Genomic DNA, 132,294 nt, shown 5'->3' with positions numbered 1-132,294 from the left:
CCTGGAAGGATCCAAGAGAGGAGATGTGTCTTGGGACAAATTCCACAAGCATCTAGACGTGAATCCTACCACCCAGACTTCACTTTCTTTTGACACCAAAAATGTCCCCATGCTTTTCAAATGATGCAAAGCAGGTCTCCTGGACCATACTGTGCAGCTCACCTGATGCACGACAGGGATTTATCAGACAGACACTGACAACACAGGTGCTTTTCAATAAGAGAGTGCCTGCTCGCAACATTTTCAGTGCATTTCCTGGTATTACTGGTGAGATTTTCAGCTCACTTGATATATTGTTAACAGTAGCTATGAAACTAATTAACTGAGGAGAATGATATTTAACTGTCAATAAACCTTTAGATCTCTGCCTTCTTTCCTGCAAATTTAGACATTCATTCTGCAAAACCTTCTCCCTCCCTTACCCCTCAGCTTCTCTCCCTCCCCTTTTCACAGCTCCTTGGTGGCACCTTTTTGCTTCATCTGGCCCAAGCTGTTTGTCCTTTGCATCGCACCAAAACCTGGTGCCTCTCTGCTCTCCGTCCCAATTTGGCAGGATGCCATGTCTCACTGCTGCTGTGCCTCCTCCATCCTCCCATTGCCGAAAGCCTGAATGGGGTTTTCTCCCAGGCTGGAGGTCATCTCTGCTGCGTCCTTTGGGACTTGTTCCTAACAGGGTTCTGCTGGGCGTTACAGTGGTGGCATAACATAAAGGTTGATGACAGATGCAAAAGGAAAGAGCTTCTAATAGAGAGGTGAATATTTACCATCCAAGCACCAGCTAGCTCCCAATAGCTGTCCTTGCTGGACTGTTTAAGTCTAAGCCTCTTTAAAATGCAGTTACCTTCACTCTCCTGACTCAGAGGGCAACAGTTCCTTTCATTCACTCATATTCCTCCTTAAAACATGCCTTTCAGCAAAGCTCATAATTGCTAATGCTTATTCTCCCTCCCCCTGGAAAAGCATCTCCTGAATCAGCTGCTGCAGTGGTGTCAGCTCTGCGTGCTTGCCACCACTGAAGGACCCCCAAGGACTGCGCGGTTCCCTTGCATTGTGCAGCGTGTGCCCCTGACAAAGAATACCCCATTTCTCCACACAATGGCCCCATGTACATAGTGGCCTTGCAGGGAACAACAGATGACTGTAGCTTCAGAGCAGATGTGTATGTTGCTCATATCATGGGTTGTGTGAAGGAAATCTGGAGAGGGAGGGGGAGAGGCAGATCTTTTGCAAGAAAATATCATGAGTGAGATAAAAAAACACAATGCAGAGAAAAACGAGCTCTGGTATCTTCATGTGGTGGGCTTTGAGGACCTTGCTGATTCAGGGCTGTCTGAAACATGTTTTCCCTAGAACATAACCCTTTCTGTGTTTGAAAGGCAGACCAGAGCCTGACTTTAAGGTACAAAATTGCTCCTGGATTCACAAAGGTGTCCCTTCACAAGATCAACACAAGGAATGATCTCTACTGCCTCTGGGAGAAAGCAGCAAGGGCTTTGCTCCCCCTGCAAGGCTCCTCAAGGCCTGGACAGTGAGGTAGTGCCCTGAACTTCTTTGGTTTTGTTGTGCATGAACTACGTTAAATTATGGCACTGCAGATCTGGACTATCCTGAATGACAGCAACCGAAGTAGGTATCTGGGCATAGACTTTTTCCCGCTTGAATGTTGTGCTGGCGTCTCCCTGCTAGGTCTTTGCTTGAGTTTGGTACATCTGAGTTTAGGATCAATAGCCCAGCTTTCTTGGACACACTGCAAGAGACAATATGGAAGAAGCAGCAGCCAAAATAGCAACAACAGAAGTTGCAACAGGCAGATTAGTGGCAGCAGCAGGCTCTGATCAAGCTGTTCTCCTTCTGTCACCATTTTGAGTGTTTACTGTGTAATGCTCCAAACTACTGCTGGTTACAGGGCTTTACCAGCGAGAAGGGATAAAGGGCAGTACAAAGCCTCTGTAGGAATGTATGAGCCCACCCGGCTGCTCTGTGCTGGAGCTGGATGCCTTCTCTCTCCTTCGTTCGCAGCATGATCAGGCCCACCTGAGTCCTGTCCAAGTCACACATCCTGGGGAAACGGTTGATTTTTCTCTTTGATAATTTGGTTATAAGCCTGAGGCCTGACGACAACGAAGCTTCTGCCATTGTACAGTCTGTCTGCCCATGCCCCCTGCCTTTCCCTGCGGCTTCTCAATCTGTTGGCCAACATCAACAAACTTTGTCAGGGAGCTAAAGGTCTTCAAGCTACAAAATTCCTGCAAGTTTCATAAAAACAGGAGACTGCGTTGAGGATGGATAGCTGAATCAATGCCCATGCAGGCCCCCACAAAGCTCCTGGCTGCTACACGTCCCGTGTTTTGCCCAAAAGGCAGAGGTAGAGCACATGGCATAAGATGGGAGCATCACCATGGTGTGCCCAAGGAGAAAAAGTGCAGAGGACATAGAGGTGGTCAGGAGAGACCCTCAGGAAGGAGGTTCTGTGTTGAAGGTGCTGTAGGAGGAGATCTGCTGGCTTTCTGTGGGAGGCGTGCACACGACTTCAGAGGCAAATCTGTAGGAATCCAGGTTTAATTAGTTTTGCTGCTGACAGAACAACTTAATTATGCACCGAGGGTCTCATTTGGTTTGGCCTCCCTGTGCAAGCCCAGATAACGGGAGCACAGCTGAATGCCCTTTAGCTCCCTCGTTATCTCCAGACAGATTTCACTCTGATGTGCTGATATGGGATTTGGGGGAGGAGCTGCAATTCCTGTTCAGGGACGATCCTAACCTAGTGCAGCCTTAAGCAAGCTGGAGATGCGCATGACATCCAGGTTATGTCAACTGTCCTGGAGTGCTGTGAGCCCCTTGTGTTCCCCACCGACAGAGGAAGAGGAAGGTGATACCCCACCTCCCACTTGCTGTTGGAGCTGCTATGGCCTAGAGTGCTGCCTTTCTATTTTAAATAAAAATCTGCATTGTGAGAGCTTGTAAGTCTTTCCAGGGTCTGCAGCTGGACTGTGAATAGACTATGAAGCCCTAATTTCAGTATGGACAAGAGCCACGTCGGACTTTTCCCGTCAGCCCACTCTGGTCCCTCAGGGACATCCCAGCAGGCTTTGCAGCAGCTCGGATGAGCTGGGAATGGAGTGCAGGTCTGAAAAGGAAGATTTTTTTTTTTTTTTTATTTCTCTCAACTTTGGAAAACAAACTAGAAGAATAAAAGGCTGTAAAACATCCAGTCTGCTACCAAATTGCTTTTTAAAATGTCTCCAACTTTACAAAAGTTGCACGTATCGCCATTAGACATCCCTTTTTCTGTTACCTACTTACACCTCTTCAAAGCTGAATGGAAAAATTAATGCTGAACCTCCCTCCCCTCATAATCAAACATTATAACGCTGAGAAATTCAGAGCGAAGATTACACGGAACAGTCATTCCATAACAATACAATTATGATGAAATCATTTTAGCATCTGTGGTCTGAGATGAGATTAAATCTATTTTAACGAGACATTAGATGGGCTTTTTTCTCCCATATTTTTTCCTCATGGCACCATTACAATGCAGAGTAAATTTTTTTTTAGTTGCCTCACTTTCTGATTTTTCCTTTACAGTAAATCCAGATTCCATGCGGGGGAACTAAACTAAGAGTTTTGTACCACTTGTTTTTGTACTTAAATTACTGATACACTCCCTCCATCTTAGCTTCACTCTGACAGTTTCTTTTTCCTGAGAATTTCCGCTTTAAATTTTTTTTCCCCAAAAAAATACTTCATATTTCCTGCATCAGCAAGGCTGTTGAAGGCAGATTCACCGGGACCCCGAAGCTGCCAGGGAGCTCCATCTTGCCAGGCTGTATTTATAGTAGCTCTGCGTCAGAAAGGCAACACAGAGCCGCCAAGAGACCTGGCAGTGCTGGCTCCTACCGTGCGGTCAAGCCGGTGGTTTGGAGGGCTGTGTCCCTGCAGTTGTCCGGGACTGGCACTGCCTGCAACTCCTGCAGCTTGGTACCCAGGGCTGCCCTGCCTGCCCTGCCTCAGTTTCCCAGGACTGAGTGTGTGACCTGGGGGAGCAGCACCATGATTTTCAGGGTCACTCCCCAGTGTGAGGCCATCCATCCATAGGGTGTGTGATCAGCAGGTCTTGGACCACATAATATTCAGAAATTATTTGCTCTCAAGTGAGCTAGAAGCTTTGGTTGCTTTTTCTTTGTATTTATTTTTTTTTTTTTAACAAGCTTTATTTTGATGGCAAAATCTGGGCTGATCTCAGATTTCAAAGTGAACCTAAGGCTCTTTAGGGACTGATATAGTTTAAAAAGGCGTGGGCTGTCTCCATCTCAGCTGGGGAGGGTTTTTTTGTCTTTGCTTCAGTTACCACAGCTTCTTCCCAAAGGCAACCTCCTTCCTTTGATCCAAAATAAACTCTGGGAAACTGTTCACTCATGGAACACCTTCTGCGGCATCCTCGGTGAGTTATCCGGCCAGCATCACATGGGGGCTGGCCAGCTGCTTGCTCTTCCTTCTTCTGTTTTGAAGAATCAGGTGGACAGATGGAAATGACCGGGGAGCAAATCGGTTCCTTTGCTAATCTGTTCAACTGTGAGGGCAGCTGGAGGCTTTAATTTGGGTACCTTTGCAAGAGATGGCTTCAGACACCCCTTAACATCTGTTAAACCTACCAGGACAAGAGCATTCCTAAGCCACCAAATTTGTTGATAACTTGCTCCACACAGAAAACAAAAAAATGGAGAAAAGGGAGCTTCATTCATTGATCAAAGCGGAGGGAAAAAGGATGGAGCTGATGTAACAGATCACCAGCAAACTGCCTGCAATGGAAAAAGGGATGTCATATTTTTTGCCTTTAGAGCAAGAAGGTCTAATCAAGTGCGTGCCAAAGAAAGGGAAAACCCCAGCCTCCATCCAAAGGCAGAAAGGAGTTATGCTGAATCGCTCGGAGCCCTTGAGTTAAATATGTGTTGAGAGGAAACTGATAAAGATAAAACACAATAATGGAAACTTGTCTCAGAAAGAGCAGGTAGGTCCCAACTGTCAACAATAATCTGAACCTATAACAAGCGCTCTTGTTTGAAAATGAATCCAACTGAAAATGAAAGATTAAACAAGTACAACAACGTAAGAATAAATTACACATAAATCTCTCTGGTATTCAGGATCAAAGGAAGATTAAAGAACAAGTTATGGAAATGTGGTAGAGGCAAAGAGAACCTATTAAGTGATATCATTTAGCCAGTATGTGAGTAATAGAGAGTTCACATCTAAGTTTAGAGGAAAGGGAATGAACCTGTAGCTGCTAAAAGGGACTTCAAATGCTATGTGGCATGAATGAATATGTGACAAAGAGGATTTCTATAGCCCAAACCCAACAAAAATATGACCCAGGAGCTGAGTTCCACAGTTGCTGGGATGAGAAAACCTGCTTTCAGTTGTGTTTCAAGGGTGATGGAGAAGGACCGAGTTCTTCCAGTCCACCCTGCAATTTTGAGAGTGTGAGGGTGCACACCAGCTACATGAATTTCTGTTCAGGACACCCAAGTAAGGGTGCAGGCGGCTCCCCAGGGCAAGGGGTACTCCTGGGAGCAGCAGGGTCCATCGTCTCCCCCCCAGAAGCTGTTCTTTCCCTTTCTGCCTCTCTGCTGGGCTCAGGTCACAGCCTGTTCTCCAGTGAGGATGCTTAGCAGGGGCTGCTTTTCCCTCAGGAAACCACACTAAAATACTTGTCTGTGTGTGTAAGACTCTGTATGTGTTTATGCAAGCTTGTTCTTTTACAGTGACGATATTAACACCAAAAGGCCGCACGTCGGATCCTTTACTCTCATTTCATAACCTTCTGACTCCTACGATCTAAATAAACCCCAAAAAAAAGGGACCCTCTTCTCCCTGCTAATACAAGTGAGACTGTTTAGAAGACGCAAGTGTCTTGTCCCAGCTCATCCAGAGGGTCTACAGCAAAACCAAACCTTGAACCCATGAACCCAGACAGTGCCCTGCTCCGTCCTCTGAAAGAGTGATTATACAGTATTAATAGTAGCTACTTCTCAGCCTCCTGGGGTAATAAACTGTTTATCTCCTCCACAACTGACCCCTGGCCCAGGACGAGCTTTCACAGCGAGCTGCGTGACGGAGGGGAGTGCAACAGGATAAAAACCAGGGTGGTGCTGCTTTGACATAGAGCTCACTGCCATACGAACACCCCTTCCTTCCCCTTCTGGGTGGGATGGCATGGAGATTTCTGGTGCCCAGTCACAGTGCTTTTCCCCTGGGGGAAACGCAGTCTGTCTTTATCTTCGGGGAAATCGGAAGCCACATTCAGGATAGGGGGCAAGAGGTGCCTGGATCAGGTGGGAGGGTTAGGGGACTTCACCTCACCCCATGTGGATACTCCACCTTTACCATCACTACATCAGTGATAGGAGATCCAGAGTGCATTTGTCGGTCTCCAAGAGACAAGCAATGAATGCGTTGACACCCTGAATGTTTGTGCTGATTTCAACCATTCAATTCAATTTGAATTTTTTTTTCAAGATTTATCTTTTTCGAGTGTAGCCTGTAGTTTTCTTTGTGGAAATTAGTCAGGAGACTTTAGGGAAGGAAGAAAATTTAACAAGCCTTTTCCAATATTTTCCCATAGTGAAACCAGCTGGAAATTGAAAGAGACCAAGGTGGGGAAGGTATTTGCATGTGCAAAAGATGATATAGGAACATCTGAGATTATATCAAAGTAAAGACAGTACAAGGTGGTTAGAGGGAAGATTTGGCCTTTGTTTGGCCTCCCAACCGAAGCAAATAGCAGTCTTTGATAGCTTTGAAAGTTATTTCTTGCTCACACCTCACATGGGTGTGCATTTGTTAAGTGCATTGCCTGCAGGCAATTTGATTTATGTTCAAATGTTTGTGGTACATGAGGTGCACACAAATCTATTTATGTATATGTATTTATTATCAAGGCATGCAAAGAAGAGATTTTCAGCCTACACTACACAAAACAGCTCACAGCTGTTCCTGGCAGCAAAAAGTCTTGTGGAGATCCTGACCCAAGTCATTGTATAAGTTTCCCTATGCAAGCCCTTATCCGAGCAGCAAATGCCTGTACATAGGTGCTCACATCAGTGCCTCCACCCACGTTATTGCTGAGCCAGAGAAGGGAGCAGGAATTGGGTGAGGTCCAAGTCTGGGGGCGTGGGCAAAGTGTAAGCATCTCACATCTCACATGGGGGAAGGCGAGACCATGTCTCAGCACAGAGCTAAGAGCTATCACTGCGCTATCACTGCCGCTGGGACCTGACCCCACTGCCAGCAACTCGCTGCATTGACCTGCTCGTACTTAACCCCCTCTGATGCACAGAAGACTGCTCTCAGAGAGGAAAGCTGTTAATTTAATGGACCCAGTATACGTCCCGTGAGCCAAACTCTCCATCACATGGGCTGTCTCTTCATCCTTGTTTCGAGTCGCGTTGTTCTGGCTGTTATACAGTCAAACTGCATAAATAAAATATCTTCTGCATCTTTCATCATTAACAGAGTTCTCATAGCACTTTTCATTTTTAGACACTTCACCTTTTCAAATTACTCATTAAATATTAATAAATTAATCCCTTTCATACTCCTGTGACGCATTCAAGACATTTTCATGATGATTGTCTTATATTCTGTTTTTTATTTGAATATCAAATACATCAAGTAGATGTATCATTCAATACAATTAGCTGGCAGTTATAAATGGTGCCAGAAACCAAGCCTGGCAGGCTGATTTTTGCTACATGTGTTCAACTGGCACTTAAATAAAGGGAGTAAAAAATGAAGAGCTAGTGGCATGAATGATTTTTAGAAAGTTTGTGTTCTTCAATAGATTTGTTTACTTGTTTCCTTTCAGTTTGCACGAGTCCTTTTTAGTGGAAGTAATTAAAACCATCAGTAAGGTCAGCAAGCTGTGCTGGGCTGAATGCTCACCCACGGCTGGGCAAGATCCTGCAGCCAGGGCAGCATCTCTGGGGTGAGTGTGTGTGTGACATGTCCCTGGAGTAAGGGACTCTGCCACGCCCCCCCCCCAGCACGGCAGGGAATTTGGGAGCAGAGCCTCTGAGGAGAGAGCTTGTTCAGACCTCATCATCATGGTATGAGGTATTACATACAAGGTATTTGTAATGTTCAGTGTGGAAAACCGTGCTATCCAGAGCCATTTTCAGGAGGAACAGAGAAAATGCACTTCCAGGCCACTGGCTCTACTCCAGGAACTGGTGGCCAAGGTCTGGCTGCTGAGAAGGTGAGGACACCGCTGGTCCTGGAGGCAAGCACACCTTGCCAGCAGACAGTGCAGTCTCTGCACTCACGAGACCATTTTCTGCAGGACAGTAGCGGTGACTGGCTTCATATAAGCCTGATCTCATTAGCTTTAGTGTAAAACTTGAGGACTTACAAATGGTGCAGCAGTAATTGGGAAAAGTTGCCTCATTTTGAGAGTCGGGGTGTTCACCTGGGGTTCAAATCAGTTCACATGAAGCATAGCATTCCCTGATGGTCTCGCTCTCAAATAATGATGAAATCCGCTTCTGTGGCCCAGTGAATCCCTGGCTTGTTGTGAGAAAATGCTGAATATGTGGAGTGACAGGCCAGCGGTGGCTTCCCAGGGAAGTGTCACCCCTGCTGCCCATCCATCCCCGCAGATCTATACAGCAGCCTAAGGCTCATGATTCAGCTCGAAGCAAAGTGAGGTCTGTTTCTTTGACGCTTTCTGAAAAAAACCCTTGCCTGTTGTTTTTTGCCATGTCGTATAGCCTTTCCCTGTGAAGGTGACATCCCTCTGACGGTGCTTGTTAGCAGGCTGCTGGCCCAGCATTATCTCAGCAGTGATAAAATTCCCAGACAGCTTCATGGCAGGATGACTTCATCAGCACCACACTGTCAGCCGCTGCCCTGCCACCAGTTACCCCACCAATCCTTCAATGGGGAGTGGAGGGTGTCATCACTACAGGCACCGCAGTCCCCTCAGAGGCACTGTGCAGGGCTGGAGGGTCACTGTGCATTGCTAAAGCTGGGTCTCACCATTTTCCCGGTCACCCCCTGCCCTGATGGAGGTCTTGGACTCTCCGGGAAGACTTGTCCCTGAAGCCTGAGAGGAGGGCCCTGCCGAGAACAGGCACAGGCTGATAGGAACCGATGCGATGAGCCTTTTTCCATAGGCAGAGATCAGGAAGCCGGGCTGCCTGCGGAGCCTGCGGGAACACCTGGGTCAGGCTGAGCTGCCTGGCTGCAAGTGCTTCGCTGAGATGAGCTGTCCCATTCCCTTCACACTGAATGAAAAACAGGCACGTCCGAGGTGTGATATAGCTGATGTCCTTCTGACATCTGCTCTGGAGCGAGACGAATCAGTCTCTGCCAGTCTCTCTCGGTTAACTACGAGGGGAGGTGAGGGTGACTTGCTCCAAGTTAGGTGAGGCGAATCCCTAACTAGGTGGGCAGCACCTGCGTCCCGCTCTTGGTCATCCCACTGCGTCCGAGCCCTGCTGCCTCTTGCAGCTGTGCGCTGGCTTTGCAGAAGGGTGCTTCTGGAGACAGCAGCTGAAAATGAAGAGGCTGCAAAGGATGGATACGGGTGGGGAGGCAGGGGATGGAGGGGAACAGCTCTGGCAAAGCTGCACCCAGGTTCCATCTCAGACTCTTTTGAATGCCCAGCGCTTTTAAAATTTTATTTTGGTAAGGCAAAATATAGGATAAACATGTGAAGATTGCTCTCTCAGCAATGTGGTGTTCAGGAATCACTCACAGCCAAAAAAACTTGTTGAGGATGGCTTCATTTACTGTCTGAGTTTCTACCTGGTCAGCATCATGCAAGACCATGTCTGCATAATGTAGCAACTTTATGCAGCCAGTCTTTGCAGGAGCCACTCTGTGCGCAGCTCCTCTCATCCCCATTTCCAGCCATGCACACCACGGCTCACGAGCACTTTGCATTAGCAAACTATAACAAGTTCATATGTATTCTACAACTTACTGGGCACCCCCACTCATGGCTGTCAGACAGTCCTGTGGGTCACCTCGGGACATCACCACCTCCGTCTGTCACCCATTTGCCTTCCCCAGCTTTTGTTTCTAGTGCCACCATGGCTCTTGCACCCATGACCACCTGTAATTACCTTCCAGCTGATAATTGTTCTGCTGCAGCATTGCCGCTTTCATCCCCATTCAAAGCAACACTCCGGCACCAGGGAAGTTTCTACCCTGGCCCTCCGGAGCTGGGAGGTGCAGAGCAAAGCCAAAAGGGAAAGCAGTTAAATAGGAGGGGGTTTGCCAAGCTGTGATGTTACAAGCAGCTGTTCCGCTGACAGCTCTGTCACAAGGAAACTCTACTTGCCCCCAACCTCCCCCATGCTCCGTGCTTCTAGAAACGATGCTGTTGAAGCAGATTGTGTCTTTCTGCTTTTGGAAAGCTGGTGGGTGCTATACTTTAGGAGAACATGAACTGGAAAAGTCTTGAAACCCAAACAACTTTGTAAGGGAAAGAAGAGGTTTGTGCTTGCTTTGTGCTTCTTGCCCCTTTTTTCTTCCTTCATTGCTCTCACATTGACACTTGGAAACTATTAGAGCAAAATGCTGTTTCCTCACATAGGGACTGACTCTGTTTAGCAAATATTAATGTAATCCGAAGCCAGAGAAGCAACATGAAACAATTATCAACCCCTTGGTGGAAGGGTGAGCAGCAGCACTGGGGCAGAGAGGAGGCTGGAGACTGAACAAAGTTTCCAACATAGCTAAAAAAAGTCATTAGTGATGCAATTCAGCTGACTGGAGCAGATGTTTGACCTACCCACCGCTTAAAAGGGAGGCACAGCTTGAAGGGGGCACAATCTTGGTCGCAGATGATTAACATGGAGAGCAACAGCCCAGAGTAACTAAAACCTCTGCGGTGAGACAAAGGGAACAAGGGGCTCTGTTCTGCAGCCTGCACCATCCTGCAGCGCCTGCTCTGGCTCGGCATCAGGCGCATACAGGTGGGATGTACCCGACTTTGGCAACAGGCTGTTAGGAGGGGGAGTCCAAAATGACTTGGTGAATTCAGGTCACCAATCTTCATGGGTATTTTACTGCCCCAAATCACCTGCTTGTCAGGCTCTGTCCACAAACGGTTGCACCCAGCCCTGGAGCAGTTGGGAGGGGGAGGAGGAGCTTTTCTTCATCTGCTGTTTGATCTGCAGTGCCCTGACACCACCGGCAGCCTTTCATTGCTCCTCTTTGCTGCAACTGCTGGAAGTAGCCCAGCTGTGGTGTGGGGCAAGAAACCAGCTGAGCTGCCCTGGAGAGGTTGAGGGCTTGTGTACTGCTGCTGTTTACAGCTTGACTGAGCAAAGGAGTCAGGTCTGCTCTTGTGCGAGGTGGAGTTAAGGGAAAGGACATCGACACAAACCTAATTACAGGCATTGGGAAGTTTTAGGTCTTTCTGTATTGGAAATACTAGCACTTTTACAGCTCAGCTCTTTTGTAGTTGCAGGCTGGGGCTTCTGGATCATTTAGTGTGTCCTTTCACTCATAAGGACAATTTCAGTTGCACAATAGCTGTTGCCGCAGTAGCTTTTTGTTTCATATATCCCCTCGGATTTTACTTCCTAGATCCCAGCAGTTTTTAAATTCCTCATATAGCTGTTCTCCCATATACATATGTACACATACATATATGTACACAAAGGGTAGCTATAAAAGGGGAGAAAGGCAAGGAGTCCACAAGAAGACAGGCGAAGTTCTGCAAAAGGGCTGCAGTGACCCCGGTCATGGGTACAGGCTGGGACGCGTCAGCCTGGCCAGCAGCCCTGCCAAAAATGACAGAGGATGCTACGTCAGACTTGAGCCAACCATATGCTCTCATCTCAGATAAGACAAACCACATACCAGGCTATGTTAGCTGGAATGCAGCCACCAGGTCAGAAGAAGTTTCCTCCCTCCTCTACTTGGCATGAGTGAGGCCACACCTGGAATATCATGTCCAGTTTGGTCTCTCTGTTCAAGAGGGGTGTAGGGAAGCTGAAGAGGGTGCTGTGGAGATGGTCATGGGCCTTGAGTCCCCAGGAGGAGACACTGAGGCAGCTGGGCTTGTTTTTTCTGGCCAAGAGGAGGCTAAGGACTAAGCTGATAGCAGCCTACTGCAAAGACAGTTACAGCGATGAAGGAACCAAGCTGCCCTCAAGTACAGGTCAATGGCCTCGACTGTGGCTTGGAACATTCAGGATGGTCAGATGGAGAAAATGCTTCACCAGAAGGGTGCTGCAGCACTGGATTGGCTTGCTCCAACCTGTGTCCTTGGAGTTTTTCACAGCTCAGCTAGACAAAGCCATGGCTGGCTTGACCCAGTGGTGGCCACCGTCCTGCTCCAGGTGGGAGGTTGGACTAGAGACCTCCAGAGGTCCCTTCTAGCTAACACCACTGTGAATACACACAGAGTGCCACCACAACTACATCACACTGGCTGTGCTTTCCCTGGCTTGCCACCAGCAACTGGGAGGAAATATTTTCCTCCATTTTTCCTTGCCCAGCTATAATCCTGTCCATGCGGGAGAGGAGATCTCTGGGACATGAGTCATCTTTAGATCTGTTTCTACCGTGAGCCATAGCACAGTGGGGACTCACGTGCAACTGAAAACAGATAAATCCTGCTAAGGAGCATGTCTGCAGTTACTTTCCAGTGCAGGAGTAACTCAGCAGAAAACAGAAGGGGGACTTTACCTCCAGCAAGATCTGCTATAACCACTCATCAGCTGTGTTTTCAGGTGTGGTTTCCCTGTGGCAGGGCACCTGCAGCCATTTCCCCATCAGTGAAAGTCTTTTCCAGCCAATCAATCTTCCATTTATCCACCAAATAATAGATCCATGTTGACTCTTTAGCAGAGCCTGAGCCTTAAATACGTTTGAAATTAGAGGCTAATTAACATGGGCAGGTGTGTACATGTGTGCATCTCTGGATGTGTGCGTGGTGGAAGGGAAAGGTCTGACCAGAATCAAACAAAAATAGAATCCTAATCTCTTTTCTTTGTAGACCAAATTGGAGCAGATATTTTCCAAATGAAATCTGAGATGATGCCAGCTGCCTGCAAACAGTACCTACTTTAAAAATAAAATCTCCCTGCCTGCAAGTCATCCTCATCTATGTCATCTCAAGTACAATCTTCTTTCACCCAGAACTGGAAACAGAAACAAGCAAGCATCCTTTCACTGTCCCCTAAGATGTGGGTATTAAAAATCACCATTTTGAACTGAACACAGCTATTGCTAACTGCTGACTGGGGTAGGGCTGTGGCCCCTTTGGGTCCTGCTGCCTTCAAGAAAAATCCCCTCCCTCTTCCCCGGGAAGCCTGCTCTCCTGCAAAAAGAAATTAAACAAGTATCAAATAAGGACCAACTTTTATGCATCTTAAAAAAGCCCGTATGTCCCACTGAAAGATCCCAAATAGCAGAACAACTTCGGTGAGTAATGAACAGTAGAAATGTTAAAGCAACTTTACAGGAACAATAGAAGAAATGAACAACCCATGAAGCACAATCATATTGAATAAATACTTTGCACATTGTTGTAATGGGATTCAGCTGACTGAGACATTTATATGGGGAAGGAATCATGGCCTCACTGTAATCAACAGACACGTTGCCACCGACTCTAATGGAGCTCTAGTTTTGTGATGTTTATATTGCAACATAAGCCAAGATGCCTGTGAGCTGTCAAAACCCTTTAAAGCCATTTGTCCCAACAACCCCACAGTATCATCCCCTAATACTCTATTATGCAAAGAGACCCCTTTTATTTTTATTAGAGCTAATTCACCAGATGGCTTCTCCCCCCTCTCTGCTTTGATGCAGAAAACACGAGCAAGTGATTTTGCTGACTACAGATCAAGGCACAGATCAGTGCTATTTGCCATGCACAAAACATGAAAAGCGGAGCAGGGACCGTTGGGCAAATCTAACATGTTTGTAAACAGCAATGAAACCTTTACAGACATGTGGGAGGTGAAGCAGCCCACTCCTCTGATGTGCGGGTGGGCTGCAGGTACCGCTCCTACCAGCCCTGCAGGGAGTCGAGTGGGGAAGGGGGTGAATTTCTACATATTGATGAGAGATTAGACCTGCTGGTGACACTGAAAGCAAATTAATGAGAGAGTGGAGAGGCGCCTTCAAAAAGGAAGGAGTAGAAACAACACGAATGGGGAATTCTGTCCTAGAAAAATGCTGATAGGCACGGACTGACGGATGTGCTCTGCAGTGACCCAGGCCTCAGGTTATGGTGCCAGCTTCACGGCTTTCTTTTCACATAGCGAGGCTGTTAATTGCAAATTTCAACAGAAACAACAACAAAAAGCAAGTAATGGAGCCAGGAAGTTTCACAGCCAGAAAGAATGTCATTAAGAAATCAAAATTCGAACTCCCTGCCCCCTGTGAACACAGCCTTACTGCTCGTGAACAGCAATTCTCACAGAAACCATGTCCTTCGCTGCAAAACCGTGTTAAAGTCAGAAAAGCAAAAACAACCGTCCCCCAACCTCATGCAGGTTGTAAACACCAAAAAAAAACCCCAACCCAAAAAGCAAGCAAATTAAATGCAAACATAAAACACAACTTTCCCCAGGCTTGTAATGCAGTGCACAGAGGCAAGCAGCAGCCCTGGGAACGGGGTGTGCTCCGTTATTTATGGTGCAGCCCTCTTTGTAAGAAACTTCCCAGCCCCAAATGAGGGGCTGCATTGGCTGGATGTGAAACCCAGATGCCTACGAAAAGTGTACGAACAGCCATCAGGGAGCCCTGCCTCCCCACAGTTATTTTCCTTGCCTGCAGCAAAGGGTGGTTCAAGGGCTTTTGGAGTCAGGCATGGGACCGGCGTGTTAACTCCGTCTAGTGTCTGCAGTGACAAGTGGTGCACAATGCCAGTGGCATCATAGCACCTGTACCCAAGGTGTACATCACCTTGTGCCACATACATGGCATAATAAATGCCCTCACTAATGGATGGGCACATGTTTTTACGGCATGTTACAATGATTGACATGATTTAAAAAATATATGTATTTTTAATACAAGAGCTTAATTTTATGCAATGCTGAAAGCAGCTGGGCTGGACTGTACAACAAGCAGTTGCATGAGCAGAACGCAACAGCATCCTGCTTACTTATGCATGTCTGCCTCCTGTGTGGACTCTCTGTTGTCTAATAAGCTGCAAGCCATGAGTGAAGGTTTTCCAGCTGTTGGGACATGGTCGTCGCTACAGATTCCCCCATGTCTAATTAAGCTCATGGCTCAGCCTCCCCTTTGGTGATGGTGCTAACAGGTTCTCCTCTCCTGCAGTGGCTGCTTATTTTCATGAGAAACGGAGTGTAAAATCGCTGGGACCTCTGCTGCTCTGGGAGATCTGATTAAAATGAGTCAATGGGTTTCAGGATTTATTGGGAGGAGGGAACTGGCTGGCAGACATATAAGTAAGCAAGCCATTGACTTTGCTCACGGTCGTGTTGCTCTTGTCAGAAACCAGGCTGAGGAGACCCTGGTGGAGCCCAGGCTCCGGAGAGAAGCCAGAGCTGATGAGCACAGGCACAGCACAACCTCCTTCTCAAAAGAAGCAACTGCATTCACTCCATTAAGATATATGCAACTACCTCAATGAACAGAAAAAAGTCCTTGGCTTTAAATGGGGTGAGATCATCCCCAAACATATCTGCCTTTTTACTGCCTTGCTCTGGGACTGTCTGCAACACAGTGAACTCTTTTTTTTTTCAGTGAATTCCCCACAATTTGGATTCCCTATCTAATAGTTTCTAGTGCACCTTGTAAATTGAGGCAGGTGGGTAACATTTTCCAGCTCCCTCTGCCATGAGGTGGGGTACTTCCTGGTAAGGGGGACATGGAAGAGCTCAGCGCAAAGAGACCTGGTACATGGAGTGTGGAGATTGGATGCTGCTCAGAGCACTTGGCTTGATTTTTTGGGGCAGCCTTTGCATTGGCAAAGAGGGTAAGGGGATTTTTGTGCCTGGGAACCTGCTTAAGGCCTGTGGGAAGACACAAGCCTTGCTCTTCATAGGCACTTTCGCATTGTTCCATAAAGCAGCACAGAAGTAGGGAGACCAGAGTCCCCTCTCTGGGGGTGGTAGGGCCTCCCCACCTCTGCCCACATCTGGGGAACTCATGGAGGAGCCCGCTGAAGCCCATAAGCACTCCTCTGGAGAATGAGAGACCTCCACACTGAGAGACCAGAGAACCTCATTTAATCAGTAAAAATTCCCTTTCATCCCCAATAGAGGAGACGGTGTAAAACCCTTCTACACTTTTCTGGGACTTGCCCCATCAAAATGCCCCAACTTCTTTCTCCCAGTAACACCAGCATATTTGAAAGAGAGTTGCTGTTTTTTCTCTCACAGACAGATTTTCTTCTGGCAACACCTCTCCAGAGTGGCACGTTTGCACAAACAAAGTTAAACTGCTTGGTTTCCATTAGTAACACGAGCAGTAAAAATAGAGGACCGGTGTTTCTTAGGAGGTGTGAAAGATTAACAGGATTTTCTTGGATTGTGGATGATGCTGTCACTGTAGGATATCTACCTTTTTTCCCTCCACAAAGAATATAGGAAATTTTTCAATATCATTCACTGGTGCTTAGTGAAATCCAAGCAGGTTTGTGCCTGCTGTGCCTACAGTCCCTGCAGGCAAAGAGGAATTGCAGCAAATAACCCCTTTCTTTGCCCACGTGGATCCAGGTTCTCCTTTCAGAGACATCCTTGCAAACTCTCAGGAGTAATTAGCCCAGGTCCTCTATGGAGGGAATTGCATGGGGGATGGAGGACCCCAACAGGAGCATCCGAGCACTGGTGGAACAAACAGAAGAAGACCCAAACTGCTGTGTGAGGTCAGTTCAGCGCTTCAGCTGGGATCCCCAAAAGGGTTTTTAGTCATTCTTAAGAAAAGGTGATGTTCTGTGTGACAAAACATGCCAGTAAGAACAAACAAATCCAGGACCCGTTCTTCCACCTCCCAGACTCCAGCCTCCTCGCACTGGAAGTCTGGAAGGCTCTTCCATGCGCTTGTCTCTGAGCATCTTCTCATAATATCTTGCACTAAGGGTTTGCCACTGTGTTTAACAGGTGGAAAGGAGAAGGAGACAGGGTGGCTTCAGCCCTTGTGAGGTTACTTTTCTTTCTCCCTTGCCAATCACCCCTGTGCCAAGAGCGCTGTGCCTGTGCACACAGCGGGCTTTGCAGCGGGCTTTGCAGAAGTATATTTTCCATAATGTGAGCCAGCATCTGCAAATGCCGTTAAATATACCCCTAGCATCAAATGTACAAACAGTCTGAATGAAGCTACTGGGCCCCATAGTTGTGTACAAATCTTAAATACCTTGCTGAACTAGCTGAAAACATCACTGCATGTGAAAGCCAGCCAGGCATTTTCCTCCCCTCCCTTGCTTTGTTTACCTCCTGCTTATGTCAAATGGTGTATTAGGGCTGTAGTGTAATATACGGCATTTGAACTTTTCTTTTGTAGTGAACGATGTCAACAGACTGCTTTTCCTGATGAAAAGATCCTGAGCTCATAAATATCGCCCTGGCATGCTGTACGTTGCTCCCATTGTATAAATCTCCCCACAGTGCTCACCTCTGCTCCTGTATCATAGCGAGATAAATGCAGTGCTTAAGGCCTGATTTATTTCAGTCAAAGGACAAATAGTTTGATATCAAAAGGAGCTTCGTAACAATTAATATGACAGGCAAGGAGGATTAGCTGTTGTGATTTTCAGTGTGGCATAAGCAGGCAGGTGCTGTTATTTGGGCTGCATCCCTCCCCCGCACCCCTTTCCATTAAAGAGATAGTTATTGTACCACTGTGAAAAGAGCAGCTGCTGTGCCTGAATTTCCCTATCAGCCACTGTTTCTAGTGTTGGTATGAATTTGGGACACATTGTTGGGCTTTAATTAGCCCCGAGTCCCACCACCATAGGACTGCCCTGCTCTGACATGCACCCCAGGATGCTTGCATTGAATGTGCATTAATCTCCTCGTGCCTGACGGCTGGGAGACAACCTCTCCAAAAAAAAAAGAAAAAGATACCTTTATAGTATTTGCAAAATGCTTGGCTTTATGCTAAGCAGCCAAATTAAATATAACCACCGCTCTTGACCGTAATGGCCAAGCTGTTCTCGGAGTCCCATTACAATTTTTTAGATCTTTGCTGTTGCTGCTGACTCTAAGATTTAAACAGATGAAAACTTTCTTTCAAACAGATGAAAACCACTTTCCAAACCTGAGCCTAAACTTTGAGGAGAGCAACATTTGACAGGTATTATTTGGCACACAGGACCGACTTCTTCCAGGGGTTTGCATGAAGTTGGCTTGTGAGGCAGAGGGGGCACAAAAGGCAAGGCGGGTTGCCAGCAAAACTAAGCATGACTGGTCCCACATAATTACTGTGGTCTCACTGCTATCACCAAAGGTTAGTTTAAAACAAAGAAAATCCCAGAAACTGTGGACTAGCCAGAGGATCAAAACAGTAGGCACATTTTTTGGCAAGATGGGAGAATTTCTCAGCACCTTCCCTGATCACACTCCTCTCTCCCTCTTTGCACCATCTGACGAGAAGAGCAGACCCCGTTTCCCCACCTGGGATGTAGCCAGCCACCATTTGCTGTGACCCTGGTACCTCTCTTAAACTGTGGAAATTTAGGCCAGGTCAGTATAGGGACAGGGCATTTCTGTAATACAGCAGAGTGCTTGTGCGAAGCCTTCTTGGTGGCCGGCTTCTTACCATGGCCAAAAATCAGATCCTCCATACGGCTGTAAGGGCTGAAACCAGTTGCTCCAGTAAAGCCATACTGGAATGAGTTAGCAAAGCAATTATGCTGGCTGCCTATGTCCAGATGAAGATTTTACAGTGTTTTCTGTAACCTAACCATATAAACACTCTTCAACCTCTTAAATACATTGTGCCTACTTAAAACACCCAACTGATGCTATTTTTTTCAGCCTTTACCTCAGACTGCCCCTGAAAGCATAAAACACCTGAGGAAAAACAAAATCGTTGGTGATCCCCAAAGAGTTAATCTCTTCACAACTTGTCTGCCAGCTGGTAGGAAGATCTTTGTAGCACAGTGATGTTTTCACCTGCTGTTTGTGTAGCCTGTAGCAAAGACGTGAACTGGAGTATTTTTGTGGGGAAGTCTTGCCAGCGTGGACTCTCCCATGGGGAGTGCTCTCCAGCTGAGAGAGGGTGTGCACATGCATGCGGGGAGACCACAAGAAAAAGCTTTGCTAGAAACATTGCACGATTTCTCAGTTTGAAAAGTGCAGAGACGTTCCAAGTGGCCTTGAACTTCAACCGAAATCCTGATGTTTGCTGCTGTTTCTTTTGATCACTTTTGTCTTTATTCCACATGGATGCTAATAGGGAAATTCAAATTTATTATCCCCAGAGCTAGGTGCATTCAGATCTAAAGTAGTGCTGGTACGGATTCAATCACACCTGGTACATGGGAGATAAATTTGACCCAGAGTTGATAAAATGTCAGTTACTGATATTCTGTTAGTCTTCAGCTTGAAGATGCACAGATGTCATTTTACTACTTCTTTCGAGGAGATCAATTCTAAATCTGGGTTTTTCTTTCTACCCAGACCATACCTGCAAAAATAATAACAGCAGTGCTAGTGTCTTCCCAGTCACTGGTGAACTCTGTAACACAGCCTCTACAGCCCCATAACAGTAGCTGGCACCAGATCACAGCACTTGATTTAAACTCCACTCCTTGTTCAATAGACCAAAAATAAAAATAATGCTGAGAGATGAATCAAACCTGGTTGTTTTTGTTTTCTTTCCCTGAACATAAAGAGCAAAATGTGTTTTTTAGTCTAGATGACTTGTCTTCCAAAGAGACGAAAACAATAAGAAACTAGTACCAGGTCCCCCAGGAACAGATGAGAACAGCGACTTGCTTTGTAACATTTGTCATGTGCACTGAAACATCCACTGAGGGCCTTGCTGAGCAGGAGACAATTTCCCCACCCTGCAAATATATATTTTTTTTAGATTAAAAAAAATAATCTAGACCTAAAGAGAATAAAAACATCAAAAGCAAAACACATTTGAGAAATGAAAATCTGAAAAAGTCAGTACAAGTCTCAGAAATATTTCCCTTTGATTCAAAGCATCCCTAGTTTTGAAATAACTTTACTCTCACTAGAGTAATTAATTTTCAAGGCAGAAAGAGCAACCAGCACTTTTTGTTTTGAATATACTGCAGCTAATTCACTGCTTCAAAACTGCTTTCTGTAAAGAGAAAAAAAGGAGGGGAGAATAAAAAAGTTGAAAAATGCACCAAAACCGACCATTTCCCACAAAGCCAGTTTTCATTTCTGCGTATCAGCATTTTCGAACAAAACAAGGCACTACACAACTTTCCTGAGCAGCTCTATTCAAGCAGGATTGGAGGCCAGCAGGGACACCGCTTTAACGTAATGATGTAGTTGCAGAGAACAAAATGATTCTCTTTCCCCCAGCCTGTGTATGTATAGCAGAGAAATCATGAAAGGGGGGAATTACTATGGTAATGACCACATAGCTGCTGCATGTTTACGCAGATTGATGACCAGCAAGCCAAATCCCCGGGGTCTTTACGTCAGTGAAGCTCTGCCTGCCCATCAACCTCTTAAAAATCGCAATCCAAAGAATCAGCCCAAGAAATTGGGGGAGGGGTAGTTTTTAAGTGGATTTGAAAATATTTGAGTGGCAAATAGGAATAAACCCCATTCTTCTTACACACGGGGATGCTATTTTTAACAAGTCAGAATTGCTTTCCCTAACTGTGTGGTGAGGGGAAATTACCCCGAGTGCCTTGGAAATGGCTGTAGCTTAGCCTGGGATTAAACAATACCCATTCAAGCATTACAGTGTGTCAGGATTTGCAGGGTTAGACTGACGGGGAGAAAATGGGATCCTTCTTGCATGTTCCCATTCCCAGTAGTGTCTAGCCAAGATGACAGGAAAGATGAAGTTCACTCTTCCCTCCACTTAACTGGTGCTGGGAGACAGATTCACACCCTGGAGAAAAGGAGACATGGCATCAGTCATGACTTCTTGGCGTAAATGAAAGGAAATTTTGACAGGCATAAAAATGTTATTTTCTCATGAAAAGCTGCTGCTTCACTATGCGAATGGGGATGCTTCTTGGGAAAGAAAAAGAAAGGGGAAAAGAGCAGTCTCGGTCTGGTGCCAGTTTAAAATAATTCACAGTATTGCTCATTTCTCACTGCATAATGATCTCCAGCAAAGGAAATTATGAACTCTTATTTCTGGATCCGCATGTTAAATACCAAAATAATTGGGCCAAGGAAAGGTCATCTCTTCCCACTGCTGTTAGCCACCCTCCTTCTCGGCAGCCCTGGGCTCTTGTAAAAGCTTTTAGCACCTCGTAAGGGTTCACATTGCTGGTAAGACCAGAGTCATCCCTGGAAGAGGGCTGTGAGTCTGCTGGCATCTGCCGGAAACTTTGGAAAACGTGGGCTGCCATGTGCTGCTGGATGTTTGGTCTGGGAGCTACTAATTCGATTAATCCACTTCTAACCATGCCTGCACCTGCGGTTGCCCGCTATCACTGTCAGCCTCCCTGCTCCCACTCTGCCTGATCCAGCTTCCCCAAACCACCACATTTTGTGCAAGCCCACCCGTGCAGCCAGCTGAGAAGCCGTGGCTGAATGATGGGAGTAATGCACGCAGCCATTTCTTGGGATGCTGCACCCCAGTGGGTTAAAATCACGGTGTTACTTGGTCCCCAGGTGACTGGCAACCACCAGGGTAGGGGCATCTCAGCTGAATCTATTCCTGAATTGCCACAAAATTCAGCATTATGTTCTACCATTGATGGGAGGGTGGATGCTTAGGGCAGCTACCTCCTTCATGCACCCAACTGTGAGCCACTGGCCATGTACGTGGTGCTGGGCTATGGGGTAACCAGCAAGGCTCAGTCATTTGCATCAAAACTAGTCCTGGGCTCTCACTCAGCCATAGTTTAACCTTAGCTCAGACAAACATCTAATATTCAGCTTTGTCCTTCTCTGGAGACCCTACAAGCCAAAACCATATTCATGGCCTGAAGAACAATGTGCATGCAGCTGCCCCGATGTCAGCCTGGGTGGCTCTGCAGTCCTTATCACTAACTCCAAGCATGGGGGCTGCAAGGGCTCTTGTCACCCTCACTCTACTTAATCCCCTTCTGCATGTCCCAACCCTGGCCCAGTTTGACTCTGCAGAACCCCACATACCCCAGCGTGGTCCCTATCCCATCAAGTCCTCCTTTCCAGCTCTGTCCTGAGATAAACCTATGGGCCTCAATCCTAAATCTTGCTAGCAAGGCCCAAAATGTGACCCAAGCCCAGAACATGTGAAGTCCTACTCTAACACTAGGCCAGGGATCACTAAACACCCACCTCCAACCTTAAATAATTTAGATGCTTTCCCATATCCCTCCCTGACTTCAAAGGAACCCATTTTTAGCTGTTTTCTCCAAGCCCTGTACTTTTTCTCCAAGCCCTACAAGCATAGGTCCTAACTCAGGGCTCAGCAGAGCGTCTATAAATCAGCTATAGAATGAATCGACACTGCAATGCCTGAACTTCTTTGTGCGTTTGCAGGACATGTGTGTGCATGTTTGTTTAGTATGCACACACACACAGCATGCACAGGCACTCTTATCTTTCTCTGAAAGTCTATGGTCTGGAAAGTAGGCAGCAAATCTGCATTGCCCAGGAGGGTTGGGGTGAGATTAACTGTAGGACCTGTGATTTGTTGCTACCTGAATGGTGTGTATGTTGCCAGTTTGGTGTGTCTTTATTTCTAAGTGAGTCATATTATACAAATCAATTGCTAATTCAATTAATCATGAAAAACATGCAAAAGGACATCTCCAGGAGCTGATTTAGAGCATGTTATGTATGGGTGATTGAGCAAAGAAAGTTAATCTGGGTCAGAAGACTTTGATTTTTAATTCTTAATGTAACAGATTTCCATTCTTTTGAACTAAAATCTGACTTACAATTTATTTTTCTGAGGGTGCAGCTTTATAGCTCCATTGACATTGGCATGCGTGGTCATGCATACTGAGTCTGTTCTCTTATGCCTGACGAATAAGAGCTTTTATGGATGCACAGATCAATACAAGCTTAAGATCTATAAAGGGCTGCCTGGCGGTATTCATATGCAGGACACATCTCATTGCATTTATCTACAAAGTTGTTTACAGCAGGCAAAATTATGATTTTATTGCATTCTTCTTTCTGTTTCTTCATTCTGTGAGAAACAACGGATTTTGATCTTCTGTGTGCCTCTGCAGTTTCTGGACTAAATCTTACAAAAAAACCCTGAAGAACGTATGAGTTTGTGGTACAAAACAGTTCCTCCATCATGATTTGTATGGAAGGCACCCCAGGAGCTCAGTGGAAAACAATTGTTTGCGCCTCTTGCAAAGGAGATGTAATAGGGGTATAAAGTGACCACAGTCCACTGCGTGGGCAAACTCACAGGGTAGATTCCTCCTGGAGACCCAGATTAGACCTTTTCAGGATATAGGAAAGTCAGCCATGAAGAATCAGGTGCCAAAGATTTCAGTCTTAGATGACAATATATGCATAAATCTAAAATAGGATGCTGAGTTCCCTCTTGACAGCATGAAAATCTGACATTTCTGTTTTGTGCATAGCCCTAGGAAAGAAATGGTGCTATAAATGGCATGTGTGTGAATGCACAGAGTTAGGACAAAAGGTGCAAGAAGCTTCCACTTGTCACTAAAAGTATGGGCAATTCTAGCCCCTGCTTGTCCTTGAACATGTGGACCACTGCCTGGCCTGTGGGAGAGCCCTGGGGTCAGTGGAACCAGGACCGTGCCCCTCCTCCATCAGCTGCCAATTCCTGATTCCCTGCTGTAGTCTTGGGCAAGTCACTTTGGCCACTCATTAGGTGTTGCACCTCCAGTCATCACCTGCATGCATGGAATGCATCCATGCCTTGACACATCGCTCTGTCTTAGAGAGATTCCTTGGATTTGTTGGGAGGGAGGTGGTACACAGCTCGCACTGTGCAATACCATAGCTCAGGTCAGGAAAGTGATATGGCGCTGGGGTCTAGCTGGATTTATTAATTCTGCTTCTCCAGCAGGCTTCTTCATTTGGGCAGCCCGGGTCAGGCTGATTTCCAGACTGGAGCTGATTGCCATCCCAGCAAATCTGAGCTAACTCACAACTGAGTGCTTGTAAGGAGCTAAAGGGATCTGCAGAAAGTACCATAACATGGGATATGGGAGGCAGCTGCAAAAGCCTCTCCCACATACACGACCATGCACTATTTAGCTTTTCACAGATAAAGCACAGAATCATGGAATTTGAGAAAAATTCAGGTTGGAAGGGACCTCAGGAAGTCCTTAGTCCAACCTCCTGCTCAAAGCAGGGCCAGCTGTGAGATAAAAAAACTTTCACCTTTGTCTAGGTAACTAGACAGAGGGTGCTCCAAACCTAGGACAGGGTTCCAAACCTGGGTAGACTGGATTTTTTAGGAAATACATGATGAGTTGCACAGAGATGTGCCTATCCTGGGAAGAAAGTTATTAATTCCAGATGAAGAGAAATCCCTAAAGGACACAGGCTGTCTCCGTGACTTTGAAGAAGGTCAGCAGTGGAGGAGCTCTGCACGGGGAGGTTTCCGGTTTCAGAATGAGATTTTCTTCCAACATAATTGACTATACACTTAACGCAGGGAGTGGGAAATAAATGTGTTAGGGAGGTGAGTACAGCATTATCAACACTTCATAGAGCAGAACTACTCAGGGAACATGAGCAAGTAATGCAGGTAATGGTGATGGATTCCCTTGTCACTCATCCAGGTAGAAATGGCTGGGCTGCTACTCTGCTGAAAAGCATGGAAGCACTTAGACAGATAATCAGAACACAAAGATGACCCCACAAGAAGAACATGAGCTGCTAACAAGCCTTGCCACTCTTTGCAGCCGTGCACCCCCGCTGCTGCTTCCTCAGAAGAAATGTTGTAGGCAAATCCTTTTCCACAGTACTCGACATCTTGCAACCCAAGTAAGGAGAGGAGATCCGGATCAAAATCCCTTTTCAGTTGGTTAAACACATTGCCCTGTTTACACCTTAGATCAGGCCCTGCTTTCTCTGTAGCACATCTTCCAAAGGCAGCAAGTACCCTGTGCTCTGATCCTCTGATCCTAGTGTTGAAGTTTGAGGCAAAGACTATATGACAGACTCACTGGTCAAACAGAGTTCATTAATCTTTGAAGGCAGAACTGGAAGAGACTGTAAGAAGCCACTGAGTCCATCTCCCTGTTCCAATTTCATTGGTAAAACGTGATGTAAAGTAAAATCAAGCTTCTCAAGTCCATCAAAATTGATTCGTAAAACAATTAACCTAGCTGCCCCTGGTGGGCCTATAAGCCAAGATGATGCAGAGAAGCCAAGCCTTAAGGAACGCAAGCCTAAAACTGTGCAAGAATTTTAATCTTTTGCCTTTATATTGCTGCAATGTGTGCTGAATGGGTCACCATGTTCAGGATTTTTCCCAGCTCAGTGCAAAAGTTTTAGTGGCTGATTGTCTGAACTATGTTATCCAAAGAAGGTTTGAAGAAGGGTGCATGTTTCCATGTCAGTCACCCTCTGCATACATGAGCACAGTCAGTGTCTTCCTCCTCCCAGAAGCAGTTCATTTCAGGAGATTTATTCCCCAGGTATCTTTCCTGTTCATTGGCTGGCTAGTCAACATGACAAAGATGGTATTACTTCTTCCTTTCTAGATGCCTAAGAGGATGAAACAACTTCATAACCTGACAAATTGTCTATAATAACTCATCGGTGGAATTGGTGATCTCACCCAATGGCCGGTTAAGTCAATAGCTAATTTGGCCTTTGGCTGTAATTTACAGTTGCCTGCCCAGCTGGCAACTCTGATGATTCTCTGCAGCATCCTTTCCCAATGTTGATATAAGATGTGGTGCACTTACACACTTTCCACTTACAAAGCTTCAGTTCTTTCATTTAGAAAGCCCCTGTGATCAGATCGGTGCCTCCCAAATCCCACCTGTCTTGCTTTAATGAATGGGATTAGGAGAGGGGACCTTTTTTGCAAATTAACATCTAGCTTTATATACCTGGAGCTTGTAGTACTGCAGTGGGGTCACAAAGTCCTCAACTCTGGACTTCTCCTTCTCTTCTCCCATCCTTCCCCAGATGCTCTGCCACATGCAGGGCTCTCCACCTTCAGGGCACATCTCCCACTGACCTGACTGCTCTGGCTCTGGCTTGCCAAGGGAGGGTATCGAAGGAGTGATTGTTATTTGGGTTTCATTGTGTTTTATTAGCTTCTATGTTAGTATGCACTGTGCATTTAATTAAAGATCCTGCAGGACGGCTGAATGCTGAAATCAGAATCTGAAATAGGTTTGGTCTTGGAGGCAGTTTCCTCTTGGGCTGCAGTGTGATCATGCTTTGCTCTTGTGGTGCTGCTGACCAAAAATCAAGCCTGTTTCTTTTTCCCAGCCTCTTTCCCACATCCCAGCACTCCCCACAGTGGCAAATGTCTCCTTCAGCTTCCTGGGGAGGGGGATAATTCTCCCACAATAGACATTGATCTCTCATTAGACTCCATCCTGTTAGTTAAAAGCTGTTTTTACTCAGACAATCCAGAACTCATTTCCAGCCTTAAAAGGTTACACTGCTGGATACTCATTGAGGGTATAATTTTTAACCACTCTGTTTACTGAATCTACAAAAGTGGTTATTGGAAGTGTTTGTATACAGTAATTTCTCCCTAGGCTCCCAAGAGCAGGGGCAGATGACCCAGCATTGCTAACTGTGGTCAAGCTTTTTCCTATTCAAAGGAGACAATATTATCCCATTTCACAGAAAGTCTGTTCATGCCATGGTGGCCTGAGGTGACTTGCTTAAAGTTGCACAGGGCAGACCATAGAATCATAGAATCATAGAATCATTAAGGTTGGAAAAGATCTCTAAGATCATCGAGTCCAACCGTCAACCCAACACCACCATGCCTACTAAACCACGTCCCTAAGTGCCTCATCTACTCGTCTTTTAAATACTTCCAGGGATGGGGACTCCACCACTTCCCTGGGCAGCCTGTTCCAATATTTAACCACTCTTTCAGTAAAGAAATTTTTCCTTACATCCAATCTAAACCTCCCCTGCCGCAACTTGAGGCCATTTCCTCTCGTCCTATCGCTTGTTACTTGGGAGAAGAGACCGACACCCACCTCGCTACAACCTCCTTTCAGGTAGTTGTAGAGAGCGATGAGGTCTCCCCTCAGCCTCCTTTTCTCCAGGCTAAACAACCCCAGTTTCCTCAGCTGCTCCTCATAAGACTTGTTCTCCAGACCCCTCACCAGCCTCGTTGCCCTTCTCTGGACACGCTCCAGCACCTCGACGCCCTTCTTGTAGTGAGGGGCCCAAAACTGAACACAGTATTCGAGGTGTGGCGTCACCAGTGCCGAGTACAGGGGCACGATCACTTCCCTACTCCTGCTGGCCACACTGTTTCTGATACAGGCCAGGATGCCATTGGCCTTCTTGGCCACCTGGGCACACTGCCGGCTCATGTTCAGCCGGCTGTCAACCAGCACCCCCAGGTCCTTTTCCGATAGGCAGCTTTCCAGCCACTCTTCCCCAAGCCTGTAGCGCTGCATGGGGTTGTTGTGGCCGAAGTGCAGGACCCGGCACTTGGCCTTGTTGAACCTCATACAATTGGTCTGGGCCCATCGATCCAGCCTGTCCAGGTCCCTCTGCAGAGCCTTCCTACCCTCGAGCAGATCAACACTCCCGCCCAACTTGGTGTCGTCTGCAAACTTACTGAGGGTGCACTCGATCCCCTCATCCAGATCATCGATAAAGATATTAAACAAGACCGGCCCCAAAACTGAGCCCTGGGGAACACCGCTCGTGACCGGCCGCCAACTGGATTGAACTCCATTCACCACAACTCTCTGGGCCCGGCCGTCCAGCCAGTTTTTTACCCAGCACAGAGTACACCTGTCTAAGCCGTGAGCTGCCAGCTTCTCTAGGAGAATGCTGTGGGAGACGGTGTCAAAGGCCTTGCTGAAGTCCAGGTAGACCACATCCACAGCCTTTCCCTCGTCCACTAGGCGGGTCACCTGGTCATAGAAGGAGATCTGGTTGGTCAAGCAGGACCTGCCTCTCATGAACCCGTGCTGGCTGGGCCTGATCCCCTGGTTGTCCCGCTCATGCCTTGTGAGCACCCTCAAGATGAACCGCTCCATAATCTTCCCCGGCACCGAGGTCAGGCTGACAGGCCTGTAGTTCCCCGGATCCTCTTTCCGGCCCTTCTTGTGGATGGGCGTCACATTGGCAAGGCTCCAGTCGTCCGGGACCTCCCCCATTAACCAGAACTGCTGATAAACGATGGAGAGTGGCTCGGCGAGCACCTCCGCCAGCTCCCTCAGTGCTCTTGGGTGGATCCCATCCAGCCCCATAGACTTGTGAGCATCCAGGTGGCGTAGCAGGTCGTTAACTGCTTCCTCTTGGATTATGGGGGGTTTATCCTGCTCGCCGTCCCTGTCTTCCAGCTCAGGGGGCTGAGTACCCTGAGGATAACTGGTCTGCCTGTTAAAGACTGAGGCAAAGAAGGCATTGAGTACCTCAGCCTTTTCCTCATCCTCGGTGACAATGTCTCCCCCCCACATCCAATAAAGGATGGAGATTCTCCTTGGCTCTCTTCTTGTCATTAATATATTTGTAAAAACATTTTTTGTTGTCTCTAACAACAGCAGCCAGATTGCGTTCTAGCTGGGCTTTTGCCTTTCTCATTTATTCTCTGCATGACCTAATGAGATCCCTGTACTCTTCTTGAGTCGCCTGCCCCTTCTTCCACAAACGGTAAATTCTCCTTTTTTCCTGAGTCCCAGCAAGAGCTCCCCGTTCAGCCAGGCCGGTCGTCTTCCCCGCCTGTTCTTCTTACGGCACATGGAGACAGCCTGCTCCTGCGCCTTTAAGGCTTTCTTCTTGAAGAACGTCCAGCCTTCCTGGACCCCTTTGCCCTTCAGGACCGTCTCCCAACGGACTCTCTCAACCAACGTCCTGAACAGGCCAAAGTCCGCCCTCCGGAAGTCCATGGTTGCGGTTTTGCTGGCCCCCCTCCTTACTTCACCAAGAATCGAGGATTCTATCATTTCATGGTTGCTAAGCCCAAGACGGCCTCCGACCACCGCATCTCCCACCAGTCCTCCTCTGTTTGTAAACAGCAGGTCGAGCAAGGCACTTCCCTTGGTAGGCTCCCTTTCCAGTTGTGTCAGGAAGTTGTCTTCCACACACTCCAGGAACCTCCTAGACTGTTTCCTCTCTGCTGTGTGGTATTTCCAGCAGATGTCCGGGAAGTTGAAGTCCCCCACGAGAACAAGGGCTAGCGATTGAGAGACTTCTGCCAGCCGCTTGTAGAATGCTTCATCTGCCTCTTCATCCTGGTTGGGTGGTCTATGACAGACTCCCAGCAGGATATCTGCCTTGTTGGCCTTCCCCCTCATCCTTACCCATAAACACTCAACCGTATCATCATCACAACTGTTGAGCTCTAGACAATCAAAACACTCCCTAACATACAGAGCAACCCCACCACCTCTCCTTCCTCTCTTGTCCCTTCTGAAGAGTTTATAGCCATCCATTGCAGCACTCCAATCGTGGGAGTCACCCCACCATGTTTCTGTGATGGTGACTAAGTCATATCTCTCCCACTGCACAATGGCTTCCAGCTCCTCCTGTTTGCTGCCCATGCTGCGTGCATTGGTTTAGATGCAGGGCCAGTGTCCCAAGCAGGGACTGTCCCACACTTCCCTGGACCTCCTCTCTGTGTCAGTCAGATGCAATGCCACTGGATGAGCCCTTGTGCTATAGCCACTGGATGAGCTGCTGCTCTCAGGGAGATAAAGCAGTAATTCCTAGAGATATGGTAAAAAAATTCCACATCATCAGGACACCTAAATGCAAAGAGTAATCAATGAGGTACAGATCAGTTGTCCTGTTGTGTGTGTATGTATACATAGTCCTTGCCTTGCAATTAACTGGCATATAACTGAATTCAACCAAAACTTTAACTCAAGTCGACATGTGTTTCTTACAGCTGTACTGTAGTTTAACCATAGATAATTGAGTTTTTAGGAGGAGTTACTGGTGACACTGCTAAGGACTATGCAGGTGCAAGAAGTTGAGCTGGACCCTCCTGTCTGGGAGTAGGATGGCTTAAACTGGCACAGTCTGTCCTGGCTCTTCACCCTCCTGCCTCCTGCCCTGTGCCAGCTTTACTCTCTGCCACCATGTCTGGACCCAGGGCCAGGAGATGCTGTGGCTTCAAATTAACTCAGCAAAAGGCAGAAAAGTCTTCTTTCTTAGACTTGGTCAGGGCTCTGTGTGTGTGTGTTTGAGTGTGTGAGAGCGAGCACTGGGACCGTCTACTGTGGCATCACCAAAGATTCACTTGTTAAACTGGGCCCTGAACCTGGGGCAGGGTAGACCTTTAAGGCTGGAAATTTTATGCATAGGCCCAACATCAGTACGCAAGTTTGACTCATCAGTCTCAGTTAAGAAGCTGGCCCTTTATTTTTTTCTCTTAATGAAGTGACTAATAACTTCTTGATGAATACTCTTTTCTTAATAGTTTTTACCCCACTCTGCTATTTCATTGTGTTTTTAACAATGCCAGCTGCTTCACTTCAAGAATCGGTCTTCTGAAAGTGAAATGCCTCTTATCCTGAAGCATCTCTGGATGGTGTCCATTATTGATTTGGAGCTGATGATGGTTGCAGTAGCTGCCTCTGACTCCCTGCACCACTTAGAGCATTTCTCCTTCAAGTTAATAATAAGCAGCAAAAGGCAAGGAAGAACTCAAGGACTGGCTCTATAGTATGACTGCGCATGCCAGGCACACTTAATATAATGCGTAACAGGGCAGCTCCATTCCTTTCCATTTTCCTGGGGTACTGTGGGGTATTATTTGATACATATTTTACCCCCTAGAAAGGCTTGGGATACATTCACCAGACACAGTGTGTGGATTTTCGAAAGGGGCAATTTTGACTGATGTTACACTGGCTCACAAGGAAAGGAACACCCTTTCTTTGCAGAGGAGATCATCTGCAAACAGAGTTCCCAAAATTTAGATGGTACTGGGACCTCTGGGACCTCCCCTTTCCTTTTTATATCCTCAAGCACCAGGGACAGCCCCTGGCCAGTTGGCCAAGTACCTCCAGGCTAAAAATATCCCTTCTTAACCGGAGCTCTCACTGTAGATGCTGCGAGAAAGTGACAGTTGAATTTGTCGATTCTCCACGGGAAATCTCCTTGGCAAGGTTTTGCTAATGGCCAAGGATGCCACACAATGTTCATCTCCTGGGATGACAGGGAGGAATAGCATGTGGGCAGAGAGAGCTGCCCACAGCTGGGTTGCAAATGCTTCCAGTTTGACCTCTCATTCCAGCAGCTGAAGCATGGAGGTGGAAAATGAAGAGGAGGAAATGCTCCTTGGCTTATTTAGAAGTGCAAATGCAGAATTAATGAATGCCCATGAGATCATCTGCAATTCTGCCATCCCCACAAATATTTTGTTGCTGACTGGCCAAGGAGAGCTTTGAGCCATAGACAATGCTCCTGTGCAGGCAGCCAAGAGCTTCAAGGAGAATCAAAAGTATGACCTGAACAGCAGGGAGCGTCCTTCTCCCAGGCTTGACAAAGCCTCAGTGCCATTTCACTGACATTCACCAACAGATAGAAATCCCTGTAATTGCTTCTTCCATCTCCTGCCCTGGTGAGGAGGAGAAAACTGTGAGAGAACTTCTATGCATTTGTTGTTGGAAGGTAACATGGTGCTGGAGCTTGGAGAAAGGGAAAGTAGAATGTGGACAACCTCAGCAGTGTAGGTGCAATGAGCATTAAGCAGTGAGCAGTGGCACTACTGGTTTCTGAATCACAATCCCCACTTACTCTTGCAAGCACAGAGATATATTGGAAATCCCTGAGTCAATGCTATTTTTTTCTAAGAAAATTGACACAAATAGGGGGGTATTATCTTCATTTTTTAAAAATCATCTCTAGAAATGAGTATTTTTTATTTCAGGTCAGAGTTTCGAAACAAGACATTATATTTTAGCTATGCTTAAAAAGTCTTTTTAGCTTAAGACTTGGGTTCAGATCTTGGGTAGAAATGAATCCAGATCTCCGGGGCTCCCATTCCATTGCAGTGTCTTTGGCTGCAATTTTTCCATCTGTTTAAGCTGATCTAAATCTACATTGGTATAGAAAGGAGTGGGTCCATGTTCCCACCTCCCAAGACTTGTCTTGCTTTATGCCAGTACTACCATGAAATGGGGCAGACAAGTGGATCAGGGAGCTGCTTTGGCAGAAAATGAATCATTGTCAACTAATCAGACTAAAACATATCTTTTAAAACTAATCCATCCAAATGCAGCTCTCTCAAAGTGGACAAAGGATGGACAACCTGAGTGCTAAAGGAGAGAATGTTGAACTGCCCTTTTGGGACTTGGACACCTGAAGTTAGTCATAGTCATCTGAAGATGTTGCACTTAGAGAAGTGGTTACAGTGTGTGCAAACCTCTCTGTACAAGTTTTTGGTTAGGAACCTAGCAAGGGTCCTAGAGAAAGAACAGCCTGGATTGCAATGTGAAATAGCTGCTGAAGTCCCTGTGGTCCTGGAGGTACTCAGGGGGTCATTAATGAACGTGCATTGCTGCTTTGGCACAGCTAGAGAAAGGCCAGTGGGAGTATTTCTACCCCTGCTCCAAACACCGCTCCTGACTGCAGTGCAGTGCAGTGCAGATACATCCCGAGTCATGTGCCTTGTTTTCTCTCTTATTTATCCGCTTAGATCTCATTAGTGCACATTTGGACTCCGTAGCAAGAAAGCTTTGTCCTTGTTTGTATTTGGGATTTTTATCACATGGCCTTTCTGTGACAAGTCCTAATGGAGATTTGAATAAAACCAAAGAATCTTATAGTAAACAACAAATCTGTCTAAGGAAGCCCGAGGTTGTCTGTACGTGCCTGGGTTGTGCTTCAGGAGGGGTGTGCCACAGCCACAGGGCTGTGCAGCACAGGCAAGGCCAGGTCCACAGCAGGGGTAATTTCACATGGCATCATGGACTTGCAGAGAGCTTGTGCTAATTTCTGTTTGTTGGGCATTTGGCTCAAAGCTGATAGCAGATTTCCCCAAAGGAACCAGTGTGCTCTCTATTAAAAAGAAAAAATTGATATTAAATGTCACAGTAATTGATGCCGCCTCTTTCTAATTAACTTAACTCTTTTTCCAACTCTTTCTCCTGCTTCCTCTTCCCTGACACCTTCTCTTGCTGTATTCTGAGACTACCTGCATGCAGGAGAAAAATAAACCTGCCAAAGACACAAGAGTCCCCTTGGGATTTCCCACTTTGTCAAAAGCTGCCGAGTTGCAGGTGGGAGAGGCATGCTGGCAATGACATCATGGCTGCTAATGCTCATCCCCATTGATGGCTTTGAAAGCAGTATTTCCACATGAAAAAAGAGACAAATGCAAATCACATGACTGGGAAGCAGAGGATGTCAGATGAGGAAACAGAGCTGCCTCCTAAAGCAGTCTGCAGGACTCTGCTTGTCTGCTCTCCTGCCTCTCCCCCAGACACACTGCGGCCGGGGTCCAGATGTGGCTGGGGTCTGGATGCTGCCTGCTCCATTCCCTCAGCCCACGTGTTTGCAGAGGGCACTTCCTCCAGCTGTCACCCCATCCTCACCAAAGGCTTTTCCCAGCAGAAAGGGGAAATGTGAAGGGTTTGTCTGGCTCTGAACATATGCAGCAGCAGGGTGGCTTTCTCTGCTTGCTCTGAGCAGGTATGTGTCCCCACCACCACCCAAAGATCTCTGGGTCACAGCACCAAGGGGGTCTGGTTGACCTGAGTGAACAGTTGAAGATGCCCCTTGGAGGGACCCTGGACAGGGAGCCCAGAGCAAACAAACTTAAAGAAAAACATCACTGCAGAGGAAAAGGACATCATTCTGTCCTCTTGTTTTCAAGATACCAGTAAAACTAGAAGAAGGAGGGGATAGAAGTCTGGATGCCCTCTTGGGGTCTGTGTGTGTCACTGAAGTCACTGCAAAGCCCCCGTTACCAGCAATGAGCTTCCTTTACAAAGCATCCTAGTTCAAAATGTCTGGTTAAGAACGGCTGAGACATTCAGTGTCTGCTTATCCAGGATCCTGCTCTTGGATTTAGCCAGGTTTTAGCATCTTTCCTACCTCCTTGGTTGGTCAACAGTGCCTTTTCTGGAAACGCTGGGCAGGGGCTAGGAGATCTCATATCAAACAACATTTCTTCTTGGTAGTACAGTAAAAGGGTTAAATCAGTACTTCAGCAATGGGCTTAAAGCTCACAGCTAAGAGCCCTAACTGGGACGTGAAGAGAATTTTTGGTCACTGAATTATTCTTATTGCTGCTGGATGGCTGAAGAGCCACAATCATAAAACCCAGCAGTGAGTGCTGCAGACAGATTTAAGATAAATCAGTTCCTGACCACAGCATTGTTTGGAGAAAAGGGGCCATACTTTCTTTTTCTTTTCTAAAGGAATAGAGCAGACTGAGGTGATGGATGTTCTGTCTCCTGATACAGCTGATTTGGTGTCCCCCAAACCACAGGTCATTGTGGTTTCATCTAGATTTGCAATCTTCTTTCTCCAGGGCTTTATCCTAGAAGTTGTTACTTCAGTACAAACAGTTTGCACAAAGTGTCTGGGCAGAACACAGACTCCAGGCTGTCATTGGCATCTATGGCCATAATAACCTTGCATGAATAACGTAGTAAAGGCAACAGCTAAGGTATCTTATCCTTGAACAGCTGCGGGGTTCCAATAACCCTCATTATACCACATTCCCCTCCAGAGAGCAGGGAAAAAAAAAAAAAAAAGATAAGTCATTTATATTATGTCCAGACTGGCACAGAAACACAGATACTGTACAGTACACTATTAATTGTGGGATTCTTTTTTTCACCATATAATATTGATTTTCCTCCAGATAACCAGATATCACTAGTTTGATTAATGCTACCACAGCTCGGAATAACTGGCTGGAAAGTTCAAACTGGGACATTCGTCAGGAGAAAAAGATAAAGCACAGCCCAGACTTCTTTATTCATACCTGGGAATATGCTGGCCAGAGGGTTTCAGTGGTGTTAAGCTAGACTTAGACTAAGAAAAGGCATGGGAGAGGAGAGCTGGAACTGCACTGCGCAGCCTGTCTGATAACATCAGGCCAGTTCAGCCATGCTCAGGGCTGAGTTTATTTCAGTACCAGAACCCTAGGTTTTCTTCCTAACAAAGGTTGTCACATTTGCAGGGAGAGCTGAGTCACACAGGCTGCCTCAGCCGGAGCTGTGTTCCTGTGCCACTGGATGCGGAGGCGGTGGGGTTGTGGACACTCATCCTCTTTGATAGCTTCAGAAGGAAAAGAAGCAGATGTAGAAGCTCCCAGTGGCTGGTTTATGAGTGGGCTGGTGCTCAGGGAACAAATGTGTTGCTTAAGGACTGAGCATGTGCTTTGCCATGCAGAGCGAATCAGCTTTACCCTGCTTGGGGACATCAGCTTTCTCAGAAGCAGCAGCAAACTGTGAGCTGCATTAAGAGCCCCACTAAGACCCTATTGACTCCATAACAAAGAGGGCATCTCGGAAAGAAGTGAGATGAGAAAGTGGGACTCAGTCCTGTAAAGAGGGCCAGGGACAGCACATGCTAACCGGTCCCCTGGGTGAGAAGTCTCTGCCGCCTCTTCAAATTTGTCAGTGCTACGGTCTAGGAGAAGGTTTCTGCTGCTTCCTGGGATACGTGGGCTGAAACCAGCGCATTAATTAATATAGTCTGTGAGCTCAACATCAGAAATGTCAAAATAATGGCAGAAGGAGCAGAACAGTCACTTGATCATCACACAGCTCAGGAAATGGAGGAGAAGACACACTGGCATATTGGAAAGGTTAAGGAGCTCTGTGTGGTTTTTAGTCCAGGGGGTTGTACAGAAGACGGGCCAGAGGAGATTATATCGGGGGCTATTTGGGCTCTGGCAATGGGATGGTCACTACCATTGAGTGCAGAGCATCTGTGCAGACCCCTTAACAGCCTCCCTACTCATGTGGGCTGTCCCAAAAATAGGAAACCCAAGAGATCTGCTTGCCCGACGGTAGGATGTGAGCAATCGTAGAGCCAGACTCTGCTTGAGGGCAAAGCTTCAGATCTAACGATGTCATCTGTTTAAAGGTAGCAGAATATGTAGGCTTTTCTTGGGAAAAATTAGGCCAATCTGGGCAGGTAGGTCCATCAGGAGATGACATTGATCTGGTTTGGCCTATTTCTTACAAAATAGTGCCATTGCCCATAATGGAGAAGAGACAGCTGTTGGTTTAATACAAAGGCAGATAAATAACCACTTCTCCATCCGTGCGATGGAAAGCTTGTAAACTTTCTTTCTCATGGAACTTATGGGCCCTGCATTCTCTTTGGCCTGAAGAGACCTCCTTATTAATGCAGGCATTAGCCATATGGGACAAGTGGTCCCTAAATACCTGCTGAATATTGTGTCATTGACTTCTTACAGTTCTTCATCGGATGAGCCAGGTCTGAGCTGATAAACTGAGCTAAGTAAATAGTTTGCAGTAACTGACAAATTGAAGAAGGGATTATTTGCTGTTCTTGCCTAAAAATGTCTTTGAATGTTTTCTCTGTGAACAGGCAACAAGAATTCAGCGTTGGTTTAGGTGTCACTGGTCAGCTGAGTCATGAGGGTTTTTCCCGGTTCCTGTCTGTAGCATGGGACAAGCAGCTCTGTAAGAACACAAGAGCACTCCCAATGGGTGTGTCAGTACTGCAACATGTATGTGAGCTCTGATTTCACCAACTGTTTTTTTTTTCCTTTGCAATTTAGACAGCCACTGTTTGCAAGCTTCTAGCTACCACTCAAATATCCTCCAAAACCAAGAACAAAATGCTTGTGACTATTGTTGAAACAAGTTGTTTCACAAATCCAAATGTACCCAACATTTGCTTTATATTATTCACACTCTCCTCACACATTCCTCTTTACAGGTCCAGTTTTAGCAGCTTTGACATTGGGAACCTTTTCTCAGCCGCAAGTGTCAGCGATCAACATCTAGTCTGTCTCAAAAGTGCAGTAAGATCTAGTCTGTCTTCCTTGCCAAGCATCATAAAGTGCATTGATGCTTTCTGTTATTCTGCCTACTAGGCAACTGCACATCGTCTGCATTTATTGCTACGGAGAGGGAGGGGTGATGTGACGAACACTTTCTGCAGGCTGGATGGGAAGTGCAGCTGAGGATTTTGCGCAAGCACCAGGAGTGCAGAACCGTCTGTCTCTCTTTTGGAGACACAAGTGAAGATCAAAAGTTTTTGTTGTTGTTGTCTTCCTCGGGAAGAAAAGTAAATCTTTTTAACTCTCTGCCAACCCTCCAAATCGGGAAACTTTGAGAGACTCCAAAATGAAGTAAAGGCAAGTTTAGAGATATTTAACAGCTACTGTTAGCAATTGTAAGCTGCCAAAGATTTATATTCCTTCTACCAGACAGGTTGGGTATAATGAAAACACAGGGTAATAAGATAGGAAACTGTTATCTAGTCAGTACCAACTGTTAGCTAAATCAATAAATTACAGACTTGGGAACTTCTGTAGGCTGAATTATTGCTGAATTACTTCTCTGGAGTACCACCTCCAATTTTAAAGTTCATTTACTTTTACAAGATATTGGGAAGGAGTCTGCAAGGAGAATGGAGCTACTTCATATATAACAGAAGGAAGTTAAAAGACAGAAAAGAAAAACTAGGGGTAGCAGAAGTGCTGAGCAGTGTCTACCTTTCTTACTCTGTGCAATTCCCAGTGTGAGTGCAAAAGTCACGACTTACAGAAGTGATATGTGATTTTGGGATGCTCATTGGAATTACCTTATGGAATCTCATTTTCAGAAAATACTGAATAAAACTTCTGAAAAATTAAGCTCCCATAACAAGTGTCACAATGAACATCCAGTGTCACTACTCATGTCTGTGACCTCGGCCTTGCTGTTGCCGCTGAGTATGAGATCACTTCAAATTCCCTATCCGCTTTCCAGCTGGAGGATTATACGGTGAAAAGACCTGTAGTGAATGAAATAGTTCTTTGCTGCCAACTTGATTTTAATTATACGACATGTCCTAACCTTTAGAAAATGTATTTAGATTTAAAAATAATAGTTGGGGGAGCATGGCAGGGGATAATGTATGTTTGAGCTTACTAAGGAACAAAAGACATTTTCTCCAAGTGATGAACAGATGTGAAAATGGCAATAATACACGAGCTCTTGGAACAAAGGGATCATCCAGATGAAGAATATTCTGTTGCTGCAGTAGCTTAATCCTGTAATCTTTATGTGAAGCTTTGATTACAGATTAATATGATACCAATGAGGCCTTCATCACTTGTGGTACTGATGTAAGATTAAGTGACATGCTTAGAGTCATGGCAAATCTCTGGCAAGACTGGAACTGACCCCACATTTCCTGACTCTCTGCGATTTCACAAATTTCCAGGTAACAGCTTTTGGCTTTGTCTCAGCCAAAGGGCTGTGTAAGGAAGGCGAGAGTGGAGGGACCCCCAGGAGAAGGACGGAATTATTTACACCCAGCTGGAGCAGGGTGGGGGGATGCAAATGGGAAATGTGCAACCTCTTGCTCTCTAGGTGACATAATCAAATCTCTTCCTTGTGTGGAGTGGAGGTTTCCAGATCACAGCTTACACTCAGATGAAGTTTTTGCACAACTGAAAATCCCCTCATTGTGTCTGCAAGTGGGGAGAAATTGCTCTAGGTCATTGTGACATGCCACCCTGAACACCAGCAATCTAACCTTAAGATTAGTAAAACTGGTATCCAATTTGAAATATTTTGCAAAAACCTTATGTTTCCACCATTTTTATTCCCCGTCCTCTGCACGCATCCATAGCCACAAAGACTCCACACAGGGCTGCTCCCAAAGCCAAGTAATTTGCAATCAGGAGATACAGATTCAGTCCCTGAAGCAGGTGGTGAAGAGCAGGCAGAAGAGCCAGCCTGAGCACTTGAGTCCATCACCAACGCTCTTTCCAGTCTTGCTCCTGCCTGTTAGCCCAGTGGTGGTTCACAGCATCCATGCTGTGCTGAGGAAAAGCTGAATCAGGATTCCCATTGGTACTTGCAGCCCCTCACATCTGTGAGTATTGCCACCCTCTTGACTCTAAGGATGAAGACCATCTCTTTCCCCTCTCATCATAGCTAGCAAAGTGCACAATGTGGCTCTGACCTGGGTCTGGGGCAGTAGCTGTTGATTTAAGACAGAAGTTTTCTGAATGGCACTTGTGAATGCATGCAGCATCAGAAATTTGTATTACCTTTGGATGAGCAACTTTCTGTGCCTTCCCTTCCACTGCAAGAAATGAATGTATATCTGACTGAATTATTTGACCTCAGATACTAGATGCTGAGGAAGTATGGCCACCTGCTTGCAACGTCCATATACTCTTCCCTTTGTGTCCATCTGCTCTGGGCCAGGTTGGAGGGCGCACACAGGGACTGGTGAGTCTCTGGTCTGACCTGGCAAAGCCATTCCTCATTCCTGCACTGAGGAAGCTCTTGTAAAACTTGCAAATTTGTCATTTGGGTTGTGTCAAGACAGATGTGTGAACTGGGGTTGGAGGACAAGCCCAACAAACATGAACGCTATTTGAAGCTGGATTCGACCTCTCCAGCCAGCTGCCTCCGGATATTGGGAGTGACTGGCTTTGCTTTATGTGGCAGATATGAGGCAACTACACGCTTGTGCAATTGCAGATTTCCATATGGCAAATCTCCTTGTTTGAAAAGGGCATCAAAAGGAAAAGATAAAAAAATTCAGAACCATGTGGAAGGAAAAGGAAACAGCTATTTGCAGCAGATCTGGCTTCAGGGGAGCAGCTGGGCTGAGCCCCAGTCTTGCACCGGCTGAGGATTTCATCCCAGATCCGTTCACCTTGCAGCCAGCTGCTTACCACCCCCAGTGCTCTCCAAGCAGCTCTGTTTGCTGTCATCCCCACACTTCTTTGCAACTGTTGTTGTGGTTGTTTTGCTCTTTTTCAGCATTATATGGTATTTTTCTGCTGTGGGCTGAGGAGCATCTTGATGCAAATGTGAAGCCAGAAGTTTTGACACATCATGGATGCTGACTGAAAGAAAGCTGAATCAATAAGAAGAAAGAAATGTGAGACAGAAGAGCTTCATCACACTACAAAATTCACTTTCCATCATCCTCTAATAGCTGAGATTTTCCTTTGGCCTGTCCCAGAAATCTGTGGCATTAAGCACATCAGAACAGACACCAAAGGTCCAGCTAACCTAGGACTTTTTTCTCAAAAAGTGGCTGAGGGTGAGTGCCAGAGAAGCAATAAGAGGGAGGCAGGTATGCAGTGGCAGTCCCCCAACCTCCAGAGATCTAAAGCCCTGTGAGGTACAGTCCCCTGCCTGCCTATGACCAGCCACCTGCCTTTTAAGAGATGCCCAATCCCTTCTTTTGGTGACTCTCCCAGAAGCAGAGAAAAAGTCCCCACAGAGCCCAAGGCCAGTATCTTTATCCTCATTACTGATAGTTCCCTTTCAAGGGAGTCCCATTAGTTGGCTGAATATTATCACAGAATCACAGAATCATAGAATCATTCAGGTTGGAAAAGACCTTTAAGATCATTGAGTCCAATCATAAACCTAACACTGCCAAGTCCACCGCTAAGCCATGTCCCTAAGCACCACATCTACACGTCTTTTAAATACCTCCAGGGATGGTGACTCAACCACTTCCCTGGGCAGCCGGTTCCATAATCCTCATAACCACTGTAAGTGGTCTGACTGTTGCTGCAAGCTCTCCAGGGGCAGTATTCATCTGCTGACTTCCATCACTGAAGTGGAAACTCTCCTGGGTAGGGGCAATTTTTGCAGGGTGTTTATAAAGGACATAGCACATGATAATGCACAGATGCAAGGTATTGTGGCTTCTGGTTTCAAGCCCTGGACTGAAGGCATCTAAACCACCCATTGGGCTACACTACTATTTCCCTGGGATATGCTTTTGGATAGCTGGGCATTTGCTTCACATGACCTGACTGTGTAGCAGGACTTCAGAATGCTTTTCTGGAGGTGTCTTCTTATTGTAGACAGAGCTTCATCTGCATCCACAAAAAGCCTCACCAGTGGAAGGGAACTGAGGCCATGACACAGGCTGGTGCCCCAGGGAGTGCTGTGCAAACCTCCCAGGGAGCACAGAGTGCAGTGGTGGCACTGACAGGCTTTGGAGGAAACCAGTGCACAGTTGTATCCACCAGAGAGGAAGGTCACTCTGACAGTGGACCTCTACATCCTCCTGTTTCAGGAACCCTTCCCACTGGCAGGTAACCATGCCTCGGCTCCTTTCCAGAGCTACAACGTCTCAGCCAGGGGAAAATTGTACAGAGCCTGAAGGGAGATGGGGAGCTCTGTAAATCCTCCAGCCCAGACTGTTTCAGCTGATCAGTGGCAGCATGTGTTGTACGTCCTGATATCAATGTGATGAATGTTGTGCTGACTTCTGCATTGTGTGTGCCTGTGTACTGAATATTGTCTGCTGGAAAGTAAATAACAGCAGATGAGCAAATGGGGCTGTGATGACATTTCAGTGTCCATAATGTTTCCATCCACAAAATGCAGTCGTTATGCATCATTTTAATGGTAGGAATAGATAAGCAGTCAGCTATCTGTATCCAGAAAATCAAAAAGGAAAGCAACATTAGAGGAAACAGATAGGCAGTGGGTGTTCAAGGGCAATGAGTCATCCTTGCCACAAATAAGGCTCAGAATGAGGAATACTAATAATTAGGCAACATATTTCAAAAGTTCAGCTCTTTCCTCCTTTCCCAAATTATCTTTTATGCCCTGGGGATATTTCAGAATGACAATGTCTGCATTGGGAGATAGAGATGAAGAACATCCACTGTGGGAAGAAATGACCAAATAGTAGAGAAAAATAAAGTTGATCTGTAAAGCTTTTTCCTGAAACTCAGGTGGCTCGTGCAGAGGAAACTGGCATGGTGCCGGTTAACCAACAGAATAAACACACCTGAGGGAAGGACAAAGCCTGTGGCCACTGACCTCAGCACTTTGCAGGAAACATCAATAGCACCCGCTTTTTCCCTTTCCCCATGATACTCATTCCCCTGAGCTTGCTCTGTTCTGGTGCTGTTCAGTAAATGAAATGAGTCCTTCTCTCCCCCTGGGCAGTGGACGAACCCAGGAGGAAGGCATGTTCCTCCCATTTTTGGTACGCACTCTCTTTCCCAGAAGTGGGACCACTCAAAGCTCATGCCTTCGGCTTTGCTGGAGCTGCCTTGGGTTGGAAGCATAGAGGGTTTTGACCCTGAATCAGGCTAGGTCTTACCCTAGCCAAAATCCTGGACTGTCTGGAGCTGAAATTTCCAAGGAGCAGATCTAGATAAAGAAAACAGATTCCACTTTGAATCCCAGTGCTCTGGCTTCCCAGAGGTTGGAAGCAGGGATAAATGACAGGCTCTGTCTTCGCTTATGAGGATTTCTAGGAAAGAAGTCTCTCTGGATCTTCAACATCTCTGAGCATGACATAGTTAACATATAGTCCTAAAAGCTCTGACTCACAGAGATGTTTGGGTCTGTGCTGGGTAGAGACTAATCCCTTTCTGAACTGGAATAAGCCTTAAACCAGCAAACACGAGTTCTTGTGAAACTGCAAGGGCTGCAGTGTCATCCCTGTTCCTTCCCCTCCTTCCCTCAGCTCTGATTGCAGCAGCCCAACTTCAAACACTGACAAATGTCATCGCTGACACTGCTATGGTGGGTGCACACCATCATTATAATCTGTATGCATTTAGCCATCCCAGCATGATAAGAGAATGATTAGGAAAATAGTTAGAGAGTAAATTAAAAACTCCCAGCAGTTTCCTGTGCGAAGCGACTAACTTACAGGCATGTTTTTTCACAGCATTACTGAAAAATGCCATTAGTTTTACCTGTGAATACATGTTAGATTTAAACCCCTGGTGAGAATTTTTATTAACATACAAATATGTTAGGGCTCTTATGCTGCTTAAAATGTAATTAACCATCTTCTGAAGATTAAGGGTGCATAATCATAAAAGAACTGCACTCTTGTGCATTTAATTCTTCTAATCTGCTTTATGTTGATGTTAGCGCAGAAGAATAATTGCTAGTTTGCCTTAATAGTTTGGGTTTGTGCTGTAGGAAGAAATTGTTATTGGATGTATTTCTAAACTTCCAATTTGGTAGGTTTGCATTGATGGAAGATGATGAAGTGCACTGAGAGATTAGAAAAAACTTGCTTCTTTTATTCTTATGCTGCTGTTGCAAATGCTCTGCAGTGGTAAAGCTGTGTTTCAGGCAGCTTCATTCAGCAGACAAAAAGGAGCAAGGGACAGGCACACCCAGTGAATGACAAAGCTAAGAGCAATAAACTTTAAGTAATCTCTTTAAGTACTAATTTAAACATATAATGTGTCAACCAAGTCATGTGGGGATCCAACAAGATTTTTCAAGAATCATGTGGAAACTGAGCAACCAACACAAGGCAGAGAGAAAGACTTTTGATTTGCTGGGTTGTAGTATGGGAGCTGAGTTTGTGAAATGCACTCTGAAAAAAATAAATTAATGATTTTATGTTGTCATAAAAACATGCTGTTGGAGTAGTCCATCCTCCCAGGGCTGTCACAGTCCCCGTGCAATGGCGATCAGGTTTATTTGAAAAGAGGTTAAAACCTTCAGGGATGCAGAGTACTGCTCTTTAGGGCTATTTCCTTCCTAGCAATGTGATCCATAAAACCATTAGGTAACTCAGACAGCTTCGCAGAAATAATCTTTTTTCCTCCCCCTCTCTTCTAGCATGACTTCTTGCAAACTAAGAAGAGGTAACGGCAGAACAGTGAAGACTGTGGGTTGAAGGCATTTGCCGATAGTCACGACTGCATGACTTCATGTTGAAGTTGTGCAGTAAGTCTGCAGCCTGTTCCCAAGGGAGTCAGTGGGGCAGGAACTCCCATGGAAAACATGGGCTGAAGAGCCCATGCCACTCCGGCTTTTGTGGAGGAGACAGAGGGGATGGAGACTGGCTGGTGCTCCATGAAGACCACCAGAGCAGGGAGCTTCCTCCTCACTTGAAGTGAGCAGGGGCTCTGCAAGGGCCTGGAGGGAAAGCAGCTTCCAACAGCAATTTTAGCAACTGGAAAACAACTGTAAGATAATTCCCTATCTTTTTTTTTAAGAGTCATTTATTTTAGTGGGGTCCCTTAGCACTCAGTTCTCTGTGGGGCCAACGACACCTTGCAGTAGATTGTTGTGGTCAAATGGATCCCGTTCTAGGGGAGACTGGTGACAGTGTGACCATAGGGAGCAGTGACACACAGCCTGAGAAGGGCTCCTCGGCTGCTTTGTGCTTGTTTTCATTATTTCCAAGTGAATGCACAGTCTTTATTGGAAGTCGCTTGTTACAGCTTCCTTTTGGCAGGTGTGACAGGCAGCACGGTGGGTTATTCTGGGCCCTTCGCCATGCTGAGCTCTTGAGGCAAAGCTGCTTTCTGTAATTCCCTATAAAGGAGGCGGCTGCCACGATCCTTGTGGCCACCTGTGCTCAGGGACTGGCATGCATGATGTCAGGGAAACCCTTTCCATGGAGAGCATGCCCAGCTTCTCCCCCTCGGTGCTGACAAGGAGCCACAGCAGCTACTGCTTGGGGGAGCGATGGCGGGGGAAACTCCTGCTTCCCGAGTCAAAACCCAGGAAGGCAGTGCAAAAGTTCCCCTGGGTTTTCCATCAGGCCCTCAGGCTGGGATGTTGCACAAAGAAATTAACTGCATTTCTAGTCTTTGGCTGGCTGTCCTTTACAAACATGCAGGGAAATACCAAACGTTGTTAAAGCAAGAACAGTGTTTCAGATACGTCTGACGCTTTGTTCCAAGCTGATATTCTCCACTGCCTGCTTTCCAGTAGCACTGGGTGGGGACTGCATCTCTGTTTCGGTAGGTGCCAGCAGCACCAGAACAGGGCTAAAGGGCACTGTCAGATCAGAGCAGGCTTCAGCTAGGTGCTCATCATGGCTTGACTCTAGCCTTTTCAGAGAGGCATTAAATAGGTTAAATCTTAAAATCCTACTGAAATTGCACAAGAGTTGAGTGCTCAATTCCCTTAGGATTTTTTGAGCAGGTGGAATATATATATCCAAGCCAATGGAAAGGACACCAGACTCCCATCCCCAGCTCTATTTAAGGACTGCTAGTGTGAATAACGTTGGCTAAAGTGAAGTTGAGAACCTGATTAATTCTGCTTGCCATTCAAGCTTGCACTAAATAAGACATGAAACTTCAGACAGAAAGCCAGCCATTCTTCTATTCTAACAGTTTGCTGTCAACACAGGACAATGAAATATGAATATTTTAGATTCATAATGCAGACAAATAGGAAATAGGAGCTGTATTGTGCTTCACATGCATGGCTAGCCCAGTAATGCTAATGTGATTATCTCATTGAACTTTTGTGTCGTTGCTTAAGGGTAGCTTTGTCTTGCTTAGCGGAGATTGTGGAAGGTGCACCCGCCCTGACAAAGACTGGGGGCATTAAGACCGCTGTGTCCATACTTTTCACGCCCTTACTTTCATGCTTTTAAGGTGGCGAGTGCTGACCGTCACGTAAACACCTTGGGCCAGTAATTATGGTCACGTATACACCTCCGTCGAGGAGTAAGAAAGTTAAGGTCCTCAGCCAGTTAGAACTGACCACAGATCAGATTCGGCTAGGGTATAAGTGGAGCCCCGCCAGAGGGCAAGTGGAGTTGGTCCTCCTCGGAGCAGCGGGTCTGCGGTCGGGGACTCTCCCCTTGGGTCCGGACACCGCCCAAGGAAACTCCTCAAGGTTGAGAGCCCTCGTCTTACAGGTGAGTGATTGTGCACATTTTGGATCCTCATTTCTAAAGCCGGCTGTACACCATCCTCAACCTGTGGTTTACTGATGTTGTCAGAGCATTGACGCCTCCTTTCTAGTTAGTTTTCTGCTAAACAATATTGGTTAAAATAAAGTTTATTTTTTAATCTACCACCTGCCTAATCTGATTACATGAGCCTCCGTGACATTAAATTGGCGTAGTCGGCAGGATGGTGTCAATAGAGGAATTATTATGGAGGCACGGATGTAGTCCTTCTCCCCCAGGTATAAAATGGGCAAAGGAGAAGTGCTTTGACCCAGCAGTGGTTGCAGAGAGAGTAGAACAATGCCGCGGGAATAATGGAAATGGTAAAGGTAAAGGGACCATGTGTGCCAGCCTGTGTGCCTGTCAAATTCAAGGGCAAGATCATTATAATTATTCCGGAATATTAAAAAAGAGCAATTTAAAGAAGCAGTTAGAAATCAATTGTTTAAAAGGAGAACTGGAAGGAGAAAGAGAGTGGATGTGTCTGTTAGAACAAAAAATTGAGATCATGCTAGCACAAGCGAAAAGACCCCCCAGTGTCGTCTAAATCCGAAAACTAATTGCAGGCGCACATCCCAAGGATTGGGATGGGGACATCTGGGGAGACCCTGATGAAAATAGTTCTGAGGAAATGGAGGAATTGGAGGGAAAAGAAGGGCAACCTCTTATTAAAACAGAGAGGCACACGGGTCCGCGGAGCAGGAACCCCTGAACCAGTGTCCGTACCTCCCCCTGGACGGGACCCGAGCTCAGTGATGCAAGCCAGGTTTTCGCGTAGACCGGGAGAAACGGAAACCGAGTATTTGTGGCATGTCTCTTTAATGGCGGGGTGTGTGTGTGTGTGTGTGTGAATCAGGTACTGTTGAGTGAGGAGGAGGCTAGGGGATTTTGGGGCCCCAGAGTGTTTCTGAGTGACGGGCCAGCAGGCGACCAGTCGATCATGTCCTGAGTGGCTTCTTGGGCTGGGGGTGTGGACCCCAAAGAGTGAGGGGAGCCTGTCACCATCTGAGTAAAAGGACTGTCGGAATTAGCGGGAGGAGCACAAAAGGCTCCTTGTATCCAGGCAACGTATGAGAGGGGGTGGCAAGGGGTACCAATGGCGGCACCGGTGGGCCCCAGCCACCTCAGGCCTCTCATTAGAGGGCTACCGGGCGCCTTAAAAATACCTGTTCATTCTCTCAGAGAAAGGGTCCAGAGGGCCGTAGACCACAACCAGCACAACCCTTGGAGCCTGCCCGTGCACGTGCTGACTTGGGCAGGGACGTTACACGACATATTCACGGACGTGAGAGGGGATGGAGTGATCAGGTGGTGGCACAGACGGGAACAGGAGGGTTCGAGAAGCCAGCTGAAAGCCCCACCCTGAATGGCATCCCCGCAGGGAGCCCGCACCTTCCTGAGATAGACTGGATCGAGCCCGTGATCCGGGGAGGAATGACCCTTGGCGAAAAGCATTAGCGCTGGGAGTACCCTGGGCGATGCTCCACGGGCAGCCTACCAACCCTGTCCAGAAACTGGTGGAATTGCTCAAGGGGAAAAGCAAAGATCAAGGGAAAACACCGGCAGCCACCCTCCCGCATGATAGCACAGGCACGATTAATCCTTTCGTGTCCCTGCGGGGGGAACTGAACGAGTTCAAAAACTAGAAGCTGCGGTTTGGGGTTCGGGCCGCTCACTCCTCATGGTGAATTCCTGCCAATGGCCCGGTGACAAGGAGCCTTATATACATATCCCCGTGAGTCCAAAGCGAATATGTTTAGAGTTCTTAATTGATACAGGGGCCCAAATCAGTGTTCTAAATAAACAACAAGCCAATGAGTGAGGAATTAAACCATCGAGAAAGCCTATAAACATAATAGGGGTGATGGGTGCAGCAGAAAAATGTCCCATAGCTTGGACTCAACTTTGGCTGCCTGGAGAAAAGCGGATGACGGCTGTGGAGGTGGCTCTAAGCCCTTATAAGGGAAATATATTGGGATTTAATGCATTAGCGGGCAAGTGGTGGTATTTACCTAATGGCAAGGTGTGGAGTTTTGGAGGTAGAGGAGCAGAGGCCGTTCATGTTAGGACCCTGCAGCTCACTCCCGCACTACTGCAATCTAAAGCAATCTGTGTTTCTCAATATCAGCTACCAACCACAGCTAAACAGGACATTTCAGAGGTAATTAGCAACCTCGAGAAGAGACAGATCATAAGTCGCACACCCCCCTCCTACAATTCTCCAGTCTGGCCAGTTCGTAAGTCAGATGGGTGCTGGTGCCTAACAATTGACTATCGGAGATTAAACAATAATACCCCGCTGCTAATGGCTGCCGTCCCAAGTCTAACCTCAATGGTAACAGCAATACAGGCAGCCGCCCACCCGCGGATGGCCGCACTGGATGTCAAGGATATGTTTTTCATGATCTCACTAAGAGAAGAGGGTAAGTCTCATTTTGCCTTTACTTGGGAAGGAACCCAGTACACCTTTAATCAACGCCCACAAAGATACAAACACAAAGAAGGGAGTGCTGTTAAGGGAAGACTCCTTTCCCATCTGAGCCTGACACACCACGTAGCAACAAGCAACGTGCAGATTTGTGGAGGGTGGTGAGTTATTCTCATTGACCCAACGCAGGAGCACAGACACACAGGGAAGCCTTAGTTACAGAATCAGTGAAACCAGAGCCCACTGCATCAGAACTTCTGCAAAATGCTCCGCAACTCTGGGGCTGCTGAGCAGTCAGCCCACATTCCCTGACAAAGTGTTGCACAGACACTCCGTGGCAGAGGAACATTTATTGGTACCCTTACATAGGGTAAAGATACCAGAGGGAATGGAGTCTCGTGAAAGAGGGTGGGCAGTCGCTGTCCAGGTGGTAACGCAGTCTCTGTCGCAAGCCTCCTTGCAGCGAGCGGCCTCTTCGGCCACCTCATGCTCTCTCTTTGGCTCGCTCTCTCTTCGGCCACCTCGCACTGCTGGTACCACTGACGTCTGCCTACTCCATGCTCACGAGCGTGTCCGAGTTGCCTTGCTGCACCGCCAAGATCAGCTCAATGGAGAGGGGTCTCTCGAAGGCGTTGGTTAGCTTGAGCTTGCAGAAGCGTGTGGAGGGCAGCACCGTTACCTTGCCCCTGGTCATCAGAGGCGCAGCAACGCAGGCTGCTGTCATCAGCTCCTGGAGCCAGAAGGTGGTTTTCTGCACGTTGAGGTACGAGCCGGTGCAGAGGGTTTGTAGGAGGCTGGCTTCCTGACTGCTCATCAGCTCGTCCTCAGGGTGGTGGAGGAAGCAGAGCGTGTCCCCCAGCCGCCGCTCCCCTGTGCACGTGCACTCCAGCTCCACACGCAGGCGGGAGCTCCTCACCAGCATCTCCCCTTCGGTGCCCAGCTCGAGGTGGAAGGAGTGCCCGGGGGGTGGCTTCAGGGGCACAAGCAGGCGACAGACAAGGTCTTCTCCACAGGCATTCCAGCCTTCTAGGAAGCCGCCCACCCCGACAGCTGGCTGCAGCCGTGGCATGAAGTCGTTGCCGGAGAGGATTCGGCAGACCCCGAGAAGGTCGTTCACCAGCTTTTCCACCACTGCACATGTTCTTTGCCTGTTCGGCAGTGGCCACGACGTGTACTCGTCCAGAAACCTGTCCGTATATAATGGCTCTTCCTCCTCCTCCTCCTTCTCCTCCTCCGTCTCCTCCTCCGCCTTCTCCTCCTCCTCCTCCTCCTCCTCCTCCTCCTCCTCCTCCTCCTCCTCCTCCTCCTCCTCCTCCTCCAGGCTTCTGGAGCTGCCATGCTTGCTGCTGCTTCCTGGCTCACAGCTCCTCTTCCAGAGCCACCAGCAGAGCCAAAAGAGCAGGACCAAGCCTCCAGCAAAAGCCCAGAGGTGCTGCTGCTGCAAGGCAGCAAAGAGCAGGGCTCCCCTGACCGCCCCGCTCAGCTCCTGGGGGCTCTGCTCCATCTCTTCAAGCATCCGAGCCAACTCCTGGGTCAGCTGCTCCACACACTGCTGCACGCGCTGGCGCACAGCCGCAGCCAGCTCATCTCCGACCTACAGCGGCGTCTGGATGATGCCCAGCGCACTCAAGGCGAACAGTATCACCAGAGCCATGGCCTGCAGGAGAGGGGAGAGAAGGGGGCTCAGTGGGGCTGGGCAGGGGGAGCGGGGGTGGGATATTAAATTCCTAGGAGCTTGGTGGATTGCTGGAGCAGTTGCAGTGCCCGATGATGCTCTATCAGGTATTGAGAATGGGCAAACTCCAGGCAATAAGCAGAATTACAGCAATTGTTAGGTATAATGGGCTACTGGAGAAAACATACACCGGGGTTTTCGGTGATTGCTCACCCTTTATGTCACTTTCTCCGAAAGAATAAGGAATGGGATTGGACTCCATGACATACAGAGACCCTTAATGTCCTAAAGGATGAACTTAAGACCTATCAGAGGCTAGGTCCACTACACTCACAAAACCTGTGAGGGTAGAATGGAGGTTCGCAGAACATGCCTCCTATTACGCTATATTCCAAAAGGGACTTAGGGGGCCGGCTAGACCTTTATTATTCTCTTCTACCTCATTCAAGGAAGCTGAACAATGGTACTCAGAGTGGGAGAAAGGACTCCTCTTACTTACCAGGGCAGTTAAGGAGGTGGAGAGGTTATGTACTTCGCAAGACATTGTAGTACAAGGCCCTTTTCCTCTGCTAAATTCAATCCTCAAGGGATCACCCCCTCCTGAGGGAGGGGCCCAGAAGGCCATGATATGGAAGTGGTATGCCTATCTAGAGGGAGTTAGTCAGTTACTGTCATTAAGAGAGGGCCCAGTCAAAGCCTCTAAGCTCCAAAAACCTGTGAATCCGGATCTGGTTTTGCTGGGCCAATTGTCCTTGTTTCAGCAGGGATAGAGTTAATTTCCTTCCTAGTAGCTGGTACAGTGCTGTGTTTTGGATTTGGGATGAGAACAAAGTTGATAACACACCGATGTTTTAGTTGTTGCTAGGTAATGCTTACACTAGCCAAGGACTTTCTAGTTTCCTATGCTCTACCGACTGAGAAGGCTGGAGGTGCACAAGAAGCTGGGAGGGGGCACAGCCAAACTGGCCAAAGAAACATTCCATACCATGTGACGTCATGCTCAGTACGTAAACTGGGGAAAGCTGGCCGGGGGGGGCTGCTGCTCGGGGACTGGCTGGGCATCAGTCAGCGGGTGGTGAGCAATTGCACTGTGCATCACTTGCTTTGTGTATTATTATTATTATTATTATTATTATTATTATTATTATTATTATTTTATTTCAATTATTAAACTGTTTTTGTCTCAACCCACAAGTTTTTCTCACTTGTGCTCTTCCAATTCTCTCCCCCATCCCACTGCGGGGGCGGGAGTGAGCGAGCGGCTGTGTGGTACTCAGTTGCCAACTGAGGTTAAACCATGACACCAATCCTATAAACCTTCCCCAATCAAAGAGGCGCCTGAAGTGACCGCAGGCTCAAGTACACAAGGAGTGTTGTTCACAGATGCATCCGCCCGCCGAGTGGGATCCAGGTGGCAATATAAAGCAGCGGCATTGGAAACTGGTACCGGGAAAACCGATTACAGAGGAGGGGAAGGTAGTGCACAGGTAGGGGAATTGCGCGCTCTCCTGCTGGCAGCAGAGAATGGTGCTGCCATAATTTACACGGATTCTGAAGCAACCTGTAAGGGTGCCACAGAGTGGATATGCCAATGGGAATCCAATCAATGGGAAGTAGGCCGTATAAAAGTCTGGAGTCCTGAAGACTGGCAGCAATTGTTAGAAATAGGCAGATTACGACCCCTAAAGGTGGGATGGGTAAAAGGCCATGCAAGAAATGGGACCCCCGCTGCAAAATGGAGTCAACAGGTAGATCACCTAACCCAAATTAAGGTAGTAGATAGCGAAAAAGAAGATTGGGGATGGTTGGCTGAGTGGCTGCACATTAAGCGAGGCCTCTCGGGGAAAGCAGACCTCCATTACGAGTGTCAGTCCCGGGGATGGCCAGTGTCCATGAGAATATGTGAAGCAGCCCTTACGGCTTGCCCACAATGTTGGATAAGGCTTAAGGCCAGCCACCCAAATCAAGCTCCAGCCCAGCATATGAAAAGGCAAAGCTCTCTGGAGCACCTGGCAAATTGATTATATTGGTCCTTTGTGGCCATCCCATGGGAAAAAATATATCTTGGTAGGAGTAGAGGTGGTGTCGGGACTGACCATGGCTACAGCTGTTAGCACCACCACCGGAGATCAGACAGTCCAAGTGTTAAGAAAGTGGTTTAGTATTTTACCCATCCCTGAGTGCATTCAAAGTGATAATGGGTCACATTTTATGGCCACAGTGGTGCAAGACTGGGCTCGAGGGGAAGGCATCAAATGGGTGTTCCATACACTATATTATCCTCAGGCTAACAGTATAGTCGAACGAACCAATGGTTTGATTAAAAGACATGCTGATGTCTCATGCCACAACTGGAACATATGATTACCACAGGCAGTCTTTATTGTTAACAGCCGCTGGGGAAGTTATAGAAACCCCAGAATTTGAGCGTTTTGCCCTATGAGACTATTAACGGGCGACGACCCTATACTAGGCGATACAAAGGACCAGTTCCCACTACGGACAGACATGGGCCAACCTGTAAAGGTGAAGCTACCCTCTCCATTGGCATTGTACCCATGACCCTGGCAAAACCGAAAGGCCTATATGCCTGGGAAGCAGAAAAAACCACTGTATTAGTGCTCGGTGGATAATCCCTGACTTCTAACCCTGAAGCCCGGTTTCAAGCCTGAGGCCCAGCTCTGTGTTTTCTTACAGGACAATGGAAAAGCGGACTGCTTTGGTGCTCATACTGGCAATGGTGACAGTGACCAAGGGAAACAGTCAGGACCTGGACAGCAATATGGTAGCAAAAATGATAGTAGGATTTGCCCGAAAGATGAATTTAACCTCTGTAACGGTTTGCCTGCCCACACCCAAGTCAGCAGAAGACCCCTTACCAATTTTTGTGCAGGATGCTAACATATCGCTAGCCCTTGAGCTCACATGGGAGTAATATACTAATTATAGTTGGAGACTTAGGGAGGTTGAGGGAAGAGGCTATACTTACATTGTCTACAGTTGGTCGCCAGGCACAGTAAATGCTAGTTTGGTATGAGATGCCAGATGTGATTATATTCTTCAACCTATCCATGAGGCCACGGGGTGGAGCTGGAATGGCACTACACCATGCCCTGAAATTCCATGGGGAGCTACTGAATATAGTAGCGCTGGAGCACTGATGACCTCTCCCTACAATATACAAAACCATTGAATGCCTCATGGTGCATCAAACACCCTGAAAAAGATAATAATGAATGTCCCAGCATGTGTAATCGAAATTTGTGGGACTGCCCCCTCAGCTGTATGTGGGCTAGATACACTATGCGCCCAGCTGGTATGGGGAAAAGGATAAGGGATTCCCGGTAGGGAAAACTCTGCTCTGGAACTGTCAGGCAGAGATCAGGTGTAAAGACAGAGATGAAATGCCATTGTTATGGCTATATCCCCCAGCTCAGAACGCTTTAATACAGGGCTGCCTGTGTAGCAATCCGTTACTTACAGCCCTCTGCCCTATATTGTAGTAAGACAGATTACTGTCATCCTCTTACTACCATGCCAGGTTCATGCCAAACATCCTTTGTCCCTGCACCTCCTACTTTAGTGTGGGCATGTTCTGACGGCTGCATATATTCCCAGTTATACCCAACCATCCCAGGACTAGCCTGCACATTAGCCATGTTCTCTCTCTGTCCCATTTATTGGGAAGAATCCATGCCACATAAGTGGTGGGATCGCAGCCCAAGGGACTTTCAGGGGGAATGGTGGGAAGCCTCAACACAAGTAGGGTGGTGGCTGGAATCAATTTTTGGGATGGGAGTTGCTCCGGTACGGAACCGGCAGGCTATTCTGGAACTGAGCCTGCAGCTGTCAGCCTTGGTCAATGCCACGTCTGATAGGGTGGGGCTATTAGATAATCAATTGCAACATACCAGTAGAATAACTATTCAAAACCAAGCCGTATTAGATCTGATGCTGTTAAAGGAGAAAGGTGTATGTGGAGTCCTGAGCCTATCGGAAGATGAGTGCTGTGTCCACATCCCGAATGTGTCAGTACCTCTTCAAGACCAGATCAACAAAATGAAAAAAGTAGCAAAGGACTCAGAGACAATTGTTGCTGCACTAGGGACTAATTGGTTGGGGAAAGTTTTCGATATGTTTGGGTTTTCTTTGTCAAGATGGCTAACCAGTCTTCTCCAATCACTGATAATGGTTGTAGTTGTGATTGTTGTGATTTGTATTGATACAAATTTTGTGTAGCGCTCAATAACAAAATCTGTATTAACCATGGAGTATACTCCCTCAAAATCTGTTTGTGTAATTGATGTTCCAGTACGACCTTAAACAACTGAGAAATGATGATTCACAGTGAGCACCGAACTCACCAAGACTGTGCTCCCTTTTAACTTTGGAGGTAAGAGGTGACTGTACCACCACTCCAAGGAAACCAGTTGAATCGTGACTGTGGTCACGGAGTGGATTGTGTGGCAGTTGCACCCGCCCTGACAAAGACTGGGGGCATTAAGACCGCTGTGTCCATACTTTTCACGCCCTTACTTTCATGCTTTTAAGGTGGCGAGTGCTGACCGTCACGTAAACACCTTGGGCCAGTAATTATGGTCACATATACACCTCCGTCGAGGAGTAAGAAAGTTAAGGTCCTCAGCCAGTTAGAACTGACCACAGATCAGATTCGGCTAGGGTATAAGTGGAGCCCCGCCAGAGGGCAAGTGGAGTTGGTCCTCCTCGGAGCAGCGGGTCTGCGGTCGGGGACTCTCCCCTTGGGTCCGGACACCGCCCAAGGAAACTCCTCAAGGTTGAGAGCCCTCGTCTTACAGGTGAGTGATTGTGCACATTTTGGATCCTCATTTCTAAAGCCGGCTGTACACCATCCTCAACCTGTGGTTTACTGATGTTGTTGGAGCATTGACGCCTCCTTTCTAGTTAGTTTTCTGCTAAACAATATTGGTTAAAATAAAGTTTATTTTTTAATCTACCACCTGCCTAATCTGATTACGTGAGCCTCTGCAACAGGGATATACGTACTTTTTTCTTCTACACACAGGTCTACAGTCCTTTTTAAGCTTGTAGAAATAAGGAAGCCTAATTTCCCTCATCCGTCACAAGGTAGCATCCTTCCTTGGCATTGCTTGGCAGTAGCACGGCTTGAAAGAAATTTCTACAGGTTCCCACCAAAATATTTAAATGTCTTCAGGTTCCTTTCCAGCCAGAAGCATGGGAAAATCACATTAATGGAGAGATGAGTAGGATAATAAAAATAATAAATGCTCAAATTCAGTCCCCTCCCCAAGCAAAAAATATTTTCGAGGTTGGACTAGGTTGATCAGGGTTTAGTTTCGATGGGGAGCCACTCAGTTATTTGCCCATGGTATCCATTTACCTGTGCCACCCAGCCCCGCTGGCCCTGCTAACACAGCGATAGCATGCACCTGATGCAGGGTTGCAAAAAGCAAATCTGGGCAGAGCCGGACAGCGAGGGGGGTTTTACAGGACCGAACAAGGAAATCCAGCATGCATTGGGAACAGTGGCTGAGGAGCAAGAGAAGGCTGCTCTGGAAGACTTCCAAGGAGAAGCTGGGACAGGATTAGTGGTTTAATAGTGACAGTATCTCACCTGCAGTCCCCTCAGGGAGGGCATGGTGTGAATTATGCATTTCTTACTGCATCTAAGTCCTGGAGGTGATGGCCTCCAGCTCACATTGGGAAATTGTGCTGGGGACCTAATCCTGGCTCTACTCTCCAGGTTTATGGCATTTGATCTTCTGGAATGTGATCACGTCACATAATCTGTTTCATTATCCATTTTGTCAAGCGCATCTAAAAATGAATTGGGTTCTTACCCCATCTCCCTCTACTGGTTTCCCCAGCAGCGATACCTGTTGATCTTCACTTGTACTTGCTTGATGAGAAATCCCACTCTGTCAAAAATAAACAGTGGGGAGGGGAGGTGGGCAATATGTCTTTTTCTGGATGCGAGCAGCTGCGGTGCTGGTGGGATCTGCAGCGGAGTGGAGGATCGCGGTGTACAGGGAGGTTTCCTGACCCGGGGCAACCTCAGGGGAGCGGAGAGACGCGCCAGGAGCCCGCAGCTCGCGCGACAGCGGCTGAGGAGACCTGGGCGGGGCCGGGAGCAACGGCGGGAGATTTAAAGGCGGCGTAACCGACACTAGCGCTCATTCGCTGAGGCGAGCAGCTGCCGTGCCGGTACGAGCTGCAGCGGAGCGCTCCGGCGCGGTGTACAGCGGGGTTTCCTGAACCGGGGAAACCTCAGGGGAGCGGAGGGACCCCTCAGGAGCCCGCAGCTCGCGCGGCAGTGGCTGACTAGACGTGGACGGGGCCAGGAGCAACCGCGGCTGAGCCCCGCTCCCCAAAGTAAACCCCTAGGGAGCGCCCTTGTACAATAGGTACGAGGCTCTCCAAGTGGAATCAAATAATGATGAGGACGATGGTTCATCTCGGTTGGAGGTGTTGCCAAGGTTCAGTCGGCCTACGCCCTGAGTGAAAACCACTTCCATTAAGAAAAAAAGAGGTCATTGCCATAGGAGACTCTCTTCTGAGGGGAACAGAAGGCTCAATATGCTGACCAGATGCTCTTCTTAAGGAAGTCTGCTGCCTCCCTGGGGCCTGGGTTAAAGATGTGATGAGAAAACCTCCTACTCTGGTACAGCCCTCAGATTATTATCCATTATTGCTTTTTCATGTAGGCAGTGTCAAAGATGCAATAAGAAGTCCAAGGGTGATCAAAAGAGACTTCAGGACCTTAGGACAACTGATTAAGGGATCAGGAGCACAAGTAGTTTTTCCCTCTGTCCTTCCAGTTGCAGGGAATGATGTTGGAAGAAACAGGAAGACCCAGCTGATCAATACCTGGCTCCGTGACTGGTGTCACTGGCAGAATTTTGATTTTTTTCATCATGGGTTGGTCTACATGATGTCAGGCATGCTAGCGACAGATGGGGTACACCTTTTTCAAAGGAGGAAAAGGACCTTTGTGCAAGAGTTATCAGGGCTTATTGAAAGAGCTTTAAACTAGATTTGAAGGGGGAAAGGGATAAAACCAGGCTCGCTAGTGATAAGCCATGGGGCAGCATGCGAATGTTTGCGGGACGGTGTGCTAGCAAGGTGCTTCAGTCTGCTCCATGATGTGCTGAGTACACTGGAGCACATTTTAAAAGTCTCTATACTAATACGCACAGCACCTTAGCTGTCTCAGTGGGGGTAGGGGATGGAAATCCATGCAACAGCAAAGACACAAGGGTTGTTGATACATTAGAAACCATGGAAGCACCTGAGAACTGTCACATTGGAAATAGGGCTTCTCCCCACAAAAAGGTGGCAGGATCAATAGCCCAACCGAAGTGCAACTGCACCAACGCACGCAGCATGGGCAGCAAACAGGAGGAGCTGGAAGCCATTGTGCAGCTGGAAAACTATGATGTAATTGCAATCATGGAAGCACAGTGGGATGACTCACACAACTGGAGTGCTGCAATGGATGGCTATAAACTCTTCAGAAGGGATAGACAAGGAAGGAGAGGCAGACGTGGTTTAGTGTTGGACTTGGTAGTGGGGGTTAACAGTTGGACTCGATGATCTTAAGGGTCTTTTCCAACCTAAATGAGTCTATGATTTTATGAATTTGACTCTAATGAGAAGATGTTGCCAATCTTGCCCAAAATCATGAATTGGAGTACTCAGAGTTCTTTTTTATATGCAGTTTCTATTTTCTTCTCTGTACTAAACTTCCTTTTTATTTCTTTTTTACGCTATCGCTTTGGGGGGGGGGGGGGGTGAGGGCAATATGAAGACTCCAGTTTTGATGGGCCCTAGACTGAGCCTTGAAGACTTTCACAGCTGTATTATACCCCTGCTCTCCTCAGCTCTCGTTGATGTCCCTTCCTTTACAGCAGTACCAGACAGGATTCAGGTGCCAGTCCTGGCTTAGCCAGCAGTACTGGGGGGCCACAGGTGCATCACAGTTGCCTTCAGGGCATGGGTGGAAAAGCCTGTGCCCACCGGGAACCAGGTGCAGAGCTGCAGGCATTTGAGGTAGAAGCCGTCATGCGGGACATGCTTGTCCATGTGCCTGAAGAACTGCACCTCTGCCACAGCGCAGCTCTCCGGCCACATCATGCTACTGTTAACACCGACCTCTGCCTTCTTGATGCTCAGGAAGGTGCCTTGCCGCACTCCAAACATCAGCTCAGTGGAAAGGAATCTCTTGAAGGCATTGGTCAGACTGAGCTTGCAGAAGTGGGTCGGGGACAACACTGTTAGCTGGCAATTGGACAACTGGACCAGCAGGCACAAGAAGAGGAGGCTTTCCCTTCCCAGCCATGCCTGGCAGAGCCCTAGTAGCCAGGTGAGCTCTCACACTGCATCCCATGGAGTAGAACTGCCACCTCCCCAGATGTGCAGTGCTGGCCTCTTCCACACAACTTTCCACCTACAAAAGCACTGCAGCTAAAACAAGGTGGGCAAACCCATTGCTTTGGGCTGCCTCAGTCTCAGGGCCAGGTATATAAGGGCCCTTGTGATGGCTAATACTGCCCCAGGGTACACAACCTCTGCATCCCAGAAAGCTGTGAACTTTTGCGGTCCAAGGGACTTAGACTCGAGCTGCCACTATATAGTGAGGGATTGTGTATCCAGCTCCACAGTCAAAGAAGGGAGTGCTGTTAAGGGAAGCCTCCTTTCCCATCTGAGCCTGACACACCACGTAGCAGCAAGCAACGTACAGATTTGTGGAGGGTGGTGAGTTATTCTCATTGACCCAATGCAGGATAACAGACACACAGGGAAGCCTTAGTTAAAGAATCAGTGAAACCAGAGCCCACTGCAGAACTGCAAAATGCTCCGCAACTCTGGGGCTGCTGAGCAGTCAGCCCACATTCCCCGACAAAGTGTTGCACAGACACTCCATGGCAGAGGAACATTTATTGGTACCCTTACACAGGGTAAAGGTCCCGGAGGGAATGGAGTCTCGTGAAAGAGGGTGGGCAGTCGCTGTCCAGGTGGTAACGCAGTCTCTGTCGCAAGCCTCCTTGCAGCGAGCGGCCTCTTCGGCCACCTCATGCTCTCTCTTTGGCTCGCTCTCTCTTCGGCCACCTCGCACTGCTGGTACCACTGACGTCTGCCTACTCCATGCTCACGAGCGTGTCCGAGTTGCCTTGCTGCACCGCCAAGATCAGCTCAATGGAGAGGGGTCTCTCGAAGGCGTTGGTTAGCTTGAGCTTGCAGAAGCGTGTGGAGGGCAGCACCGTTACCTTGCCCCTGGTCATCAGAGGCGCAGCAACGCAGGCTGCTGTCATCAGCTCCTGGAGCCAGAAGGTGGTTTTCTGCACGTTGAGGTACGAGCCGGTGCAGAGGGTTTGTAGGAGGCTGGCTTCCTGACTGCTCATCAGCTCGTCCTCAGGGTGGTGGAGGAAGCAGAGCGTGTCCCCCAGCCGCCGCTCCCCTGTGCACGTGCACTCCAGCTCCACACGCAGGCGGGAGCTCCTCACCAGCATCTCCCCTTCGGTGCCCAGCTCGAGGTGGAAGGAGTGCCCGGGGGGTGGCTTCAGGGGCACAAGCAGGCGACAGACAAGGTCTTCTCCACAGGCATTCCAGCCTTCTAGGAAGCCGCCCACCCCGACAGCTGGCTGCAGCCGCGGCATGAAGTCGTTGCCGGAGAGGATTCGGCAGACCCCGAGAAGGTCGTTCACCAGCTTTTCCACCACTGCACATGTTCTTTGCCTGTTCGGCAGTGGCCACGATGTGTACTCGTCCAGAAACCTGTCCGTATATAATGGCTCTTCCTCCTCCTCCTCCTTCTCCTCCTCCGCCTTCTCCTCCTCCGCCTTCTCCTCCTCCTCCTCCTTCTCCTCCTCCTCCTCCTCCTCCTCCTCCTCCTCGTCCTCCAGGCTTCTGGAGCTGCCATGCTTGCTGCTGCTTCCTGGCTCACGGCTCCTCTTCCAGAGCCACCAGCAGAGCCAAAAGAGCAGGACCAAGCCTCCAGCAAAAGCCCAGAAGTGCTGCTGCTGCAAGGCAGCAAAGAGCAGGGCTCCCCTGACCGCCCCGCTCAGCTCCTGGGGGCTCTGCTCCATCTCTTCAAGCATCCGAGCCAACTCCTGGGTCAGCTGCTCCACACGCTGCTGCACGTGCTGGCGCACAGCCGCAGCCAGCTCATCTCCGACCTCCAGTGGCGTCTGGATGATGCCCAGCGCACTCAAGGCGAACAGTATCACCAGAGCCATGGCCTGCAGGAGAGGGGAGAGAAGGGGGCTCAGTGGGGCTGGGTGGGGGGAGCGGCAGCGGGAGCCCAGCCCCGGCGCTGGCAGCACTGTGCCCTGCCCACGGCGCTCCCCCCAGCGCCAGGCCCTCGCCTCAGGGTCGGACCCCCCTCCCCGGGGGCCTGCGTTTCTGCCCCGGCCCTCGTCCAGCCCAGCCCAACCTCCCCACTGCGTGCGCACTCACCGCTGGCCCAGGCCGTACTGGCGCAGCGCTGCCTGCTGTTGGCCCTGACAACTGCCCCCATTGTGACTCGTCCCTTGTGCTGTCACAGGCGCCAGAGCGCATCACAGGCACGCCCTCGCCTCACCTGGCCTTGCCTGGCCTCGCCTCTCCCCTTCCTTTCTGCTCCATTTACTTCTCTTCTCCCTTTTCTGTTTCCTTTTTTCTTCCCCTCTATTCTTCTCCCGTTTCTTCGTTTTTTCTCCTGCCTCTTCTTTCTCCTCTTCTCGTCCATCTCCCTTTTCCCTTCCTTTTCTTCCCTTTTTCTTCTGTATTGTGCCCCACTCCCGCCTTTTCTTTCTTTCCTTATCTTCTACTGTGGAGAGCCCACACCGGACCAGGGTCCTGACGTGAGCTGTGGCTCGTAGAGAGGAGCCAAGACAGGAGCAGGTTGTGTGGGAAGAGCTGTGGCCCGTGGGGGAGCCGCGCCAGAGCAGTCCTCGAAGAACTGCAGCCCGTGGGAAGGACCCGTGGGAAGGACGAATATTATGAACTGACTGCAACCCCCATTCCCCATCCCCTGTGCTGCTCGGTGGCAGGAGGTAAAGGAGTTGGGAGTGAAGGAGTGAGGTTGTGCCTGGGAAGAAGGGGTGGGGGATGGGGGAAGGTGTTTTTTAGTTTTGACTTTGCTACCCACCATCCTACCCTGTTTCTGAACGGCAATAAATGAAATTAATTTTCCCTAAGTCGAGTGTGTTTTGCCTGTGACGGTAATTGGTAAGCAACCTCCCTGTCCTTATCTGGACCCACGAGCTTTTTCATCTCATTTCCTCCCCCCGTCCTGCTGAGGAGGGGGAATGAGAGAGCGGCTTGGTGGGCACCTGGCAGCCAGCCAGGGTTAACCCACCACGTCAGCAGAGGTTCGTCACCTGGCTCCTGGCTCTCTGCAGCCTGGTGTAAGCTATGCAACTTCTTTCCACCCCGCTACGGTCACATCCCAAGAGAGTTAATGGTTGGCGCATCCAGCCCCCGTTCCTTCTTCTCTCAGCGCATTTACAAGCAGCTTTTAAAAAACAGAGAGATTTATTGGCATCTTTGCCCAGGCTAAAGGTCCCGGAGGGAATGGAGTCTCGTGAAAGAGGGTGGGCAGTCGCTGTCCAGGTGGTAACGCAGTCTCTGTCGCAAGCCTCCTTGCAGCGAGCGGCCTCTTCGGCCACCTCATGCTCTCTCTTTGGCTCGCTCTCTCTTCGGCCACCTCGCACTGCTGGTACCACTGACGTCTGCCTACTCCATGCTCACGAGCGTGTCCGAGTTGCCTTGCTGCACCGCCAAGATCAGCTCAATGGAGAGGGGTCTCTCGAAGGCGTTGGTTAGCTTGAGCTTGCAGAAGCGTGTGGAGGGCAGCACCGTTACCTTGCCCCTGGTCATCAGAGGCGCAGCAACGCAGGCTGCTGTCATCAGCTCCTGGAGCCAGAAGGTGGTTTTCTGCACGTTGAGGTACGAGCCGGTGCAGAGGGTTTGTAGGAGGCTGGCTTCCTGACTGCTCATCAGCTCGTCCTCAGGGTGGTGGAGGAAGCAGAGCGTGTCCCCCAGCCGCCGCTCCCCTGTGCACGTGCACTCCAGCTCCACACGCAGGCGGGAGCTCCTCACCAGCGTCTCCCCTTCGGTGCCCAGCTCGAGGTGGAAGGAGTGCCCGGGGGGTGGCTTCAGGGGCACAAGCAGGCGACAGACAAGGTCTTCTCCACAGGCATTCCAGCCTTCTAGGAAGCCGCCCACCCCGACAGCTGGCTGCAGCCGCGGCATGAAGTCGTTGCCGGAGAGGATTCGGCAGACCCCGAGAAGGTCGTTCACCAGCTTTTCCACCACTGCACATGTTCTTTGCCTGTTCGGCAGTGGCCACGATGTGTACTCGTCCAGAAACCTGTCCGTATATAATGGCTCTTCCTCCTCCTCCTCCTTCTCCTCCTCCGCCTTCTCCTCCTCCGCCTTCTCCTCCTCCTCCTCCTTCTCCTCCTCCTCCTCCTCCTCCTCCTCCTCCTCCTCCTCCTCCTCCTCGTCCTCCAGGCTTCTGGAGCTGCCATGCTTGCTGCTGCTTCCTGGCTCACGGCTCCTCTTCCAGAGCCACCAGCAGAGCCAAAAGAGCAGGACCAAGCCTCCAGCAAAAGCCCAGAAGTGCTGCTGCTGCAAGGCAGCAAAGAGCAGGGCTCCCCTGACCGCCCCGCTCAGCTCCTGGGGGCTCTGCTCCATCTCTTCAAGCATCCGAGCCAACTCCTGGGTCAGCTGCTCCACACGCTGCTGCACGTGCTGGCGCACAGCCGCAGCCAGCTCATCTCTGACCTCCAGTGGCGTCTGGATGATGCCCAGCGCACTCAAGGCGAACAGTATCACCAGAGCCATGGCCTGCAGGAGAGGGGAGAGAAGGGGGCTCAGTGGGGCTGGGTGGGGGGAGCGGCGGCGGGAGCCCAGCCCCGGCGCTGGCAGCACTGTGCCCTGCCCACGGCGCTCCCCCCAGCGCCAGGCCCTCACCTCAGGGTCGGACCCCCCTCCCCGGGGGCCCGCGTTTCTGCCCCGGCCCTCGTCCAGCCTAGCCCAACCTCCCCGCTGCGTGCGCACTCACCGCTGGCCCAGGCCGTACTGGCGCAGCGCTGCCTGCTGTTGGCCCTGACAACTGCCCCCATTGTGACTCGTCCCTTGTGCTGTCACAGGCGCCAGAGCGCATCACAGGCACGCCCTCGCCTCACCTGGCCTTGCCTGGCCTCGCCTCTCCCCTTCCTTTCTGCTCCATTTACTTTTCTTCTCCCTTTTCTGTTTCCTTTTTTCTTCCCCTCTTTTCTTCTCCCGTTTCTTCGTTTTTTCTCCTGCCTCTTCTTTCTCCTCTTCTCGTCCGTCTCCCTTTTCCCTTCCTTTTCTTCCCTTTTTCTTCTGTATTGTGCCCCACTCCCGCCTTTTCTTTCTTTCCTTATCTTCTACTGTGGAGAGCCCACACCGGACCAGGGTCCTGACGTGAGCTGTGGCTCGTAGAGAGGAGCCAAGACAGGAGCAGGTTGTGTGGGAAGAGCTGTGGCCCGTGGGGGAGCCGCGCCAGAGCAGTCCTCGAAGAACTGCAGCCCGTGGGAAGGACCCGTGGGAAGGACGAATATTATGAACTGACTGCAACCCCCATTCCCCATCCCCTGTGCTGCTCGGTGGCAGGAGGTAAAGGAGTTGGGAGTGAAGGAGTGAGGTTGTGCCTGGGAAGAAGGGGTGGGGGATGGGGGAAGGTGTTTTTTAGTTTTGACTTTGCTACCCACCATCCTACCCTGTTTCTGAACGGCAATAAATGAAATTAATTTTCCCCAAGTCGAGTGTGTTTTGCCTGTGACGGTAATTGGTAAGCAACCTCCCTGTCCTTATCTGGACCCACGAGCTTTTTCATCTCATTTCCTCCCCCCGTCCTGCTGAGGAGGGGGAATGAGAGAGCGGCTTGGTGGGCACCTGGCAGCCAGCCAGGGTTAACCCACCACGTCAGCAGAGGTTCGTCACCTGGCTCCTGGCTCTCTGCAGCCTGGTGTAAGCTATGCAACTTCTTTCCACCCCGCTACGGTCACATCCCAAGAGAGTTAATGGCTGGCGCATCCAGCCCCCGTTCCTTCTTCTCTCAGCGCATTTACAAGCAGCTTTTAAAAAACAGAGAGATTTATTGGCATCTTTGCCCAGGCTAAAGGTCCCGGAGGGAATGGAGTCTCGTGAAAGAGGGTGGGCAGTCGCTGTCCAGGTGGTAACGCAGTCTCTGTCGCAAGCCTCCTTGCAGCGAGCGGCCTCTTCGGCCACCTCATGCTCTCTCTTTGGCTCGCTCTCTCTTCGGCCACCTCGCACTGCTGGTACCACTGACGTCTGCCTACTCCATGCTCACGAGCGTGTCCGAGTTGCCTTGCTGCACCGCCAAGATCAGCTCAATGGAGAGGGGTCTCTCGAAGGCGTTGGTTAGCTTGAGCTTGCAGAAGCGTGTGGAGGGCAGCACCGTTACCTTGCCCCTGGTCATCAGAGGCGCAGCAACGCAGGCTGCTGTCATCAGCTCCTGGAGCCAGAAGGTGGTTTTCTGCACGTTGAGGTACGAGCCGGTGCAGAGGGTTTGTAGGAGGCTGGCTTCCTGACTGCTCATCAGCTCGTCCTCAGGGTGGTGGAGGAAGCAGAGCGTGCCCCCCAGCCGCCGCTCCCCTGTGCACGTGCACTCCAGCTCCACACGCAGGCGGGAGCTCCTCACCAGCGTCTCCCCTTCGGTGCCCAGCTCGAGGTGGAAGGAGTGCCCGGGGGGTGGCTTCAGGGGCACAAGCAGGCGACAGACAAGGTCTTCTCCACAGGCATTCCAGCCTTCTAGGAAGCCGCCCACCCCGACAGCTGGCTGCAGCCGCGGCATGAAGTCGTTGCCGGAGAGGATTCGGCAGACCCCGAGAAGGTCGTTCACCAGCTTTTCCACCACTGCACATGTTCTTTGCCTGTTCGGCAGTGGCCACGATGTGTACTCGTCCAGAAACCTGTCCGTATATAATGGCTCTTCCTCCTCCTTCTCCTCCTCCGCCTTCTCCTCCTCCGCCTTCTCCTCCTCCTCCTCCTTCTCCTCCTCCTCCCCCTCCTCCTCCTCCTCCTCGTCCTCCAGGCTTCTGGAGCTGCCATGCTTGCTGCTGCTTCCTGGCTCACGGCTCCTCTTCCAGAGCCACCAGCAGAGCCAAAAGAGCAGGACCAAGCCTCCAGCAAAAGCCCAGAAGTGCTGCTGCTGCAAGGCAGCAAAGAGCAGGGCTCCCCTGACCGCCCCGCTCAGCTCCTGGGGGCTCTGCTCCATCTCTTCAAGCATCCGAGCCAACTCCTGGGTCAGCTGCTCCACACGCTGCTGCACGTGCTGGCGCACAGCCGCAGCCAGCTCATCTCCGACCTCCAGTGGCGTCTGGATGATGCCCAGCGCACTCAAGGCGAACAGTATCACCAGAGCCATGGCCTGCAGGAGAGGGGAGAGAAGGGGGCTCAGTGGGGCTGGGTGGGGGGAGCGGCAGCGGGAGCCCAGCCCCGGCGCTGGCAGCACTGTGCCCTGCCCACGGCGCTCCCCCCAGCGCCAGGCCCTCGCCTCAGGGTCGGACCCCCCTCCCCGGGGGCCTGCGTTTCTGCCCCGGCCCTCGTCCAGCCCAGCCCAACCTCCCCGCTGCGTGCGCACTCACCGCTGGCCCAGGCCGTACTGGCGCAGCGCTGCCTGCTGTTGGCCCTGACAACTGCCCCCATTGTGACTCGTCCCTTGTGCTGTCACAGGCGCCAGAGCGCATCACAGGCACGCCCTCGCCTCACCTGGCCTTGCCTGGCCTCGCCTCTCCCCTTCCTTTCTGCTCCATTTACTTTTCTTCTCCCTTTTCTGTTTCCTTTTTTCTTCCCCTCTTTTCTTCTCCCGTTTCTTCGTTTTTTCTCCTGCCTCTTCTTTCTCCTCTTCTCGTCCATCTCCCTTTTCCCTTCCTTTTCTTCCCTTTTTCTTCTGTATTGTGCCCCACTCCCGCCTTTTCTTTCTTTCCTTATCTTCTACTGTGGAGAGCCCACACCGGACCAGGGTCCTGACGTGAGCTGTGGCTTGTAGAGAGGAGCCAAGACAGGAGCAGGTTGTGTGGGAAGAGCTGTGGCCCGTGGGGGAGCCGCGCCAGAGCAGTCCTCGAAGAACTGCAGCCCGTGGGAAGGACCCGTGGGAAGGACGAATATTATGAACTGACTGCAACCCCCATTCCCCATCCCCTGTGCTGCTCGGTGGCAGGAGGTAAAGGAGTTGGGAGTGAAGGAGTGAGGTTGTGCCTGGGAAGAAGGGGTGGGGGATGGGGGAAGGTGTTTTTTAGTTTTGACTTTGCTACCCACCATCCTACCCTGTTTCTGAACGGCAATAAATGAAATTAATTTTCCCCAAGTCGAGTGTGTTTTGCCTGTGACGGTAATTGGTAAGCAACCTCCCTGTCCTTATCTGGACCCACGAGCTTTTTCATCTCATTTCCTCCCCCCGTCCTGCTGAGGAGGGGGAATGAGAGAGCGGCTTGGTGGGCACCTGGCAGCCAGCCAGGGTTAACCCACCACGTCAGCAGAGGTTCGTCACCTGGCTCCTGGCTCTCTGCAGCCTGGTGTAAGCTATGCAACTTCTTTCCACCCCGCTACGGTCACATCCCAAGAGAGTTAATGGCTGGCGCATCCAGCCCCCGTTCCTTCTTCTCTCAGCGCATTTACAAGCAGCTTTTAAAAAACAGAGAGATTTATTGGCATCTTTGCCCAGGCTAAAGGTCCCGGAGGGAATGGAGTCTCGTGAAAGAGGGTGGGCAGTCGCTGTCCAGGTGGTAACGCAGTCTCTGTCGCAAGCCTCCTTGCAGCGAGCGGCCTCTTCGGCCACCTCATGCTCTCTCTTTGGCTCGCTCTCTCTTCGGCCACCTCGCACTGCTGGTACCACTGACGTCTGCCTACTCCATGCTCACGAGCGTGTCCGAGTTGCCTTGCTGCACCGCCAAGATCAGCTCAATGGAGAGGGGTCTCTCGAAGGCGTTGGTTAGCTTGAGCTTGCAGAAGCGTGTGGAGGGCAGCACCGTTACCTTGCCCCTGGTCATCAGAGGCGCAGCAACGCAGGCTGCTGTCATCAGCTCCTGGAGCCAGAAGGTGGTTTTCTGCACGTTGAGGTACGAGCCGGTGCAGAGGGTTTGTAGGAGGCTGGCTTCCTGACTGCTCATCAGCTCGTCCTCAGGGTGGTGGAGGAAGCAGAGCGTGCCCCCCAGCCGCCGCTCCCCTGTGCACGTGCACTCCAGCTCCACACGCAGGCGAGAGCTCCTCACCAGCATCTCCCCTTCGGTGCCCAGCTCGAGGTGGAAGGAGTGCCCGGGGGGTGGCTTCAGGGGCACAAGCAGGCGACAGACAAGGTCTTCTCCACAGGCATTCCAGCCTTCTAGGAAGCCGCCCACCCCGACAGCTGGCTGCAGCCGCGGCATGAAGTCGTTGCCGGAGAGGATTCGGCAGACCCCGAGAAGGTCGTTCACCAGCTTTTCCACCACTGCACATGTTCTTTGCCTGTTCGGCAGTGGCCACGATGTGTACTCGTCCAGAAACCTGTCCGTATATAATGGCTCTTCCTCCTCCTCCTCCTTCTCCTCCTCCGCCTTCTCCTCCTCCGCCTTCTCCTCCTCCTCCTCCTTCTCCTCCTCCTCCCCCTCCTCCTCCTCCTCCTCGTCCTCCAGGCTTCTGGAGCTGCCATGCTTGCTGCTGCTTCCTGGCTCACGGCTCCTCTTCCAGAGCCACCAGCAGAGCCAAAAGAGCAGGACCAAGCCTCCAGCAAAAGCCCAGAAGTGCTGCTGCTGCAAGGCAGCAAAGAGCAGGGCTCCCCTGACCGCCCCGCTCAGCTCCTGGGGGCTCTGCTCCATCTCTTCAAGCATCCGAGCCAACTCCTGGGTCAGCTGCTCCACACGCTGCTGCACGTGCTGGCGCACAGCCGCAGCCAGCTCATCTCCGACCTCCAGTGGCGTCTGGATGATGCCCAGCGCACTCAAGGCGAACAGTATCACCAGAGCCATGGCCTGCAGGAGAGGGGAGAGAAGGGGGCTCAGTGGGGCTGGGTGGGGGGAGCGGCAGCGGGAGCCCAGCCCCGGCGCTGGCAGCACTGTGCCCTGCCCACGGCGCTCCCCCCAGCGCCAGGCCCTCGCCTCAGGGTCGGACCCCCCTCCCCGGGGGCCTGCGTTTCTGCCCCGGCCCTCGTCCAGCCCAGCCCAACCTCCCCACTGCGTGCGCACTCACCGCTGGCCCAGGCCGTACTGGCGCAGCGCTGCCTGCTGTTGGCCCTGACAACTGCCCCCATTGTGACTCGTCCCTTGTGCTGTCACAGGCGCCAGAGCGCATCACAGGCACGCCCTCGCCTCACCTGGCCTTGCCTGGCCTCGCCTCTCCCCTTCCTTTCTGCTCCATTTACTTTTCTTCTCCCTTTTCTGTTTCCTTTTTTCTTCCCCTCTTTTCTTCTCCCGTTTCTTCGTTTTTTCTCCTGCCTCTTCTTTCTCCTCTTCTCGTCCATCTCCCTTTTCCCTTCCTTTTCTTCCCTTTTTCTTCTGTATTGTGCCCCACTCCCGCCTTTTCTTTCTTTCCTTATCTTCTACTGTGGAGAGCCCACACCGGACCAGGGTCCTGACGTGAGCTGTGGCTCGTAGAGAGGAGCCAAGACAGGAGCAGGTTGTGTGGGAAGAGCTGTGGCCCGTGGGGGAGCCGCGCCAGAGCAGTCCTCGAAGAACTGCAGCCCGTGGGAAGGACCCGTGGGAAGGACGAATATTATGAACTGACTGCAACCCCCATTCCCCATCCCCTGTGCTGCTCGGTGGCAGGAGGTAAAGGAGTTGGGAGTGAAGGAGTGAGGTTGTGCCTGGGAAGAAGGGGTGGGGGATGGGGGAAGGTGTTTTTTAGTTTTGACTTTGCTACCCACCATCCTACCCTGTTTCTGAACGGCAATAAATGAAATTAATTTTCCCCAAGTCGAGTGTGTTTTGCCTGTGACGGTAATTGGTAAGCAACCTCCCTGTCCTTATCTGGACCCACGAGCTTTTTCATCTCATTTCCTCCCCCCGTCCTGCTGAGGAGGGGGAATGAGAGAGCGGCTTGGTGGGCACCTGGCAGCCAGCCAGGGTTAACCCACCACGTCAGCAGAGGTTCGTCACCTGGCTCCTGGCTCTCTGCAGCCTGGTGTAAGCTATGCAACTTCTTTCCACCCCGCTACGGTCACATCCCAAGAGAGTTAATGGCTGGCGCATCCAGCCCCCGTTCCTTCTTCTCTCAGCGCATTTACAAGCAGCTTTTAAAAAACAAAGAGATTTATTGGCATCTTTGCCCAGGCTAAAGGTCCCGGAGGGAATGGAGTCTCGTGAAAGAGGGTGGGCAGTCGCTGTCCAGGTGGTAACGCAGTCTCTGTCGCAAGCCTCCTTGCAGCGAGCGGCCTCTTCGGCCACCTCATGCTCTCTCTTTGGCTCGCTCTCTCTTTGGCCACCTCGCACTGCTGGTACCACTGACGTCTGCCTACTCCATGCTCACGAGCGTGTCCGAGTTGCCTTGCTGCACCGCCAAGATCAGCTCAATGGAGAGGGGTCTCTCGAAGGCGTTGGTTAGCTTGAGCTTGCAGAAGCGTGTGGAGGGCAGCACCGTTACCTTGCCCCTGGTCATCAGAGGCGCAGCAACGCAGGCTGCTGTCATCAGCTCCTGGAGCCAGAAGGTGGTTTTCTGCACGTTGAGGTACGAGCCGGTGCAGAGGGTTTGTAGGAGGCTGGCTTCCTGACTGCTCATCAGCTCGTCCTCAGGGTGGTGGAGGAAGCAGAGCGTGCCCCCCAGCCGCCGCTCCCCTGTGCACGTGCACTCCAGCTCCACACGCAGGCGGGAGCTCCTCACCAGCATCTCCCCTTCGGTGCCCAGCTCGAGGTGGAAGGAGTGCCCGGGGGGTGGCTTCAGGGGCACAAGCAGGCGACAGACAAGGTCTTCTCCACAGGCATTCCAGCCTTCTAGGAAGCCGCCCACCCCGACAGCTGGCTGCAGCCGCGGCATGAAGTCGTTGCCGGAGAGGATTCGGCAGACCCCGAGAAGGTCGTTCACCAGCTTTTCCACCACTGCACATGTTCTTTGCCTGTTCGGCAGTGGCCACGATGTGTACTCGTCCAGAAACCTGTCCGTATATAATGGCTCTTCCTCCTCCTCCTCCTTCTCCTCCTCCGCCTTCTCCTCCTCCGCCTTCTCCTCCTCCTCCTCCTTCTCCTCCTCCTCCTCCTCCTCCTCCTCCTCCTCCTCCTCCTCCTCCTCCTCCTCCAGGCTTCTGGAGCTGCCATGCTTGCTGCTGCTTCCTGGCTCACGGCTCCTCTTCCAGAGCCACCAGCAGAGCCAAAAGAGCAGGACCAAGCCTCCAGCAAAAGCCCAGAAGTGCTGCTGCTGCAAGGCAGCAAAGAGCAGGGCTCCCCTGACCGCCCCGCTCAGCTCCTGGGGGCTCTGCTCCATCTCTTCAAGCATCCGAGCCAACTCCTGGGTCAGCTGCTCCACACGCTGCTGCACGTGCTGGCGCACAGCCGCAGCCAGCTCATCTCCGACCTCCAGTGGCGTCTGGATGATGCCCAGCGCACCCAAGGCGAACAGTATCACCAGAGCCATGGCCTGCAGGAGAGGGGAGAGAAGGGGGCTCAGTGGGGCTGGGTGGGGGGAGCGGCAGCGGGAGCCCAGCCCCGGCGCTGGCAGCACTGTGCCCTGCCCACGGCGCTCCCCCCAGCGCCAGGCCCTCGCCTCAGGGTCGGACCCCCCTCCCCGGGGGCCTGCGTTTCTGCCCCGGCCCTCGTCCAGCCCAGCCCAACCTCCCCGCTGCGTGCGCACTCACCGCTGGCCCAGGCCGTACTGGCGCAGCGCTGCCTGCTGTTGGCCCTGACAACTGCCCCCATTGTGACTCGTCCCTTGTGCTGTCACAGGCGCCAGAGCGCATCACAGGCACGCCCTCGCCTCACCTGGCCTTGCCTGGCCTCGCCTCTCCCCTTCCTTTCTGCTCCATTTACTTTTCTTCTCCCTTTTCTGTTTCCTTTTTTCTTCCCCTCTTTTCTTCTCCCGTTTCTTCGTTTTTTCTCCTGCCTCTTCTTTCTCCTCTTCTCGTCCATCTCCCTTTTCCCTTCCTTTTCTTCCCTTTTTCTTCTGTATTGTGCCCCACTCCCGCCTTTTCTTTCTTTCCTTATCTTCTACTGTGGAGAGCCCACACCGGACCAGGGTCCTGACGTGAGCTGTGGCTCGTAGAGAGGAGCCAAGACAGGAGCAGGTTGTGTGGGAAGAGCTGTGGCCCGTGGGGGAGCCGCGCCAGAGCAGTCCTCGAAGAACTGCAGCCCGTGGGAAGGACCCGTGGGAAGGACGAATATTATGAACTGACTGCAACCCCCATTCCCCATCCCCTGTGCTGCTCGGTGGCAGGAGGTAAAGGAGTTGGGAGTGAAGGAGTGAGGTTGTGCCTGGGAAGAAGGGGTGGGGGATGGGGGAAGGTGTTTTTTAGTTTTGACTTTGCTACCCACCATCCTACCCTGTTTCTGAACGGCAATAAATGAAATTAATTTTCCCCAAGTCGAGTGTGTTTTGCCTGTGACGGTAATTGGTAAGCAACCTCCCTGTCCTTATCTGGACCCACGAGCTTTTTCATCTCATTTCCTCCCCCCGTCCTGCTGAGGAGGGGGAATGAGAGAGCGGCTTGGTGGGCACCTGGCAGCCAGCCAGGGTTAACCCACCACGTCAGCAGAGGTTCGTCACCTGGCTCCTGGCTCTCTGCAGCCTGGTGTAAGCTATGCAACTTCTTTCCACCCCGCTACGGTCACATCCCAAGAGAGTTAATGGCTGGCGCATCCAGCCCCCGTTCCTTCTTCTCTCAGCGCATTTACAAGCAGCTTTTAAAAAACAGAGAGATTTATTGGCATCTTTGCCCAGGCTAAAGGTCCCGGAGGGAATGGAGTCTCGTGAAAGAGGGTGGGCAGTCGCTGTCCAGGTGGTAACGCAGTCTCTGTCGCAAGCCTCCTTGCAGCGAGCGGCCTCTTCGGCCACCTCATGCTCTCTCTTTGGCTCGCTCTCTCTTCGGCCACCTCGCACTGCTGGTACCACTGACGTCTGCCTACTCCATGCTCACGAGCGTGTCCGAGTTGCCTTGCTGCACCGCCAAGATCAGCTCAATGGAGAGGGGTCTCTCAAAGGCGTTGGTTAGCTTGAGCTTGCAGAAGCGTGTGGAGGGCAGCACCGTTACCTTGCCCCTGGTCATCAGAGGCGCAGCAACGCAGGCTGCTGTCATCAGCTCCTGGAGCCAGAAGGTGGTTTTCTGCACGTTGAGGTACGAGCCGGTGCAGAGGGTTTGTAGGAGGCTGGCTTCCTGACTGCTCATCAGCTCGTCCTCAGGGTGGTGGAGGAAGCAGAGCGTGTCCCCCAGCCGCCGCTCCCCTGTGCACGTGCACTCCAGCTCCACACGCAGGCGGGAGCTCCTCACCAGCATCTCCCCTTCGGTGCCCAGCTCGAGGTGGAAGGAGTGCCCGGGGGGTGGCTTCAGGGGCACAAGCAGGCGACAGACAAGGTCTTCTCCACAGGCATTCCAGCCTTCTAGGAAGCCGCCCACCCCGACAGCTGGCTGCAGCCGCGGCATGAAGTCGTTGCCGGAGAGGATTCGGCAGACCCCGAGAAGGTCGTTCACCAGCTTTTCCACCACTGCACATGTTCTTTGCCTGTTCGGCAGTGGCCACGATGTGTACTCGTCCAGAAACCTGTCCGTATATAATGGCTCTTCCTCCTCCTCCTCCTTCTCCTCCTCCGCCTTCTCCTCCTCCGCCTTCTCCTCCTCCTCCTCCTTCTCCTCCTCCTCCTCCTCCTCCTCCTCCTCCTCCTCCTCCTCCTCCTCCTCCTCCTCCTCCTCGTCCTCCAGGCTTCTGGAGCTGCCATGCTTGCTGCTGCTTCCTGGCTCACGGCTCCTCTTCCAGAGCCACCAGCAGAGCCAAAAGAGCAGGACCAAGCCTCCAGCAAAAGCCCAGAAGTGCTGCTGCTGCAAGGCAGCAAAGAGCAGGGCTCCCCTGACCGCCCCGCTCAGCTCCTGGGGGCTCTGCTCCATCTCTTCAAGCATCCGAGCCAACTCCTGGGTCAGCTGCTCCACACGCTGCTGCACGTGCTGGCGCACAGCCGCAGCCAGCTCATCTCCGACCTCCAGTGGCGTCTGGATGATGCCCAGCACACTCAAGGCGAACAGTATCACCAGAGCCATGGCCTGCAGGAGAGGGGAGAGAAGGGGGCTCAGTGGGGCTGGGTGGGGGGAGCGGCAGCGGGAGCCCAGCCCCGGCGCTGGCAGCACTGTGCCCTGCCCACGGCGCTCCCCCCAGCGCCAGGCCCTCGCCTCAGGGTCGGACCCCCCTCCCCGGGGGCCTGCGTTTCTGCCCCGGCCCTCGTCCAGCCCAGCCCAACCTCCCCGCTGCGTGCGCACTCACCGCTGGCCCAGGCCGTACTGGCGCAGCGCTGCCTGCTGTTGGCCCTGACAACTGCCCCCATTGTGACTCGTCCCTTGTGCTGTCACAGGCGCCAGAGCGCATCACAGGCACGCCCTCGCCTCACCTGGCCTTGCCTGGCCTCGCCTCTCCCCTTCCTTTCTGCTCCATTTACTTTTCTTCTCCCTTTTCTGTTTCCTTTTTTCTTCCCCTCTTTTCTTCTCCCGTTTCTTCGTTTTTTCTCCTGCCTCTTCTTTCTCCTCTTCTCGTCCATCTCCCTTTTCCCTTCCTTTTCTTCCCTTTTTCTTCTGTATTGTGCCCCACTCCCGCCTTTTCTTTCTTTCCTTATCTTCTACTGTGGAGAGCCCACACCGGACCAGGGTCCTGACGTGAGCTGTGGCTCGTAGAGAGGAGCCAAGACAGGAGCAGGTTGTGTGGGAAGAGCTGTGGCCCGTGGGGGAGCCGCGCCAGAGCAGTCCTCGAAGAACTGCAGCCCGTGGGAAGGACCCGTGGGAAGGACGAATATTATGAACTGACTGCAACCCCCATTCCCCATCCCCTGTGCTGCTCGGTGGCAGGAGGTAAAGGAGTTGGGAGTGAAGGAGTGAGGTTGTGCCTGGGAAGAAGGGGTGGGGGATGGGGGAAGGTGTTTTTTAGTTTTGACTTTGCTACCCACCATCCTACCCTGTTTCTGAACGGCAATAAATGAAATTAATTTTCCCCAAGTCGAGTGTGTTTTGCCTGTGACGGTAATTGGTAAGCAACCTCCCTGTCCTTATCTGGACCCACGAGCTTTTTCATCTCATTTCCTCCCCCCGTCCTGCTGAGGAGGGGGAATGAGAGAGCGGCTTGGTGGGCACCTGGCAGCCAGCCAGGGTTAACCCACCACGTCAGCAGAGGTTCGTCACCTGGCTCCTGGCTCTCTGCAGCCTGGTGTAAGCTATGCAACTTCTTTCCACCCCGCTACGGTCACATCCCAAGAGAGTTAATGGCTGGCGCATCCAGCCCCCGTTCCTTCTTCTCTCAGCGCATTTACAAGCAGCTTTTAAAAAACAGAGAGATTTATTGGCATCTTTGCCCAGGCTAAAGGTCCCGGAGGGAATGGAGTCTCGTGAAAGAGGGTGGGCAGTCGCTGTCCAGGTGGTAACGCAGTCTCTGTCGCAAGCCTCCTTGCAGCGAGCGGCCTCTTCGGCCACCTCATGCTCTCTCTTTGGCTCGCTCTCTCTTCGGCCACCTCGCACTGCTGGTACCACTGACGTCTGCCTACTCCATGCTCACGAGCGTGTCCGAGTTGCCTTGCTGCACCGCCAAGATCAGCTCGATGGAGAGGGGTCTCTCAAAGGCGTTGGTTAGCTTGAGCTTGCAGAAGCGTGTGGAGGGCAGCACCGTTACCTTGCCCCTGGTCATCAGAGGCGCAGCAACGCAGGCTGCTGTCATCAGCTCCTGGAGCCAGAAGGTGGTTTTCTGCACGTTGAGGTACGAGCCGGTGCAGAGGGTTTGTAGGAGGCTGGCTTCCTGACTGCTCATCAGCTCGTCCTCAGGGTGGTGGAGGAAGCAGAGCGTGTCCCCCAGCCGCCGCTCCCCTGTGCACGTGCACTCCAGCTCCACACGCAGGCGGGAGCTCCTCACCAGCATCTCCCCTTCGGTGCCCAGCTCGAGGTGGAAGGAGTGCCCGGGGGGTGGCTTCAGGGGCACAAGCAGGCGACAGACAAGGTCTTCTCCACAGGCATTCCAGCCTTCTAGGAAGCCGCCCACCCCGACAGCTGGCTGCAGCCGCGGCATGAAGTCGTTGCCGGAGAGGATTCGGCAGACCCCGAGAAGGTCGTTCACCAGCTTTTCCACCACTGCACATGTTCTTTGCCTGTTCGGCAGTGGCCACGATGTGTACTCGTCCAGAAACCTGTCCGTATATAATGGCTCTTCCTCCTCCTCCTCCTTCTCCTCCTCCGCCTTCTCCTCCTCCGCCTTCTCCTCCTCCTCCTCCTTCTCCTCCTCCTCCTCCTCCTCCTCCTCCTCCTCCTCCTCCTCCTCCTCCTCCTCGTCCTCCAGGCTTCTGGAGCTGCCATGCTTGCTGCTGCTTCCTGGCTCACGGCTCCTCTTCCAGAGCCACCAGCAGAGCCAAAAGAGCAGGACCAAGCCTCCAGCAAAAGCCCAGAAGTGCTGCTGCTGCAAGGCAGCAAAGAGCAGGGCTCCCCTGACCGCCCCGCTCAGCTCCTGGGGGCTCTGCTCCATCTCTTCAAGCATCCGAGCCAACTCCTGGGTCAGCTGCTCCACACGCTGCTGCACGTGCTGGCGCACAGCCGCAGCCAGCTCATCTCCGACCTCCAGTGGCGTCTGGATGATGCCCAGCGCACTCAAGGCGAACAGTATCACCAGAGCCATGGCCTGCAGGAGAGGGGAGAGAAGGGGGCTCAGTGGGGCTGGGTGGGGGGAGCGGCAGCGGGAGCCCAGCCCCGGCGCTGGCAGCACTGTGCCCTGCCCACAGCGCTCCCCCCAGCGCCAGGCCCTCGCCTCAGGGTCGAACCCCCCTCCCCGGGGGCCTGCGTTTCTGCCCCGGCCCTCGTCCAGCCCAGCCCAACCTCCCCACTGCGTGCGCACTCACCGCTGGCCCAGGCCGTACTGGCGCAGCGCTGCCTGCTGTTGGCCCTGACAACTGCCCCCATTGTGACTCGTCCCTTGTGCTGTCACAGGCGCCAGAGCGCATCACAGGCACGCCCTCGCCTCACCTGGCCTTGCCTGGCCTCGCCTCTCCCCTTCCTTTCTGCTCCATTTACTTTTCTTCTCCCTTTTCTGTTTCCTTTTTTCTTCCCCTCTTTTCTTCTCCCGTTTCTTCGTTTTTCTCCTGCCTCTTCTTTCTCCTCTTCTCGTCCATCTCCCTTTTCCCTTCCTTTTCTTCCCTTTTTCTTCTGTATTGTGCCCCACTCCCGCCTTTTCTTTCTTTCCTTATCTTCTACTGTGGAGAGCCCACACCGGACCAGGGTCCTGACGTGAGCTGTGGCTCGTAGAGAGGAGCCAAGACAGGAGCAGGTTGTGTGGGAAGAGCTGTGGCCCGTGGGGGAGCCGCACCAGAGCAGTCCTCGAAGAACTGCAGCCCGTGGGAAGGACCCGTGAGAAGGACGAATATTATGAACTGACTGCAACCCCCATTCCCCATCCCCTGTGCTGCTCGGTGGCAGGAGGTAAAGGAGTTGGGAGTGAAGGAGTGAAGTTGTGCCTGGGAAGAAGGGGTGGGGGATGGGGGAAGGTGTTTTTTAGTTTTGACTTTGCTACCCACCATCCTACCCTGTTCTGAACGGCAATAAATGAAATTAATTTTCCCCAAGTCGAGTGTGTTTTGCCTGTGACGGTAATTGGTAAGCAACCTCCCTGTCCTTATCTGGACCCACGAGCTTTTTCATCTCATTTCCTCCCCCGTCCTGCTGAGGAGGGGGAATGAGAGAGCGGCTTGGTGGGCACCTGGCAGCCAGCCAGGGTTAACCCACCACGTCAGCAGAGGTTCGTCACCTGGCTCCTGGCTCTCTGCAGCCTGGTGTAAGCTATGCAACTTCTTTCCACCCCGCTACGGTCACATCCCAAGAGAGTTAATGGCTGGCGCATCCAGCCCCCGTTCCTTCTTCTCTCAGCGCATTTACAAGCAGCTTTTAAAAAACAGAGAGATTTATTGGCATCTTTGCCCAGGCTAAAGGTCCCGGAGGGAATGGAGTCTCGTGAAAGAGGGTGGGCAGTCGCTGTCCAGGTGGTAACGCAGTCTCTGTCGCAAGCCTCCTTGCAGCGAGCGGCCTCTTCGGCCACCTCATGCTCTCTCTTTGGCTCGCTCTCTCTTCGGCCACCTCGCACTGCTGGTACCACTGACGTCTGCCTACTCCATGCTCACGAGCGTGTCCGAGTTGCCTTGCTGCACCGCCAAGATCAGCTCGATGGAGAGGGGTCTCTCGAAGGCGTTGGTTAGCTTGAGCTTGCAGAAGCGTGTGGAGGGCAGCACCGTTACCTTGCCCCTGGTCATCAGAGGCGCAGCAACGCAGGCTGCTGTCATCAGCTCCTGGAGCCAGAAGGTGGTTTTCTGCACGTTGAGGTACGAGCCGGTGCAGAGGGTTTGTAGGAGGCTGGCTTCCTGACTGCTCATCAGCTCGTCCTCAGGGTGGTGGAGGAAGCAGAGCGTGCCCCCCCAGCCGCCGCTCCCCTGTGCACGTGCACTCCAGCTCCACATGCAGGCGGGAGCTCCTCACCAGCATCTCCCCTTCGGTGCCCAGCTCGAGGTGGAAGGAGTGCCCGGGGGGTGGCTTCAGGGGCACAAGCAGGCGACAGACAAGGTCTTCTCCACAGGCATTCCAGCCTTCTAGGAAGCCGCCCACCCCGACAGCTGGCTGCAGCCGCGGCATGAAGTCGTTGCCGGAGAGGATTCGGCAGACCCCGAGAAGGTCGTTCACCAGCTTTTCCACCACTGCACATGTTCTTTGCCTGTTCGGCAGTGGCCACGATGTGTACTCGTCCAGAAACCTGTCCGTATATAATGGCTCTTCCTCCTCCTCCTCCTTCTCCTCCTCCGCCTTCTCCTCCTCCGCCTTCTCCTCCTCCTCCTCCTTCTCCTCCTCCTCCTCCTCCTCCTCCTCCTCCTCCTCCTCCTCCTCCTCCTCCTCCTCGTCCTCCAGGCTTCTGGAGCTGCCATGCTTGCTGCTGCTTCCTGGCTCACGGCTCCTCTTCCAGAGCCACCAGCAGAGCCAAAAGAGCAGGACCAAGCCTCCAGCAAAAGCCCAGAAGTGCTGCTGCTGCAAGGCAGCAAAGAGCAGGGCTCCCCTGACCGCCCCGCTCAGCTCCTGGGGGCTCTGCTCCATCTCTTCAAGCATCCGAGCCAACTCCTGGGTCAGCTGCTCCACACGCTGCTGCACGTGCTGGCGCACAGCCGCAGCCAGCTCATCTCCGACCTCCAGTGGCGTCTGGATGATGCCCAGCGCACTCAAGGCGAACAGTATCACCAGAGCCATGGCCTGCAGGAGAGGGGAGAGAAGGGGGCTCAGTGGGGCTGGGTGGGGGGAGCGGCAGCGGGAGCCCAGCCCCGGCGCTGGCAGCACTGTGCCCTGCCCACAGCGCTCCCCCCAGCGCCAGGCCCTCGCCTCAGGGTCGAACCCCCCTCCCCGGGGGCCTGCGTTTCTGCCCCGGCCCTCGTCCAGCCCAGCCCAACCTCCCCACTGCGTGCGCACTCACCGCTGGCCCAGGCCGTACTGGCGCAGCGCTGCCTGCTGTTGGCCCTGACAACTGCCCCCATTGTGACTCGTCCCTTGTGCTGTCACAGGCGCCAGAGCGCATCACAGGCACGCCCTCGCCTCACCTGGCCTTGCCTGGCCTCGCCTCTCCCCTTCCTTTCTGCTCCATTTACTTTTCTTCTCCCTTTTCTGTTTCCTTTTTTCCCCTCTTTTTCTTTCTCCCGTTTCTTCTCGTTTTTTCTCCTGCCTCTTCTTTCTCCTCTCTTCGTCCGTCTCCCTTTTCCCTTCCTTTTCTTCCCTTTTTCTTCTGTATTGTGCCCCACTCCCCGCCTTTTCTTTCTTTCCTTATCTTCTACTGTGGAGAGCCCACACCGGACCAGGGTCCTGACGTGAGCTGTGGCTCGTGAGAGGAGCCAAGACAGAGCAGGTTGTGTGGGAAGAGCTGTGGCCCGTGGGGAGCCGCACCAGAGCAGTCCTCGAAGAACTGCAGCCCGTGGGAAGGACCCGTGGGAAGGACGATATTATGAACTGACTGCAACCCCCATTCCCCATCCCCTGTGCTGCTCGGTGGCAGGAGGTAAAGGAGTTGGGAGTGAAGGAGTGAGGTTGTGCCTGGGAAGAAGGGGTGGGGGATGGGGGAAGGTGTTTTTAGTTTTGACTTTGCTACCCACCATCCTACCCTGTTTCTGAACGGCAATAAATGAATTAATTTTCCCCAAGTCGAGTGTGTTTTGCCTGTGACGGTAATTGGTAAGCAACCTCCCTGTCCTTATCTGGAACCCACGAGCTTTTTCATCTCATTTCCTCCCCCCGTCCTGCTGAGGAGGGGGAATGAGAGAGCGGCTTGGTGGGCACCTGGCAGCCAGCCAGGGTTAACCACCACGTCAGCAGAGGTTCGTCACCTGGCTCCTGGCTCTCTGCAGCCTGGTGTAAGCTATGCAACTTCTTTCCACCCCGCTACGGTCACATCCCAAGAGAGTTAATGGCTGGCGCATCCAGCCCCCGTCCTTCTTCTCTCAGCGCATTTACAAGCAGCTTTTAAAAACAGAGAGATTTATTGGCATCTTTGCCCAGGCTAAAGGTCCCGGAGGGAATGGAGTCTCGTGAAAGGAGGGTGGGCAGTCGCTGTCCAGGTGGTAACGCAGTCTCTGTCGCAAGCCTCCTTGCAGCGAGCGGCCTCTTCGGCCACCTCATGCTCTCTCTTTGGCTCGCTCTCTCTTCGGCCACCTCGCACTGCTGGTACCACTGACGTCTGCCTACTCCATGCTCACGAGCGTGTCGAGTTGCCTTGCTGCACCGCCAAGATCAGCTCGATGGAGAGGGTCTCTCGAAGGCGTTGGTTAGCTTGAGCTTGCAGAAGCGTGTGGAGGGCAGCACCGTTACCTTGCCCTGGTCATCAGAGGCGCAGCAACGCAGGCTGCTGTCATCAGCTCCTGGAGCCAGAAGGTGGTTTTCTGCACGTTGAGGTACGAGCCGGTGCAGAGGGTTTTGTAGGAGGCTGGCTTCCTGACTGCTCATCAGCTCGTCCTCAGGGTGGTGAGGAAGCAGAGCGTGCCCCCCAGCCGCCGCTCCCCTGTGCACGTGCACTCCAGCTCCACACGCAGGCGGGAGCTCCTCACCAGCATCTCCCCTTCGGTGCCCAGCTCGAGGTGGAAGGAGTGCCCGGGGGGTGGCTTCAGGGGGCACAAGCAGGCGACAGACAAGGTCTTCTCCCACAGGCATTCCAGCCTTCTAGGAAGCCGCCCACCCCGACAGCTGGCTGCAGCCGCGGCATGAAGTCGTTGCCGGAGAGGATTCGGCAGACCCCGAGAAGGTCGTTCACCAGCTTTTCCACCACTGCACATGTTCTTTGCCTGTTCGGCAGTGGCCACGATGTGTACTCGTCCAGAAACCTGTCCGTATATAATGGCTCTTCCTCCTCCTCCTCCTTTCTCTCCTCCTCCGCCTTCTCCTCCTCCGCCTTCTCCTCCTTCCTCCTCCCCTTCTCCTCCTCCTCCTCCTCCTCCTCCTCCTCCTCCTCCTCCTCCTCCTCCCTCCAGGCTTCTGGAGCTGCCATGCTTGCTGCTGCTTCCTGGCTCACGGCTCCTCTTCCAGAGCCACCAGCAGAGCCAAAAGAGCAGGGACCAAGCCTCCAGCAAAAGCCCAGAAGTGCTGCTGCTGCAAGGCAGCAAAGAAGCAGGGCTCCCCTGACCGCCCCGCTCAGCTCCTGGGGGCTCTGCTCCATCTCTTCAAGCATCCGAGCCAACTCCTGGGTCAGCTGCTCCACACGCTGCTGCACGTGCTGGCGCACAGCCGCAGCCAGCTCATCTCCGACCTCCAGTGGCGTCTGGATGATGCCCAGCGCACCCAAGGCGAACAGTATCACCAGAGCATGGCCTGCAGGAGAGGGGAGAGAAGGGGCTCAGTGGGGCTGGGTGGGGGGAGCGGCAGCGGGAGCCCAGCCCCGGCGCTGGCAGCACTGTGCCCTGCCCACAGCGCTCCCCCAGCGCCAGGCCCTCGCCTCAGGGTCGGACCCCCCTCCCCGGGGGCCTGCGTTTCTGCCCCGGCCCTCGTCCAGCCCAGCCCAACCTCCCCCACTGCGTGCGCACTCACCGCTGGCCCAGGCCGTACTGGCGCAGCGCTGCCTGCTGTTGGCCCTGACAACTGCCCCCATTGTGACTCGTCCCTTGTGCTGTCACAGGCGCCAGGAGCATCACAGGCACGCCCTCGCCTCACCTGGCCTTGCCTGGCCTCGCCTCTCCCCTTCCTTTCTGCTCCATTTACTTTCTTCTCCTTTTCTGTTTCCTTTTTTCTTCCCCTCTTTCTTCTCCCGTTTCTTCGTTTTTTCTCTCTGCCTCTTCTTTCTCCTCTTCTCCGTCCGTCTCCCTTTTCCCTTCCTTTTCTTCCCTTTTTCTTCTGTATTGTGCCCCACTCCCGCCTTTTCTTTCTTTCCTTATCTTCTACTGTGGAGAGCCCACACCGGACCAGGGTCCTGACGTGAGCTGTGGCTCGTAGAGAGGAAGCCAAGACAGGAGCAGGTTGTGTGGGAAGAGCTGTGGCCCGTGGGGGAGCCGCACCAGAGCAGTCCTCGAAGAACTGCAGCCCGTGGGAAGGACCCGTGGGAAGGACGAATATTATGAACTGACTGCAACCCCCATTCCCCATCCCCTGTGCTGCTCGGTGGCAGGAGGTAAAGGAGTTGGGAGTGAAGGAGTGAGGTTGTGGCCGGGAAGAAGGGTGGGGGATGGGGGAAGGTGTTTTTTAGTTTTGACTTTGCTACCCACCATCCTACCCTGTTTCTGAACGGCAATAAATGAAATTAATTTTCCCCAAGTCGAGTGTGTTTTGCCTGTGACGGTAATTGGTAAGCAACCTCCCTGTCCTTATCTGGACCCACGAGCTTTTTCATCTCATTTCCTCCCCCCGTCCTGCTGAGGAGGGGGAATGAGAGAGCGGCTTGGTGGGCACCTGGCAGCCAGCCAGGGTTAACCCACCACGTCAGCAGAGGTTCGTCACCTGGCTCCTGGCTCTCTGCAGCCTGGTGTAAGCTATGCAACTTCTTTCCACCCCGCTACGGTCACATCCCAAGAGAGTTAATGGCTGGCGCATCCAGCCCCCGTTCCTTCTTCTCTCAGCGCATTTACAAGCAGCTTTTAAAAACCAGAGAGATTTATTGGCATCTTTGCCCAGGCTAAAGGTCCCGGAGGGAATGGAGTCTCGTGAAAGAGGGTGGGCAGTCGCTGTCCAGGTGGTAACGCAGTCTCTGTCGCAAGCCTCCTTGCAGCGAGCGGCCTCTTCGGCCACCTCATGCTCTCTCTTTGGCTCGCTCTCTCTTCGGCCACCTCGCACTGCTGGTACCACTGACGTCTGCCTACTCCATGCTCACGAGCGTGTCCGAGTTGCCTTGCTGCACCGCCAAGATCAGCTCGATGGAGAGGGGTCTCTCGAAGGCGTTGGTTAGCTTGAGCTTGCAGAAGCGTGTGGAGGGCAGCACCGTTACCTTGCCCCTGGTCATCAGAGGCGCAGCAACGCAGGCTGCTGTCATCAGCTCCTGGAGCCAGAAGGTGGTTTTCTGCACGTTGAGGTACGAGCCGGTGCAGAGGGTTTGTAGGAGGCTGGCTTCCTGACTGCTCATCAGCTCGTCCTCAGGGTGGTGGAGGAAGCAGAGCGTGTCCCCCAGCCGCCGCTCCCCTGTGCACGTGCACTCCAGCTCCACACGCAGGCGGGAGCTCCTCACCAGCATCTCCCCTTCGGTGCCCAGCTCGAGGTGGAAGGAGTGCCCGGGGGGTGGCTTCAGGGGCACAAGCAGGCGACAGACAAGGTCTTCTCCACAGGCATTCCAGCCTTCTAGGAAGCCGCCCACCCCGACAGCTGGCTGCAGCCGCGGCATGAAGTCGTTGCCGGAGAGGATTCGGCAGACCCCGAGAAGGTCGTTCACCAGCTTTTCCACCACTGCACATGTTCTTTGCCTGTTCGGCAGTGGCCACGATGTGTACTCGTCCAGAAACCTGTCCGTATATAATGGCTCTTCCTCCTCCTCCTCCTTCTCCTCCTCCGCCTTCTCCTCCTCCGCCTTCTCCTCCTCCTCCTCCTTCTCCTCCTCCTCCTCCTCCTCCTCCTCCTCCTCCTCCTCCTCCTCCTCCTCCTCCTCGTCCTCCAGGCTTCTGGAGCTGCCATGCTTGCTGCTGCTTCCTGGCTCACGGCTCCTCTTCCAGAGCCACCAGCAGAGCCAAAAGAGCAGGACCAAGCCTCCAGCAAAAGCCCAGAAGTGCTGCTGCTGCAAGGCAGCAAAGAGCAGGGCTCCCCTGACCGCCCCGCTCAGCTCCTGGGGGCTCTGCTCCATCTCTTCAAGCATCCGAGCCAACTCCTGGGTCAGCTGCTCCACACGCTGCTGCACGTGCTGGCGCACAGCCGCAGCCAGCTCATCTCCGACCTCCAGTGGCGTCTGGATGATGCCCAGCGCACTCAAGGCGAACAGTATCACCAGAGCCATGGCCTGCAGGAGAGGGGAGAGAAGGGGGCTCAGTGGGGCTGGGTGGGGGGAGCGGCAGCGGGAGCCCAGCCCCGGCGCTGGCAGCACTGTGCCCTGCCCACAGCGCTCCCCCCAGCGCCAGGCCCTCGCCTCAGGGTCGGACCCCCCTCCCCGGGGGCCTGCGTTTCTGCCCCGGCCCTCGTCCAGCCCAGCCCAACCTCCCCACTGCGTGCGCACTCACCGCTGGCCCAGGCCGTACTGGCGCAGCGCTGCCTGCTGTTGGCCCTGACAACTGCCCCCATTGTGACTCGTCCCTTGTGCTGTCACAGGCGCCAGAGCGCATCACAGGCACGCCCTCGCCTCACCTGGCCTTGCCTGGCCTCGCCTCTCCCCTTCCTTTCTGCTCCATTTACTTTTCTTCTCCCTTTTCTGTTTCCTTTTTTCTTCCCCTCTTTTCTTCTCCCGTTTCTTCGTTTTTCTCCTGCCTCTTCTTTCTCCTCTTCTCGTCCGTCTCCCTTTTCCCTTCCTTTTCTTCCCTTTTTCTTCTGTATTGTGCCCCACTCCCGCCTTTTCTTTCTTTCCTTATCTTCTACTGTGGAGAGCCCACACCGGACCAGGGTCCTGACGTGAGCTGTGGCTCGTAGAGAGGAGCCAAGACAGGAGCAGGTTGTGTGGGAAGAGCTGTGGCCCGTGGGGGAGCCGCACCAGAGCAGTCCTCGAAGAACTGCAGCCCATGGGAAGGACCCGTGGGAAGGACGAATATTATGAACTGACTGCAACCCCCCATTCCCCATCCCCTGTGCTGCTCGGTGGCAGGAGGTAAAGGAGTTGGGAGTGAAGGAGTGAGGTTGTGCCTGGGAAGAAGGGGTGGTGGATGGGGGAAGGTGTTTTTTAGTTTTGACTTTGCTACCCACCATCCTACCCTGTTTCTGAACGGCAATAAATGAAATTAATTTTCCCCAAGTCGAGTGTGTTTTGCCTGTGACGGTAATTGGTAAGCAACCTCCCTGTCCTTATCTGGACCCACGAGCTTTTTCATCTCATTTCCTCCCCCCGTCCTGCTGAGGAGGGGGAATGAGAGAGCGGCTTGGTGGGCACCTGGCAGCCAGCCAGGGTTAACCCACCACGTCAGCAGAGGTTCGTCACCTGGCTCCTGGCTCTCTGCAGCCTGGTGTAAGCTATGCAACTTCTTTCCACCCCGCTACGGTCACATCCCAAGAGAGTTAATGGCTGGCGCATCCAGCCCCCGTTCCTTCTTCTCTCAGCGCATTTACAAGCAGCTTTTAAAAACCAGAGAGATTTATTGGCATCTTTGCCCAGGCTAAAGGTCCCGGAGGGAATGGAGTCTCGTGAAAGAGGGTGGGCAGTCGCTGTCCAGGTGGTAACGCAGTCTCTGTCGCAAGCCTCCTTGCAGCGAGCGGCCTCTTCGGCCACCTCATGCTCTCTCTTTGGCTCGCTCTCTCTTCGGCCACCTCGCACTGCTGGTACCACTGACGTCTGCCTACTCCATGCTCACGAGCGTGTCCGAGTTGCCTTGCTGCACCGCCAAGATCAGCTCAATGGAGAGGGGTCTCTCGAAGGCGTTGGTTAGCTTGAGCTTGCAGAAGCGTGTGGAGGGCAGCACCGTTACCTTGCCCCTGGTCATCAGAGGCGCAGCAACGCAGGCTGCTGTCATCAGCTCCTGGAGCCAGAAGGTGGTTTTCTGCACGTTGAGGTACGAGCCGGTGCAGAGGGTTTGTAGGAGGCTGGCTTCCTGACTGCTCATCAGCTCGTCCTCAGGGTGGTGGAGGAAGCAGAGCGTGTCCCCCAGCCGCCGCTCCCCTGTGCACGTGCACTCCAGCTCCACACGCAGGCGGGAGCTCCTCACCAGCATCTCCCCTTCGGTGCCCAGCTCGAGGTGGAAGGAGTGCCCGGGGGGTGGCTTCAGGGGCACAAGCAGGCGACAGACAAGGTCTTCTCCACAGGCATTCCAGCCTTCTAGGAAGCCGCCCACCCCGACAGCTGGCTGCAGCCGCGGCATGAAGTCGTTGCCGGAGAGGATTCGGCAGACCCCGAGAAGGTCGTTCACCAGCTTTTCCACCACTGCACATGTTCTTTGCCTGTTCGGCAGTGGCCACGATGTGTACTCGTCCAGAAACCTGTCCGTATATAATGGCTCTTCCTCCTCCTCCTCCTTCTCCTCCTCCGCCTTCTCCTCCTCCGCCTTCTCCTCCTCCTCCTCCTTCTCCTCCTCCTCCTCCTCCTCCTCCTCCTCCTCCTCCTCCTCCTCCTCCTCGTCCTCCAGGCTTCTGGAGCTGCCATGCTTGCTGCTGCTTCCTGGCTCACGGCTCCTCTTCCAGAGCCACCAGCAGAGCCAAAAGAGCAGGACCAAGCCTCCAGCAAAAGCCCAGAAGTGCTGCTGCTGCAAGGCAGCAAAGAGCAGGGCTCCCCTGACCGCCCCGCTCAGCTCCTGGGGGCTCTGCTCCATCTCTTCAAGCATCCGAGCCAACTCCTGGGTCAGCTGCTCCACACGCTGCTGCACGTGCTGGCGCACAGCCGCAGCCAGCTCATCTCCGACCTCCAGTGGCGTCTGGATGATGCCCAGCGCACTCAAGGCGAACAGTATCACCAGAGCCATGGCCTGCAGGAGAGGGGAGAGAAGGGGGCTCAGTGGGGCTGGGTGGGGGGAGCGGCAGCGGGAGCCCAGCCCCGGCGCTGGCAGCACTGTGCCCTGCCCACGGCGCTCCCCCCAGCGCCAGGCCCTCGCCTCAGGGTCGGACCCCCCTCCCCGGGGGCCTGCGTTTCTGCCCCGGCCCTCGTCCAGCCCAGCCCAACCTCCCCACTGCGTGCGCACTCACCGCTGGCCCAGGCCGTACTGGCGCAGCGCTGCCTGCTGTTGGCCCTGACAACTGCCCCCATTGTGACTCGTCCCTTGTGCTGTCACAGGCACCAGAGCGCATCACAGGCACGCCCTCGCCTCACCTGGCCTTGCCTGGCCTCGCCTCTCCCCTTCCTTTCTGCTCCATTTACTTTTCTTCTCCCTTTTCTGTTTCCTTTTTTCTTCCCCTCTTTTCTTCTCCCGTTTCTTCGTTTTTTCTCCTGCCTCTTCTTTCTCCTCTTCTCGTCCGTCTCCCTTTTCCCTTCCTTTTCTTCCCTTTTTCTTCTGTATTGTGCCCCACTCCCGCCTTTTCTTTCTTTCCTTATCTTCTACTGTGGAGAGCCCACACCGGACCAGGGTCCTGACGTGAGCTGTGGCTCGTAGAGAGGAGCCAAGACAGGAGCAGGTTGTGTGGGAAGAGCTGTGGCCCGTGGGGGAGCCGCACCAGAGCAGTCCTCGAAGAACTGCAGCCCGTGGGAAGGACCCGTGGGAAGGACGAATATTATGAACTGACTGCAACCCCCATTCCCCATCCCCTGTGCTGCTCGGTGGCAGGAGGTAAAGGAGTTGGGAGTGAAGGAGTGAGGTTGTGCCTGGGAAGAAGGGGTGGGGGATGGGGGAAGGTGTTTTTTAGTTTTGACTTTGCTACCCACCATCCTACCCTGTTTCTGAACGGCAATAAATGAAATTAATTTTCCCCAAGTCGAGTGTGTTTTGCCTGTGACGGTAATTGGTAAGCAACCTCCCTGTCCTTATCTGGACCCACGAGCTTTTTCATCTCATTTCCTCCCCCCGTCCTGCTGAGGAGGGGGAATGAGAGAGCGGCTTGGTGGGCACCTGGCAGCCAGCCAGGGTTAACCCACCACGTCAGCAGAGGTTCGTCACCTGGCTCCTGGCTCTCTGCAGCCTGGTGTAAGCTATGCAACTTCTTTCCACCCCGCTACGGTCACATCCCAAGAGAGTTAATGGCTGGCGCATCCAGCCCCCGTTCCTTCTTCTCTCAGCGCATTTACAAGCAGCTTTTAAAAACCAGAGAGATTTATTGGCATCTTTGCCCAGGCTAAAGGTCCCGGAGGGAATGGAGTCTCGTGAAAGAGGGTGGGCAGTCGCTGTCCAGGTGGTAACGCAGTCTCTGTCGCAAGCCTCCTTGCAGCGAGCGGCCTCTTCGGCCACCTCATGCTCTCTCTTTGGCTCGCTCTCTCTTCGGCCACCTCGCACTGCTGGTACCACTGACGTCTGCCTACTCCATGCTCACGAGCGTGTCCGAGTTGCCTTGCTGCACCGCCAAGATCAGCTCAATGGAGAGGGGTCTCTCGAAGGCGTTGGTTAGCTTGAGCTTGCAGAAGCGTGTGGAGGGCAGCACCGTTACCTTGCCCCTGGTCATCAGAGGCGCAGCAACGCAGGCTGCTGTCATCAGCTCCTGGAGCCAGAAGGTGGTTTTCTGCACGTTGAGGTACGAGCCGGTGCAGAGGGTTTGTAGGAGGCTGGCTTCCTGACTGCTCATCAGCTCGTCCTCAGGGTGGTGGAGGAAGCAGAGCGTGTCCCCCAGCCGCCGCTCCCCTGTGCACGTGCACTCCAGCTCCACACGCAGGCGGGAGCTCCTCACCAGCATCTCCCCTTCGGTGCCCAGCTCGAGGTGGAAGGAGTGCCCGGGGGGTGGCTTCAGGGGCACAAGCAGGCGACAGACAAGGTCTTCTCCACAGGCATTCCAGCCTTCTAGGAAGCCGCCCACCCCGACAGCTGGCTGCAGCCGCGGCATGAAGTCGTTGCCGGAGAGGATTCGGCAGACCCCGAGAAGGTCGTTCACCAGCTTTTCCACCACTGCACATGTTCTTTGCCTGTTCGGCAGTGGCCACGATGTGTACTCGTCCAGAAACCTGTCCGTATATAATGGCTCTTCCTCCTCCTCCTCCTTCTCCTCCTCCGCCTTCTCCTCCTCCGCCTTCTCCTCCTCCTCCTCCTTCTCCTCCTCCTCCTCCTCCTCCTCCTCCTCCTCCTCCTCCTCCTCCTCCTCCTCGTCCTCCAGGCTTCTGGAGCTGCCATGCTTGCTGCTGCTTCCTGGCTCACGGCTCCTCTTCCAGAGCCACCAGCAGAGCCAAAAGAGCAGGACCAAGCCTCCAGCAAAAGCCCAGAAGTGCTGCTGCTGCAAGGCAGCAAAGAGCAGGGCTCCCCTGACCGCCCCGCTCAGCTCCTGGGGGCTCTGCTCCATCTCTTCAAGCATCCGAGCCAACTCCTGGGTCAGCTGCTCCACACGCTGCTGCACGTGCTGGCGCACAGCCGCAGCCAGCTCATCTCCGACCTCCAGTGGCGTCTGGATGATGCCCAGCGCACCCAAGGCGAACAGTATCACCAGAGCCATGGCCTGCAGGAGAGGGGAGAGAAGGGGGCTCAGTGGGGCTGGGTGGGGGGAGCGGCAGCGGGAGCCCAGCCCCGGCGCTGGCAGCACTGTGCCCTGCCCACAGCGCTCCCCCCAGCGCCAGGCCCTCGCCTCAGGGTCGGACCCCCCTCCCCGGGGGCCTGCGTTTCTGCCCCGGCCCTCGTCCAGCCCAGCCCAACCTCCCCACTGCGTGCGCACTCACCGCTGGCCCAGGCCGTACTGGCGCAGCGCTGCCTGCTGTTGGCCCTGACAACTGCCCCCATTGTGACTCGTCCCTTGTGCTGTCACAGGCGCCAGAGCGCATCACAGGCACGCCCTCGCCTCACCTGGCCTTGCCTGGCCTCGCCTCTCCCCTTCCTTTCTGCTCCATTTACTTTTCTTCTCCCTTTTCTGTTTCCTTTTTTCTTCCCCTCTTTTCTTCTCCCGTTTCTTCGTTTTTTCTCCTGCCTCTTCTTTCTCCTCTTCTCGTCCGTCTCCCTTTTCCCTTCCTTTTCTTCCCTTTTTCTTCTGTATTGTGCCCCACTCCCGCCTTTTCTTTCTTTCCTTATCTTCTACTGTGGAGAGCCCACACCGGACCAGGGTCCTGACGTGAGCTGTGGCTCGTAGAGAGGAGCCAAGACAGGAGCAGGTTGTGTGGGAAGAGCTGTGGCCCGTGGGGGAGCCGCACCAGAGCAGTCCTCGAAGAACTGCAGCCCGTGGGAAGGACCCGTGGGAAGGACGAATATTATGAACTGACTGCAACCCCCATTCCCCATCCCCTGTGCTGCTCGGTGGCAGGAGGTAAAGGAGTTGGGAGTGAAGGAGTGAGGTTGTGCCTGGGAAGAAGGGGTGGGGGATGGGGGAAGGTGTTTTTTAGTTTTGACTTTGCTACCCACCATCCTACCCTGTTTCTGAACGGCAATAAATGAAATTAATTTTCCCCAAGTCGAGTGTGTTTTGCCTGTGACGGTAATTGGTAAGCAACCTCCCTGTCCTTATCTGGACCCACGAGCTTTTTCATCTCATTTCCTCCCCCCGTCCTGCTGAGGAGGGGGAATGAGAGAGCGGCTTGGTGGGCACCTGGCAGCCAGCCAGGGTTAACCCACCACGTCAGCAGAGGTTCGTCACCTGGCTCCTGGCTCTCTGCAGCCTGGTGTAAGCTATGCAACTTCTTTCCACCCCGCTACGGTCACATCCCAAGAGAGTTAATGGCTGGCGCATCCAGCCCCCGTTCCTTCTTCTCTCAGCGCATTTACAAGCAGCTTTTAAAAAACAAAGAGATTTATTGGCATCTTTGCCCAGGCTAAAGGTCCCGGAGGGAATGGAGTCTCGTGAAAGAGGGTGGGCAGTCGCTGTCCAGGTGGTAACGCAGTCTCTGTCGCAAGCCTCCTTGCAGCGAGCGGCCTCTTCGGCCACCTCATGCTCTCTCTTTGGCTCGCTCTCTCTTCGGCCACCTCGCACTGCTGGTACCACTGACGTCTGCCTACTCCATGCTCACGAGCGTGTCCGAGTTGCCTTGCTGCACCGCCAAGATCAGCTCAATGGAGAGGGGTCTCTCGAAGGCGTTGGTTAGCTTGAGCTTGCAGAAGCGTGTGGAGGGCAGCACCGTTACCTTGCCCCTGGTCATCAGAGGCGCAGCAACGCAGGCTGCTGTCATCAGCTCCTGGAGCCAGAAGGTGGTTTTCTGCATGTTGAGGTACGAGCCGGTGCAGAGGGTTTGTAGGAGGCTGGCTTCCTGACTGCTCATCAGCTCGTCCTCAGGGTGGTGGAGGAAGCAGAGCGTGTCCCCCAGCCGCCGCTCCCCTGTGCACGTGCACTCCAGCTCCACACGCAGGCGGGAGCTCCTCACCAGCATCTCCCCTTCGGTGCCCAGCTCGAGGTGGAAGGAGTGCCCGGGGGGTGGCTTCAGGGGCACAAGCAGGCGACAGACAAGGTCTTCTCCACAGGCATTCCAGCCTTCTAGGAAGCCGCCCACCCCGACAGCTGGCTGCAGCCGCGGCATGAAGTCGTTGCCGGAGAGGATTCGGCAGACCCCGAGAAGGTCGTTCACCAGCTTTTCCACCACTGCACATGTTCTTTGCCTGTTCGGCAGTGGCCACGATGTGTACTCGTCCAGAAACCTGTCCGTATATAATGGCTCTTCCTCCTCCTCCTCCTTCTCCTCCTCCGCCTTCTCCTCCTCCGCCTTCTCCTCCTCCTCCTCCTTCTCCTCCTCCTCCTCCTCCTCCTCCTCCTCCTCCTCCTCCTCCTCCTCCTCCTCCTCCTCGTCCTCCAGGCTTCTGGAGCTGCCATGCTTGCTGCTGCTTCCTGGCTCACGGCTCCTCTTCCAGAGCCACCAGCAGAGCCAAAAGAGCAGGACCAAGCCTCCAGCAAAAGCCCAGAAGTGCTGCTGCTGCAAGGCAGCAAAGAGCAGGGCTCCCCTGACCGCCCCGCTCAGCTCCTGGGGGCTCTGCTCCATCTCTTCAAGCATCCGAGCCAACTCCTGGGTCAGCTGCTCCACACGCTGCTGCACGTGCTGGCGCACAGCCGCAGCCAGCTCATCTCCGACCTCCAGTGGCGTCTGGATGATGCCCAGCGCACCCAAGGCGAACAGTATCACCAGAGCCATGGCCTGCAGGAGAGGGGAGAGAAGGGGGCTCAGTGGGGCTGGGTGGGGGGAGCGGCAGCGGGAGCCCAGCCCCGGCGCTGGCAGCACTGTGCCCTGCCCACAGCGCTCCCCCCAGCGCCAGGCCCTCGCCTCAGGGTCGGACCCCCCTCCCCGGGGGCCTGCGTTTCTGCCCCGGCCCTCGTCCAGCCCAGCCCAACCTCCCCACTGCGTGCGCACTCACCGCTGGCCCAGGCCGTACTGGCGCAGCGCTGCCTGCTGTTGGCCCTGACAACTGCCCCCATTGTGACTCGTCCCTTGTGCTGTCACAGGCGCCAGAGCGCATCACAGGCACGCCCTCGCCTCACCTGGCCTTGCCTGGCCTCGCCTCTCCCCTTCCTTTCTGCTCCATTTACTTTTCTTCTCCCTTTTCTGTTTCCTTTTTTCTTCCCCTCTTTTCTTCTCCCGTTTCTTCGTTTTTTCTCCTGCCTCTTCTTTCTCCTCTTCTCGTCCGTCTCCCTTTTCCCTTCCTTTTCTTCCCTTTTTCTTCTGTATTGTGCCCCACTCCCGCCTTTTCTTTCTTTCCTTATCTTCTACTGTGGAGAGCCCACACCGGACCAGGGTCCTGACGTGAGCTGTGGCTCGTAGAGAGGAGCCAAGACAGGAGCAGGTTGTGTGGGAAGAGCTGTGGCCCGTGGGGGAGCCGCACCAGAGCAGTCCTCGAAGAACTGCAGCCCATGGGAAGGACCCGTGGGAAGGACGAATATTATGAACTGACTGCAACCCCCATTCCCCATCCCCTGTGCTGCTCGGTGGCAGGAGGTAAAGGAGTTGGGAGTGAAGGAGTGAGGTTGTGCCTGGGAAGAAGGGGTGGGGGATGGGGGAAGGTGTTTTTTAGTTTTGACTTTGCTACCCACCATCCTACCCTGTTTCTGAACGGCAATAAATGAAATTAATTTTCCCCAAGTCGAGTGTGTTTTGCCTGTGACGGTAATTGGTAAGCAACCTCCCTGTCCTTATCTGGACCCACGAGCTTTTTCATCTCATTTCCTCCCCCCGTCCTGCTGAGGAGGGGGAATGAGAGAGCGGCTTGGTGGGCACCTGGCAGCCAGCCAGGGTTAACCCACCACGTCAGCAGAGGTTCGTCACCTGGCTCCTGGCTCTCTGCAGCCTGGTGTAAGCTATGCAACTTCTTTCCACCCCGCTACGGTCACATCCCAAGAGAGTTAATGGCTGGCGCATCCAGCCCCCGTTCCTTCTTCTCTCAGCGCATTTACAAGCAGCTTTTAAAAAACAGAGAGATTTATTGGCATCTTTGCCCAGGCTAAAGGTCCCGGAGGGAATGGAGTCTCGTGAAAGAGGGTGGGCAGTCGCTGTCCAGGTGGTAACGCAGTCTCTGTCGCAAGCCTCCTTGCAGCGAGCGGCCTCTTCGGCCACCTCATGCTCTCTCTTTGGCTCGCTCTCTCTTCGGCCACCTCGCACTGCTGGTACCACTGACGTCTGCCTACTCCATGCTCACGAGCGTGTCCGAGTTGCCTTGCTGCACCGCCAAGATCAGCTCAATGGAGAGGGGTCTCTCGAAGGCGTTGGTTAGCTTGAGCTTGCAGAAGCGTGTGGAGGGCAGCACCGTTACCTTGCCCCTGGTCATCAGAGGCGCAGCAACGCAGGCTGCTGTCATCAGCTCCTGGAGCCAGAAGGTGGTTTTCTGCACGTTGAGGTACGAGCCGGTGCAGAGGGTTTGTAGGAGGCTGGCTTCCTGACTGCTCATCAGCTCGTCCTCAGGGTGGTGGAGGAAGCAGAGCGTGTCCCCCAGCCGCCGCTCCCCTGTGCACGTGCACTCCAGCTCCACACGCAGGCGGGAGCTCCTCACCAGCATCTCCCCTTCGGTGCCCAGCTCGAGGTGGAAGGAGTGCCCGGGGGGTGGCTTCAGGGGCACAAGCAGGCGACAGACAAGGTCTTCTCCACAGGCATTCCAGCCTTCTAGGAAGCCGCCCACCCCGACAGCTGGCTGCAGCCGCGGCATGAAGTCGTTGCCGGAGAGGATTCGGCAGACCCCGAGAAGGTCGTTCACCAGCTTTTCCACCACTGCACATGTTCTTTGCCTGTTCGGCAGTGGCCACGATGTGTACTCGTCCAGAAACCTGTCCGTATATAATGGCTCTTCCTCCTCCTCCTCCTTCTCCTCCTCCGCCTTCTCCTCCTCCGCCTTCTCCTCCTCCTCCTCCTTCTCCTCCTCCTCCTCCTCCTCCTCCTCCTCCTCCTCCTCCTCCTCCTCCTCCTCCTCCAGGCTTCTGGAGCTGCCATGCTTGCTGCTGCTTCCTGGCTCACGGCTCCTCTTCCAGAGCCACCAGCAGAGCCAAAAGAGCAGGACCAAGCCTCCAGCAAAAGCCCAGAAGTGCTGCTGCTGCAAGGCAGCAAAGAGCAGGGCTCCCCTGACCGCCCCGCTCAGCTCCTGGGGGCTCTGCTCCATCTCTTCAAGCATCCGAGCCAACTCCTGGGTCAGCTGCTCCACACGCTGCTGCACGTGCTGGCGCACAGCCGCAGCCAGCTCATCTCCGACCTCCAGTGGCGTCTGGATGATGCCCAGCGCACCCAAGGCGAACAGTATCACCAGAGCCATGGCCTGCAGGAGAGGGGAGAGAAGGGGGCTCAGTGGGGCTGGGTGGGGGGAGCGGCAGCGGGAGCCCAGCCCCGGCGCTGGCAGCACTGTGCCCTGCCCACAGCGCTCCCCCCAGCGCCAGGCCCTCGCCTCAGGGTCGGACCCCCCTCCCCGGGGGCCTGCGTTTCTGCCCCGGCCCTCGTCCAGCCCAGCCCAACCTCCCCACTGCGTGCGCACTCACCGCTGGCCCAGGCCGTACTGGCGCAGCGCTGCCTGCTGTTGGCCCTGACAACTGCCCCCATTGTGACTCGTCCCTTGTGCTGTCACAGGCGCCAGAGCGCATCACAGGCACGCCCTCGCCTCACCTGGCCTTGCCTGGCCTCGCCTCTCCCCTTCCTTTCTGCTCCATTTACTTTTCTTCTCCCTTTTCTGTTTCCTTTTTTCTTCCCCTCTTTTCTTCTCCCGTTTCTTCGTTTTTTCTCCTGCCTCTTCTTTCTCCTCTTCTCGTCCGTCTCCCTTTTCCCTTCCTTTTCTTCCCTTTTTCTTCTGTATTGTGCCCCACTCCCGCCTTTTCTTTCTTTCCTTATCTTCTACTGTGGAGAGCCCACACCGGACCAGGGTCCTGACGTGAGCTGTGGCTCGTAGAGAGGAGCCAAGACAGGAGCAGGTTGTGTGGGAAGAGCTGTGGCCCGTGGGGGAGCCGCGCCAGAGCAGTCCTCGAAGAACTGCAGCCCGTGGGAAGGACCCGTGGGAAGGACGAATATTATGAACTGACTGCAACCCCCATTCCCCATCCCCTGTGCTGCTCGGTGGCAGGAGGTAAAGGAGTTGGGAGTGAAGGAGTGAGGTTGTGCCTGGGAAGAAGGGGTGGGGGGGATGGGGGAAGGTGTTTTTTAGTTTTGACTTTGCTACCCACCATCCTACCCTGTTTCTGAACGGCAATAAATGAAATTAATTTTCCCCAAGTCGAGTGTGTTTTGCCTGTGACGGTAATTGGTAAGCAACCTCCCTGTCCTTATCTGGACCCACGAGCTTTTTCATCTCATTTCCTCCCCCCGTCCTGCTGAGGAGGGGGAATGAGAGAGCGGCTTGGTGGGCACCTGGCAGCCAGCCAGGGTTAACCCACCACGTCAGCAGAGGTTCGTCACCTGGCTCCTGGCTCTCTGCAGCCTGGTGTAAGCTATGCAACTTCTTTCCACCCCGCTACGGTCACATCCCAAGAGAGTTAATGGCTGGCGCATCCAGCCCCCGTTCCTTCTTCTCTCAGCGCATTTACAAGCAGCTTTTAAAAAACAGAGAGATTTATTGGCATCTTTGCCCAGGCTAAAGGTCCCGGAGGGAATGGAGTCTCGTGAAAGAGGGTGGGCAGTCGCTGTCCAGGTGGTAACGCAGTCTCTGTCGCAAGCCTCCTTGCAGCGAGCGGCCTCTTCGGCCACCTCATGCTCTCTCTTTGGCTCGCTCTCTCTTCGGCCACCTCGCACTGCTGGTACCACTGACGTCTGCCTACTCCATGCTCACGAGCGTGTCCGAGTTGCCTTGCTGCACCGCCAAGATCAGCTCAATGGAGAGGGGTCTCTCGAAGGCGTTGGTTAGCTTGAGCTTGCAGAAGCGTGTGGAGGGCAGCACCGTTACCTTGCCCCTGGTCATCAGAGGCGCAGCAACGCAGGCTGCTGTCATCAGCTCCTGGAGCCAGAAGGTGGTTTTCTGCACGTTGAGGTACGAGCCGGTGCAGAGGGTTTGTAGGAGGCTGGCTTCCTGACTGCTCATCAGCTCGTCCTCAGGGTGGTGGAGGAAGCAGAGCGTGTCCCCCAGCCGCCGCTCCCCTGTGCACGTGCACTCCAGCTCCACACGCAGGCGGGAGCTCCTCACCAGCATCTCCCCTTCGGTGCCCAGCTCGAGGTGGAAGGAGTGCCCGGGGGGTGGCTTCAGGGGCACAAGCAGGCGACAGACAAGGTCTTCTCCACAGGCATTCCAGCCTTCTAGGAAGCCGCCCACCCCGACAGCTGGCTGCAGCCGCGGCATGAAGTCGTTGCCGGAGAGGATTCGGCAGACCCCGAGAAGGTCGTTCACCAGCTTTTCCACCACTGCACATGTTCTTTGCCTGTTCGGCAGTGGCCACGATGTGTACTCGTCCAGAAACCTGTCCGTATATAATGGCTCTTCCTCCTCCTCCTCCTTCTCCTCCTCCGCCTTCTCCTCCTCCGCCTTCTCCTCCTCCTCCTCCTTCTCCTCCTCCTCCTCCTCCTCCTCCTCCTCCTCCTCCTCCTCCTCCTCCTCCTCCTCGTCCTCCAGGCTTCTGGAGCTGCCATGCTTGCTGCTGCTTCCTGGCTCACGGCTCCTCTTCCAGAGCCACCAGCAGAGCCAAAAGAGCAGGACCAAGCCTCCAGCAAAAGCCCAGAAGTGCTGCTGCTGCAAGGCAGCAAAGAGCAGGGCTCCCCTGACCGCCCCGCTCAGCTCCTGGGGGCTCTGCTCCATCTCTTCAAGCATCCGAGCCAACTCCTGGGTCAGCTGCTCCACACGCTGCTGCACGTGCTGGCGCACAGCCGCAGCCAGCTCATCTCCGACCTCCAGTGGCGTCTGGATGATGCCCAGCGCACTCAAGGCGAACAGTATCACCAGAGCCATGGCCTGCAGGAGAGGGGAGAGAAGGGGGCTCAGTGGGGCTGGGTGGGGGGAGCGGCAGCGGGAGCCCAGCCCCGGCGCTGGCAGCACTGTGCCCTGCCCACAGCGCTCCCCCCAGCGCCAGGCCCTCGCCTCAGGGTCGGACCCCCCTCCCCGGGGGCCTGCGTTTCTGCCCCGGCCCTCGTCCAGCCCAGCCCAACCTCCCCACTGCGTGCGCACTCACCGCTGGCCCAGGCCGTACTGGCGCAGCGCTGCCTGCTGTTGGCCCTGACAACTGCCCCCATTGTGACTCGTCCCTTGTGCTGTCACAGGCGCCAGAGCGCATCACAGGCACGCCCTCGCCTCACCTGGCCTTGCCTGGCCTCGCCTCTCCCCTTCCTTTCTGCTCCATTTACTTTTCTTCTCCCTTTTCTGTTTCCTTTTTTCTTCCCCTCTTTTCTTCTCCCGTTTCTTCATTTTTTCTCCTGCCTCTTCTTTCTCCTCTTCTCGTCCGTCTCCCTTTTCCCTTCCTTTTCTTCCCTTTTTCTTCTGTATTGTGCCCCACTCCCGCCTTTTCTTTCTTTCCTTATCTTCTACTGTGGAGAGCCCACACCGGACCAGGGTCCTGACGTGAGCTGTGGCTCGTAGAGAGGAGCCAAGACAGGAGCAGGTTGTGTGGGAAGAGCTGTGGCCCGTGGGGGAGCCGCACCAGAGCAGTCCTCGAAGAACTGCAGACCATGGGAAGGACCCGTGGGAAGGACGAATATTATGAACTGACTGCAACCCCCATTCCCCATCCCCTGTGCTGCTCGGTGGCAGGAGGTAAAGGAGTTGGGAGTGAAGGAGTGAGGTTGTGCCTGGGAAGAAGGGGTGGGGGATGGGGGAAGGTGTTTTTTAGTTTTGACTTTGCTACCCACCATCCTACCCTGTTTCTGAACGGCAATAAATGAAATTAATTTTCCCCAAGTCGAGTGTGTTTTGCCTGTGACGGTAATTGGTAAGCAACCTCCCTGTCCTTATCTGGACCCACGAGCTTTTTCATCTCATTTCCTCCCCCCGTCCTGCTGAGGAGGGGGAATGAGAGAGCGGCTTGGTGGGCACCTGGCAGCCAGCCAGGGTTAACCCACCACGTCAGCAGAGGTTCGTCACCTGGCTCCTGGCTCTCTGCAGCCTGGTGTAAGCTATGCAACTTCTTTCCACCCCGCTACGGTCACATCCCAAGAGAGTTAATGGCTGGCGCATCCAGCCCCCGTTCCTTCTTCTCTCAGCGCATTTACAAGCAGCTTTTAAAAAACAGAGAGATTTATTGGCATCTTTGCCCAGGCTAAAGGTCCCGGAGGGAATGGAGTCTCGTGAAAGAGGGTGGGCAGTCGCTGTCCAGGTGGTAACGCAGTCTCTGTCGCAAGCCTCCTTGCAGCGAGCGGCCTCTTCGGCCACCTCATGCTCTCTCTTTGGCTCGCTCTCTCTTCGGCCACCTCGCACTGCTGGTACCACTGACGTCTGCCTACTCCATGCTCACGAGCGTGTCCGAGTTGCCTTGCTGCACCGCCAAGATCAGCTCGATGGAGAGGGGTCTCTCGAAGGCGTTGGTTAGCTTGAGCTTGCAGAAGCGTGTGGAGGGCAGCACCGTTACCTTGCCCCTGGTCATCAGAGGCGCAGCAACGCAGGCTGCTGTCATCAGCTCCTGGAGCCAGAAGGTGGTTTTCTGCACGTTGAGGTACGAGCCGGTGCAGAGGGTTTGTAGGAGGCTGGCTTCCTGACTGCTCATCAGCTCGTCCTCAGGGTGGTGGAGGAAGCAGAGCGTGTCCCCCAGCCGCCGCTCCCCTGTGCACGTGCACTCCAGCTCCACACGCAGGCGGGAGCTCCTCACCAGCATCTCCCCTTCGGTGCCCAGCTCGAGGTGGAAGGAGTGCCCGGGGGGTGGCTTCAGGGGCACAAGCAGGCGACAGACAAGGTCTTCTCCACAGGCATTCCAGCCTTCTAGGAAGCCGCCCACCCCGACAGCTGGCTGCAGCCGCGGCATGAAGTCGTTGCCGGAGAGGATTCGGCAGACCCCGAGAAGGTCGTTCACCAGCTTTTCCACCACTGCACATGTTCTTTGCCTGTTCGGCAGTGGCCACGATGTGTACTCGTCCAGAAACCTGTCCGTATATAATGGCTCTTCCTCCTCCTCCTCCTTCTCCTCCTCCGCCTTCTCCTCCTCCGCCTTCTCCTCCTCCTCCTCCTTCTCCTCCTCCTCCTCCTCCTCCTCCTCCTCCTCCTCCTCCTCCTCCTCCTCCTCCTCGTCCTCCAGGCTTCTGGAGCTGCCATGCTTGCTGCTGCTTCCTGGCTCACGGCTCCTCTTCCAGAGCCACCAGCAGAGCCAAAAGAGCAGGACCAAGCCTCCAGCAAAAGCCCAGAAGTGCTGCTGCTGCAAGGCAGCAAAGAGCAGGGCTCCCCTGACCGCCCCGCTCAGCTCCTGGGGGCTCTGCTCCATCTCTTCAAGCATCCGAGCCAACTCCTGGGTCAGCTGCTCCACACGCTGCTGCACGTGCTGGCGCACAGCCGCAGCCAGCTCATCTCCGACCTCCAGTGGCGTCTGGATGATGCCCAGCGCACCCAAGGCGAACAGTATCACCAGAGCCATGGCCTGCAGGAGAGGGGAGAGAAGGGGGCTCAGTGGGGCTGGGTGGGGGGAGCGGCAGCGGGAGCCCAGCCCCGGCGCTGGCAGCACTGTGCCCTGCCCACGGCGCTCCCCCCAGCGCCAGGCCCTCGCCTCAGGGTCGGACCCCCCTCCCCGGGGGCCTGCGTTTCTGCCCCGGCCCTCGTCCAGCCCAGCCCAACCTCCCCGCTGCGTGCGCACTCACCGCTGGCCCAGGCCGTACTGGCGCAGCGCTGCCTGCTGTTGGCCCTGACAACTGCCCCCATTGTGACTCGTCCCTTGTGCTGTCACAGGCGCCAGAGCGCATCACAGGCACGCCCTCGCCTCACCTGGCCTTGCCTGGCCTCGCCTCTCCCCTTCCTTTCTGCTCCATTTACTTTTCTTCTCCCTTTTCTGTTTCCTTTTTTCTTCCCCTCTTTTCTTCTCCCGTTTCTTCGTTTTTTCTCCTGCCTCTTCTTTCTCCTCTTCTCGTCCGTCTCCCTTTTCCCTTCCTTTTCTTCCCTTTTTCTTCTGTATTGTGCCCCACTCCCGCCTTTTCTTTCTTTCCTTATCTTCTACTGTGGAGAGCCCACACCGGACCAGGGTCCTGACGTGAGCTGTGGCTCGTAGAGAGGAGCCAAGACAGGAGCAGGTTGTGTGGGAAGAGCTGTGGCCCGTGGGGGAGCCGCGCCAGAGCAGTCCTCGAAGAACTGCAGCCCGTGGGAAGGACCCGTGGGAAGGACGAATATTATGAACTGACTGCAACCCCCATTCCCCATCCCCTGTGCTGCTCGGTGGCAGGAGGTAAAGGAGTTGGGAGTGAAGGAGTGAGGTTGTGCCTGGGAAGAAGGGGTGGGGGATGGGGGAAGGTGTTTTTTAGTTTTGACTTTGCTACCCACCATCCTACCCTGTTTCTGAACGGCAATAAATGAAATTAATTTTCCCCAAGTCGAGTGTGTTTTGCCTGTGACGGTAATTGGTAAGCAACCTCCCTGTCCTTATCTGGACCCACGAGCTTTTTCATCTCATTTCCTCCCCCCGTCCTGCTGAGGAGGGGGAATGAGAGAGCGGCTTGGTGGGCACCTGGCAGCCAGCCAGGGTTAACCCACCACGTCAGCAGAGGTTCGTCACCTGGCTCCTGGCTCTCTGCAGCCTGGTGTAAGCTATGCAACTTCTTTCCACCCCGCTACGGTCACATCCCAAGAGAGTTAATGGCTGGCGCATCCAGCCCCAGTTCCTTCTTCTCTCAGCGCATTTACAAGCAGCTTTTAAAAAACAGAGAGATTTATTGGCATCTTTGCCCAGGCTAAAGGTCCCGGAGGGAATGGAGTCTCGTGAAAGAGGGTGGGCAGTCGCTGTCCAGGTGGTAACGCAGTCTCTGTCGCAAGCCTCCTTGCAGCGAGCGGCCTCTTCGGCCACCTCATGCTCTCTCTTTGGCTCGCTCTCTCTTCGGCCACCTCGCACTGCTGGTACCACTGACGTCTGCCTACTCCATGCTCACGAGCGTGTCCGAGTTGCCTTGCTGCACCGCCAAGATCAGCTCAATGGAGAGGGGTCTCTCGAAGGCGTTGGTTAGCTTGAGCTTGCAGAAGCGTGTGGAGGGCAGCACCGTTACCTTGCCCCTGGTCATCAGAGGCGCAGCAACGCAGGCTGCTGTCATCAGCTCCAGGAGCCAGAAGGTGGTTTTCTGCACGTTGAGGTACGAGCCGGTGCAGAGGGTTTGTAGGAGGCTGGCTTCCTGACTGCTCATCAGCTCGTCCTCAGGGTGGTGGAGGAAGCAGAGCGTGTCCCCCAGCCGCCGCTCCCCTGTGCACGTGCACTCCAGCTCCACACGCAGGCGGGAGCTCCTCACCAGCATCTCCCCTTCGGTGCCCAGCTCGAGGTGGAAGGAGTGCCCGGGGGGTGGCTTCAGGGGCACAAGCAGGCGACAGACAAGGTCTTCTCCACAGGCATTCCAGCCTTCTAGGAAGCCGCCCACCCCGACAGCTGGCTGCAGCCGCGGCATGAAGTCGTTGCCGGAGAGGATTCGGCAGACCCCGAGAAGGTCGTTCACCAGCTTTTCCACCACTGCACATGTTCTTTGCCTGTTCGGCAGTGGCCACGATGTGTACTCGTCCAGAAACCTGTCCGTATATAATGGCTCTTCCTCCTCCTCCTCCTTCTCCTCCTCCGCCTTCTCCTCCTCCGCCTTCTCCTCCTCCTCCTCCTTCTCCTCCTCCTCCTCCTCCTCCTCCTCCTCCTCCTCCTCCTCCTCCTCCTCCAGGCTTCTGGAGCTGCCATGCTTGCTGCTGCTTCCTGGCTCACGGCTCCTCTTCCAGAGCCACCAGCAGAGCCAAAAGAGCAGGACCAAGCCTCCAGCAAAAGCCCAGAAGTGCTGCTGCTGCAAGGCAGCAAAGAGCAGGGCTCCCCTGACCGCCCCGCTCAGCTCCTGGGGGCTCTGCTCCATCTCTTCAAGCATCCGAGCCAACTCCTGGGTCAGCTGCTCCACACGCTGCTGCACGTGCTGGCGCACAGCCGCAGCCAGCTCATCTCCGACCTCCAGTGGCGTCTGGATGATACCCAGCGCACTCAAGGCGAACAGTATCACCAGAGCCATGGCCTGCAGGAGAGGGGAGAGAAGGGGGCTCAGTGGGGCTGGGTGGGGGGAGCGGCGGCGGGAGCCCAGCCCCGGCGCTGGCAGCACTGTGCCCTGCCCACGGCGCTCCCCCCAGCGCCAGGCCCTCGCCTCAGGGTCGGACCCCCCTCCCCGGGGGCCTGCGTTTCTGCCCCGGCCCTCGTCCAGCCCAGCCCAACCTCCCCGCTGCGTGCGCACTCACCGCTGGCCCAGGCCGTACTGGCGCAGCGCTGCCTGCTGTTGGCCCTGACAACTGCCCCCACTGTGACTCGTCCCTTGTGCTGTCACAGGCGCCAGAGCGCATCACAGGCACGCCCTCGCCTCACCTGGCCTTGCCTGGCCTCGCCTCTCCCCTTCCTTTCTGCTCCATTTACTTTTCTTCTCCCTTTTCTGTTTCCTTTTTTCTTCCCCTCTTTTCTTCTCCCGTTTCTTCGTTTTTTCTCCTGCCTCTTCTTTCTCCTCTTCTCGTCCGTCTCCCTTTTCCCTTCCTTTTCTTCCCTTTTTCTTCTGTATTGTGCCCCACTCCCGCCTTTTCTTTCTTTCCTTATCTTCTACTGTGGAGAGCCCACACCGGACCAGGGTCCTGACGTGAGCTGTGGCTCGTGGAGAGGAGCCAAGACAGGAGCAGGTTGTGTGGGAAGAGCTGTGGCCCGTGGGGGAGCCGCGCCAGAGCAGTCCTCGAAGAACTGCAGCCCGTGGGAAGGACCCGTGGGAAGGACGAATATTATGAACTGACTGCAACCCCCATTCCCCATCCCCTGTGCTGCTCGGTGGCAGGAGGTAAAGGAGTTGGGAGTGAAGGAGTGAGGTTGTGCCTGGGAAGAAGGGGTGGGGGATGGGGGAAGGTGTTTTTTAGTTTTGACTTTGCTACCCACCATCCTACCCTGTTTCTGAACGGCAATAAATGAAATTAATTTTCCCTAAGTCGAGTGTGTTTTGCCTGTGACGGTAATTGGTAAGCAACCTCCCTGTCCTTATCTGGACCCACGAGCTTTTTCATCTCATTTCCTCCCCCCGTCCTGCTGAGGAGGGGGAATGAGAGAGCGGCTTGGTGGGCACCTGGCAGCCAGCCAGGGTTAACCCACCACGTCAGCAGAGGTTCGTCACCTGGCTCCTGGCTCTCTGCAGCCTGGTGTAAGCTATGCAACTTCTTTCCACCCCGCTACGGTCACATCCCAAGAGAGTTAATGGCTGGCGCATCCAGCCCCCGTTCCTTCTTCTCTCAGCGCATTTACAAGCAGCTTTTAAAAAACAGAGAGATTTATTGGCATCTTTGCCCAGGCTAAAGGTCCCGGAGGGAATGGAGTCTCGTGAAAGAGGGTGGGCAGTCGCTGTCCAGGTGGTAACGCAGTCTCTGTCGCAAGCCTCCTTGCAGCGAGCGGCCTCTTCGGCCACCTCATGCTCTCTCTTTGGCTCGCTCTCTCTTCGGCCACCTCGCACTGCTGGTACCACTGACGTCTGCCTACTCCATGCTCACGAGCGTGTCCGAGTTGCCTTGCTGCACCGCCAAGATCAGCTCGATGGAGAGGGGTCTCTCGAAGGCGTTGGTTAGCTTGAGCTTGCAGAAGCGTGTGGAGGGCAGCACCGTTACCTTGCCCCTGGTCATCAGAGGCGCAGCAACGCAGGCTGCTGTCATCAGCTCCTGGAGCCAGAAGGTGGTTTTCTGCACGTTGAGGTACGAGCCGGTGCAGAGGGTTTGTAGGAGGCTGGCTTCCTGACTGCTCATCAGCTCGTCCTCAGGGTGGTGGAGGAAGCAGAGCGTGTCCCCCAGCCGCCGCTCCCCTGTGCACGTGCACTCCAGCTCCACACGCAGGCGGGAGCTCCTCACCAGCATCTCCCCTTCGGTGCCCAGCTCGAGGTGGAAGGAGTGCCCGGGGGGTGGCTTCAGGGGCACAAGCAGGCGACAGACAAGGTCTTCTCCACAGGCATTCCAGCCTTCTAGGAAGCCGCCCACCCCGACAGCTGGCTGCAGCCGCGGCATGAAGTCGTTGCCGGAGAGGATTCGGCAGACCCCGAGAAGGTCGTTCACCAGCTTTTCCACCACTGCACATGTTCTTTGCCTGTTCGGCAGTGGCCACGATGTGTACTCGTCCAGAAACCTGTCCGTATATAATGGCTCTTCCTCCTCCTCCTCCTTCTCCTCCTCCGCCTTCTCCTCCTCCGCCTTCTCCTCCTCCTCCTCCTTCCTCCTCCTCCTCCTCCTCCTCCTCCTCCTCCTCCTCCTCCTCCTCCTCCTCCTCCTCGTCCTCCAGGCTTCTGGAGCTGCCATGCTTGCTGCTGCTTCCTGGCTCACGGCTCCTCTTCCAGAGCCACCAGCAGAGCCAAAAGAGCAGGACCAAGCCTCCAGCAAAAGCCCAGAAGTGCTGCTGCTGCAAGGCAGCAAAGAGCAGGGCTCCCCTGACCGCCCCGCTCAGCTCCTGGGGGCTCTGCTCCATCTCTTCAAGCATCCGAGCCAACTCCTGGGTCAGCTGCTCCACACGCTGCTGCACGTGCTGGCGCACAGCCGCAGCCAGCTCATCTCCGACCTCCAGTGGCGTCTGGATGATGCCCAGCGCACCCAAGGCGAACAGTATCACCAGAGCCATGGCCTGCAGGAGAGGGGAGAGAAGGGGGCTCAGTGGGGCTGGGTGGGGGGAGCGGCAGCGGGAGCCCAGCCCCGGCGCTGGCAGCACTGTGCCCTGCCCACGGCGCTCCCCCCAGCGCCAGGCCCTCGCCTCAGGGTCGGACCCCCCTCCCCGGGGGCCTGCGTTTCTGCCCCGGCCCTCGTCCAGCCCAGCCCAACCTCCCCGCTGCGTGCGCACTCACCGCTGGCCCAGGCCGTACTGGCGCAGCGCTGCCTGCTGTTGGCCCTGACAACTGCCCCCATTGTGACTCGTCCCTTGTGCTGTCACAGGCGCCAGAGCGCATCACAGGCACGCCCTCGCCTCACCTGGCCTTGCCTGGCCTCGCCTCTCCCCTTCCTTTCTGCTCCATTTACTTTTCTTCTCCCTTTTCTGTTTCCTTTTTTCTTCCCCTCTTTTCTTCTCCCGTTTCTTCGTTTTTTCTCCTGCCTCTTCTTTCTCCTCTTCTCGTCCGTCTCCCTTTTCCCTTCCTTTTCTTCCCTTTTTCTTCTGTATTGTGCCCCACTCCCGCCTTTTCTTTCTTTCCTTATCTTCTACTGTGGAGAGCCCACACCGGACCAGGGTCCTGACGTGAGCTGTGGCTCGTAGAGAGGAGCCAAGACAGGAGCAGGTTGTGTGGGAAGAGCTGTGGCCCGTGGGGGAGCCGCGCCAGAGCAGTCCTCGAAGAACTGCAGCCCGTGGGAAGGACCCGTGGGAAGGACGAATATTATGAACTGACTGCAACCCCCATTCCCCATCCCCTGTGCTGCTCGGTGGCAGGAGGTAAAGGAGTTGGGAGTGAAGGAGTGAGGTTGTGCCTGGGAAGAAGGGGTGGGGGATGGGGGAAGGTGTTTTTTAGTTTTGACTTTGCTACCCACCATCCTACCCTGTTTCTGAACGGCAATAAATGAAATTAATTTTCCCCAAGTCGAGTGTGTTTTGCCTGTGACGGTAATTGGTAAGCAACCTCCCTGTCCTTATCTGGACCCACGAGCTTTTTCATCTCATTTCCTCCCCCCGTCCTGCTGAGGAGGGGGAATGAGAGAGCGGCTTGGTGGGCACCTGGCAGCCAGCCAGGGTTAACCCACCACGTCAGCAGAGGTTCGTCACCTGGCTCCTGGCTCTCTGCAGCCTGGTGTAAGCTATGCAACTTCTTTCCACCCCGCTACGGTCACATCCCAAGAGAGTTAATGGCTGGCGCATCCAGCCCCCGTTCCTTCTTCTCTCAGCGCATTTACAAGCAGCTTTTAAAAAACAGAGAGATTTATTGGCATCTTTGCCCAGGCTAAAGGTCCCGGAGGGAATGGAGTCTCGTGAAAGAGGGTGGGCAGTCGCTGTCCAGGTGGTAACGCAGTCTCTGTCGCAAGCCTCCTTGCAGCGAGCGGCCTCTTCGGCCACCTCATGCTCTCTCTTTGGCTCGCTCTCTCTTCGGCCACCTCGCACTGCTGGTACCACTGACGTCTGCCTACTCCATGCTCACGAGCGTGTCCGAGTTGCCTTGCTGCACCGCCAAGATCAGCTCAATGGAGAGGGGTCTCTCGAAGGCGTTGGTTAGCTTGAGCTTGCAGAAGCGTGTGGAGGGCAGCACCGTTACCTTGCCCCTGGTCATCAGAGGCGCAGCAACGCAGGCTGCTGTCATCAGCTCCAGGAGCCAGAAGGTGGTTTTCTGCACGTTGAGGTACGAGCCGGTGCAGAGGGTTTGTAGGAGGCTGGCTTCCTGACTGCTCATCAGCTCGTCCTCAGGGTGGTGGAGGAAGCAGAGCGTGTCCCCCAGCCGCCGCTCCCCTGTGCACGTGCACTCCAGCTCCACACGCAGGCGGGAGCTCCTCACCAGCATCTCCCCTTCGGTGCCCAGCTCGAGGTGGAAGGAGTGCCCGGGGGGTGGCTTCAGGGGCACAAGCAGGCGACAGACAAGGTCTTCTCCACAGGCATTCCAGCCTTCTAGGAAGCCGCCCACCCCGACAGCTGGCTGCAGCCGCGGCATGAAGTCGTTGCCGGAGAGGATTCGGCAGACCCCGAGAAGGTCGTTCACCAGCTTTTCCACCACTGCACATGTTCTTTGCCTGTTCGGCAGTGGCCACGATGTGTACTCGTCCAGAAACCTGTCCGTATATAATGGCTCTTCCTCCTCCTCCTCCTTCTCCTCCTCCGCCTTCTCCTCCTCCGCCTTCTCCTCCTCCTCCTCCTTCTCCTCCTCCTCCTCCTCCTCCTCCTCCTCCTCCTCCTCCTCCTCCTCCTCCAGGCTTCTGGAGCTGCCATGCTTGCTGCTGCTTCCTGGCTCACGGCTCCTCTTCCAGAGCCACCAGCAGAGCCAAAAGAGCAGGACCAAGCCTCCAGCAAAAGCCCAGAAGTGCTGCTGCTGCAAGGCAGCAAAGAGCAGGGCTCCCCTGACCGCCCCGCTCAGCTCCTGGGGGCTCTGCTCCATCTCTTCAAGCATCCGAGCCAACTCCTGGGTCAGCTGCTCCACACGCTGCTGCACGTGCTGGCGCACAGCCGCAGCCAGCTCATCTCCGACCTCCAGTGGCGTCTGGATGATACCCAGCGCACTCAAGGCGAACAGTATCACCAGAGCCATGGCCTGCAGGAGAGGGGAGAGAAGGGGGCTCAGTGGGGCTGGGTGGGGGGAGCGGCGGCGGGAGCCCAGCCCCGGCGCTGGCAGCACTGTGCCCTGCCCACGGCGCTCCCCCCAGCGCCAGGCCCTCGCCTCAGGGTCGGACCCCCCTCCCCGGGGGCCTGCGTTTCTGCCCCGGCCCTCGTCCAGCCCAGCCCAACCTCCCCGCTGCGTGCGCACTCACCGCTGGCCCAGGCCGTACTGGCGCAGCGCTGCCTGCTGTTGGCCCTGACAACTGCCCCCACTGTGACTCGTCCCTTGTGCTGTCACAGGCGCCAGAGCGCATCACAGGCACGCCCTCGCCTCACCTGGCCTTGCCTGGCCTCGCCTCTCCCCTTCCTTTCTGCTCCATTTACTTTTCTTCTCCCTTTTCTGTTTCCTTTTTTCTTCCCCTCTTTTCTTCTCCCGTTTCTTCGTTTTTTCTCCTGCCTCTTCTTTCTCCTCTTCTCGTCCGTCTCCCTTTTCCCTTCCTTTTCTTCCCTTTTTCTTCTGTATTGTGCCCCACTCCCGCCTTTTCTTTCTTTCCTTATCTTCTACTGTGGAGAGCCCACACCGGACCAGGGTCCTGACGTGAGCTGTGGCTCGTGGAGAGGAGCCAAGACAGGAGCAGGTTGTGTGGGAAGAGCTGTGGCCCGTGGGGGAGCCGCGCCAGAGCAGTCCTCGAAGAACTGCAGCCCGTGGGAAGGACCCGTGGGAAGGACGAATATTATGAACTGACTGCAACCCCCATTCCCCATCCCCTGTGCTGCTCGGTGGCAGGAGGTAAAGGAGTTGGGAGTGAAGGAGTGAGGTTGTGCCTGGGAAGAAGGGGTGGGGGATGGGGGAAGGTGTTTTTTAGTTTTGACTTTGCTACCCACCATCCTACCCTGTTTCTGAACGGCAATAAATGAAATTAATTTTCCCTAAGTCGAGTGTGTTTTGCCTGTGACGGTAATTGGTAAGCAACCTCCCTGTCCTTATCTGGACCCACGAGCTTTTTCATCTCATTTCCTCCCCCCGTCCTGCTGAGGAGGGGGAATGAGAGAGCGGCTTGGTGGGCACCTGGCAGCCAGCCAGGGTTAACCCACCACGTCAGCAGAGGTTCGTCACCTGGCTCCTGGCTCTCTGCAGCCTGGTGTAAGCTATGCAACTTCTTTCCACCCCGCTACGGTCACATCCCAAGAGAGTTAATGGCTGGCGCATCCAGCCCCCGTTCCTTCTTCTCTCAGCGCATTTACAAGCAGCTTTTAAAAAACAGAGAGATTTATTGGCATCTTTGCCCAGGCTAAAGGTCCCGGAGGGAATGGAGTCTCGTGAAAGAGGGTGGGCAGTCGCTGTCCAGGTGGTAACGCAGTCTCTGTCGCAAGCCTCCTTGCAGCGAGCGGCCTCTTCGGCCACCTCATGCTCTCTCTTTGGCTCGCTCTCTCTTCGGCCACCTCGCACTGCTGGTACCACTGACGTCTGCCTACTCCATGCTCACGAGCGTGTCCGAGTTGCCTTGCTGCACCGCCAAGATCAGCTCAATGGAGAGGGGTCTCTCGAAGGCGTTGGTTAGCTTGAGCTTGCAGAAGCGTGTGGAGGGCAGCACCGTTACCTTGCCCCTGGTCATCAGAGGCGCAGCAACGCAGGCTGCTGTCATCAGCTCCTGGAGCCAGAAGGTGGTTTTCTGCACGTTGAGGTACGAGCCGGTGCAGAGGGTTTGTAGGAGGCTGGCTTCCTGACTGCTCATCAGCTCGTCCTCAGGGTGGTGGAGGAAGCAGAGCATGTCCCCCAGCCGCCGCTCCCCTGTGCACGTGCACTCCAGCTCCACACGCAGGCGGGAGCTCCTCACCAGCGTCTCCCCTTCGGTGCCCAGCTCGAGGTGGAAGGAGTGCCCGGGGGGTGGCTTCAGGGGCACAAGCAGGCGACAGACAAGGTCTTCTCCACAGGCATTCCAGCCTTCTAGGAAGCCGCCCACCCCGACAGCTGGCTGCAGCCGCGGCATGAAGTCGTTGCCGGAGAGGATTCGGCAGACCCCGAGAAGGTCGTTCACCAGCTTTTCCACCACTGCACATGTTCTTTGCCTGTTCGGCAGTGGCCACGATGTGTACTCGTCCAGAAACCTGTCCGTATATAATGGCTCTTCCTCCTCCTCCTCCTTCTCCTCCTCCGCCTTCTCCTCCTCCGCCTTCTCCTCCTCCTCCTCCTTCTCCTCCTCCTCCTCCTCCTCCTCCTCCTCCTCCTCCTCCTCCTCCTCCTCCTCCTCCTCCTCGTCCTCCAGGCTTCTGGAGCTGCCATGCTTGCTGCTGCTTCCTGGCTCACGGCTCCTCTTCCAGAGCCACCAGCAGAGCCAAAAGAGCAGGACCAAGCCTCCAGCAAAAGCCCAGAAGTGCTGCTGCTGCAAGGCAGCAAAGAGCAGGGCTCCCCTGACCGCCCCGCTCAGCTCCTGGGGGCTCTGCTCCATCTCTTCAAGCATCCGAGCCAACTCCTGGGTCAGCTGCTCCACACGCTGCTGCACGTGCTGGCGCACAGCCGCAGCCAGCTCATCTCCGACCTCCAGTGGCGTCTGGATGATGCCCAGCGCACCCAAGGCGAACAGTATCACCAGAGCCATGGCCTGCAGGAGAGGGGAGAGAAGGGGGCTCAGTGGGGCTGGGTGGGGGGAGCGGCGGCGGGAGCCCAGCCCCGGCGCTGGCAGCACTGTGCCCTGCCCACGGCGCTCCCCCCAGCGCCAGGCCCTCGCCTCAGGGTCGGACCCCCCTCCCCGGGGGCCTGCGTTTCTGCCCCGGCCCTCGTCCAGCCCAGCCCAACCTCCCCGCTGCGTGCGCACTCACCGCTGGCCCAGGCCGTACTGGCGCAGCGCTGCCTGCTGTTGGCCCTGACAACTGCCCCCATTGTGACTCGTCCCTTGTGCTGTCACAGGCGCCAGAGCGCATCACAGGCACGCCCTCGCCTCACCTGGCCTTGCCTGGCCTCGCCTCTCCCCTTCCTTTCTGCTCCATTTACTTTTCTTCTCCCTTTTCTGTTTCCTTTTTTCTTCCCCTCTTTTCTTCTCCCGTTTCTTCGTTTTTTCTCCTGCCTCTTCTTTCTCCTCTTCTCGTCCGTCTCCCTTTTCCCTTCCTTTTCTTCCCTTTTTCTTCTGTATTGTGCCCCACTCCCGCCTTTTCTTTCTTTCCTTATCTTCTACTGTGGAGAGCCCACACCGGACCAGGGTCCTGACGTGAGCTGTGGCTCGTAGAGAGGAGCCAAGACAGGAGCAGGTTGTGTGGGAAGAGCTGTGGCCCGTGGGGGAGCCGCGCCAGAGCAGTCCTCGAAGAACTGCAGCCCGTGGGAAGGACCCGTGGGAAGGACGAATATTATGAACTGACTGCAACCCCCATTCCCCATCCCCTGTGCTGCTCGGTGGCAGGAGGTAAAGGAGTTGGGAGTGAAGGAGTGAGGTTGTGCCTGGGAAGAAGGGGTGGGGGATGGGGGAAGGTGTTTTTTAGTTTTGACTTTGCTACCCACCATCCTACCCTGTTTCTGAACGGCAATAAATGAAATTAATTTTCCCCAAGTCGAGTGTGTTTTGCCTGTGACGGTAATTGGTAAGCAACCTCCCTGTCCTTATCTGGACCCACGAGCTTTTTCATCTCATTTCCTCCCCCCGTCCTGCTGAGGAGGGGGAATGAGAGAGCGGCTTGGTGGGCACCTGGCAGCCAGCCAGGGTTAACCCACCACGTCAGCAGAGGTTCGTCACCTGGCTCCTGGCTCTCTGCAGCCTGGTGTAAGCTATGCAACTTCTTTCCACCCCGCTACGGTCACATCCCAAGAGAGTTAATGGCTGGCACATCCAGCCCCAGTTCCTTCTTCTCTCAGCGCATTTACAAGCAGCTTTTAAAAACCAGAGAGATTTATTGGCATCTTTGCCCAGGCTAAAGGTCCCGGAGGGAATGGAGTCTCGTGAAAGAGGGTGGGCAGTCGCTGTCCAGGTGGTAACGCAGTCTCTGTCGCAAGCCTCCTTGCAGCAAGCGGCCTCTTCGGCCACCTCATGCTCTCTCTTTGGCTCGCTCTCTCTTCGGCCACCTCGCACTGCTGGTACCACTGACGTCTGCCTACTCCATGCTCACGAGCGTGTCCGAGTTGCCTTGCTGCACCGCCAAGATCAGCTCGATGGAGAGGGGTCTCTCGAAGGCGTTGGTTAGCTTGAGCTTGCAGAAGCGTGTGGAGGGCAGCACCGTTACCTTGCCCCTGGTCATCAGAGGCGCAGCAACGCAGGCTGCTGTCATCAGCTCCTGGAGCCAGAAGGTGGTTTTCTGCACGTTGAGGTACGAGCCGGTGCAGAGGGTTTGTAGGAGGCTGGCTTCCTGACTGCTCATCAGCTCGTCCTCAGGGTGGTGGAGGAAGCAGAGCGTGCCCCCCAGCCGCCGCTCCCCTGTGCACGTGCACTCCAGCTCCACACGCAGGCGGGAGCTCCTCACCAGCATCTCCCCTTCGGTGCCCAGCTCGAGGTGGAAGGAGTGCCCGGGGGGTGGCTTCAGGGGCACAAGCAGGCGACAGACAAGGTCTTCTCCACAGGCATTCCAGCCTTCTAGGAAGCCGCCCACCCCGACAGCTGGCTGCAGCCGCGGCATGAAGTCATTGCCGGAGAGGAATTTACAGGCTCCTCCTCTCCTCTCCTCTCCTCTCCTCTCCTCTCCTCTCCTCTCCTCTCCTCTCCTCTCCTCTCCTCTCCTCTCCTCTCCTCTCCTCTCCTCTCCTCTCCTCTCCTCTCCTCTCCTCTCGTCTCCTCTCCTCTCCTCGCCTCGCCTCGCCTCGCCTCGCCTCGCCTCGCCTCGCCTCGCCTCGCCTCGCCTCGCCTCGCCTCGCCTCGCCTCTCTCCTCTCTTCTTTCTCTACGTTTTCGTGTAATTAGACAGCAGATGGCAGAGCCTCTTTTTGGAAGTATTTGCAGGGTACCTGCTCGTGTTCCTCCTGGGCAGGGTTCAAACCTAGCTGCATATTTTTGTACATGAGTGTATCCAAAGCTTTGTTAGATGCTCCCCAATCAAATAAATGTGTAGACTATGTTAGAGAGTCTTAAGAAGTGTATGGTAGGTGGTTGGGGAGGAGGAATGAGGTGCAGAACAGAAGTTCTGAAGATCCCTCTGGTCTCAACATCTGCTCCATCATTCCTGCAAGTGGGACAGTCTGGATTTGATAGCCAGTTTTACATTCCTAGAACGGCTGTAATCCCTTCCCCGAAGCACTCTGATCCAAAGCAATGGTGAGTAAGCGTGCACTTCCTTTGACTTTTGGCCAATGATTTCAACTTGCTGAAGTCAGTGGGACTTAGACACAAGATGGGAGATAATCAGGTGCTTAACTGGTTTCCTCATTATTGATGAACTGGTCCTTTATATCAGACGACACAACACAACGACTGAAAGCAATACAAATTCCTGATGTTAAACTGGCCTCTGTGGAGCTCTGTGTATGTGATTGGGAGAGTGTGTTCGGAGGGAGGGACGTTGTTAGGGATTTTTTTTTTTTCAGGTTTTATTCTTTTCCCCTCCAGTTTCTATTCCATCCTCTTCATATTCTGTTTATCTGTCTTTCCCCTGTTCCTAGAACTTGTTTTTTTCATTTGCTTTTTCACAGTACTAAAGTAGTTTTAGTATCTTTAAAACCATTGCAGTCTCTCCTCTTAAAGACTGAGCCCACTTCTAGGAAATCTTAAATGCTGTGTCTCAGATTCCTTATAAACTCAGATGTGGAGGGGGACTAAGTGGAATAAAATGCATTGCTTTCCCCTCACCCCTTGCACTTCTCGGTTGTCTCAGCCAATATAGTCTAGCTGGGTTTTTTTATATAGCTATAATTTTGGAGGCATCAGTTACACTTTACACATTAAAAGTTACCAATCTCTGCACTATGAAGCCTGAATGCATAGCAACACATTTCCTAAAGGTGCCCTATTTGTCATGGATTTCCCAAACCCAAATATGTGTATAACAGTGAGTCTAACACTTCTAGGATGCATCAGACACTCTCTCCATACCCAGATCAATTGCACATCAAATGTATAGCAGATCCAAATTTTCCCAGAAAGAGCAGGATCATTGGTCATGAGTGAAACGTGCTATAGGCAGGGAAACTGTCTGGGAGCTACCACTCCACCCACCCATGAGACACCTGGAGATGTTAGTCAAACATGTAAAAGCCAAGAACTCTGCCTAGATGGAAGAAAAGGGCACTTCCAGCAAAACCTGCTTGGCTCAAATGGGAGCCCAGCATTTCCAGATACGTCTATGAGAAGGTTTGGTATAGCTGAATCAAGAAATGGCTTATGAGAGAGTCGATAGTTTCAAGGTAGACTGTGTGCTGAGACTAGTCATATGGAGAAAAAAGCCAAGGCATGTCTTCCCCCCCACCCCCCTCACCTTTAAACTGGAATATTGCCAGAGGAAACCCAGTAAGTTTGCATTTGTTGGTGGAAGTGGCATTCCTGCATGCTTTTGTGGTTCCAAACTAATCTATATATCTTTTTTCTCCTGTGTCCTGACTCCTTGACATCAAGCAAGGCATTGGGAACTACACTGGCAAGAAGGATACAGTATTCTCTCTCTGTCACATATTGCTCTTGTCAGATGCTTTAGGCTGCTTGATACTCTAGGCAGCTAGATGGGAGGGTTGGTCACCACATCACTTCCCAATGGAAAGGTATGCTGTTGGATAATTTATACCTGAAAAGATGCCAATCTATGCAAATGTGCAGCTTAGCGTGGATGTCACAGGACATGGGTGGTTATTGGCAGTGCAGGTTGACACAGAATCCCGCTGTCGCCATACATCAAAGGATTGTTGCCTTTATTTGACAGCCCAAGGAAACAAATGGTTAGGATCAAATGGTGCTAATCACGACTTGTTACAGCCAAGCTTTACTGTTATTGAGGATGTTGTCTTTTCTTTGCAAGCAACATATTAAAATTACCTGTAGGCTAGTTCCTATGATATGTAATACAGGAAATAATTAGGAGCAAGGAATTAAAGCAAATATGTCTGATGAGACAACAGCTGGATTAATAGATACCTGTATTTGGGGTACTTTTGAATGGCCAGGAATTACCTGCTAAGGAGCAGTATGCTTCAGCAATGTGCTCGCATTCATTATGACACATTGATGGCAGTTCACGGCATGCAATGTGCTAGATTTACAATACTGGACTTCTTTGCTTTCTAACTGGAAAATCAGACCATGTCCTTGACCCTGGGTGTAGCCACTGCAAAGGGTAAACATAGGGCAGCCTTTCCAGTGATATCCTTTCCTAAAGTAAAACAGCCCAAACAATTACTCTTAAGCTTCAGTGGTTATAATGACCTTTCTGGGTTTGGTAGGACCACTGCAACTCAAGGTATTTTCTCCAGCAATATGCCTTTTGTAGCACCAAACCAGAAAGTACAGGACTGGAAAAACTAGTCATTTCTCAGTTTAAGTGCTGTATTTTACAACAGCCTAAAAGAATGCTTCGATCCTGACACAACACTTAACTGACCTGAAACAGAAGCAGCTGTTTCTCTACTCTCTGAGTGCCTCAGCCTAGCAAACTGTAAGACTGAAGTGAAGGTCTGTGCTGAGATATGTATAATTACAGATTTTGTGCATGTTTGGCACTCTCTATTCTACACCCTTCAACAGGCCTTGTCTATAGCATAAAGTCATATGGAAAATTACTGGCTTAAAAATACATCTGCTAAGGCAGAGCTTGAGGTCTGCATAGCAGGCAAATGTGGCCCCCCCTCTGCTCCTGAAAACAAAAGCAGTGGTAATTCTCCTCTGCAGAATAGGAAACCACAGAACTCCGTGAGCTACCTTGACACGATGCAGGAGGCAGAGTCAGGACAGGATCCAGATGTGCTATGGATGGAAACAGCTGCAATGCGGTCTCATGGCCTGTGCGTGCTGCTCTGGGTACCGTCCAGGGAGCGAGGAGGGACTACTTGTCCCCTCACCTCTCCAAGCCAGCATCTGGGTATTCCCCAAGCTAAGAGATGATTGCAGTCAGGTAGTAAATAGAAAATAGGCTAGGTATTTGAGGTCTGCCTCAATGTGTAAGAGTTTTCTAGTTGAGCTGAATGAAAGAAAACAGAAAAAACCCATCCCCAGTGGACTGCAGGATTGGTTTTGCAGTGCTCACCAATCAAAACTGTCAATGATGACAGGTGAAAACAGATAATAAATTTAATTGGCATAGCTTGAGGCTGTTTACATTAGAATCAGAATCATAGACTATCTCAAGTTGGAAGGGACCCATAAGGATCATCAAGTCCAACTTCCTGCTCCTCACAGGACTACCTAAAACTAAACCATATGACTAAAAGCATTGTCCAGATGCTCCTTGAACTCTGACAGGCTTGGTGCTGTGACTACTGCCCTGGGGAGCCTGTTCCAGTGACCAAGCACCCCCTCAGTGAAGAACCTTTCTGTGGGGCTGCTCTCCAGCCTCTCATCCCCCAATTTGTACGTATAACCAGGATTACCCCATCCCAGGTGCAGAATCCAGCACTTGCTCTTGTTAGATTTCATACGGTTGGTGATTGCCCAGCTCTCTAGTCTATCCAGATCTCTCTGTAAGGCCTCTCTACCCTTGAGGGAGTCCACAGCTCCTCCTAAATTAGTATCATTGGCAAACTCACTTAATGTACATTTGATTTCTGCGTCCAGATCATTTATAAAAACATTAAAGAGCACTGGCCCTAAAATTGAGCCCTGGGGAACCCCACTGGTGACTGGCCACCAGCCTGATGTAATTATTTACTATATGCTACATTTACTATAACTCTTTGAGCACGACCCGTTGGCCAAATGTTCACCCAATGTATTATGGACTTGTCTAGCTGTATGCTGGACATTTTGTCCAGAAGGATACTGTGAGAGACAGTACCAAAAGCTTTGCTAAAATAAAAAAACCCCCATATCTACTGGCTTCTGTTGGTCAACTAGATGGGTGACCTTGTCATAAAAGGAAATTAAGTTAGTTAAGCAGGACTTTCCCCTCATGAACCCATGCTGGCTATGACCAATGACTGCATTGTCTCTCAAGTGTTTTTCAGTAACTTCCAGAATAACCTTCTCCATAATTTTACCAGGCACTGAAGTGAGACTGACAGGCCTTTAATTACCAGGGTCTTCCTTCTTACCCTTCCTGAAAATTGGGACAACATTTGCCAGCTTCCAGTCAACTGGGACCTCTCCAGACTCCCAAGACCATTGAAAAATAATGGAGAGAGATCCCACAATGACATCGGCCAGCTCTTTCAGTACCCTGGGATGAATCCCCTTGGGCCCCATAGACTTATGTGCATCCAGCTGGAGCAACAAGTCTCAAACAAGTTCAGAGTCGGCTGGGGGTTTCTCATGCCCCTAGTCACAGTCTTCCAACACAGGGCTCCAGGGGTTCCAGGGCCCATCATCAGTGTTAAAGACAGAGGCAAAGAAGGCATTAAACATCTCTGCTTTGTCTGCATCCCTGTTTGTGAGGTGACCAACCGCATAAAGTAACAGAACAATGTTATCTCTGATCCTCTTTTTGCTATTAACATATTTAAAAAAGCCCTTCATGTTGTCCTTCACAGTGCTGGCCAGCTTGAACTCTAATCAAGCTTTGGCTCCACAAATTTTCTCCCTACAGTTGCCAACACCATCTCTGTAGTCCTCCTGTGTCGCCTGTCCTTGCCTCCAATGTCCATACACTTTCCTTCTCCACCTAAGTTCTAGAAGAAGAACCCTGCTCAGACAAGCCATCCTTTTGCCTCGCTTGCTTGACATCTGACACTTTGGAATCACCTGCTCCTCTGCTTTTAAGAGATGGCTCTTAAAATGTGACCAGCATTCATGGACCCCAACACCTTCAAAAGCAGATTCGCAGGGGACCTTACTAACTAGTTCCTTCAGCAGCCTGAAGTCTACTCTCCCCATATCCAGGGTCAAAGTTTTGCTGGCAGTTTTTTTCCTATCACCAACGATTTGAAACTCAACTACTTTGTGGTAACTGTGATCAAGACAGCCACCAATCACCATCATTTGATTTTCCCTTAATCCCCTTAAACTAGGTCTCCCTAGGGGTTTCTTCTATAGGTATGGGGGCTCATCAGCCACTCTCGCATGAGCTGCAAGCTCCCGGTGGGTCTCTCCACTCCTCTGAGATTTCCCTGGTTCAGGAAACTTCCCTGTACACCCCGATCCTCTGCTCCGCTGCAGATCCACTGCAGCTGCTCACCTCGGAAAAATGGTTTGGCCCAAACCATTTGAGATTGGCATCCTAAAAGCTTTTCTTCGTACTGATTCCTAACGGCTCACATATCACAGGCACTCCCTCCCTGTTCACGTTGGTGTGTGTCTGGCTGGCTTTCAATTTCCCTGTGTCCTCCTCAGTGCAGTGAAGAGAAAAGAAACTAAACAAGGGCATATAGTCCACCCACCAGCATGTGCAAACCGGGGAGTTTGGAGAGAAGTCAGCTGGAAATCAGGCTGCCTCCTGGTACCAAAGTGGAACGGCAAGGAAGCAAGTCATGAGACATCATGATTTAGATATTGTTTTTGTCACAGAAACCATCACTATATATTAAAATACATTCACACACATACATAGCGTATGTGATAACTCAACCTCTGGCCGCTCAGCATACTTACAGCAATTGCTCTTGGTTGAGGCAAAGCAGTTTGCAGGTAAGTTACTTTTGCCCTTTGCATCATCTTGCATCAAGGAGACACTAAAGCAATCTGACTTTTTGCCATAAAATCTCAAGTGCACTCTTAATAGGACAGTGCACTGATGCCATGTTCCATTTCCAGGGCCCCCTGCTCACAGTTGTTAGAACGATTACACAGACCTTTTTTTCCTGCTGAAGAACTGCAGAGAGCTCTCAAACTATATTCCAGCTGGGAATATGCAATTAATCATCACATGAGATAAAAGACTGCTTCCATATGTCTTCTGATGCATGCCACATTTACAGGTGCCTTTGCCTTGGATCCACATGCCTTCTGTGAGATGCTAAGAGGAGAAGAGAAAGCTCAAGCTGATGTTCACCCTGCAAACTTGTGAATGTAGTTAGTCAATGCTGAAGATAACTAAAATATTCCGTGCTTTGAAATCCCTCGCCAGATCTTGCTGCCTGTGAAACAAAGGAAATATGTGGCTTCTTTATTAAAATAAATGAATAATAACTGAATAATAAATATCAGTGATTAAAATCCCCAGTATCACAGCCCCATCTAATGGACTGGCTGAAAGATATTCAAAGGACCTACAAAGAGTCTCTCTATCTGTTCTTTTGCAAAATAAATTATTGTGATAAACAGGACCCCGTGGCATATTAATCTCTTAATTATGGGCACAGGAGGCATTTTCTCTGAAAATTAAAAAGGTTGCAAAACGGCTACAGCCTCTGGGAGGCAATTCTTAGAAGCAAAATATGTTAGCTCACTGTTACTGACTCCTTTATCTACTGCCTTCAGTATTCTCTTGGCACGGATTAGCGTGGAGAGGGGAGTCTCCATATTTCTTAGTCGTGTTATCGTTATTCCAATGACTCTGGAATGCCATAATCCTACAGAGCAGCATGGGCCCAAGGGAAAACACAAGGAAATCACTGAGAGATGAGAGATATCAGTTAATCCAGGCTTCATTTTCTATTGTACATTTGAGCCTTTTTTTTTAATTTAGGAAAAAATGGCAGGCGATACATGGCTTCTGGAGAAGTGGCTTGGCCTGCACAGTGTCAGTCTAGGGGAAGCCCAGCCTCAGGGCTGCCTGTACTGCATGCTGTATGACACATCGACATAAGCTTGCCGGAAACAGTGTTATGCTGGTACCATCATGATCATAAGGCTGGTTACTAACCTTTCATGTCTCATAACCAAAAACCTGTGGATTAGACTGCACAAAACACAGTTACTAGCAGCAGGATGCTGAGAGGAGTGATGTCATGAGGTTTACACCCTGATCCAGAGCTTCTGGAGGGAAGCAGGGGGACCCTTTTAGTTGCAGTGGGTAACAGATGGAGTAACTACTGGTTTCTAAACATCTGCAAAGGTATTTTGGATCCCAGTAGTTTTTGTGATACTAGGTCACTAGGAATTTCTAGTACTTCTTCCTCTGAGCTGCTCTTTGCTTCTCCAGCAGTGTCAACTGAAAAAGCACATCTTCCCAGATGACTCAGAGCTCTGAGCCCCCATCACATTCAGTAGTGCTAATTAGGCACCTTGCTCCTGAAAACAGGAAGAATTAGGCAGCAGAAGACCTTTATAGGTGTTCTCATCCTGAGACCCCACTTTTGTTCTCTTCTGAAGGTTTCCCAGCGCTTTACTCAGCTTGTTAAGAAAAAATCTCAAGCAAGGAGATCTCTAACATTTCCCTGTGAGACTGAGTGCCCAGACACAAACAAGGTCTTTTTGCAACAAATCCATAAATCAGTGCTTTGTATCTTACAGGATTTCTGAGTTGGGTATCTGACTGTAATATTTACTATGCACTGTTACCTTAGGGCCTGGTGTGGACTTTGGTAAGAGAAAACATGCTGGTGCAAGCCCCATGAAGCATGGCCAGGGAACCAACTCCACCAGGGCAGGAACATTTGCCTTCCTTAAATTAAGAGACCCTCAAATAAATCCTTGCTTAGGTCAAGATGGTTTCAGGGGACAGATCACTTCAGAGGGAGCAAATGTTGTATGTGATTTTGTACAGCGACCACAAGCACTTGTACAGCTGCTTACTTTCTCTAGGGTTGGAAGGACATGGTGCAAGCATTTATCTTCTGGAGGCACAACTATTTCAGCAGCCACAAAAGCTCCCTCATGCTGACCAAGCGCCAGATTCCCATTTGAATGGTGTCAGTCTCCTTTCTGGACCTGTACAAAACATTCACAAGGAAACACTTCAGGATTAATTAGGGAAAGGTTTCTGCTTGGGTTAAGGGCTTTGCCCGGAGACTGACTTTTCTCATATGGGTTGATTCACCCCTGAGGGGCAACAGGGGCTGAGAGTGCCGCTCCAGGGGTGGGACACCACAACGGGCTGTATGGTCACAGGCACAGGCCGTGCGGGTCCAGGTGGCCATGCCCAGATGCACGGCCACTGGTGACCGAGCTTTACATCACCTCCTCCAGAGCCACCACAAAATCAGAGCAGAAAAGGCAAGCAGACATTACCATTCCTGTCACTGAGCAGCACCGTCTCTCCTAATTGCTACATGTGGAACGACAGTCCCAGCTAATTAGAAGGTCATTAGGGAGGAAGACGCTGAAGCAATCAGGATTTCTACATAGTTTGAGCCCCAAGTTCAGGTCTTGGCTGCGGCACCCCAGCGCATGCTCTGCTTTGGAGTGCTCATCAGAAAACAGGGGCATCTAGTGGCTGCGTCAGAAATTTCAATAAACATCATCATTCCCTTGAAAAGATGTAAGAATTTGCCTTTTTCCACTCTCATCTCTAAAAATAAAAAAATATTTTATTCCATAACGTTACCCAAAGGAGGAGGGAGAGGGACAAATCCTCACTAGGTTTCACGCTCTCGGAGCAGCGTTTCCAACCCGGCTGTGATGCTCTGCAGCAGTGTAACCAGATTAAGTGAAGCTGCTACTGATTTCTGCCGCAGCTGCTGGTCTGGAGAGCCAGACCTGCTGCCCTGGGACCCAAATCCCGTGCTGATTCATTGCAGGGGAAATGTTGTGTCTCTCTGTGCTGACCGAGGTATCTCAGGCAGCATTTGCAGACAGGAACTGTTTGCAAAGGTTTCCAAGGCTGACTGCTCCCAGCCTTTGGCCCTTGTGCAGCGACTGCGCACTGCAAGCACTGCCACTGTGTGCGATATCCGCACTGGCCTGGGCTCTCCAGCCACTGGTGCTAACGAAGTATTGCACTTGCTGTTGATCAGCCCCCTGCAGCGCTGAGCTGTAGCCTGGATGCAGCCAGGCCACCAGAGCTGCACACTACACCGCAGCGAGTTAGGGACAGGGAGGAAAAGCAAGGACTAACGTGTGTTTTGCTCCTGTGGCTCCTGCTGCCTGGCTTTACCCACTCAGCTGGGGGCCCTGTGACACCAGAGCAGAGCAAGGCATTGCAGCAGCTCACCATTCCCTACTCTGGGGAGGGAGCCAGTGCTTTCCTTCTGGACAAGCACCTTCCAGACCCCCACGGGGTTTTTTTGCCTGCAGGGAATAAGAGGGCGATGATTGGAAATGCAGGTGAGGAAATACTGTTTACTTTAATAGTAGGGATATGTTGCAACTCCAGGTATAGTTCCCTTATACAAGGCTCTGAGCCAACACATGCTTGAAAAGCAGTCCTTGCACACAGCACTTTTCAACCTATTCACATCCTAGGGCTTGCAAATGTGAATATCTGGTAACTAATTGCCCCCTGGCAGTGACAGCTTTCAGTCCCTCTTGCTCCATTAGGTTCCCATCAGCATCACTGGCTTAGTGTGATCTGAATTTGCCTGCTTCCTAATGTATGGACAGAGCTGGCATATTGCGAAGGGACTATCACATAGGCGAGTCCCATGTTTTCCTATTTAACAGCTAAACAGAGGACAGCCCAGTCTCCTGGGCTGTCAGGTATCTAATAAATGCAAAAATCATTCTTTTATTAAGCCAAAGGAATAAGGGAGAAAGCACAAAGCAAAAAACTGAGTGCTGAATGCTAATAGGGCTGTTGCTGTTATGCAATTCTCTACAGAAAATCAAAGACAAATGATAATACTAGAAAGGCACATTATTATTTTATAGGCTTAGTCCCGAAGTGAGAGGAGGAGAAAGAAAAACATGCACAGCTGTTTTTCCCTTCTCTGGCCACTTTGATGTACTTACAGGATACATAATTTTGCAAGGTCTGTATGTGCTCCCTGAGTCATGACTCGACTCGCAGGTAAACTCCAAAGCCTGCATTCACCAGACAGCCTGTTTTACTCATAGATGTGCATATTATGTATAAACACTATTTATTTTGGTAAATTTAGCAGGCTGGCACTCAGCTAAGAAAGGAGAGGTCTGCAAGGCGGTTACTGCTGTGGTTGCCATTCAGGTGAACACAGCCAAGCTCAGCTCAGGTGAGTGCACCCAAACCCAGCTGGCAGTGGGCCCCTGCAGAGGGAGCACGGTGACAAGCTGCCCAGAGAGGTGGGGAAACAAGTCAGCCATGAGCCCATGCTCAGCTGTGGGCAGTTGCAGCAGAGGGTTGGATTTAGCTCAGGTGTGTCACATGGAGTCAGAGATCCCCTCCTGTTCCTGCTCTGCAAGAAATAGATTTACAGAGTTGATAAGGATTTGAAAAGTTTGGTTATCTGCTGTCTTGTGGGTGTTTTTGTACACATACCCATATGCACACAGAAAAAATGCACACAGATATGATGTGCCAGGTGAGGTAACTTTGATAACAATTTTGATAGTAAAGCTTTGAGCTAAATGGCTTTTGAATGGAAGGAGTTCAGCCTTGAGATTAGTTACAGCACAGTTATATGTGAACAAGGATGTTTTTATTTGCATCCCTGTTACAATGTGGAAAATAACTACTGCAGGTCTGTGCAGTCTGCTGGGGATGGCCTCCCCTCAGTGCATGTCTGAGGCTGCTGTGTGGGCACAGACCACCCCACAGAGAAGTAGCTCTCCAGCCTGTTCTTTTTTTCCTAGTGGCTCCAGCCAGCTGCATGGATCCAGTCATCTTTTAATACCTTTAATTGAAAAAAAATGAGAAAACAACACATGAATTTGAAGGAGAAGCTGACTTGCACTGCTCACTCTTTGTAAGAGAAGGAGCTGGAGAAGGTCAGTGCAAGCTCAGCAAGGGTCCCTCCCGCTGGAGTTGGTGGCATGGGCAGTGCTCCCTTTCCAGCCAGCCATGACACCTGCCGAGGTGACACCTGGGACTTGCCGCTGAGTGTGCAAGTGCATCTTGGGTGGAGAAAGCACTTGGTGATTGGGTTTGTCTCCATCGGTTGTTCTGAGCTCACCTTCATCTCTGCGGTTGTTCACCTGACATAACGCTTGGTTTCCTTATGAGGGGAATAAGTTAAGCAGCATTTTGATGGCAAAGGGTAGGAATCAGTCACAATAGGCAGGGATTGCTTCTTGCTCCCTCTTTTTCCTGTGCAGCAGTGAGCATGTTGTGGCCCTGTTCAATATATAAGCACCCTCTGCAATGCCTCAACACTGAAAAGGAATTTTAATATTAATAATCCAGGAAAGGCTGTATTTACTGTAGTGAGCTTAAAAACCTCTCAAACCCACTAGGAGACTGCCCTGGCAAACAGCTCCACTTCTCCAAGGCCAAGCTGCTGATGGAGGCAGGTAATGGGCAATGCCCTGTGCCGTCGCGTCCAGCCATGTCACGCTGCTGCATGGCCAGGATGGCTGCTCTCCCCAGCCAGCTCTCGAGCTCAGCCAAGAGCTTGACACTCGGGGAACAGCAATGAGCTACCACAGATCACTCACAATAATTAACTTTGGGATCACGCTTTTCTCTTGGCAATCGTCCACCAACGCACTCAGTCACCATGGCTCAGGTGACACCTCTGCCATGTGTTAAGCTGCAGGAACCCACTTGCGTGTCTGAGCTGCAGCGATATGCTAATATTTTAAACATTTTGATCTATTACTTATCCTCCAGCTAAATAAAAAGGTCTTTTTTACCCACTTTTAATTTATTTCCCATGCTGCTGAGAGCAGTCGGCATCTGCCGCGGTGATGAACGACCTTGCACGAGCCCATGTAAAAGCCAACGGTTCTTGGCAATCCAATTCACCGGCGCCTGCTCTGCTTTCTGTGGCAGGAGCCGTAGGCACTCTGTGCCGGTTCCTCATTGATCATTGCGGACACCATAAAAAAACTCCTCTTCCCACTGGATTCGGTCAGGAGCTGCCGTGTACTTCGACGGGTACGAGACTGAGCCCAGAGCAGGGAAGCTTGTACTCTGCTACAAGTCTCCTCCATTTTTTTCACATTTCCAGCTCCTTGATAACACACCCAAGGCTATGATCTACCAAGGTCATTGCCCACTTTCCTCTTTGGAAGCTGATCTTGATCTGTCGGTGTGACGGGAGAGGCAACGGCTGTGTGAGGACCCATATGAAACAGTAGCCTGTGGAGACTAAAGATCTTGTCACTCTTAGAAAAAGGACACACCTTATGCCCACCTAACAGAGTTGCAGAGGGGAGTTAATGGGAAGCTCACAAATCTGTGTGTCCCAGCAGCCGCTTTCAGAGCTGGTTGTTTGATTTCTAAACTCTAATGAAACTGCAAGAGAGGAAAGGCTTCCTGCTTTCAGCAAGGAAAGGATTTTTACAGCCACAAATGATCAACGCGCACTTAGCTCTGTCAGTTATGGAGAGGAAGCAAGGTCCTGGGGTCCAGCTGTGTGCCTGGGATGCCGAAGCTCTGCAGATTTTAATGCTTGAAGTGATCTTCCTAATCACCCCATCTAACTTCCCACGTGACAGGCACCAAAGGAGCTCCCTCAGTCCCTCTTCAGCAAGGCTGTATCTTTGGTTGCACTGACAGCTTATTTTCCAGAAAGAAATCTTTCCTGAAATGATTGAAATGTAGAGCTGTGTTTGGTCTCTAGCACTGACACAGGCTGCGGGCAGCTCATCGATGCCCTCCAGCCAGGTCTGAACTGTGGGATTCAGGAGTGCTGAGGATGGCGCAGTGTACCATAACGTTGGTGCCTCACTTTCCTGTCTGTTCGGCTTCGGTGGGGATAACGGCCTGCAGTTTCCACAGCTGCTCCCTCCCCAGTGCACTCAGATTCTGGACATTTCTGTGCATGGGTCTGCTCCGGCACCTTCACATGGGTGGACGCCCTTCGTTCCTCCCATGGTGCTGCTGCTGCTTCTCCCCTGGTGCCAAACAGCGAGGTCTTACCATGGCTGCACCACCATGGATCTCAAGCCACGGTGCTGGGGAGCTGCACTCACCTGCAGATGAAGATGATGCCTTGCTGAGGAGATAGGGATGGACCTCATGACTCAGAGCCTTCAAACAGGCTCCTTTCCAGGACCCCCATTCCATCCCCTTTCTCACACAGTAAATGTGCCTCGGGAGTGGCTTGCTGGCCTGCTCCCCTATATCTTATACAATATTAAAACTTTGCTTGTGACAACAGGTATAGGACTTTGCTTGTGAGAAGGTCCAAAACTATTTGCATGGGATGCATAACCGAAATAGGCCCCACGGGCCCGCGGGAGGAGATGGGTGAGAGCATCTAAGAGCCCTTTTCACCTCTGTCCTCTAGACCTAACTACACCAGTAGCATGGTTTGCAGCATTGGCCCAGAAATCTCCAGCATTAAATAGTGATGTGCAAGAGCACTGTGTAAGTTATTCCAGGTTTCTGCTCAGACAGGACTTTGATCAGAATTTCGCTCATATTATTACAAACTCCCACCCTTCACATTCTTCCAGTTCCCTTCCCTGGCAGCAGAGAGTTCAGCCATGGCTGCCTTTGCCACATTTAATCAGCCTAGGCATATTAACTACAAATTCCTGCAATGATTTAAATACTTAGGTCTCATATATGTGCCCATAACTGATGATTACTAATTTTTTTACTTGGAAATTTATCAAGAGGATTGAATAATTGTTCAGCTCCCCACTCAGGATGGCATTGGAATGAATTATATTCATTTCCAAAGTTTTGATAGTGATCTGAAACTTCCTCATCAGTGTTGTATAGGGATGTCTTACAAACAATTAATAACATTGACTGAAAATGTCAGTGTGAGATACAACAGTATGAGAACTTCATTTTGATGGAGAAGAACTGAACCCTGATATTTTCAGTCCCAGGTCATCAATCCAGCTTGCTCTCTTCACTGTGCTTTCTGCACAGACTTCACCACAGTCATGGAGCTGAGGGGCTGCAGTGTTAATTTCTGGATTACTGTCCCTTTTACACATCGGTGGCATCTTTTTCACCACCGGCTGGGCATACGTTTCAAAAAATAAATGTTTCAATGGAGATGCAAGGGTTACACTCCCCCAAAATGTGCCAGTGTTCATGTTGGGCATGAAATAATTTCGCCTCAAAAATGCACACACAGTTACATTAAGGGAGGGTGGGGGGTGGGGATCACAATGGACTAAACTTGCAAAGTCATTAGTCATGTAAGGTGTCTCAGGTTCAGAAGGTCCCTCTTGAAATACCTCCAGGGCCTCACTTAGAGAGGACAAGTGCTTAGACCTCTCTGACAGACGTGCTGCCCTGGCATATTTTAGGTTGGGTGACTGGCTATGGAAAGTGCAGCCCTGCACAAGACTTGCTTGTAGCAGGGAGCAACGTTACCAACAGCTAAACCAAAGTTTGGCCACTGGCTCCTAGCATAATCAGGCCTGAATTTTGCCAAGGTATTTATATACCGCATAGTAGGGGCTGGGTCTGTCTTCAACCCCTGGAATAGTTTTGCCCAGAGCTAATTTTGTAGCAGAGTGATATAGGACTGTGTACAGAGCTTATCCAGGGGAAAATAAGAACAGTCTTATTACACTACTAATAAAAATGTCTGTTTCTATGCACACAGATCTTAGAAACTCTTCTAGTATCAAATTGGCTCTGCTTTTGTGTCATCACTTACAATACTCAGCTCTGACAGTCGGCAAATAGCTGACCTGTATCTGCACAGCTTGCTTCTGTAATTATATTTAAGAGATTTTTGAGAATATTTTTAGAATCATACTGGCTAATCCAGGAATCCTTTGCTATAATCCCATAAACAGTGTGGGCTATCATGCCAGAAAGAGCCCCTAATTTCCATACCAGCCCTGCAGCAATAGGGAAGGTACTAAATATTCCTCTCTCTCTCTTCACTCAGGCTCATTTCCCTCTGACGATGTTTTTAAAATATAGTCCTGCAGATATGTCCAACTCTGAGTTTTGTCAGGACAGCTGTTAATCATAAGGCAATGATGCCTTTTCTGATGGATGTTTCTGTTATTACAATTGAAGTTTTGTCTCTTGAAATTAAGAAACAGTAATTAAAGCATTTAGCGCCATGGGCTGATAGAATTGTTTTGACACTAGTTCTTAAAAAAATGGCAGTACTCCATCTTCTTTCCCAGCACTGTCTTATACAGGGACTTCAGAAAAACAATTGAGAATTGTAAGTCATCTGGGGCTATGGTTTGATTGCATTTGAGGTGACTTTTAAGGGTGAAGAAACATCTGGCACCTTTTAAAAAGTGATGTTTGTGAAGAAAATAATAGAGAAGAAAGAGCATATTGACAAGATGTGGTAAACAAACAACCATCATAGAGGCAGAAAATGTACCATGGAAGATTTTTGTTTGTTGATATCATGAAACATTCAATATCCCTAGGAAAAGCTGTAAGAAGTGGACTAATGGGGTTACTGTAAAGGGGCAGGTTGGGGATAACCCTTCAGTCTCCGGTCTGTTGTGGATTCCCTTCATGATCATTACAAATGATATAACTCTGCCCTACTTTTTCCTTTGTAAAGGAGACTAGCACTGAGACGCTGCAGGGCTTAACTCTTTCCTATGAGTATAGTCCTACACAAATAGGTGCGCATGTACGTAGGCACAGTATTTGGGGCGGCTCAGAAGTGGATGAACCAGAATAAGAAGTCAGGTATGGGGCCAGGGCTGCTTGATATACGTGATGCAAGCTACGATAGCAAGTGTACGCTTGTGAAGAGTAAGGAAACTCCTCCTCTCTGGATCCATTTTCTTTCCTCCTCTCCAAAAATAGCAGAAATGGAGCTGCTAAACTGTAGCAGACTTTCCTGGAGTCACTGCTGAATGAAGTCTCCTGGACAGCATGGAGATCCTTGTTTATCTGAGTCTTTGCTGCTTTTTCATGCTGTTTGGCAAAAGGAAGCTGGGCATGGGACAGGCTGGGCTATCGTCTCCCCTGGGGAAGGGAATAACTCCAGGGCGGAGGAAGCAACAAGCAGCAGAGCAGTGCAGGAACACCCATCGCTCAGTACATGCAAGGTGTCAACTCCAAGGTGCAACACACTAAGCTGCCTTAATTTGCCCTGGAGAAACATTTAGGAAGTGGGACATTTAAGTGTCCCGTTCCTTCAAAAAGACTGGGCTATTCAAGAACAGCCTTGATGAAGGGGACCTCGATCCAGAAAATCATCTTCTTATGTAGTATCCTGATACTACATATTGGCTAGTCTTAAGTGTACATCTAAGTGCTCTTCTTGAAGCTCATGCTCCCAGACCAGAAACAGCAAGAGAGAAAAGAGCAAATGGTTTTGAGCATGCAGCAGCATCAAAGAAATAATCAGCATGGCCCTGTGCTAGAGATAGCACTGGGGATGGGAGTTGGCAAAACAATAGTTGTGAAAGTACCACGCTCTGGGTCTTGTGAGCCTGAGAGGAGGTGACAGAGATGTATAAAGATACAACTGGGGTGTTAGATACGTGGCACATGGAGGATCTGTTATTTCAGGAGAAGCTGACAGGCTGAAAGCTTTGGATGGGGCTTTTTTTTTTTAGTTCAGAGCTTGTGGGTATAATTATGACAATTTTCATAAAAGTCAAGTCCCTTGTACAATTTAATGGGGCTTGGCGGGAGGGTTTGGGAGTGCTCGGCATGTTGGAGCAGCAGAGGAGAAGTGGAGCAACGGGCTGCCGCTTGTGGGGCATGTGAAAGCTGGAGCTGCCCAGAGCAGGGGAGCTCAGCTAGCAACGGCAGTCCCCCGGCCCCAGAGCTGGGTTTCTGAAGCGACACGTGGGCTTTCCAATGAAAGATGTCTAATTCTCAGTATTTCCGAGCACCCACCTTCAGAGCCAGATCCCACTAAATGCTGGCAGCTCTGGAGACCTCGCCAGCTCCTTGAGGAGCACAAGAGCACTTCTGCAAACCCCACCACCACTGGGATTTTAGGAGCCCATTGGGCTGACTGCTGAACTCAGTCCTGTCAGAAGACAACGTGAGCCACTGTCACCTACCAAAAGTGGGTCTCATTCCTCTGTGGGTTTCCCCTCACTGCCCCAGGTTTTGACAACCAGAAGAGGTGAGCGGAGAGGGTCTCAGCAGGCTTCCTCTCTGCTACGCTGCTGGATGGTGCTCAGCACTTCTCAGGAATAGCTCCATTATCAAAAGACGGTGGTGACCGAGTCTAAACCACCCTGTCCCCTATGGGGAAAGAGCCAGGCTTGAAATGTTAAGAGAGTCAATGCCCTCATAAGATTCCTCTTGCCTAGTATCAAGTAAACCAAATATATCTTCTAAACTGTTGAGGGGTGGAAGATTGTTTGTTTGTTTGTTTGCTTGTTTGTTTGTTTGGGTTTTATTACTGGGCTGCAAGTTTTCTGGTAGCAGTGGAAAGGAGGAGTCAGAAAAAAAGGAGTTTGGTCAAGTTTGGGGTGAACAATTACAATACAAGCTCCTATTATCCTAAAAGCCATTCAGATCCGTAAGTGGACTAAACCATGCAAGTGAACACTGTGTTTTTAATATGATCATAATTGAAGCAGTGGGCAGTTGTGCACACTGGGAATTCATTTGGAGCGCTTCTGCACAAATACCTCGATACAAAATTAAGGCCTAACTCTGGGCCCCCAAGAGAGAAAATTCTGGCTTGTACTCTGCCTACATACACTCAAATTAATGCATAATGCAGCAAGTTTCTTCCTCTCTCTGCCTGTCCCTTTCTCTTTCTCACACACACACATGCACGCACGCAGCTGAACTCCCACACAAGTTCTGCGGGGAAATTACAGCCTGCTCATGTCATTCCCTTCTTTGTCACTGAAATAGTGCCATAGGTCTGGAAAGTGCTCTCTCTGTGCGGTACCTAACTTTTTCCAGCTCAGGAAGGTCTTACTTTGATAATACATAAATTAGAGTTTTCTATGTAAATCAATGAATTATTTTTTTTTCTTTCAAAAACTGGACTGCAGCGACACTAGTCATAAATTGTAGCTTTCATGTTGGCAAATCTTTGGGAACTAGGCATGAAGAACCAAATTTTCTGTTGTCAGGTCACATTAACTCCAGGATTTCTCACAGGCAAATTGTGTCTTCAATGCTCTACATGATTCACAGAAAAAGTCCTCTCTCCATGTACAGCATCAGCTCCCATTAAGCAGAAGAAATAAACTGCTGCATGCAAAAGATGTGAGCACGTGGCTTATGAGTAATCAGAACAACTTTGGAAAAATCACCTCAGAGCACGGCAAACAGCAATAACACACTCAGATTAGTATCTCTGATCTTCTAAGACCAATGCAAGTGGCCTCCTCTTGGTGTTGAAAAGGGGGCACAGCTCATGGCTTGTTATCAGTGGCCGTGAGAGGGATGTTTAATGCTGCAAATCTGCAGGGAATCCCAGTGGTGGAGGGGAGCAAGGGGCAAGAACGAGCATTCGCCTCAATGCTCAGCAGAAGCCAGTGCAAGTGGCTGCCAAAGGACAGTGGTGGAAAGGTCGGAGGTAGGTAGCAGTGTAGGAAGTATGCAGAGATGGGCTTGAAGAAAATTCTATCATTGTAAACCAGGGATGGCTAACTTTAAAGAGACTGAGGGCTATGACTATAATATGTCCAGTGGCATAGAGCAATGGCTTTAAAAAAATGCTTTGTTCAGTATTTCATGAGGAACCTTGCCATAAATACTCCTACTCTACTCCTTTTCTCTTTGTGTTGTGGCAGGGATGAGGAAAGTTACAGCCCAGCGCATCCTTCCACCTGAATACAATACATTCCTGCAGGACTTTAAGAAGTTTGCTAATTGCCTGCAGCTTCAACCATAAGCCTGCAAAAAATCACCATGTACTACTACCAGCAGAGCTCCAGTACTTGCTGCCATCCTACTGCAAAATGGAAGACTTTGCCCTCTCTCCCGTCCATGCCGGGTGTCATCTACTGTCCTGCTAGACGTGTGCAGTATGGAAAATTATACTGCCACAGATGATGGGGAAGTAGTCATGCTTTGGGCCCAGATTGGAGAGGTGAACCAACATTCCCAGGTAAACCATATCAAATACTTTATTCCTCAACAACACAGGGGAAATTCATGAAGCACGTGATTTTGGACATGGAAAATACCTGACTTCACCATTTTTCTTTACATGAAAATGCAGCATGGTTCTCTCAACTTCTCCTCCAGAACATTTGGGAAGGCACCACCAGAACTTCACCAGAAAGCAAAACTATAACTGCAAAGAGATCTCAGCAACGCTGTCAGGTCCCCAAGGAAGGTATTTCCTTGGCCTTGTCAATCAGAAAATGAGAGCATTCAAACATTTGTGTGCAGATAAAAAATGAGAATCAGTTAGTATAGTTCAGACTTACTGCAGCCAAATTAAGTAGAAAATGAAATATTTTACGAAGCATCCTATGGTAAGTGAATTTGAATTAGCTGCAAACATGGATGATTTTCTTCCAATTGCCAGACCACACAGAATAGCTGCTTGGATTTAATTCCCCCTTTATATCACATGTGTCTTTCCTTTATTTCCTGGCATAGATAGATGTGTGATTAAACTATTACTTTTGATATCCCAAAATGCTGAGGAAAGGAGATTACACTATAAGTCATAAAAATCCTCTTTTCCACTTGTTTGCAAGTTTTAGACATCTTTAAATTTTTTCTCTTGTGCTTACAGCAAATTGTAATAGAGATAAAACATAAAGTGTTATAGGTATTTTTTTAGAGTCCTGGATTTATGAGATCAGTTTATAGGGATAATTTTGACAACGAATGCAAAGTCATTTAGGGTTTTTTACTTGCTATGAAGCTGTTTGTTAGATTAAAATACCACTTAAATTTGTTACTTCTTTGTGCTAACAGAAGTGAAAAGATGGCATCCCACCGAGCTGGTCACTGTCATTTTTCATTTTGCTTTTTTGGGGCAGGATATCCCCAAATTCAACCTCCATTGGTATGTCTGCAGCAGCTACCCCCAGAATTATATCCTGTGTGTCAAAGTCCAAGACCACCGGCAGCACTGGGAGCCCTTGCATGCCGATGGCTGTTGAATTGTGGCTCTGGAGATCCGGGGCCGCCCTCCATGGCAGAGAGACCTGTGTACACACTGGTGATGCCCGCAGCCCCACGACACCTCTCCCTCTGCACATGTGCCCCACGTCCACTGGCTGCACTGGGGCCACAATTCAGCGAGTGATCCTGTTACGTAGAGAGAGACTTTGCCGTCTGATCCTCTGCAGCTCATGGGGAGTTCATGG

General features: G+C 52.1%; 20 protein-coding genes and 1 pseudogene across 20 annotated transcripts; all 21 read right to left on the bottom strand.

Annotated features, from left to right (window-relative positions):
• Positions 1-49,000: 49,000 nt before the first annotated feature.
• Positions 49,001-58,306, bottom strand: LOC143162978 (inositol 1,4,5-trisphosphate receptor-interacting protein-like 1). Its single transcript, XM_076343554.1, has 4 exons — positions 58,193-58,306; positions 56,017-56,094; positions 49,813-50,095; positions 49,001-49,725 (listed from the first exon to the last, which is right to left on the bottom strand). The coding sequence occupies exons 1-4, from the start codon at positions 58,304-58,306 to the stop codon at positions 49,052-49,054; spliced, it is 1,149 nt and encodes a 382-aa protein (XP_076199669.1). The 3' UTR covers positions 49,001-49,051.
• A 956-nt stretch (positions 58,307-59,262) lies between these two features.
• Positions 59,263-60,411, bottom strand: LOC143162977 (inositol 1,4,5-trisphosphate receptor-interacting protein-like 1). The gene is made up of 2 exons (XM_076343553.1): positions 60,069-60,411; positions 59,263-59,987 (listed from the first exon to the last, which is right to left on the bottom strand). The coding sequence occupies exons 1-2, from the start codon at positions 60,409-60,411 to the stop codon at positions 59,314-59,316; spliced, it is 1,017 nt and encodes a 338-aa protein (XP_076199668.1). The 3' UTR covers positions 59,263-59,313.
• Positions 60,412-61,840: 1,429 nt separating this feature from the next.
• Positions 61,841-63,004, bottom strand: LOC143162976 (inositol 1,4,5-trisphosphate receptor-interacting protein-like 1). The gene is made up of 2 exons (XM_076343552.1): positions 62,662-63,004; positions 61,841-62,565 (listed from the first exon to the last, which is right to left on the bottom strand). Exons 1-2 carry the CDS (start codon positions 63,002-63,004, stop codon positions 61,892-61,894), a joined length of 1,017 nt encoding a protein of 338 aa, XP_076199667.1. The 3' UTR covers positions 61,841-61,891.
• Positions 63,005-64,433: 1,429 nt separating this feature from the next.
• LOC143162975 (inositol 1,4,5-trisphosphate receptor-interacting protein-like 1) lies at positions 64,434-65,576 on the bottom strand. The gene is made up of 2 exons (XM_076343550.1): positions 65,228-65,576; positions 64,434-65,152 (listed from the first exon to the last, which is right to left on the bottom strand). Exons 1-2 carry the CDS (start codon positions 65,574-65,576, stop codon positions 64,485-64,487), a joined length of 1,017 nt encoding a protein of 338 aa, XP_076199665.1. The 3' UTR covers positions 64,434-64,484.
• A 1,429-nt stretch (positions 65,577-67,005) lies between these two features.
• LOC143162974 (inositol 1,4,5-trisphosphate receptor-interacting protein-like 1) lies at positions 67,006-68,154 on the bottom strand. The gene is made up of 2 exons (XM_076343549.1): positions 67,812-68,154; positions 67,006-67,730 (listed from the first exon to the last, which is right to left on the bottom strand). Exons 1-2 carry the CDS (start codon positions 68,152-68,154, stop codon positions 67,057-67,059), a joined length of 1,017 nt encoding a protein of 338 aa, XP_076199664.1. The 3' UTR covers positions 67,006-67,056.
• Positions 68,155-69,634: 1,480 nt separating this feature from the next.
• Positions 69,635-70,747, bottom strand: LOC143162973 (inositol 1,4,5-trisphosphate receptor-interacting protein-like 1). Its single transcript, XM_076343548.1, has one exon. It carries the CDS (start codon positions 70,745-70,747, stop codon positions 69,635-69,637), a length of 1,113 nt encoding a protein of 370 aa, XP_076199663.1.
• A 1,429-nt stretch (positions 70,748-72,176) lies between these two features.
• On the bottom strand, positions 72,177-73,355 carry LOC143162972 (inositol 1,4,5-trisphosphate receptor-interacting protein-like 1). The gene is made up of 2 exons (XM_076343547.1): positions 72,962-73,355; positions 72,177-72,874 (listed from the first exon to the last, which is right to left on the bottom strand). Exons 1-2 carry the CDS (start codon positions 73,353-73,355, stop codon positions 72,228-72,230), a joined length of 1,041 nt encoding a protein of 346 aa, XP_076199662.1. The 3' UTR covers positions 72,177-72,227.
• Positions 73,356-74,784: 1,429 nt separating this feature from the next.
• LOC143162971 (inositol 1,4,5-trisphosphate receptor-interacting protein-like 1) lies at positions 74,785-75,954 on the bottom strand. The gene is made up of 2 exons (XM_076343546.1): positions 75,612-75,954; positions 74,785-75,509 (listed from the first exon to the last, which is right to left on the bottom strand). The coding sequence occupies exons 1-2, from the start codon at positions 75,952-75,954 to the stop codon at positions 74,836-74,838; spliced, it is 1,017 nt and encodes a 338-aa protein (XP_076199661.1). The 3' UTR covers positions 74,785-74,835.
• A 1,477-nt stretch (positions 75,955-77,431) lies between these two features.
• Positions 77,432-80,291, bottom strand: LOC143162970 (inositol 1,4,5-trisphosphate receptor-interacting protein-like 1; annotated as a pseudogene).
• A 2,281-nt stretch (positions 80,292-82,572) lies between these two features.
• LOC143162969 (inositol 1,4,5-trisphosphate receptor-interacting protein-like 1) lies at positions 82,573-83,745 on the bottom strand. The gene is made up of 2 exons (XM_076343545.1): positions 83,343-83,745; positions 82,573-83,270 (listed from the first exon to the last, which is right to left on the bottom strand). Exons 1-2 carry the CDS (start codon positions 83,743-83,745, stop codon positions 82,624-82,626), a joined length of 1,050 nt encoding a protein of 349 aa, XP_076199660.1. The 3' UTR covers positions 82,573-82,623.
• A 1,429-nt stretch (positions 83,746-85,174) lies between these two features.
• On the bottom strand, positions 85,175-86,341 carry LOC143162968 (inositol 1,4,5-trisphosphate receptor-interacting protein-like 1). Its single transcript, XM_076343543.1, has 2 exons — positions 85,954-86,341; positions 85,175-85,872 (listed from the first exon to the last, which is right to left on the bottom strand). The coding sequence occupies exons 1-2, from the start codon at positions 86,339-86,341 to the stop codon at positions 85,226-85,228; spliced, it is 1,035 nt and encodes a 344-aa protein (XP_076199658.1). The 3' UTR covers positions 85,175-85,225.
• A 1,429-nt stretch (positions 86,342-87,770) lies between these two features.
• Positions 87,771-88,940, bottom strand: LOC143162967 (inositol 1,4,5-trisphosphate receptor-interacting protein-like 1). The gene is made up of 2 exons (XM_076343542.1): positions 88,598-88,940; positions 87,771-88,495 (listed from the first exon to the last, which is right to left on the bottom strand). The coding sequence occupies exons 1-2, from the start codon at positions 88,938-88,940 to the stop codon at positions 87,822-87,824; spliced, it is 1,017 nt and encodes a 338-aa protein (XP_076199657.1). The 3' UTR covers positions 87,771-87,821.
• Positions 88,941-90,369: 1,429 nt separating this feature from the next.
• LOC143162966 (inositol 1,4,5-trisphosphate receptor-interacting protein-like 1) lies at positions 90,370-91,545 on the bottom strand. Its single transcript, XM_076343541.1, has 2 exons — positions 91,140-91,545; positions 90,370-91,067 (listed from the first exon to the last, which is right to left on the bottom strand). Exons 1-2 carry the CDS (start codon positions 91,543-91,545, stop codon positions 90,421-90,423), a joined length of 1,053 nt encoding a protein of 350 aa, XP_076199656.1. The 3' UTR covers positions 90,370-90,420.
• Positions 91,546-92,974: 1,429 nt separating this feature from the next.
• Positions 92,975-94,141, bottom strand: LOC143162964 (inositol 1,4,5-trisphosphate receptor-interacting protein-like 1). Its single transcript, XM_076343540.1, has 2 exons — positions 93,739-94,141; positions 92,975-93,672 (listed from the first exon to the last, which is right to left on the bottom strand). The coding sequence occupies exons 1-2, from the start codon at positions 94,139-94,141 to the stop codon at positions 93,026-93,028; spliced, it is 1,050 nt and encodes a 349-aa protein (XP_076199655.1). The 3' UTR covers positions 92,975-93,025.
• A 1,431-nt stretch (positions 94,142-95,572) lies between these two features.
• On the bottom strand, positions 95,573-96,745 carry LOC143162963 (inositol 1,4,5-trisphosphate receptor-interacting protein-like 1). The gene is made up of 2 exons (XM_076343539.1): positions 96,352-96,745; positions 95,573-96,270 (listed from the first exon to the last, which is right to left on the bottom strand). The coding sequence occupies exons 1-2, from the start codon at positions 96,743-96,745 to the stop codon at positions 95,624-95,626; spliced, it is 1,041 nt and encodes a 346-aa protein (XP_076199654.1). The 3' UTR covers positions 95,573-95,623.
• Positions 96,746-98,174: 1,429 nt separating this feature from the next.
• On the bottom strand, positions 98,175-99,347 carry LOC143162962 (inositol 1,4,5-trisphosphate receptor-interacting protein-like 1). Its single transcript, XM_076343538.1, has 2 exons — positions 98,945-99,347; positions 98,175-98,872 (listed from the first exon to the last, which is right to left on the bottom strand). The coding sequence occupies exons 1-2, from the start codon at positions 99,345-99,347 to the stop codon at positions 98,226-98,228; spliced, it is 1,050 nt and encodes a 349-aa protein (XP_076199653.1). The 3' UTR covers positions 98,175-98,225.
• A 1,429-nt stretch (positions 99,348-100,776) lies between these two features.
• On the bottom strand, positions 100,777-101,937 carry LOC143162961 (inositol 1,4,5-trisphosphate receptor-interacting protein-like 1). The gene is made up of 2 exons (XM_076343537.1): positions 101,595-101,937; positions 100,777-101,501 (listed from the first exon to the last, which is right to left on the bottom strand). Exons 1-2 carry the CDS (start codon positions 101,935-101,937, stop codon positions 100,828-100,830), a joined length of 1,017 nt encoding a protein of 338 aa, XP_076199652.1. The 3' UTR covers positions 100,777-100,827.
• Positions 101,938-103,366: 1,429 nt separating this feature from the next.
• On the bottom strand, positions 103,367-104,540 carry LOC143162960 (inositol 1,4,5-trisphosphate receptor-interacting protein-like 1). The gene is made up of 2 exons (XM_076343535.1): positions 104,198-104,540; positions 103,367-104,091 (listed from the first exon to the last, which is right to left on the bottom strand). Exons 1-2 carry the CDS (start codon positions 104,538-104,540, stop codon positions 103,418-103,420), a joined length of 1,017 nt encoding a protein of 338 aa, XP_076199650.1. The 3' UTR covers positions 103,367-103,417.
• Positions 104,541-105,969: 1,429 nt separating this feature from the next.
• On the bottom strand, positions 105,970-107,130 carry LOC143162959 (inositol 1,4,5-trisphosphate receptor-interacting protein-like 1). Its single transcript, XM_076343534.1, has 2 exons — positions 106,788-107,130; positions 105,970-106,694 (listed from the first exon to the last, which is right to left on the bottom strand). Exons 1-2 carry the CDS (start codon positions 107,128-107,130, stop codon positions 106,021-106,023), a joined length of 1,017 nt encoding a protein of 338 aa, XP_076199649.1. The 3' UTR covers positions 105,970-106,020.
• Positions 107,131-108,559: 1,429 nt separating this feature from the next.
• LOC143162958 (inositol 1,4,5-trisphosphate receptor-interacting protein-like 1) lies at positions 108,560-109,738 on the bottom strand. The gene is made up of 2 exons (XM_076343533.1): positions 109,396-109,738; positions 108,560-109,284 (listed from the first exon to the last, which is right to left on the bottom strand). Exons 1-2 carry the CDS (start codon positions 109,736-109,738, stop codon positions 108,611-108,613), a joined length of 1,017 nt encoding a protein of 338 aa, XP_076199648.1. The 3' UTR covers positions 108,560-108,610.
• Positions 109,739-111,200: 1,462 nt separating this feature from the next.
• LOC143162957 (inositol 1,4,5-trisphosphate receptor-interacting protein-like 1) lies at positions 111,201-111,764 on the bottom strand (the record flags this gene model as incomplete). Its single annotated transcript, XM_076343532.1, has 1 exon — positions 111,201-111,764. A coding segment is annotated over one exon (546 nt), but the record flags the coding sequence as incomplete, so codon positions are not given.
• Between the last annotated feature and the right edge of the window lie 20,530 nt (positions 111,765-132,294).

Source organism: Aptenodytes patagonicus, chromosome 7 (genome assembly GCF_965638725.1).
Source record: "Aptenodytes patagonicus chromosome 7, bAptPat1.pri.cur, whole genome shotgun sequence".
Lineage (NCBI taxonomy): Eukaryota > Metazoa > Chordata > Aves > Sphenisciformes > Spheniscidae > Aptenodytes > Aptenodytes patagonicus.
This window is presented reverse-complemented; position numbering and strand designations above follow the sequence as displayed.

Excerpts from the sequence above, each read along its gene's own strand:
- LOC143162978 (XM_076343554.1), bottom strand. The coding sequence starts at position 58,306 with ATGTGGCCGGAGAGCTGCGCTGTGGCAGAGGTGCAGTTCTTCAGGCAC. Across the intron at positions 50,096-56,016 it reads AACCAGTAGAGGGAGATGGG|GTCGGAGATGAGCTGGCTGC; the intron begins GTAAGAACCCAA and ends ACGCCGCTGTAG. Across the intron at positions 49,726-49,812 it reads CTCCAGAAGCCTGGAGGAGG|AGGAGGAGGAGGAGGAAGAG; the intron begins AGGAGGAGGAGG and ends CGGAGGAGGAGA.
- LOC143162977 (XM_076343553.1), bottom strand. The coding sequence starts at position 60,411 with ATGGCTCTGGTGATACTGTTCGCCTTGAGTGCGCTGGGCATCATCCAG. Across the intron at positions 59,988-60,068 it reads CTCCAGAAGCCTGGAGGACG|AGGAGGAGGAGGAGGAAGAG; the intron begins AGGAGGAGGAGG and ends CGGAGGAGGAGA.
- LOC143162976 (XM_076343552.1), bottom strand. The coding sequence starts at position 63,004 with ATGGCTCTGGTGATACTGTTCGCCTTGAGTGCGCTGGGCATCATCCAG. Across the intron at positions 62,566-62,661 it reads CTCCAGAAGCCTGGAGGACG|AGGAGGAGGAGGAGGAAGAG; the intron begins AGGAGGAGGAGG and ends CGGAGGAGGAGA.
- LOC143162975 (XM_076343550.1), bottom strand. The coding sequence starts at position 65,576 with ATGGCTCTGGTGATACTGTTCGCCTTGAGTGCGCTGGGCATCATCCAG. Across the intron at positions 65,153-65,227 it reads AAGCCTGGAGGACGAGGAGG|AGGAGGAGGAAGAGCCATTA; the intron begins AGGAGGAGGAGG and ends CGGAGGAGGAGA.
- LOC143162974 (XM_076343549.1), bottom strand. The coding sequence starts at position 68,154 with ATGGCTCTGGTGATACTGTTCGCCTTGAGTGCGCTGGGCATCATCCAG. Across the intron at positions 67,731-67,811 it reads CTCCAGAAGCCTGGAGGACG|AGGAGGAGGAGGAGGAAGAG; the intron begins AGGAGGAGGAGG and ends CGGAGGAGGAGA.
- LOC143162973 (XM_076343548.1), bottom strand. The coding sequence starts at position 70,747 with ATGGCTCTGGTGATACTGTTCGCCTTGGGTGCGCTGGGCATCATCCAG.
- LOC143162972 (XM_076343547.1), bottom strand. The coding sequence starts at position 73,355 with ATGGCTCTGGTGATACTGTTCGCCTTGAGTGTGCTGGGCATCATCCAG. Across the intron at positions 72,875-72,961 it reads GGAGGAGGAGGAGGAGGAGG|ATACGGACAGGTTTCTGGAC; the intron begins AGGAGGAGGAGA and ends AAGAGCCATTAT.
- LOC143162971 (XM_076343546.1), bottom strand. The coding sequence starts at position 75,954 with ATGGCTCTGGTGATACTGTTCGCCTTGAGTGCGCTGGGCATCATCCAG. Across the intron at positions 75,510-75,611 it reads CTCCAGAAGCCTGGAGGACG|AGGAGGAGGAGGAGGAAGAG; the intron begins AGGAGGAGGAGG and ends CGGAGGAGGAGA.
- LOC143162969 (XM_076343545.1), bottom strand. The coding sequence starts at position 83,745 with ATGGCTCTGGTGATACTGTTCGCCTTGAGTGCGCTGGGCATCATCCAG. Across the intron at positions 83,271-83,342 it reads GGAGGAGGAGGAGGAGAAGG|ATACGGACAGGTTTCTGGAC; the intron begins AGGAGGAGGAGG and ends AAGAGCCATTAT.
- LOC143162968 (XM_076343543.1), bottom strand. The coding sequence starts at position 86,341 with ATGGCTCTGGTGATACTGTTCGCCTTGAGTGCGCTGGGCATCATCCAG. Across the intron at positions 85,873-85,953 it reads GGAGGAGGAGGAGGAGGAGG|ATACGGACAGGTTTCTGGAC; the intron begins AGGAGAAGGAGG and ends AAGAGCCATTAT.
- LOC143162967 (XM_076343542.1), bottom strand. The coding sequence starts at position 88,940 with ATGGCTCTGGTGATACTGTTCGCCTTGGGTGCGCTGGGCATCATCCAG. Across the intron at positions 88,496-88,597 it reads CTCCAGAAGCCTGGAGGACG|AGGAGGAGGAGGAGGAAGAG; the intron begins AGGAGGAGGAGG and ends CGGAGGAGGAGA.
- LOC143162966 (XM_076343541.1), bottom strand. The coding sequence starts at position 91,545 with ATGGCTCTGGTGATACTGTTCGCCTTGGGTGCGCTGGGCATCATCCAG. Across the intron at positions 91,068-91,139 it reads GGAGGAGGAGGAGGAGAAGG|ATACGGACAGGTTTCTGGAC; the intron begins AGGAGGAGGAGG and ends AAGAGCCATTAT.
- LOC143162964 (XM_076343540.1), bottom strand. The coding sequence starts at position 94,141 with ATGGCTCTGGTGATACTGTTCGCCTTGGGTGCGCTGGGCATCATCCAG. Across the intron at positions 93,673-93,738 it reads GGAGGAGGAGAAGGAGGAGG|ATACGGACAGGTTTCTGGAC; the intron begins AGGAGGAGAAGG and ends AAGAGCCATTAT.
- LOC143162963 (XM_076343539.1), bottom strand. The coding sequence starts at position 96,745 with ATGGCTCTGGTGATACTGTTCGCCTTGAGTGCGCTGGGCATCATCCAG. Across the intron at positions 96,271-96,351 it reads GGAGGAGGAGGAGGAGGAGG|ATACGGACAGGTTTCTGGAC; the intron begins AGGAGAAGGAGG and ends AAGAGCCATTAT.
- LOC143162962 (XM_076343538.1), bottom strand. The coding sequence starts at position 99,347 with ATGGCTCTGGTGATACTGTTCGCCTTGGGTGCGCTGGGCATCATCCAG. Across the intron at positions 98,873-98,944 it reads GGAGGAGGAGGAGGAGAAGG|ATACGGACAGGTTTCTGGAC; the intron begins AGGAGGAGGAGG and ends AAGAGCCATTAT.
- LOC143162961 (XM_076343537.1), bottom strand. The coding sequence starts at position 101,937 with ATGGCTCTGGTGATACTGTTCGCCTTGAGTGCGCTGGGTATCATCCAG. Across the intron at positions 101,502-101,594 it reads CTCCAGAAGCCTGGAGGAGG|AGGAGGAGGAGGAGGAAGAG; the intron begins AGGAGGAGGAGG and ends CGGAGGAGGAGA.
- LOC143162960 (XM_076343535.1), bottom strand. The coding sequence starts at position 104,540 with ATGGCTCTGGTGATACTGTTCGCCTTGGGTGCGCTGGGCATCATCCAG. Across the intron at positions 104,092-104,197 it reads CTCCAGAAGCCTGGAGGACG|AGGAGGAGGAGGAGGAAGAG; the intron begins AGGAGGAGGAGG and ends CGGAGGAGGAGA.
- LOC143162959 (XM_076343534.1), bottom strand. The coding sequence starts at position 107,130 with ATGGCTCTGGTGATACTGTTCGCCTTGAGTGCGCTGGGTATCATCCAG. Across the intron at positions 106,695-106,787 it reads CTCCAGAAGCCTGGAGGAGG|AGGAGGAGGAGGAGGAAGAG; the intron begins AGGAGGAGGAGG and ends CGGAGGAGGAGA.
- LOC143162958 (XM_076343533.1), bottom strand. The coding sequence starts at position 109,738 with ATGGCTCTGGTGATACTGTTCGCCTTGGGTGCGCTGGGCATCATCCAG. Across the intron at positions 109,285-109,395 it reads CTCCAGAAGCCTGGAGGACG|AGGAGGAGGAGGAGGAAGAG; the intron begins AGGAGGAGGAGG and ends CGGAGGAGGAGA.